Consider the following 140278-nt stretch of genomic DNA (forward strand, 5'->3'; position numbering starts at 1 on the left):
AGAGAGGAAGATGGAAGGAAGGAAGGAGAAGGAAGAAAGGAGAGAGAGAAAGGAAAAGAGGGAGGGAGGGAGGAAGGAGCTGTGGGCCTGGCCCGTGTTGCAACTGCCCAGGATTTGAGGAGGGAAATCCAGCTGTTTTCCAGAGCATTGGTGGTTCAGTGGTAGAATTCTCGCCTGCCACGCGGGAGGCCCGGGTTCGATTCCCGGCCAATGCAACACATTCTTTTTTCTTCTTCTTCTCTATCTTGTCTTGTCTTGTCTTGTCTCATTGTTGCTGTGAGGGTTCAATTTGCCCCAATGCTTTTCTCCCTCCCCCTCCCATCCCTTCAGAATCCCCCCTCCCCTGCGAAGGAGTTTTCTCAAGAGTGGGGGGGAGAGCATGGTCTTCTCTGCTTTGCGACCCCTCGACGTGGGAGTGAAACGCCTGGCCCCACCGCTGCTCATAGCAATAGCCGTCGCCCTTTAGACTTATATAGCGCTTTATAGTGCTTTCCAGCCCTCTCTAAGCGGTTGACAGAGTCAGCCCAGAGTCTTCTCATTTTCCTTCCTTCCTCCCTCCCTCCCTCCCCCTCTCCTTCCCCCCTTTCTTTTCCTTCATCTTCCTTTCTTCCTTCCTTTTCCTTCCTCCCTCCTCTCCTTTCTTCCTTCCTTTTCACTCTTTCATCTTCCTTCCTTCCTCCATCCTTCCTTCCCTTTCCCTCATCTTCCTCCCTCCCTCCTTCCTTCATCTTTCTCCCTCCCTCCCCTCCTTTCCCTTCTTTTATCTTCCTTCCTTCACATGTGAATGTGTAATTCACATTCTCCTTTGGTGGACAAAAAATGTAGCACAATTCAAATACAACACAATAGCAGAGTTGGAAGGGACCTTGGAGGTCTTCTAGTCCAACCCCCTGCCTAGGCAGGAAACCCTATACCTTTTCAGACAAATGGCTATCCAACATCTTCTTAAAGACTTCCAGTGTTGGGGCATTCACAACTTCTGGAGGCAACTTCTGTTCCTCTGATTAATTTTTCTAACTGTCAGGAAGTTTCTCCTCAGTTCTAAGTTGCTTCTCTCCTTCATTAGTTTCCACCCATTGCTTCTTGTTCTACCCTCAGGTGCCTTGGAGAATAGCTTGACTCCCTCTTCTTTGTGGCAACCCCTGAGATATTGGAAGACTGCTATCATGTCACCCCTAGTCCTTCTTTCTATTAAGCTAAACATACCCAGTTCCTGCAACCGTTCTTCATATGTTTTAGTCTCCAGTCCCCTAATCCTCTTTGTTGCTCTTCTCTGCACTCTTTCTAGAGTCTCCACATCTTTTCTACATCGTGGGGACCAAAACTGAATGCAGGATTCCAAGTGTGGCCTTACCAAGGGATTGTAAAGTGGCATTAACTCTTCACGTGATCTTGATTCTATCCGTCTGTTGATGCAGCCTAGAACTGTGTTGGCTTTTTTGGCAGCTGCTGCACACGGCTGGCTCCTATTTCAATGGTTGTCCACTAGGACTCCAAGATCCCTTTCACACTACTATTGAGTACCACCTATACTGTACCTGTGCATTTCGTTTTTGTTGCCTAAATGTGGAACCTTACTCTTTTCACCATTGAATTTCATTTTGTTAGATAGTGCCCAATGTTCAAGTTTGTCAAGATCCTTCTGTGTCTTAAGCCTATCTTCTGGAGTGTTGGCTATTCCTGCCAGCTTGGTATCATCTGCAAATTTGATGAGTTCCCCATTTATTCCCTCATCCAAATCGTTGATGAAGATGTTGAAGAGTACTGGGCCCAAAACAGAGCCTTGGGGGACTCCACTGCATACTTCCCTCCATGTAGATGCAGTTCCATTGAGGACTACACATTGAGTGCGGTTGGTCAGCCAGTTACGAATCCATCTGGTGGTGATGCTGTCTAACCCACATTCTTCTACTTTATCTAGTAGTAGGTTATGGTCTACCTTATCAAATGCCTTACTGAAGTCCAAGTAAACTATATCAACGGCATTCCTCTGGTCCACTAATTTTGTCACTTTGTCAAAGAATGCAATAAGATTAGTCTGGCATGATCTGTTTTTGACAAATCCATGTTGGCTTTTGGCTATTACTTTGTTTGCTTCTAGGTGTTCGCAAATTCGTTGCTTGATTATCTTTTCCAGGCTCTTCCCTGGTATTGAGGTCAGGCTGATAGGTCTTTAGTTTCCTGGATCTGTTTTTTTCCCTTTTTGAAGATGGGAACCACATCAGCTCTTTTCCAGTCCTCTGGCAGTTCCCTTGCACAGGTTTTATGTGGGTGAAGAGGTCTTGCATTCAAGGGATGGATTTTGATGGACTCAGCAGAGAGAATGGGTGGACAGCTTTTGCAAATTGGAAGGAAGGGAAGGGAGGGAAGGGAAGGAAGGAGAAAGAAGGGAGGAGAGGGAGAAAGGAAAGAAGGAAGAATGGATGAAGATGGAAGGAAGGGGAAAGAAGAAAGGAGGGGGAGAAAGGAAAAGAGAAGGAGGTAGGGAGGAGAAAGAAGAAAGGAGAGGGAGAAATGAAAAGGGACAGAGGAAGATGGAAGGAAGGAGAAAGAAGAGAGGGAGAAAGGGAAAGAGGGAGGAAGGAAAGAGAAAGAAGAAAGGAGAGGGAGAAAGGAAAAGAGAAGGAGGGAGGAAGGAAAAAGAAAAAGAAGAAAGGAGAGGGAGAAAGGAAAAGAGGGAGGGAGGGAGGAAGGAAGGAAGGAAGGAGAAAGAAGAAAGGAGAGAGAGAAAGGAAAAGAGAGGGAGGAAGATGGAAGGAAGGAAGGAGAAAGAAGAAAGGAGAGGGAGAAAGGGAAAGAGGGAGGGAGGGAGGAAAGAAGGAAGGAAGGAGAAAGAAGAAAGGAGAGGGTGAAAGGAAAAGGGAGGGAGGAAGGAAGAAAAGAGAAGAAAGGAGAGGGAGAAAAGAAAAGAGAGGGAGGAAGATGGAAGGAAGGAGAAAGAAGAAAGGAGAGAGTGAAAGGAAAAGGAGAGGAAGAAGGAAGGAACTGTGGGCTGGCCCGTGTTGCAACTGCCTAGGATTTGAAGAGGGAAATCCAGCTGTTTTCCAGAGCATTGGTGGTTCAGTGGTAGAATTCTCGCCTGCCACGCGGGAGGCCCGGGTTCGATTCCCGGCCAATGCAACCCATTCTTTTTTTCTTCTTCTCCATCTTGTCTTGTCTTGTCTCATTATTGCTGTGAGGGTTCAATTTGCCCCAATGCTTTTCTCCCTCCCCCTCCCATCCCTTCAGAATCCCCCCTCCCCCCGCGACGGAGTTTTCTCAAGAGGGGGGGGGGAAAGCAGGGCCTTCTCTGCTTTGCGACCCCTCGGACGTGGGAGTGAAACGGCTGGCCCCACCGCTGCTCATAGCAATAGCCGTCGCCCTTTAGACTTATATAGCGCTTTATAGTGCTCTCCAGCCCTCTCTAAGCGGTTGACAGAGTCAGCCCAGTCTCCTCATTTTCCTTCCTTCCTCCCTCCCTCCCCCTCTCCTCCATTCCTTTCTTTTCCTTCATCTTCCTTCCCACCTTTTCCTCCCTCCCTCCTCTCCTCCCTTCCTTCCTTTTCACTCTTTCATCTTCCTTCCTTTCTTCCTCCATCCTTCCTTCCCTTTCCTTCATCTTCCTCCCTCCTTCATCTTCCTCCCTCCCTCCCTTCCTTTCCCTTCTTTCATCTTCCTTCCTTCACATGTGAATGTGTAATTCACATTCTCCTTTGGTGGACAAAAAATGTAGCACAATTCAAATGTGAAGCCCCTTCCCTTTTCCAGTATTTGGAATGTGCTTTCCAGAGACAGGGAGATGAAGAAGGACAATAATGCTGCTAGTCCTCAACTTACAATAGTTTCCTTAGACCAGCCCTAGAATACGCCACGCCTGCGTCCAGTTTTGATTCCCACACTATAAAAAAGAGGTTGAGAGTCTGGAAAGAGTGCAGAGAAGAGCAACCAGGATGATGAGGGGATGGGAGGCTCAAACATACGACGAACGGTTGCAGGAACTGGGCCTGGCTAGTCTAGGGAAGAGAAGGACCAGGGGAGACAGGATAGCAGTCTTCCAATATTTGAGGGGCTGCCCCAGAGAGGAGGAGAGGGTCAACTTGTTTTCCAAAGCCCCTGAAGGCCAGACAAGGAATAATGGATGGAAACTGATCCAGGACAGGCTCAACCTGGAAAGAATAGAACAGAATAGAATAGGAGTAGAGAGGAACTAGAATAGAATTAGAATACTATACAATAGAAATAGAATAGGAATAGAATAGAATAGAGTAGAGTAGAGTAGAATAGAATTAGAATAGAATTAGAATAGAATTAGAATACAGAAGAGAAATAGAATGGAATACAATAGAAATAGAATAGGAATAGAATAGAGTAGAGTAGAATTAGAATCGAATAGAATTAGAATCAAATATATAATAGAAAAGAATACAGAATAGAATTAGAATAGAATTAGAATAGAATATATAATAGAATTAGAATACAGAAGAGAAATAGAATGGAATACAATAGAGATAGAATAGGAATAGAATAGAGTAGAGTAGAATTAGAATCGAATAGAATTAGAATCAAATATATAATAGAAAAGAATACAGAATAGAATTAGAATAGAATTAGAATAGAATATATAATAGAATTAGAATACAGAAGAGAAATAGAATGGAATACAATAGAAATAGAATAGGAATAGAATAGAGTAGAGTAGAATTAGAATCGAATAGAATTAGAATCAAATATATAATAGAAAAGAATACAGAATAGAATTAGAATAGAATTAGAATAGAATTAGAATAGAATATATAATAGAATTAGAATACAGAAGAGAAATAGAATACAATAGAAATAGAATAGAATACAATAGAAATAGAATAGAATAGAAGTAGAGTAGAATAGAGTAAAGTAGAATAAAGTAGAGTAGAATAGAATGGGAATAGAATAGAATTCTTTATTGGCCAAGTGTGATTGGACACACAAGGAATTTGTCTTCGGTGCATAAGCTCTCAGTGTACATAAAGAGAATAAAATACATCCGTCAAGAATCATAAGATACAACATTTAATGATAGTCATAGGGTACAAATGAGCAATCAGGAAACAGTCAATGTCAATAGATAAGGGAAGGATACAACCAACGAAGTTACACCTGCAGTCCTAAGTGGGAAGAGATGGGTGATTGCAAACGATGAGAAGACTAATAGTAACACTAATGCGGCCTTAGTGAACAATTTGACAGTGGTGAGGGAATTGTTTGTTTAGCAGAGTGATGGCATTTGGGGAAAACCTGTCCTTGTGTCTAGTTGTGTGCAGTGCTCTATAACATTGTTTTGAGGGAAGGAGTTGAAACGATTGATGTCCAGGATGCGAGGGGTCTGTAAATAAGGAGGAATTTCCTGACAGGGAGAACCATCAACTCACGGAACAGAAGTTGCCTTCAGAAGTTGTGGGAGCTTCATCCCTGGAGGCTTTCAAGAAGAGACTGGACTGCCATCTGTCAGAAACAGTGTAGAGTCTCCTGCTTGGGCAGGGGTGGGTGAGGTTGGACTAGATGACCTCCGTGGTCCCTTCCAACTCTGTGATTCTGTTATTATTCTGTTATTCAGAAATTGTGGGAGCTTCATCCCTGGAAGCTTTCATGAAGAGACTGGACTGACATTTGTCAGAAATGGTGTAGGCAGGTCTCCTGCTTGGGCTGGGCTGGGGGTTGGACTAGATGACCTCCAAGGTCCCTTCCAACTCTGTTATTCTGTATTCCACGGCACGGAAGTTCCCTTCGGAAGTTGTGGGAGCTTCATCACTTGAGACTTTGAAGAAGAGACTGGGCTGCCATCTGTCAGAAAAGGCGTAGGGCCTCCTGCTTGAGCGTGGGGTGGGGGTTGGACTAGATGACCTCCAAGGCCCCTTCCAACTCTCCATCTAATCTTAGCGAGGCTCAAAAAAAAACCAACCCCTCAGCCGACGGATGTCATGGAGGATTCGCAAAAGGGCTGTTTTTCCAGTCAGGCGCAATGAGAGACAGCCAAGCCCTGCAGCTGGAAGCTATTAATACTTTTGCTCCTCTTTCATGACGGCGGGAACAAAGTCTACTCAGCTCCTGACCTAGCTTTAGCCACAGAGCATTCAGCCACTGGTTGGCACCTGGGGGGGGGGGCAAGGTTGCCAAGGGGCAGGCGTGAAGAAGAAGAAGAAGAAGTCAGCAGCGCTGGCGAGGCTGGGTGGCACTCGACCTGCCCAGCAGGAAGGAAGTTTGGAGTGGATGAGAGATTTTAAAAAGTGGATACAATACAATAGAATACAATACAATAGCAGAGTTGGAAGGGACCTTGGAGGTCTTCTAGTCCAACCCCCTGCCTAGGCAGGAAACCCTATACCGATTCAGACAGATGGCTATCGAACATCTTCTTAAAGACTTCCAGTGTTGGGGCATTCACAACTTCTGGAGGCAACTTCTGTTCCACTGATTCACTGTTCTAACTGTCAGGAAATTTCTCCTCAGTTCTAAGTTGCTTCTCTCCTTGATTAGTTTCCACCCATTGCTTCTTGTCCTGCCCTCAGGTGCCTTGGAGAATAGTTTGACTCCCTCTTCTTTGTGGCAACCCCTGAGATATTGGAAGACTGCTATCATGTCTCCACTAGTCTTTCTTTTCATTAAACTAGACATACCCAGTTCCTGCAACCGTTCTTCATAAGTTTTAGCCTCCAGTCCCCTAATCCTCTTTGTTGCTCTTCTCTGCACTCTTTCTAGAGTCTCCACATCTTTTCTATACTGTGGTGACCAAAACTGAATGCCGTATTCCAAGTGTGGCCTCACCAAGGGATTATAATGTGGTATTAACCCTTCACGTGATCTTGATTCTATCCCTCTGTTGATGCAGCCTAGAACTGTGTTGGCTTTTTTGGCAGCTGCTGCCCACGGCTGGCTCCTATTTAAATGGTTGTCCACTAGGACTCCAAGATCCCTTTCACAGTTACTACTACTGAGTAAGGTACCACCTATACTGTACCTGTGCATTCCGTTTTTGTTGTCTAAATGTAGAACCTTCCTCTTTTCACCATTGAATTTCATTTTGTTAGATAGTGCCCAATGTTCAGGTTTGTCAAGATCCTTCTGTATCTTAAGCCTATCTTCTGGAGTGTTAGCTATTCCTGCCAGCTTGGTGTCATCTGCAAATTTGATGAGTTCCCCATTTATTCCCTCATCCAAATCATTGATGAAGACGTTGAAGGGTACTGGGCCCAAAACAGAGCCTTGGGGTACCCAACGGATGGGAGAGAGAAGATAATGCCAGTTGGCAGGGAAGGGGTGGAGGAAGGAAACTGGGTGCCAAAAAAAAAAAAGGAATTTATTAAACTGATAAGAACAGATATTTCTCTTGATCTTAGCCAAAAGGCCGAGAAGCATCCTTTGAGAATAAAAGATAAAGAGGAATCGGTGTATTCCAAGACATGGGGAAGATTTTAAGGATTGGCTAGAGAAAGAAATCTAGAAAAGAAAGAGAGAGAGAGAGAAAGAGAGAGAGAGAGAGAGAGAGAGAGAGAGAGAGAGAGAGAGAGAGAGAGAGAGTCTTTGTTGTCATTGTACAAAATAAATACCACAAAATTGATTAATTAATAGAACCCAGGCAAGACGCTATTAAATGGAAAAGTGGCGGGGGGGGGAAGAGGGGGGAAATAGAAAAGAAAGTATTAATATACAAGTATATATTCAAGAAGGAGAGATATATATGGAGGAAATAGTTAGGGCAGGAGTGAAGAAAAGGGAAGGATCAGCTTTAAAATATAACCAGGTTTGTGGGAATGCCATCCCGAAAAAAGCACCGGCTGAGAGTTGAAAAAAGACAGCCACAGAAAAGGAAAGGAAGAGAGGAGGAGTGGAGAAGAGGGGGAAGGAGAGAGAAGGAAGAAAGAGGAAAGGAGAGGAAGGAGGGAAGGGAGAGAGAGCGAGAAGGAGAGAGGGCAAGAGGGGGAAGAGGAAGAGAGGAGGAGTGGAGAAGAGGGGAAAGGGGAGAGAAGGAAGAAAGAGGAAAGGAGAGGAAGGATGGAAGGGAGAGAGAGAGAAGGAGAGAGGGCAGGAGGGGGAAGAGGAAGAGAGGAGGAGTGGAGAAGAGGGGAAAGGAGAGAGAAGGAAGAAAGAGGAAAGGAGAGGAAGGATGGAAGGGAGAGAGAGAGAAGGAGAGAGGGCAGGAGGGGGAAGAGGAAGAGAGGAGGAGTGGAGAAGAGGGGAAAGGGGAGAGAAGGAAGAAAGAGGAAAGGAGAGGAAGGAGGGAAAGGAGAGAGAGAGAAGGAGAGAGGGCAGGAGGGGGAAGAGGAAGAGAGGAGGAGTGGAGAAGAGGGGAAAGGGGAGAGAAGGAAGAAAGAGGAAAGGAGAGGAAGGATGGAAAGGAGAGAGAGAGAAGGAGAGAGGGCAGGAGGGGGAAGAGGAAGAGAGGAGGAAAGAGGAAAGGGGAGAGAAGGAAGAAAGAAGGAAGAAGGAGAGGAAGGAGGGAACTTGGCCCACAATATGCCCACCGGCCCCTGGAGCAATTAGAGGAATGGATTAAGGAGAATAGCTTGCTTTATGTATGTCAACGTCCAACCTTGGATTGAGGGGGTGGGGGGGAGCGGAAAGACACCAATGAAGGTGATTTCGGGTCACGAGGAACTGAGAAACACTTGTGACCGTAAAAAACGAAGCAAAAAAAAGCCACTAGATAAAGAATAGAATAGAATAGAATACAATACAATAGCAGAGTTGGAAGGGACCTTGGAGGTCTTCTAGTCCAACCCCCTGCCTAGGCAGGAAACCCTATACCGATTCAGACAGATGGCTATCCAACATCTTCTTAAAGACTTCCAGTGTTTTCCACTAGAAAATGTGGAAAGGGACACCGGTGGGAGAAAAGAGAGCAAAAATGTATCTCGGTAACAGGTATAATGGTATGTAAGGAGTTCAGCCCCCCCCCCTGCGGTTCTTGCTTCGACTAAAAAAAGAAAAAAAAAGAGTCACAGTTTCCTGAGTCAGGCGCAGCACCTGATGATTTCACACCCAGTTCACCTCCGTGCTATTTTTAGCAGCGGTGTGGAGGTTTTGACCTCCTTTTGGGATGTATCTCATGAGGCCTTTTAGAACCTGTAGATTTCCTGGTGGTTTCCTTTCCCGCTTCGCCCGATCCGGCTTTTAAGAAATGGTACAAGAACGGAATAGGAGAGAATAAGAGTAGAGAATAGAAGAGAATAGAACAAAGAATATAGAATAGAATATAGAATAGAATAGATTACAGAATAGAATAGAGTAGAATAGAATCGAATAGGATAGAACAAAGAATAGAGTAGAATAAAGAATAGAATTGAAGAATAGAATAGAATAAAGAATAGAATAGAGTGGAATAGAATATAGAATAGATTAAATAATAGAGTAGAATAGAATCAAAGAATAGAACAAAGAATAGAGTAGAATAGAGAATAGAACTGAAGAATAGATTAGAATAAAGAATAGAATAGAGTAGAATAGAGAATAGAATAGAGAATAGAATAGAGAATAGAATAGATTAAATAGAAGAGTAGAATAGAATCAAAGAATAGAATAGAATAGAACAAAGAATAGAGTAGAATAGAGAATAGAAGAATAGAATAAAGAATAGAAGAGTAGAATAGAATAAAGAATAGAGTAGAATATAAGAATATAATAGAATATAGAATATTAGAATATTAGAATATAGAATAGAATATAGAATATAATAGAATATAAGAATTTAATACAATAGAATATGAGAATATAATATAGACTATAGAAGGATATAATAGAATAGAATATAGAATAGAATATAGTACAATAGAATAAAGAATAGAGCAGAATAGAATATAGAATAGAATAGAATAAAGAATAGAATAGAATAAAGAATAGAATATAAGAATATAAGAGAATATAGAATAGAATAGAAGAATAGAATATAGAATAGAGTAGAATATAAGAATTTAATACAATAGAATAGAAGAATAGAATATAGAATAGAATAATAAGAGAGGAGGGAAGAATGAAGGAAGGAAGAGCAGGAGAGGAAGAAGAAAGGAAGAAAGAAGAAGAAATGTGATGAAAATCTGCTGAGGCCTTTCGACAGCCGCTAAGCGAAGCCGTGGTTAAGGGAGTCGCACTCAATTTCACGACTTCGCTTTGCCAACGGTTACAAAGTGAAGCCGTGCAACAATAATGAAGCGAACCTGGCTCCTCATTGACTTTCTCAGAAGCCCTCTTGGAAGTTGCCCCCTCTCTGCCCCCGCCAGGGTGACCCTACGACCGGAGGACGCTGCCGGCATCCTGAATACAGACAAGCGCCTCGAATTTTGATCCGGGGACCGTGGGGATGCCCGCGACGGCCGTAAGTGTGAGGACCAAATCCTAAGCCACTTTTCTTCTGTTCCTTTGCAACTTTCAGCGGTCCCGCTTAACAACTGGTTGTAAGTCGAAAACTATCCGTCTTATAATGTTTCTGGCCTAAGGAGCCAGTTTTTATATCCAGATTAGCTGTTGCCCAGGAATTTGATTAACCCACATCCTGTATTAGACATTCACAAATGTCCAGACTAAACGTAATTTCTAATGTTGGATCTTCCCCCCCCCCTTACCAGAGGGAGCCCCCTTGCGGAGTACTGTGAAGCCGTTACCATGGCAACTCCACTGCGCTGCACAGTAGAAGCCATTTTATGGCAGTACAGTAGAAGCCATTTGAAGGCACAACAGGCTGTACCTTAACAGAACACACACCCTGAGGGGCGTTAGGGGTGTCTTACCCCCAGAGTATTTGTTTCTAGAGAGTAAGTCATCTTTGTCCCAAGTTTGGTTGAAATTGCTCAACGCGTTCCAGAGTTATGCTGGAACACACACACATACACCCGTGTGTGTGTGTGTGTGTGTGTGTGTCTTTTTTGTCTTTCTTCATTCCTTCCCTCCCTCCCTTCTTTTTCCTTCCTTCCCACCTCCCTTCCCTCTTTTTCCTTCCTTCCTTTTCTTCTTCCCTCCCTTTTTCCTTCCTTCCCTGTTTTCCGTCTTTCTTCATTCCTTCCCTCCCGTTCTCCTCCCTCTTCTGTTCTCCTTCCCTCCCTTTTTCCTTCCTTCCTTTTCTTCTTCCTTTCTTTCCTCCCTCCTTTTTCTTCTTCCCCTTTCCTTCCTTCCTTTCCTGTCTTTCTTCATTCCTTCCTTCCCTCTCCTCCTTCCCTTCTTTTTCTCCTTCCCTTCCCTCCCTTTTTCCTTCCTCCTTCCCTCCCTGAAATAAATGATCCCAACAGCCCAATTTGTTTACAGCCTGAGGATGTTTCTAAAACGGCACGTGAAAGTTGTAAGACTCTCTCTCTTTCTCCCCTTCGGCGTCCCTTCAACCTTTTATCCTGCAGATTCAAGTGATCCGGGCCAAGAGGAAAGGGGGGGGCAAAAGGGGGGGGAGGATTTCCCGGGATCTGTTTTCTTGCAAAGCCCCGCCCCCTCATAACCGCCCCGCCCCCTCCCCCCCCAGAGCCCGAGCCGCGTGACTCTCCCCGCACATGTCCTCCCATCCTCAGCGGGCTGGCCCTCCCCCAGCCAATAGGCGGCGTCCTTTGCGGGGCCAACCAATGGACGCGGGCGGGAGGCGTGGCCGAGGCACGCGGACTCCTGCATGCACCCAATAGGAGGTGAGGGGGAGGAAAAAAAAAAGGGCTGACTCCGCCCCTCACGTTCGGCCGGCTCGGAGCCACGTCTTCGCCTGTTGCGGCGGCGGCCGGCCAATGAGACGCCCGCGCTCGCCTCCTATTTATAGAGGAGCACCCCCCCGGAGGGGCGGGGCGGAGCGTAGGCGGAGCGAGGTCAAGGGAGCGTCGCCATTGGCTTAGCCGCCCAGGGGGCGTGGCTCGGCGCCGCACGCGGACCGCTGCATGGGCTTCCTGCGGTCAGATCTTGGCTGCAGCTGGACCGAGAGCCGGAGGGTCGATCGGACGGGGAGGTGAGTGGGGATCTGCCCCGAGGGAGCGGGATCCAGGGGGATTGGCCGGGGGAGGGGGCTTTTTGGAGCCGGGGGTCCTATTTGGGGAGGGGGCGTCTGGGGGTCTCTGGGTGGGAAGGCGGATCTGGGTTCTTGCAGAGGGGTGGGTGGGTTTCGGGAGCCGACCCTGGGGAGGACAGGGCGGCAAGGGGAAGGGTCGCAGGAAAAAAATGGGGCTGGGGTCTCTCCCTTGCAGGGGGTGGGAAAATTAGGGCGAGGGGCTTGTGATGTGGGGCAGGTGGAAAGAGCTGCTGTGGGGGTGGGGTGGGGTGTGTGGTGTGTGGTTTGTTGGTGGTGGGAGGGAGAAATGAAGAAAGACAGGAAAAGGGGAGGGAAGGAAAGAAGGGAAGGAAGGAAGGAGAGGGAGGAATGAATGAAGACAGGAACAGGAGAAGGAAGCAAAGAAGGGAAGGGAAGAAGGGAAGGAAGGAAGGAGAGGGAGGAATGAATGAAGACAGGAACAGGAGAAGGAAGCAAAGAAGGGAAGGGAAGAAGGAAGGGAGGGAGGAGAAAGGGAGGGAGGAATGAAGAAAGACAGGAAAAAGGGAAGGAAGGAAAGAAAAAGGAAGGAAAGAGAGGGAGGAATGCAGAATAGAGTCTCCACCAGGGTCTTCAACCAGGGACAAACCCCCGCCCCCCAGCTGTCCTGGGAGGGGAGGGGGTTGTCGGTAGAGCTAGAAGGAGAAGCTCCCCATGGGGAAAATAAGTGGGGCCGAGAGAGGGTGGGGGAATTGAGAGGCAAGGATGGGGAAAAAGGACCTTTGGTATGGATCTGCCTGTGCGGATTGGAATTGGGATCCTGGAAGAATCCCAGAAAGCCAATGACTTTTTAAAGTGTGGAGAGCGTCTTGCACAGGTCTGTGTAGAAAGGTTGGCCGAGGGGATTCCTGGTGTGGATCACCTGCCTGGGTCTCCTGGTAGAGGTCGGCAAGGTTTGGCAGAGTTTACGCTGTCTGTGGTCTGAAGGGTTGTCGGGTGAACCTGATGGAGCCAACTTCCCAAAAAGTAATTTGTGTGGGTGTGTATGCTGGTGGTAGCAGGTGTTATGATATGGTATATATGATATACAGATAGGTAGGTAGGTAGGTAGGTAGGTAGGTAGGTAGGTATAATGAGAGATAAATAGATAGATAGGTAGGTAGGTAGGTAGAGATACAGATGGAGTTTGATAGAAGACAGAGAGAGATGGATGGGGCTTGATAAATGATGGATAGATGGATATAGATGATTAGATAGATAGACAGACAGACGGATGGATGGAATAGACGGATGGGATAGAAGATAGATGGATGGATAGATAGATAGAGATTGGTAGGTAGGTAGGTAAGGATGCAGATGGAATTTGATAGAAAAGAGAGAGAGATGGATGGAGCTTGATAGATGGATAGATAGATATAGATGATTAGATAGATAGATGATAGATAGACAGACAGGCAGAGGGATGGAATAGACGGATGGGATAGACGGATGGGATAGAGGATAGATGGATGGAAGGATAGAGAGATAGACAGACAGACAGACAGACAGACAGATAGCTGGGATAGATAGATGGATGGATGGATGGGATAGATAGATAGATAGATAGATGATGATAGATAGATGATAGACAGACAGACAGACAGACAGACAGATAGACAGATAGACAGATAGATAGATAGCTATACAGGTTAGATGGATAGGATAGATGATAGATGGATAGAGAAAGACAGACAGATATAGATGGATGGATGGGATAGATGATAGATGGATGGATAGATAGATAGATGATAGATAGATAGATAGATAGATAAACGATAGATAGATAAACGATAGATAGATGGATAGACAGACAGACAGGATAGATGGATGGATGGATGGATAGAGAGATAGATAGAGAGATAGATGATATGATAGATGAAATGGTCTCCGGTCCCCTGACCAGAATTTGTAGGTGCTCCATCACTGGAAAATTTGAAGAAGAGACTGGACACTTGTGTCCTGCTTCAGCAGGGTTGGACTAGAAGACCTCCAAGGTCCCTTCCAGCTCTATTGAAACTCATCAAGGAGAGAAGCAAGCTGGAGCGAAGGAGAAGCTTCCTAACGGTGAGGACAATTAACCGGTGGAACAGCTTGGATTTCTTTTTGAAGAAGAGACGGGGCAGCCATTTTGCCTGGAACGGTATAAGGGTCTTCCTGCTTGGGTTGGACTAGAGGACCTCCGAGGTCCCTTCCAGCTCTATTGAAACTCATCAAGGAGAGAAGCAAGCTGGAGCGAAGGAGAACTTCCTAACGGTGAGGACAATTAACCGGTGGAACAGCTTGGATTTCTTTTTGAAGAAGAGACGGGGCAGCCATTTTGCCTGGAACGGTATAAGGGTCTTCCTGCTTGGGTTGGACTAGAGGACCTCCGAGGTCCCTTCCGGCACTATTCTGATGAATCGATTGATCGATTGAAGTCTTTGCCTTGCTGAGCTTTTGAGCGGTGGCGGGATGGAAAGCTCTGTTTTCCAACCACCTGCAGATGCCCCCGTGGGGCTCCCACACCGAACAAACTGGGTTAATTCACAGGCGGGAGCCGCGCCACTCAGAGGCGCAACAGAAGGGGGGGGGGAATTATGTATATATATCTACATCTGGGAATCATCGCAGTGAACCGAGTCATGGAAATCAGTTTAAGTAGATTAGATCACGACACCCTAAATGTCTTTAGAGTCTCCTTTTGGGGTAATTCCAAAGATTAGAGGCTCCTGTCAGCTGCCTATGAAATCTGGAATTGTTTTGGTGTGTGTGTTTGTGTAATGATTTCTTTGCCGTTTTCTGAGCTCCGTATCAGTGGCCTCTAGGCGAGAGGGACACCGTCTAAATTTAATACAGATAACTTACAGCAGCTCATTTAGTGGCGGTTTGAACTTACCACGGCGCTGAAAAGAAAAAGTGAGTCGGGGTTGTGTTTCACATTTACGGCCATCGTAGCATTCCCCCCCCCCCTGCGGTCGAGGGATCAGAATTCAGACGCTTAGCCACCGCTTCGTATTTATGACGGTCGCGGTGCAAGGGGGGGTTGTCACGCGATCCCCTTTTGCGAACGTCTCTCCACGGGGAAGCCAGAGTTCACTTAGCGACGGTGTTCGTGTGCAGTCACAGAAGCGATTCGCTTAACAGCGGGCACAAAAAAAAATCAGTAAAGGACGGCCAAAACTCGCTGAACCGACGTCTCGCTGAGCGGCCGAAATGTGGGGCTCAATTGTGGTCGTAAGTGGAGGGCTGTCTGTAAATAAAACATAAAAGGACTCAATGACCTACAAGGTCCCTCCCAACTCTTGCTACCGTGTTTTCCCCGAAAATACGACATGTCTTGATAATAAGGCCATGCCACCTTTTTCTGGTGGGCAAAAATATAAGCCATCCCCCGCAAATAAGCCCCCTGGACAACCCCCCACGTCCGTCCAGGCAGAGCGCCGCTCACCAACCCGAAGGTGCCAAGCCGCGGGAACTGGGGGGGAGGCAAAGGTGATTGCGTTGCTTGGCGCCTTTGGGATACCGCTAGGTTGGTGAGCAGCGCTGTTCAACCATAGAGTGCCCAGAGCGGCCACTGCCGGAAGACTCGGTTTGGAAGCCGCCAAAAAAGCCATGCGGCGGCCGTGGAGGTACTCTGCCTCTGCGGGGAGAGCTGGGCCAGGGCATCGTGAGGCTGGGAGGCGTGGGAGCGGAACAGCCGCTCGCGCAACCCCCCTCTCCAGCCGTGCAGAGTGCCTTTCACTGGCATTTCGAAGGCGCCAAGCCGTGGGAGCTGGGCGGCGGCGAACAGGCGCTCACGCAGCTTGCCGATACCCCTAGGTCATGGCGCTGTGCCCGGCTGGAAAGGGGGTTTGCCGGTGGCTGCTCGTGAGCATGGTCGTTTTGTGGCTATTGTGCCATTTGCCTATGAGGCTGTGCCCGGCTCTTTGGGAGCCCGCTCACAAGAGAGCAGCTGCCCGGCAACTCCAAAACAATAACCCCCCCCCCTCATAATAAGGCCCAAGCCATATTTTGTGGGTAAAAAGAAAATAGGACCCTGTCTTATTTTCGGGGAAACACAGTAATTTGTTAAGAATCGGTTAACCTAGATCGGGGGTTCGGTAACTTGTGGCTCAGAAGCCACATGTGGCTCGGGAGCCACATGTGGCTCTTTTATCCCTCTGCTGCCGCTCCTGGTTGCCATTCAGCTCCACAATTGATAGGGCTTTCTGTTAGGACAGGTTGAGGAAAAAGGACGCCGCCGTAGGAGGAGACTCTATGGTGGGGGAACCGGACTTCCTGTTGGCTCCAGCATTGAACAGGGGGGCTTCCAATTGCCAACCCTGGATCTAGATCTATAAAAACGGCTCTCTGTGTGTATGTCCCGGCATAACTCTGGAACGCCTTGAGCGATTTCAACCAAACCTGGTACACAGATGACTTACACTCTGGAGAAAAATACTGTGTGGGGGGGGTAAGACACCCCTAACACCCCTCGGGGGTGTGCGTTCTGTTAAGATGCAGCCTGTTGTGCCTTAAAACGGCTTCTACCGTACTGCCGTAAAATGGCTTCTGTACAGCGCAGCGGAGTTGCCAAGGTAACAGCTCCACAGTACTCCCCAAGGGGGGGGAATGCAACATTAGAAATTACGTTTGGTCCGGACATTCCCTCCCCCCTCCCCCCTTATAAATAAATACCCAGGCAACGCCGGGTTATCGTCGAGTTAATATATAAATTGTCCGGGGCGTTGCTGAGCCCATCTGCTTCGGAGCGGAGCTCCCTCTTGTCTTTTGCTGGGTTTCGGTTTTTGCTGGTTGTAAAAGGTTTGGATCGGAGAGGGCTCACTGGATCCCCATCCTTGAAGCTGGATTGCTGGATCCAAATCGTAATGTGGGGAGGCTAGGGAGAGAAGTGATTCCAAGGATTTGTGGATCGGGGGTCCGATCACCAGGAACGCAGGAGCTCACTCGTATGGAGTTTACAATACAATACAATGCAATGCAATACAATACAATACAATAGTAGAGTTGGAAGGGACCTTGGAGGTCTTCTAGTCCAACCCCCTGCCTAGGCAGGAAACCCTATACCGTTCCAGACAAATGGCTATCCAACATCTTCTTAAAGACTTCCAGTGTTGGGGCATTCACAACTTCTGGAGGCAACTTCTGTTCCACTGATTCATTGTTCTCACTGTCAGGAAATTTCTCCTCAGTTCTAAGTTGCTTCTCTCCTTGTTTAGTTTCCACCCATTGCTTCTTGTCCTGCCCTCAGGTGCCTTGGAGAATGGATTGACTCCCTCTTCTTTGTGGCAGCCCCTGAGATATTGGAAGACTGCTATCATGTCTCCCCATGTCCTTCTTTTCATCAAAGTAGACATACCCAGTTCCTGCAACCGTTCTTCATATGTTTTAGTCTCCAGTCCCCTAATCATCTTTGTTGCTCTTCTCTGCACTCTTTCTAGAGTCTCCACATCTTTTCTACATCGTGGTAACCAAAACTGAATGCAGTATTCCAAGTGTGGCCTTACCAAGGGATTGTAAAGTGGTATTAACCCTTCACGTGATCTTGATTCTCTCCCTCTGTTGATGCAGCCTAGAACTGTGTTGGCTTTTTTGGCAGCTGCTGCCCACGGCTGGCTCCTATTTAAATGGTTGTCCACTAGGACTCCAAGATCCCTTTTACAGTTACTACTGTTGAGCAAGGTATCACCTATACTGTACCTGTGCATTCTTTTTTTCTTGCCTAAATGTAGAACCTTACTCTTTTCACCATTGAATTTCATTTTATTAGATAGTGCCCAATGTTCAAGTTTGTCAAGATCCTTCTGTTTGATTCAACTCACTTTATGGTATTCAACTCCAAGGATCTTTTTTGGTGGGGTGGGAGGTTCTACTTCTCTCTGACCTCCTTCCAAATCCCGGAAGCCTTGAAAAATCAGTTTTTTTTAATTTACTGACCCGCCTGCATGTTTCTCGGTTCAAAAACACACCCCGCCTGTGATTAGGTAATGCCGGGCTGACTCGCCAGCGAGGTGCCGGTCTCCGTTTATGATGGTAAATTATGTAATAACTGAAACACACCACTGTGGCCGCGGTGTGGGGCATTGTGCTTGCGAAACACCAGGCTTGCCGGGAGGTTGAGTCACGGTGTCAGCTTTTGGTTTGGTTTGGCTTGGCTTGGGGCCCTGGTGTTGGCGTTGGCCAAGGATTATGGGTTGGAGGGGAAAAGGCTGTGGGAGGAGCGGGGGGGGGGGGATGGAGGGGGCAATGGGTTTGCCACGCAGACAAATGAAAAGGGAGCAGCTGATTTGTCGTCATTTGGAGTTCCTGGTGATTTATTGAACGGATGATGTCTATCATTTATTATTTATTTTCATCTATCTTCATTTTGATATCTAAATCTATCAATCTATCATCTATCTATCTATCTCTCCCATCCATCTATCCTGTCTGTCTATTTATCTATCATCTATCTATCTACTGTATTATCTATCTATCATCTATCTATCTATCTATCTATCTATCTATCTATCTATCTATCTATCTATCTATCTATCTATTATCTATTATCTATCTATCATCTATGTATTTATCCATCTTTATCATCTGTGTCATCTCTATCTATTCATCTATCTATTTATCATCGTGTCCTATCTATCCGTCTGTTTGTCTGTCTGTCTGTCTATCTATCTATCTATCTATCTATCTATCTATCTATCTATCTATCTATCTATCTATCTATCATTTCTCCCATCCATCCATCCATCCATCCATCCATCCATCCATCCATCCACCTATCCTGTCTATCTGTCTCTGTCTGTCTGTCTGTCTGTCTATCTATCTATCTATCTATCTATCTATCTATCTATCTATCTATCTATCTTTCTCTATACCTATATATCATCTATCTATCATCTATGTATCTATCTATCCATTTATCATCTGTATCCTATCTATCTATGTTTCTCTATATCTATCATCTATTTATCTATCTATCTATCATCTATCTATCTATCTATCTATCTATCTATCTATCTATCTATCTATCTATCTATCTATCTATCTTTTTGTCTTCTATCATCTATCTCATCCATCCATCCATCCTTCTATCAATCTAAAACTATCACCTGTCTAGTTATCTCTTTTTCTCTTCTATTACCCATCCATCCATCCATCCATCCATCCATCCATCCATCCATCCATCCATCATTTATGTGAATCAATCACCTTATTTATCTCTCTCTTCTCTTCTTATCATCCATCCATGCATCCTTCTATCATTTATGTAAATCTATCAACTGTCCAGTTATCTCTTTCTCTCTTCTATCATCCATCCCATGACAAATCCTCTTCCCAAACAGTAAAACCTTGGGCCCAGAGGCATGTAGAGGGCAACTGAAGCTGCGTAGATCACCCAGAGGGAAGGGGGATCACAGACCCTGTTGCTGCGTGAACTTCCAGCCTACCAACCAAATACAGCCATAGATTAAGTGCTTTAAAACCTACTCAAGCTTAATCACATCAGCATTTAGCCAAAGCTGTTTGCTAACGTCCACCGACCTGCATTTTAAGCTTTGCTCAGTATGTCCGTTAGTTAGTTACGCACAGGGTACCGATAGAAGAGATTATTTCTAGCTCAGGATTGGACTAGTATGGGGTCCTTGGTGCTCTCTGAGCTTGGTGGTTTTTCTTGCAGACATTTTGTGACCCAACTAGGTAACATCATCAGTGCTAGAAGGGAGCGGGGTTTGCAGACAGGAGGAGGAAGAGGAGGAAGGGAAGGAAGAAGAGGAGGAGGAGGAAGGGGGGAGGAAGAGGAGGAGGAGGAGGAGGAAGGGGAGGAAGAAGAGGAGAAGGAAGGGGGGAGGAAGAGGAGGAGGAAGAAGAAGGGAAGGAAGAGGAGGAGGAGGAGGAAGGGGGGAGGAAGAGGAGGAGGAGGAAGAAGAGAGGAGGAGGGTCTTTGGTGGTCTCTGAGCTTGGTGGTTTTCTTGCAGACGTTTCTTGACCCAACTAGGTAACAATCATCAGTTTTCGCATCCATGGAAGCCGTGCGTAATTCGACATCCCCGCAGAGATGTTTCTTTGCAAGCGCTCTCAATCCATATTCAAGGGTTAAAAGCGCCAAGTTTCCAACTCGCTCCACCAAATTTCTCCCGTGCCCATTTTGGACCTAAAGATAGTCTTCGATTTACAGCAGCCCATTTAGTGACCGTTTGATGTTGTTGACGGCACCGGGAAAAAAAAGGGACTTGGGGCCGTTTTTTACATTTACAATTCCCCCCCCCCCCCCCCCCCCGGTCCCATGATCCGAATCGGACACTTTGAAACTGACTCATATTTGCGACGGTCGCGACGTTGCGGGGCTCACGCAATCCCCTTTTGCAATAAGCCAAGTCAAAGGGAAAGCCGCATTCTTTTAACGGCCGTCCTGCTAAAGTATCAGCTGCGGGGATTCGCTTAGCGACCGTGGCAATAAATAAATAAATGCTTTTTGCCTTTATAAGTGCGTCATCGTGAAACTTTTTCGAAAGGAAGGGTGACGGGCGAGTCCTCGACCTTACGACCACGAGAGAGCCCGGCATTTGCCGTGGCTGAGCGAGACAGTTGCAAACGTCTGTTGCGCCCCATTTTACGGCCTCCCTTGCCACCCGTCGTTCAGCGAAGCGGCACGGTTGTGAAGCGAGTAATGCGGTTGCTAAGTGAATCCAGCTGGCCCACGGACATGGTTTGGCGGAAAGTCGGCCAAGGGGATCACGGGATGGACACCCCTCCCCCCCGGGACGCTGTGACCGTCATAAATACGAGTCAGTGGCCCAGCAGCTGAATTTTGATTCCTGAGGTTGCAACGGTCGTAAGGGTGGGAAAACGGCCACAGATCGCTTTTGCCAGTCCTGTGGTCGTTTCGAACGTCACTAAACGAAGGGTTGTAAGTGGAGGACTACCCATATTAATAAAATAAAGGTGTGTTTATTACGCTTGCGTGTGAATTGGAAACCACCCCGAGCCTCTGATTATTCTGCGGCAATTATGTTTCCGTTAAATGAAGAACAGATATTCCTAAATAGGAAACAAGAGTTCTGCAGGCTTTAATAAAACATTATATTAATTTTTTTCCTGGGTTTTTTTGTTTGTTTGTTACCGAAATTCAGAAAGGTTGAAGAAAGGCAGCTGGGTGACCTTGGGCCAAACACTAGGAGACTGGGAGTTCTAGTTGTTTCCCCCTGTAGCCATGAAAGCCAGCTGGGTGGCAATTACCAATTTAGGTAATCACCAGGAGACTGGGAATTCTAGTCCTCCTGTGGCCGTGAAAGCCAACTGGGTGGCCTTAGACCATTCACCTGGAGACTGGGAGTTCTAGTCCGGCCTTAGCCATGACAACTGTCGGGCTGATCTTAGGCCAATCACCAGGAGACTGGGAGTTCTAGTTCCCCCATAGCCATGATTGCTGGCTGAATGACTTTGAACCAGTCACCAGGAGACTGGGAGTTCTAGTCCTGCCTTAGCCATGACAACTGTCTGGCTGATCTTAGGCCAATCACCAGGAGACTGGGAGTTCTAGTCCTGCCTTAGTCATGAAAGCCAACTGGGTGACCTTAGACCATTCACCTGGAGACTGGGAGTTCTAGCTCCCCCTTAGTCATGAAAGCCAACTGGGTGACCTTAGACCATTCACCTGGAGACTGGGAGTTCTAGTCCTGCCTTAGCCATGACAACTGTCTGGCTGATCTTAGGCCAATCACCAGGAGACTGGGAGTTCTAGTCCTGCCTTAGCCACGAAAGATGTCTGGGTGACCTTAGACCATTCCCCAGGAGACTGGGAGTTCTAGCTCCCCCTTAGTCATGAAAGCCAACTGGGTGACCTTAGACCATTCACCTGGAGACTGGGAGTTCTAGTCCTGCCTTAGCCATGACAACTGTCTGGCTAATCTTAGGCCAATCACCAGGAGACTGGGAGTTCTAGTCCTGCTTTAGCCACAAAAGATGTCTGGATGACCTTAGACCATTCCCCAGGAGACTGGGAGTTCTAGCTCCCCCTTAGGCATGAAAGCCAACTGGGTGACCTTAGACCATTCACCTGGAGACTGGGAGTTCTAGTCCTGCCTTAGCCATGAAAGATGTCTGGGTGACCTTAGACCATTCCCCAGGAGACTGGGAGTTCTAGTCCGGCCTTAGCCATGACAGCTGTATGGCTGATATTAGGCCAATCACCAGAAGACTGGGAGTTCTAGTCCTGCCTTAGCCACGAAAGATGTCTGGGTGACCTTAGACCAGGGGTGTCCAAACTTTTTTTCAAAGAGGGCCAGATTGGATGAAGTGAACATGCTGGAGGGCCGAACATTTTTTCCGAACATTCTTTGAACAATTACAATTCAATGCAAATGAATTATTTTGTGCCAAGTTAATTGCAAATGACATACTTTTCATTTCATAACATTAGGATCAACTGACAGCTGAGTTTTCACAATGTATTTTAAATAAATTAAAAAAAAAAACTTACCTGCGCTAATGTGAAGGGTGAATCTGCCCCATTTCCCCAATGAATCATTATTTTGTTAAAGCGGAAGCAAAATAGGTGAGTTTTGTTGTTGTTGTTGTCCCCAAGGAAAGAAACCGGGAACTTGAGTTACCCCCTTCAATTCCTTCTCACCCGCACCTCTCTTTCATTCTCTGCATCGCTAAGATGTTAATAAACTTCCCCAAAGTTTAGACGCGGCAAATATGCGAGCGCGCGCACACGTACGCTTATTGATACCCTTTAAAAACCTTCCGATATTTCTTTCTAGCGGCTCATGTGAGCTTTCATGGGCCATCTCCTCTTTTTTCTTAGACCATTCCCCATGAGACTGGGAGTTCTAGTCCTGCCTTAGTCATGAAAGATGTCTGGGTGACCGTAGACCATTCCCCAGGAGACTGGGAGTTCTAGTCCTGCCTTAGCCATGAAAGATGTCTGGGTGACCGTAGACCATTCACCTGGAGACTGGGAGTTCTAGTCCTGCCTTAGCCATGACAACTGTCTGGCTGATCTTAGACCATTCACCTGGAGACTGGGAGTTCTAGTCCGGCCTTAGCCATGACAACTGTCTGGCTGATCTTAGACCATTCCCCAGGAGACTGGGAGTTCTAGTCCGGCCTTAGTCATGACAACTGTCTGGCTGATCTTAGACCATTCCCCAGGAGACTGGGAGTTCTAGTCCTGCCTTAGTCATGAAAGATGTCTGGGTGACCGTAGACCATTCACCTGGAGACTGGGAGTTCTAGTCCGGCCTTAGCCATGACAACTGTCTGGCTGATCTTAGACCATTCCCCAGGAGACTGGGAGTTCTAGTCCTGCCTTAGTCATGAAAGATGTCTGGGTGACCGTAGACCATTCACCTGGAGACTGGGAGTTCTAGTCCGGCCTTAGCCATGACAACTGTCTGGCTGATCTTAGACCATTCCCCAGGAGACTGGGAGTTCTAGTCCGGCCTTAGTCATGAAAGATGTCTGGGTGACCGTAGACCATTCACCTGGAGACTGGGAGTTCTAGTCCTGCCTTAGTCATGAAAGATGTCTGGGTGACCTTAGACCATTCACCTGGAGACTGGGAGTTCTAGTCCTTCCTTAGCCATGAAAGATGTCTGGCAGATCTTAGGCCAATCACCAGGAGACTGGGAGTTCTAGTCCTGCCTTAGCCACGAAAGATGTCTGGGTGACCTTAGACCATTCACCTGGAGACTGGGAGTTCTAGTCCGGCCTTAGCCATGAAAGATGTCTGGGTGACCTTAGACCATTCCCCAGGAGACTGGGAGTTCTAGCTCCCCCTTAGGCATGAAAGCCAACTGGGTGACCTTAGACCATTCACCTGGAGACTGGGAGTTCTAGTCCGGCCTTAGCCATGACAACTGTCTGGCTGATCTTAGACCATTCCCCAGGAGACTGGGAGTTCTAGCTCCCCCTTAGGCATGAAAGCCAACTGGGTGACCTTAGACCATTCACCTGGAGACTGGGAGTTCTAGTCCTGCCTTAGCCATGAAAGATGTCTGGGTGACCTTAGACCAATCACCTGGAGACTGGGAGTTCTAGTCCTGCCTTAGCCATGACAACTGTCTGGCTGATCTTAGACCATTACCCAGGAGACTGGGAGTTCTAGTCCCACCTTAGCCACGATAGATGGGTGACCTTGGGCCAGTCACTCTGCCCAGCCCACCTCACAGGGTTATTGCAGTTGTCCTCTGGGGAGGGTGTAGGACGAAACCCCCCCCGAAACTCCGACATACAAATAAAACAGCAAAGGAGAGGGGGGGAACCCCCTTGAAATAACCCAAGAAAAGCTTAAATTCGTGACGAACAAGATCAGCCCTTTGCAGAGGGCCACGACGGAGTGGCTGGATTGCAGCTCAGAGTCCCGGCAAAGTCCCATCAGCCGAGGTGTCTTCTGCGGGGACGTTTATAATTAGCCATGTTAGCGGGGCCGGAATTAAGCCTTGGTGTGCGTTTCGGGAAGGTGGTTGGGATTTGCAAAGTTCCTGGAATCTTTTTAGCTCTCGACGACATGACTCAGCGCTAAAGTAGGCCGCCTGCTTTATTTTTACAACAGGAAGAAGTGAGGTTCAGAAATCATGGCTAATGGAGAGCTGGAGAGGAAGTGGGAGCTTCCTCTCCAGCTGCGATGTTAAGATGGTCAGCGGGGGAATTCTGGGAGTTGAAGTCCACCTCTCTTAAAGCAGGTTGGCTGAGGGATTCTGGGAGTTGAAGTCCACCCATCTTAAGCATACTGATTGGGGAATTCTAGGAATTGAGATCCATCCCTCTTAAAGCATGCTGGCTGGGGAATTCTGGGAGTTGAGGTCCATCTAAAAGCATGTTGATTGGGGAATTCTGGGAGTTGAAGTTTACCCATCTCACAGCATGCTGGCTGTGAAATTCTGGGACCTGAAGGCCATCCCTCTTAAAGCCTGCTGGCTGGGGAATTCTGGGAGTTGAAGTCCAGCCATCTTAAAGCTGGGGAATTCTGGGAGTTGAATTCGTCACATCGCAAAAGCATGCTAGCTGGGAATTCTGGGAGTTGAAGTCCAGCCATCTTAAAGCCTGCTGGCTGGGGAATTCTGGGAGTTGAAGTCCAGCCATCTTAAAGCTGGGGAATTCTGGGAGTTGAAGTCCAGCCATCTTAAAGCTGGGGAATTCTGGGAGTTGACGTCCAGCCATCTTAAAGCTGGGGAATTCTGGGAGTTGAATTCGTCACATCGCAAAAGCACGCTAGGTGGGAATTCTGGGAGTTGAGGTCACATATCTTATAGCATGCTGCTGGGGGAATTCTGGGACCTGAAGTCCACCCATCTCAAAGCATGCTGGCTGGGGAATTCCACATATTTCAAACTTGCAGAGATGTTGCAAATCAACGGATGGCTTCTTCTCACGCACAGAAGTACCTGGCCACACATAAAATTGTGATATACGGTATCACAACTTATTGAGCTGAAATCTTGTTCAAACCCAGCTGTCGGGATTCATCTGCCAACCCATCCTTTTTCCTCCCCGCCGCTGGGCTCCCGTCGTAGGTAGCATAACGAGCGAAAGCAGCTGGCATTTGCGCCGCTGGAGAGGAATTCAATTCAGGCGCCTGCGCTACAAGTCCCAAAAGGTGCAAAATGCAGAAGCTTCGGTGTTGCTGGGTACCGCACCACGTGCACCACTAAAATTCCCAGCCATGCTGCGCAGTTGCACAAATCTGAGAGAGACGATGTTCTGTACGACTCTGAGTTTGGGCGAGGCCTGCCTGCGAGGACATGCAGATTAGGGGTGTGTTGGTGTGCAAGGCTTGGGCCAGTCCGATGTTTCCAGCAGGGGGCAGCACCTTCCGCAACCCTTCAAACAAAAAAAAAAAACCAACCACAATTTTGCTGGAATTGGACGAAGAGCGGTTGAGGACGCCTGGGGGAAAAACTGATTTATTTCCAAGGTGCATCTGCTTGACACGCCTTAAATGGCTCTAAATGCCAAAATATGGGTGTGAGAGGTGAAGCGGAGGGAGGGAGGGCTGGTTGTCTCCTGCTGCATGGACTACGGTTCCCATAATCCACAGGGAGCGTGGCCAAAGTCTGCTTAAGGATGAAGGGAGAGCAAATCTGAAGGTTTCCCAGTTCAGAAATGACTGCACTGTTCCTTAACATGCGGAGTTCTTTTAAGAGATGTGGACTTCAACTCCCAGAATTCCCCAGCTGGAGTCAAAGGCCACCCACCTTCAAATTGCTGAGGTTGCTGACCTCCATATTGGCTGGGGAATTCTGGGATTTGAAGTCCGGCCATCTTAAAGCATGCTGGCTGGGGAATTATGGGAGGTTTTTATTCACACACACGACCGTTGTGGCATTCTCCACGGTCACGTGACTCTTGGCAATTGACGCGTATTTATGACGGTCGCAACGTGAGTCGCCCTTCGCGACCTTCGGGCAAGCAAAGTCAAGAGGGAAGGCGGATTCGCTTAGCAACCGTGTGACTAACTTAAGAGCGGCGGCGATTCACTTAAGAACCGTGGCAAGGAAAGTCGCAAAATGGGGTAAAACGTGCTTAAAAACTGCCGTGCTTAGCGACAGAAATTTGGGGTGAATTATGGCCGTAAAACAAGGATTATCTTTACTTTGCCTTCCATGTTTTACTTCATTTTATTTTATTTATTTATTTTATTTATTTTATTTATTTTATTTATTTTATTTATTTTATTTATTTTATTTTATTTGTTTTATTTTATTTGTTTTATTTATTTTATTTATTTTATTTTATTTATTTTATTTACTTTATTTACTTTATTTGCTTTATTTATTATCTTTATTATCTTTATTATCTTTATTATCTTTATTATCTTTATTATCTTTATTATCTTTATTATCTTTATTAATTTTATTTATTTATTATCTTTATTTTATTTTATTTCATTTTATTTATTATACAACTTTTTTTTTACCTTACTATTCTGAGAGGGCCTCTCTGACTTTGGTTGTTTTTTTATATATTTTATGTTATTTGTATTTATTTATTTATTTATATGCAGCGTATCAAGCTTTTTAACTGCCCCAGTGTACAATTGTACACAGTGTGGAGTGTGCACCGAAGAGTGTACAATTGAATCGGCGCTATAAAAACATTAAAGATGGAATCATTTCAGCCTAAAAGCTAAACACGTAAAGCAGCATTAAACATTGCAAATTTTATTTTGTACTTTGTACTTTTTTTTTTTACTTTTTACTTACTTTTTACTTTTTTATTTCTTTATTTTTTAATTTTACTTTTGATTTCATTTTTTAATTTTTTTTTACAGTTTTACTTCATTTGACTTTTTACTTACTTTATTTCTTTCTTTATTTTTTACTTTTACTTTCATTATAATTTTTATTTTTTTAAATTTTCATTGTCTTACAGTTTGGATTCACTTTGCTTTTGATGTTTACTTTTTACTTTTCCATTTCTTTATTTTTTACTGTTACTTTTATTTTACTTTTATTATATATATATATATATATATATATATATATATATATATATATATATATATATATATATATATATATATATATATATATTACATTTTCATTCTCTTACAGTTTGGATTCACTTGCTTTTTACTTTTCCATTTCTTTATTTTTTACTGTTACTTTTATTTTACTTTTATTATATATATATATATATATATATATATATTACATTTTCATTCTCTTACAGTTTGGATTCACTTGCTTTTTACTTTTCCATTTCTTTATTTTTTACTGTTACTTTTATTTTACTTTTATTATATATATATATATATATATATTACATTTTCATTCTCTTACAGTTTGGATTCACTTGCTTTTTACTTTTCCATTTCTTTATTTTTTACTGTTACTTTTATTTTACTTTTATTATATATATATATATATATATATATATATATATATATATATATATATATATATATATATATATATTACATTTTCATTCTCTTACAGTTTGGATTCACTTACTTTTTACTTTTCCATTTCTTTATTTTTTACTGTTACTTTTATTTTACTTTTATTATAATTTTTTTTTTTTACATTTTCATTGTCTTACAGTTCGGATTCACTTTGCTTTTGCTTTTTACTTTTTGCTTTTCCATTTCTTTATTTTTTACTTTTATTTTAATTTAAAAAAAATTTTTTTTTACATTTTCATTGTTTTACAGTTGGGATTCACTTTGCTTTTGATTTACTTTTTACTTTTTTCGTTTTTTCGTTTTCTTTTTCTTTTTAAAAAATGAATGTTTAATTTTTTTCATTGTTATTTTTTTTAACCATTTTAAATCGTTTTAATCATTGCGATTCCATGAATTGCATTTGAATGTCTTTTTTTTTTAAATACATATAGCCAGGAATCCAACTCTCCCTTCTTTCTAATTGAGGAAAGCCGGCTCGGCCACCTTCTCTGACTCAGCTCTCCTCCCTTTGGGCCTGGCGGGATGGCTGGGAGGGAGGGAGGGCAAGCGGGAACAGGCAGCCTCCGGTACCCGCAGACAGAGCCAAAGAGGACAAAATGTTCCCATTTGACGGTGTCTTTGGCCGGCCTGTTTCTCCAGTTTAGGGGCTGCAAGCAGCCGGGCAGGAAGGCAGGCGAAGGGGCGGAGCTCCCGCCCTTGGCCCCACCCTCCTGGCTGTTGACAGCTGGCCTTTCCAGGTGCCAGCAGCTCTCGGAAGTCTCCTATTATATAAGAGCTGCGGCTGGGCGCCCGGTGACCTGATTACGGCAGGAATTTGTCCAGGGCGGCATTGCCAGCTTCTTGTATTTTACAGTTGGGCCCAAGCCAGGACTGACTGGGTGGCAAAAGGGATGTGAGCAAGATGGGAGGGAAAAAAAATGCCGCAGGTGCTTGCTCTTGGCTATGGAGGCTCAACGTCCCTCCAATTGCCCCTATATATTCCACGCTTCGGATGTCAAGATCCCAAATTTTAGAATTTCAGGTTGGGGAAAAAAAAGGCGACGCTCGTGCTTCCTAGTTGGCCGCAGAAATCTCTCCTTTCTTTTTAAAAGTAAAAAAATAAGAAAAATATAGGCAAGGAAGGAAAAAGGCTGAATTTTGGGGAAAAGGGAACCGTTTAAAAGGAGAACGCAGCCCTAGTTATATTTAGCCCCTTCTGTTTATCTCTGGATGCCAGGGAAACTCTGCCAGGTTCCTGCCTCGTGGGTAGATGAGTGAGCAGCAGGAGGCGGTTTTTAGAAATATTGGGGGGTAGAAAAAATTTCTCAAGCCCCCCCCCCCCTCCTTCTGGGTACTCTGGCTGTGCTGCAAAGGCATTAAAACTCTTGTTGGTGTTGCAAATAAGTGTGTGAATCCGGGTATTGGGTGTTTGGGAATAAATGTATATGTCTCTTTTATCTGAACGTAGAATAATAGGGTTGGAAGGGATATTGGGGGTCTTCTAGTCCAACCCCTGCTCAAGCAGAAGACCTGTTAGAGTAGAGTAGAGTAGAACAGAACAGAAGAGGACAGAATAATAGAATTGAAAGGGACCTTGGAGGTCTTCTAGTCCAACCTCTGCTCAACCAGAAGATCTGTTAGGACAGGACAGGACAGAATAACAGAGTTGAAAGGGACCTTGGAGGTCTTCTAGTCCAACCCCTGCTCAACCAGAAGATCTGTTAGGATAGGATAGGATAGGATAGGATAGATAGGACAGAATAACAGTTGAAAGGGACCTTGGAGGTCTTCTAGTCCAACCCCTGCTCAACCAGAAGATCTGTTAGGATAGGATAGGATAGGATAAAAATAGGATAGAATAGAATAGAATAGAACAGAATAGAATAGAACAGAATAAAAATGGAACACAGAACAAGAACACAGAACTGAAGAATAAAGAACAGAACAGACTAGAGAATAAAAAATAGAACAAAATGAATAGAATATATAGGAATACAATATAGGAATAGAATAGAATATAGGAATAGAATACAATAGAATAGAAGAATAGAATAAAATGGAATGGAGTAGAATAGGAGAATAAAAAATAGAACACAATAAGAAGAGAATATTGGTGAGATGGGCAGCATATAAATTTAATAATAAAATGAAATTATTATGAATAAATAAATAAGCTGTTTGCTGGTTGTCTTTTGCGATAAGGCTCAGAGTTTGGGGGGGGGCAGGAAATACATAGCAGGCAATATTTTCTTTTGCAGTGTTGCCAGTTTATATATTTTTTTAGAAATTTCCTTACTGGCACGCTTGCCGGTCGTATTTTGGAACACAAGGCAGTTAACTGAGCAGTTAATTCCATCTGGCGATAAAATCGATGGCTTATAAGCCCATGCGCTAATGCTCAATTTTCCCTCTTTAACAAGGGTAGCTTTCCTCTGAAATACGAGGCCTGCCTGTTGGCCTTCTCTCATGATTCAGTTAAGTTACCAATACAAGAGTTGGAAGGGACCTTGTAGGTCATGTAGTCCAACCCCGCTCCTTGCCCACGCAGACACCAGTTTTGACAGATGGCGGCAGTCCAGTCTCTTTTTGAAAGCCTCCGGTGATGTCAGTGGCTGTCAAGCTTGAAGATGGGTGGACTTCAATTCCCAGAATTCCCTGGCCTGCTATCCAAAGTGCCTTACGACCGTTTTTTGACGTTTATCATCCCAATTCTGCCCAGGGAATTCTGGGAGTTGAAGTCCACCCATCTTCAAGCTGTCCAAGTTGACAAAACGTGGTTGTTGTGTAGGCCATATCTATCTTGTCTGTCTGTCTGTCTGTCTGTCTGTCTGTCTGTCTATCTATCTATCTATCTATCTATCTATCTATCTATCTATCTATCTATCTATCATCATCTCATCCATCCATCTATCCTGTCTGTCTGTCTGTCTGTCTGTCTCTCATCTCATTATCCATCTATCCCATTGATCCATTGATCCATCCATCCATCCATCCATCCATCCATCCATCCATCCATCCATCCATCTATCTAATCTATCTAATCTATCTATCTAACATCTATCCTGTACATCTGTCTATCCCATCCACCTGTCTGTCTGTCTTTCTCTATATCTTATCTTATCTATCTATCTATCTCATCTATATCTATCTGTCATCTATCTATTTATCTATCTATCATCTATCTATCATCTATCTATCTATCTATCTATCTATCTATCTATCTATCTATCTATCTATCTATCATCTCATCCATCCATCTATCCTGTCTGTCTGTCTCTCTCTCATCTCATTATCCATCTATCCCATTGATCCATCCATCCATCCATCCATCCATCCATCCATCCATCCATCCATCCATCTATCTATCTATCTATCTATCTATCTAATCTATCTAATCTATCTATCTAACATCTATCCTGTACATCTGTCTATCCCATCCACCTGTCTGTCTGTCTTTCCCTATATCTTATCTTATCTTATCTTTATCTTATCTATCTATCTATCTATCTATCTATCTATCTATCTATCTATATCTATCTATCTATCTATCTATCTATCATCTATCATCTAATCATCTATATCTATCTGTCATCTATCTATTTATCTATCTATCATCTATCTATCTATCTATCTATCTATCTATCTATCTATCTATCATCTATCTATCTCTCCATCCATCTATTATCCATCCATACATCCATCATCTATCTATCTATTCATCTATCTATCTATCTATCCATCATCTATCTATCTATCTATCTATCTATCTATCTATCTATCTATCTATCATCTATCATCTAATCATCTATATCTATCTGTCATCTATCTATTTATCTATCTATCATCTATCTATCTATCTATCTATCTATCTATCTATCTATCTATCATCTATCTATCATCTATCTATCATCTATCTATCATCTATCTATCTCTCCATCCATCTATTATCCATCCATACATCCATCATCTATCTATCTATTCATCTATCTATCTGTCTATCTATCTATCTATCTATCTATCTATCTATCTATCTATCTATCTATCTATCTATCAATCATCTAAATCTCCATCCTTCTCTCTCTCTCTGGTTTCTATCAAACTCCATCTGTATCTCTACCTCCCTCCCTCTCCCCCCTCTCTCTCTCTCACACACACACACATCTGTATGTGTGTATGTTCCAGCAAAGTTCTGGAACGCGTTGAGCAATTCCAACCAAACTTGGGACACAGATAACTTACTCTCTGGGAACAAATACTCTGGGGGTAAGACACCCCTAACACCCCTCGGGGTGGTGGTGTTCTGTTAAGATGCATCCTGTTGTGCCTTAAAATGCCTTCTACTGTACTGCCGTAAAATGGTTTCTACTATACTGCAGAGTGGAGTTACCATGGTAACGGCTTCACAGTACTCCGCAAGGGGGATCCCTCTGGTTATTGGGGGGTAAAATCCAACATTAGAAATTACGTTTGGTCCGGACATTTTCCCCCTGTAAATAAATACCCGCGCAACGCTGGATTATCGGCTAATTGTGGAATAAAAGTATATTTGCCAAAATCCACCAAAAAAAACCCAAAACGCAACAACAGTTTTGATATCGCCAGCCCTGTGAACACTTCATATAGCTGGCCGGCTGTCCTAAACTCCATTCGCCGAAGTGTTCTGCGACCTCTGGAAACTGGCGTCGTTGACTGAGACAGCTTATCTCGCCCTTGGTTTCTGGGATGCCGGCTTGCATCACCCAGCTTGAAATATATTTCCACCCATGTGCTCGGAGGCTCATCTATTTTATCTTTTAACGGCGTCAACCGGAAGCCCCGAATTTTGTGCCTCCTATCCCAGACTAAAGAACGAGGGCCATTTAGCCCTGGGCCACCCGCCCCGTTGGCATTGTGACTTCTCTGGCAATGGCCGGCAACGTGAAACGGCCCTGCCAAACGATCCCACCCCATCCCCCTGCCCTTGCGTGGCTTTTCGCTCTAATGATTGTTTTTGTAGTCTCTCCCATCGACCGGGCACCCTTGAATGGGACGGATGAATGGACGGACGGATGAATGGACGGGTGAATGGACAGGAAGTTCTCCATTGTGTGAGCGAAAGGCAAGCTAGAGAAGGACCCGCCGATGTTCGGGGGGCATGTGTGTGTGTGTGAGTGAGAGAGACGAGATCTGATGCAGAGACTGCGATTGTCGGTGGCTTCAATGAGGGGACAGGAAGAATAGGAGAATGATTAAGATTCCCCCTCCCGCTGTTCGGGTTGATAAAGGAAGTTTCAATAAATAAAATGAAATAAAAGGGCTGCCGCTCTTTGTATCCAGAGTCAAACTGGCTCGCTGTGAACGGCAGGCTAAACATGTGCGTCTACGCAACTCAATCGCCCGAGCAGGTTAGACGAAGGACGGAGAGAGAGAGAAAAAATATTGACATTTTTATCTCCCGCATTGCAGCTAGAGAACTGGCCTGGGTTGTCTTTAGATGCCCACGGACGAGACTTTCTAGATTAAAATGCCAGATCTTATTTCGGGGTTTCATTCGGAGGTGCAGGAGCGCCTGAGGAGGAAAAGGAGGTGCTGAATGCTCCGTTAATAGAGCTGGGAGGGACCTTGGAGGTCTTCTAGTCCAACCCTCTGCTCAAGCAGGAGAGAGACCCTACAGAGATACTCCTCGACTTAACGGCCACAATTGAGCCCGGAGTTTACGTCGCAGAGTGAGACGCTCGTTAAGAGAGCTTTGCCTCATCTTACGGGCCTTGGTAAGGCCTGTAATGTATATGGTTTATAGTATATACTAGTATATAATATAGTATATAGTACATATAATATATGTGTATGGTATATACATATATACATGGACATGGTGTATGTATGTATATGTGTGTGTGTGTGTGTATGTGTGTGTTGTATTTGTGCTGATAAATAAATGAAGGGAGACTAGCATAGATCTATTTCAAGCTATTTAGCTCTCATCAGCTAGCCACAGCCTTACTGGGATTTGAACCTGGGCTGTATTACATATTAGGCAGATGTATTAGCCACTAAGCCACAGGCTCTCCTCCATATATAAATATATATATTTGTTTTCGTAGATTTTCACGGGTGTAGGTATGCTGGTCTTGTTGTATTCGGGTCTTTTCCCATGTAAGATTGAGATTGTCTTGGCAACGTTTCGGCGAGGTCCCACTTGCCATCTTCAGGCTGGTGTTTTCGGCTTCATGCTTGTGCGAGTAAGGCGTGGTCGGAGCTGTCGTCTTTCTATAAATCTTGGTGGGGGGCGTGTGGAGTGCTGGCTTTGTTGCTGTAAGTGGGTTGATTGGCTGTGTAGTTGCATCCTGATTGGTAGAGGGAGTTGATGTTTGTAGAATGGTCGGCTGTTTCGTATCATCCTGTGTGGCTGAGGTGCTGGCTGTGTGTTTCCAGATGTCTGGTATATATATGTTGCATTTGTGCTGATAAATAAACAAAGGGAGACTAGTATAGATCTATTTCAAGCTACTTAGCTCTCATCAGCTAGCCATACCCTTACTGGGAATTGAACCTGGGCTGTATTAGATATTAGGCAGTTGTATTAGCCACTAAGCCACAGGCTCTCCTCCTTTATCAGCTGATAGCGCTCTCTCTCTCTCTCTCTCCCTCCCTCCCTCCCCTCTCTCTATATAATGTATTTATTATTAAATTAATATTGCCGCCTATTCGCCCATGGCGATTCAAGGCAGCTTACAGAATATAAAAGCCACATCTAAAAAGAGTAAAAGTAATTATATATCCCCCCCCCACCGAAAAAAAAGAAAATTAAAATAAATTAAATCAATTTTTTTGTTTTTCCTTTTGGCTGCATCGCTCCTTCCTTGCAAAATGAATTCGGTCTTTGGATCCCCGCTCCATTTGGCCATAGATTTATTTATTTTTCTTCCTCCGTGCTTCCTTTGCCGTTTCCACCAGGTATGGCCAGGAGACGCTGGAAGGGCAATTAAATGAACGCAAACGAATCATCGGTTATATAATATAAGCTCTGTTTCCTGCCTGTGTGAGTGAGTGTGTAATTCGAGGCGCCAGTCCGCGAGGCGGGGACCAGGTGATGATAACCTGTGGCGGGGCCGTGGCGGGGCCGTGGAGAGAGTGTTTTTTTCAATAGATATACAGATACATAGGGATGCATAAACGGATGAGAACAAAATGCAAGAGAAGCTATAAACTGGCCCATGGGAAATGCTTCCAGGTTAGGCTTTTTCGTTACGCCGAGTACCTAGGAGAAGAAGAAAAAAATCCCCTCCGATCTGGGGGAATCTGGGATCTTGGCTGCATTTGTGCTGGATCATACAACAGGAGGGTGTGCGTTTCGTATTTTTTCACTATTTTTTTTTTTAAAAATATTCTTCTAGTTAGTCACTAAAATGTAAAGAACTCATTTTTTTAAAAGTACATTTTGTTCAAAGTCCCATTTTTATTACTTCGGAAATAACTCCAGGCGGGGAACAGAACTCATGTTCCTTCCTCCTTCTATTTTTCCCCACAACAACAACAAAAACAGCCCTGCGAGGTAGTTTTTGCTGTAAGAGGCCCCAAATCACCCAGCTGGCTTGCATGCGAGAAGTGGGACTAGAACTCCCAGGCTCCTGGTGATTGGCCCAAAATTATCCAGCCAGCTTTCATGTCTACGGTGGGACTAGAACTCACCGCCTCCTGGTGATTGGCCCAAAATCACCCAACTGGCTTTCATACTTTGAATGGGACTAGAACTCCCAGTCTCACAAAGTCACCCAGTGGACTTTCTTGCCTAAGGCGGGACCAGAACTCACCGTCTCCTGATGATTGGCCCAAAATCACCCAATTGGCTTTCATGCCTAAAACGGGACTAGAACTCCCAGTGTCCTCATTGGCTTTCATGCCTAAAACGGGACTAGAACTCCCAGTTTTCTGATTGGCTTTCATGCTTAAAACGGGGCTAGAACTCCCAGTTTTCTGATCGGCTTTCATGTCTAAAACAGGACTAGAACTCCCAGTTTTCTGATCGGTTTTCATGCCTAAAACGGGTTCTAGAACTCCCAGTTTTCTGATCTGCTTTCATGCCTAAAACGGGACTAGAACTCCCAGTTTTCTGATCGGCTTTCATGTCTAAAACGGGACTAGAACTCCCAGTTTTCTGATCGGCTTTCATGTCTAAAACGGGACTAGAACTCCCAGTTTTCTGATCGGTTTTCATGCCTAAAACGGGTTCTAGAACTCCCAGTTTTCTGATCTGCTTTCATGCCTAAAACGGGACTAGAACTCCCAGTTTTCTGATCGGCTTTCATGTCTAAAACGGGACTAGAACTCCCAGTTTTCTGATCGGTTTTCATGCCTAAAACGGGTTCTAGAACTCCCAGTTTTCTGTTCGGTTTTCATGCCTAAAACGGGACTAGAACTCCCAGTGTCCTCATTGGCTTTCATGCCTAAAACAGACTAGAACTCCCAGTGTCCTCATTGGCTCTCATGCTTAAAACGGGACTAGAACTCCCAGTGCCCTGATCAGCTTTCACGCTTAAAACGGGACTAGAAATCCCAGTGTCCTCATTGGCTTTCATGCCTAAAACAGGACTAGAACTCCCAGTTTTCTGATCGGCTTTCATGCTTAAAACGGGACTAGAAATCCCAGTGTCCTCATTGGCTTTCATGCCTAAAACAGACTAGAACTCCCAGTGTCCTCATTGGCTTTCATGCCTAAAACAGGACTAGAACTCCCAGTGCCCTGATCGGCTTTCATGCCTAAAACAGGACTAGAACTCCCAGTGTCCTCATTGGCTTTCATGCCTAAAACAGACTAGAACTCCCAGTGTCCTCATTGGCTCTCATGCTTAAAACGGGACTAGAACTCCCAGTGCCCTGATCAGCTTTCACGCTTAAAACGGGACTAGAAATCCCAGTGTCCTCATTGGCTTTCATGCCTAAAACAGGACTAGAACTCCCAGTTTTCTGATCGGCTTTCATGCTTAAAACGGGACTAGAAATCCCAGTGTCCTCATTGGCTTTCATGCCTAAAACAGACTAGAACTCCCAGTGTCCTCATTGGCTTTCATGCCTAAAACAGGACTAGAACTCCCAGTGCCCTGATCGGCTTTCATGCTTAAAACGGGACTAGAAATCCCAGTTTTCTCATCAGCTTTCATGCTTAAAACGGGACTAGAACTCCCAGTTTTCTCATCAGCTTTCATGCTTAAAACGGGACTAGAAATCCCAGTTTTCTCATCAGCTTTCATGCTTAAAACGGGACTAGAACTCCCAGTTTTCTGATCGGCTTGCCTAAAACGGGACTAGAATTCCCAGTGCCCTGATGTCCACTCACCCAGTTCTGGCTTTCATGCCTAAGGCGGGACTAGAACTCACCACCTCTTGGTTTCTAGGCCAGATCCACTACTGGACCAAATTGGCTCTCTCTAACTCTTAGAATTCTTGTGCCCTTCACTTTCCCATCCATCACCTTTCCTGGGGTTTTGAAAATCCTGCTCCGTTTCTAAAATTGGAAACCGTCGAAGGCAAAACGTTTCGAGTCCATCCCGTGGGGATTTTGCACAAGACACTTTATTTAGCCGTGTCTTTTCCATCTGCCGGTGACCAAGGTATCTAGATTTCTTCCCACCTGCGGATGGAAAACTCACATCTCTTATACACCAGCCGTCTACAAGCCTGTTGCGTTGCTCTCAATTTGCAAATATTCTCAAAATCCCTTGTCTGAGTAAATTGCCATTATGCAACCAAAGCACCGAGACATCGTCCATCATCAGCAAAACCTATTGTAAACCAAAGAGCACAATGTTTGAGGAGAAAAATCCGGAAAATCAGGGTGCGGTGCAGTAGAAGATGCTGTCCTATTTTTAAATTTTGAAGGTGGCTCGCCCACTTTTGGAAGAGTTGTTACGATTGCCTCTCATTTCTGTTTGGATGTCCCAATTTAAAAAAAAAAAAAAAAAAAAACCTGCCCGATTTGGGTCAGTTTTAGAGGGAGAAAAGCAAGCAGGTTTCAGGGATTTGCAACCAGCCTTCGTTCAGAGATGGGGGTCACAATTGCCGTTCCATTGGGATACGTGAGAAAAATTGCAAACCGGAGAAAAAAACATTGGGGGAAATGCCCACACGTGAAGTGTTCGTACCGCTTTTTAAGGCCTTGGTAAGGCCACACTTGGAATTTTGCATCCAGTTTTGGTCGTCACGATGTAAAAAAAAGAAAAAAAGAAATTGAGACTCTAGAAAGAGTTCAGAGAAAAGCATCAAAGATGATTAGGGGACAGGAGGATAAGACATAGGAAGAACGGTTGCAGGAACTGGGTATGTCTAGCTTAAGAGAAAGAAGGACTAGGGGAGACATGATAGCAGTCTTCCAATATCTCAGAGGTTGCCACAAAGAAGAGGGAGTCAAACTATTCTCCAAGGCACCTGAGGGCAGGACAAGAAGCAATGGGTGGAAACTAATCAAGGAGAGAAGCAACTTAGAACTGAGGAGAAATTTCCTGACAGTGAGAACAATTAATCAGTGGAACAGCTTGCCTCCAGAAGTTGTGAATGCCCCAACACTGGAAGTCTTTAACAAGATGTTGGATAGCCATTTGTCTGAAATGGTATAGGGTTTCCTGTCTAGGCAGAGGGTTGGACTAGAAGACAAATGGCTATCCAACATCTTCTTAAAGACTTCCAGTGTTGGGTCATTCACAACTTCTGGAGGAAACTTCTGTTCCACTGATTGATTGTTCTCACTGTCAGGAAGTTTCTCCTCAGTTCTAAGTTGCTTCTCTCCTTGATTAGTTTCCACCCATTGCTTCTTGTTCTACCCTCGGGTGCCTTGGAGAATAGTTTGACTCCCTCTTCTTTGTAGCAACCCCTGAGATCTTGGAAGACTGCTATCATGTCTCCCTTAGTCCTTCTTTTCATTAAAGTAGACATTCCCAGTTCCTGCAACCGTTCTTCCTATGTCTTATCCTCCTGTCCCCTAATCCTCTTTGTTGCTTTTCTCTGAACTCTTTCTAGAGTCTCCATGTCTTTTTTACATCGTGGCAACCAAAACTGGATGCAAAATTCCAAGTGTGGCCTTACCAAGGCCTTATAAAGTGGTATTAACACTTCACGTGATCTTGATTCCATCCCTCTGGTTTTTTTTTTGTAAATTATTTATTTATTTTTCTTTAAAAAAGACAAAACAACACATACAGAGCAAGAGCAAGGAAGAAAAAAGAAAAGAAAAACAATTTCATCAGGCATGTCGTTTGGTTACAGGTTTTTGTGCAGCGGTTTTTACAGTTAAAGAATAAAGTCACTGGTTATCCATTAAACATAACTAAATATTTCATTGAGCATTGTGTGTTCAGATTACCATTGGTATCCTTTCATTTGTGGCAGCCCTTATTTCCTTACATCCATAATTATCTATTAGATAACAGTAAGTCTTTATAGAATTATAATATCACCAATCTCTAAGAAATAAGAATAAGGATTAAATCAAAAAATTCCCATTAGTTCATATTACACATTTCTACTTTCAATTAACCATAAAATTTTCAATCATCCACTACTCCAAATATAATTTTCCATTGTTAATTATCAATCCATGTAGTCATTAAGTGTTTCAATTTATATATATATCCATTGTTCATTACATCATCATTAATCCATTTTATATTATAAAATAGTCACTACCTAAACATTAAATATAGCTTTCTATTCTTACATATAACATAAGATAGAAAAAAAAACAGTTTCATTTCCAGGTTTTTTTTATAACAGCCATTGGTAAAACAAATCCCATACTTTATAAAATTGCTCATCCCCTAGTTCTCTAATTTCAAATGTAAGTTTACTCATTTCAGCACAGTCCATTATTTTCCGAATAATTTCTTCCTCTGTTGGTAGTTTCTCATTTTTCCAGTTTTTGGCAAATACAATTCTAGCAGCTGTTAACACATTTATAATCAAATATTTCAAGTCCTTGTTGTACATTTCTGGTATTATTCCCAATAAAAAAAGTTCTGGTTTTAAGTCTATATGTTTATGTATCATTTTCTCCAACCACATGTGTATTTTAGTCCAGTATCTTTTAGCTTCAGAACAAGTCCACCACATGTGGTAGAATGTGCCCGGCGTATGTTGACATTTCCAGCATTTTTCGGATTTATTCTTAGACATTCTTGCTATTCTCGATGGGGATAAGTGCCACCTATAAAACATCTTATACAAATTCTCTTTATATGCAGTTGACATTGTCATTTTATAGTTTTGAGTCCACAGTTTTTGCCATTTTTCTAAATCAATCCCATGCCCAAAGTTTTTCCCCTCTGTTGATGCAGCCTAGAACTGTGTTGGCTTTTTTGGCAGCTGCTGCACACGGCTGGCTCATATTTAAATGGTTGTCCACTAGGACTCCAAGATCCCTTTCACAGTTACTACTACTGAGCAAGGTACCACCTATACTGTACCTGTGCATTCTGTTTTTGTTGCCTAAATGTAGAACCTGACTCTTTTCACCATTGAATTTCATTTTATTAGATAGTGCCCAATGTTCAAGTTTGTCAAGATCCTTCTGTATCTTAAGCCTATCTTCTGGAGTGTTGGCTATTCCTGCCAGCTTGGTGTCATCTGCAAATTTGATGAGTTCCCCATTTATTCCCTCATCCAAATCATGGATGAAGATGTTGAAGAGTACTGGGCCCAAAACAGAGCCTTGGGGTACTCCACTGCATACCTCCCTCCATGTAGATGCAGTTCCATTGAGGACTACCCGTTGAGTGCGGTTGGTCAGCCAGTTACGAATCCATCTGGTGGTGATGCTGTCCAACCCACATTCTTCTACTTTATCTAGTAGTAGGTTATGGTCTACCTTATCAAATGCCTTACTGAAGTCCAAGTAAACTATATTGACGGCATTCCTCTGGTCCACTAATTTTGTCACTTTGTCAAAGAATGCAATAAGATTAGTCTGGCATGATCTGTTTTTGACAAACCCATGTTGGCTTTTGGCTATTACTTTGTTTGCTTCTAGGTGTTCGCTAATTCATTGCTTGATTATCTTTTCCAGGATCTTCCCTGGTATTGAGGTCAGGCTGATAGGTCTGTAGTTTCCTGGATCAGTTTTTTCCCCTTTTTTGAAGATGGGAACCACATCAGCTCTTTTCCAATCCTCTGGTAGTTCCCCGGTGCTCCAGGATCTCTGAAAGATCTAGTTCAGTGATTCTGAGATCTCGCCTGCCAGTTCCTTCAGAACCCTGGGGTGTAATCCATCCGGTCCTGGTGATTTGAACTCGTCTAGGGTAGACACACACATATATATGTATTGTGTTACAACCCCTGGTATGCCTAAATATGGGAGGGAACTCGCTGCTTTCCCTTTCTGTGTTTCGGCTCACTGCGGGAGACCATCCAGGCAGAAAACCATATTTTTAATGTTGCCTTTGTTATATTTGTGTTGGGCATACCAGGGGTTGTAACACAATACATACCTATTTCCCTGGCTCAGCTGATAAGGAGGAGAGCCTGTGGCTTAATGGCTAATGAATCTGCCTAATATGTTATTACAGCCCAGGTTCAAATCCCAGTAAGGGTATGGCTAGCTGATGAGAGCCAAATAGCTTGAAATACATCTATACTAGTCTCCCTTTATGTATTTATCAGCACAAATACAACACAAATATGTGTGTGTGTGTGTGTGTATGTATGTATGTATTTGTGTTACAACCCCTGGTATGTCCAAATATGGGAGGAAATTCACTGCTCCCTCTTTGTCTTTCGGCTCACTGCAGGAGACCCTCCAGGCAGACAACCATATTTTTAATGTTGCCTTTTATATGTGTGTTGTATTTGTGCTGATAAATAAATGAAGGGAGACTAGTATAGATCTATTTCAAGCTATTTAGCTCTCATCAGCTAGCCATACCGAATCCCAGTGAGGGTATGGCTAGCTGATGAGAGCTAAATAGCTTGAAATAGATCTATACTAGTCTCCCTTTATTTATTTATCAGCACAAATACAACACACACACACACACACAGACACACAGAGACAGGTTTTAAAATGCAAGCAATTTTATCCCTTCAACCTACATCCTATCCCTTCCAAGCGCGGTTATTCCTTATTCTGGGACGGAGGGCGCCGGTTGACGTTCCCGCTTCCTTTCCCCTCCCTTTCGTCCGCGGGCTGCACTTGAGTCCGCCCCCGCTCCGCCCCCTTCTAATTATGCAGTCGGAACGTCGCCTTCCCATTGGCCGCGGCCTTCCAGCCAATCGGCGGCCCGAGCAGGCGTCCAGTGGCAGCACCACGGTCCACGTGCGGAGCGGGGCGTGTAAAGCCGGCTGACATCACCCGGGCCCGGGAGCCAAAGCGCTGCTTCTGCCTCCCCTCCCTCCGCCCGCTCCGCCTCGCTTTTGGTTTATACAACGCGCCGCCTCCTGCCGGAGCCAGAGGCAGTCGAGCCGGCCAAGCGAGAGAGAGAGAGCTCCTTCACCTGCTGCTGCTGCGGTTCTCCGCACCGATTTTCCGCGCCGCGTCGCTTCCGAGGGGAAAGAATGCCGGCAGACAGCGAGGGCACCACCGCCCATTGGTCCCGAGGAGCCGGGGAGCAGTTCGCTCCGGCTCAGGCTTGCGTCGGTTAAAGCCAGGGCTTCTCCTCCCCCGCACCCAGAGAAGCGAGCCAGGGAGGAACCCGAGCGTCTCCCCCGCCCTCCACCCTCCCGTCTGCAGCCCCGTGAGTAGTTTGATGAATTGATTTAACGAGTCGGAAGGGACCTTGGAGGTCATCTAGTCCAACCCCTCTCCCCTTGCTCCAGGAAGGAGACCCTTAAGAAAAAAATATATATATTAATCGTCTCCTTTCCCGACAAAAGGAAGATAGAAAAGTGCGCGTGCAAATGAAAAAAAAAGCGCGCGTGCAAGAGAAAAAAAAGCGCGCGTGCAAAAAGCGGGGTGGGCTCGCAAGCGGCCCCTAGGGGGTAAGGGGAGCGGGCTTGCGGATCTGGCTGGCCTGGGAGAAGTGGGACCCCGCCCCATCTCAACCCCACCTCCCCCCCCCGTGAGGAACGAATGAATTGATTGTAACAACGGCAAGGGACCTTGGAGGTCATCTAGCCCGACCCCCCTGCTCCAGGAAGGAGAGCCTTTAAAAAAAAACAACCACCACCCCAAACAATCCTGCTCCATTTCCACCCCCCCGACGGGCGTGCAAGGAAGGAAGAAAGAAAGAAAAGTGCGCGTGCAGAAAAGTGCGCGTGCAAAAAGCGGAGCGGGCGTGCAATGGCCCATTTTTTGGGGGGGGGAGGGCAGGGGACTGTCCGGATCTGGCTGGGACCCCACCCCATCTTAACCCCTAACCCCCCCCCCCAAAAAAAATCCCGGGAGCAGTTGAATGAATGAATTGAACAGAATGGCAAAGGGGTTGGGAGGGACCTTGGAGGTCATCTAGTCCAACCCCCTACTCCAGGAAGGAGACCCTAAAAAACAAAACCATCCTTTCCCGACGGGCCGTGCAAAAAAGAAAGAAAGAAAGAAAGTGCGCGTGCAAAAAGCGGAGGAGGGGCGTGCAATCGGCTCCTTTGGAGGGTCGGGGGGTGGGGGGCTTCGTGGATCTGGCTGGCTGGGAGAAGCGGGAGCCCCGCCTAGAGGCTGCATAGCGGCGGTGGTAATCGTGGCTGGCAAGCCCCCCTCGGGCATCACGTGGACCCCGGGCAGGGAACAGAATGTTCCCTCCGCCGAGCGCTTTCGTAATCCGGGCAGGGAAGGAGGGAGGCCGGCGCTGCGAAGCACCCGTCTCGGCCATGTGCTGCAGGCGGGGCGGCAGGAGAGGAGGAGGAGGGGGGAGTAGGCGGAGGGAAGGGGAGCGTCTGTTTGCCTTATTAATGCAAGGCGGAGAAAGGGGGGCTTGCGGGGGGGGCAGAGAGAGAGAGAGCCTGGCCTGGATCGGGAATATGGGGAGGGGGCTTCTCCTCTCTTGAGGAGGGTCTACTTGGCCTCGAGGAGACCCCGTCAAGGAAGAGAGGGGGGCGCAGCAGCAGAAGGAGGTGCCATCCATGTAAGCTGCTTTCTTAAAGTTGGAAAGAGAGGTGTTGGCTTCTTTGGGAGGGGGGCGAGGGGTGGACTAGAAGACCTCGAGGGGCCCTTCCTGCCTCTAGTCTTCTATAGACGGGCGAGTCTGGCCTGCCCGTGGGGGAGGGAAGAATCGGTGGGGTGTTTTCTGTGCCGCTTTTCCTTCTGCTATTTTTTTTTAGGGGGATGTTTGGTTTGGACCGGCTTCTTTCGGGGGGGGGGGGGATGGGACGATGGGGGGTGGGCTAGAAGACCTCAAAAGGGCCCTAGGATTCTGGTGTGTGTGTGTGTGGGGGGGGAAATTGGAGGAGTTTTTTGGAGTGTCTTGAGTTTCCCTCCCTATCTGTTGAAGCCCACCTCTTAAGCAGGGTTTCCCCCCCCCCAAAATCTGGGTCACTTTGAAGGGGACTTCAACTCCCAGGATCCCCCAGGAGCTCTGTTTCCACCCCCCCCTTTCTCCCAAATGAGGATTCTGGGAGTTGAAGTCCACCCTTCTGAAAAGTTTGCTTAGAAAGGGAGTCTCGATAGAGGAGTAGGATTTGCAGATAGCCACTCCCCCCCCCTCTCTTATGGTGGGACTCGGGGGGGGGGGGCGGAAGAGGGCTGGCAAGCTGAACCCCCAAACCCAACTTCCGGCCCCTCCCGCTGGCCATGATTTTATTGATTTTTTAATTATACTTGTAATGGCGATCGGGATTTGGGGATCAAAGGAAAATAAAATCAAAACGTTTTGGTTCTTGGATCCCCCCACTTTTGGGGATGTGTGTGTGTGTGTGTGTGTGTGTGCAAACAGAAACTTGGCGAGTTTTGTTTGCCCAGCCAACGCAACTCTTTGTCGTCGGTTGTGAAACAAAATGGTTTCTCTTTGAAACCCAGCTGCCGCAGCTTTAAAAGTTATTTAAAACAAAAACAACAACCCAACAACAGCCCCAAAATTCCCCCTGGCTTGCCTTTTATAGAATTTCCTGTTGCGAAAAGAACACCCTGTGCTTAAGACGTTGTGACATTTTTTGCAGCTTTGCTGGTGAGTTGAGAACTGCACCGCCTACACGTATTCGCTAGGCAGGGTGTTCTATTTCCCCCCCCCCCCAAAGGAAGGCTGGTACAACAGGGCCCATGCTCCCCAGCCGCAGGGCACCGTGGGGGCGCGTGCCAGGGAGAAGGATGGCTTTAAGTGCCTCTTTTAAGCCGGCTGATTGGGACTTTCGGGCGGCTTTGTAAAAGTTTGCTAGTGTTTTGATAGCTGTCGTTGGCTTCAAGAGGCGGGAGTGAAGTTGTGAGTTGGCAGTGTGGTTGTGTTTTTGGCTGGAGAGGAGCAAAGGGAAGAGGGCCGGGCTTGTTTGCACTGCTAATGACTAGGCTGGATGGGAGTCGGCCTTCGGAAACAGGCTTTTTGTTCATAGAAATATTCCCAGCGTTTCCAAATGATGCAATGGAAGTTTGATTCAACGTTTGCAATTTGAAGATAGGTGGACTTCAACTCCCAGAATTCCCCAGCCAGCTTCAGCTGGCTGGGGAATTCTGGGAGTTGAAGTCCACATGATCCTTGTTGACAAACATTGCTTAAGTCCCAAAGAAGGAATGTAGCTTTAACAATGCTTCAAAGTTATGACAGACTCGGAAAAAGTGACTTAGGACCTGTCCTCGGAGTTATGACCATCACAGACACCACCAATCCCCCGACTGCAAATTTGTGTACTGGCTTCCATTTTTTGGTGGTTGCAAAAATCACTCCCCGGCCAGCTTCCAACAAGCAGAATCAATTGTGTGTGTGTGTGTGTGTGCCGTATTCGCTTAATGACCACACAATTCGCTTAATGACCACACCGTTTGCTTAACGGCCGGCAGAAACATGGTCGTAAAATGGGGTTGTAAGTCGAGGACCACCTAGCAAAATCAACTGGGGTGGCCAGATTTGCTTAGTGGCGGCCATGCAATTCACTTAACTATGTGATTCACTTAATGACCATGCTGTTTGCTTAATGACTGCTGTAAAAATGGTAATTAAATGGTGTTTTAAGTTGAGGGCCACCTAGCAAAATCAACCGGGAAGCCGGATCTGCTTAGCATCCATGTGATTCACTTAATGGACACATGTCTCCCTTAACAACCACCATGATTTGCCTAATGGGGAGAGGAAAAGTGGTTGTAAAATGGAGTCCAATCACATGATGGCTCAGTTAGTGACCGAAAGTCCAGTCCCAATCGTGGTTGTAAGTCAAGGAAGCCAGATTCCCTTAACGACCGCATGATTCCCTTAATGACCGCACACCTTGCTTAATGAGCGCGATAAAAACAGTCATAAAATTGAGTCCAGTCGCCTGATTGGTCACTTAGTGGCTAAAATGATCCAACGACGGTCATAAATTGGATCTTAAATAAATCTTTGCAATCCTTGTATCGGGCAAAGGCAGAAAACGGTGTTAGATCAAAACCTGAGATAAACGGGGAAAAATTTGGGGGAATGAGCTTAAAAATGACACTATCAGTTGCGTACAAGGAAAATCAGTGCAAAATATTTTACAGATGGCACCAACAAGGTGAGCTCAAATCTCAACAAATACCCCCCCCCCCCCCAAAAAAAAATGCTGGAAATGTGAATCAATGCATGGAACAGACTTGGGAGGAGGCTAAGAAATTTTGGGAAAGGATCAAAAAGTGGCTAGAGGTAATAACAGGTGTTAAAATAGAATGGAAACCTGAAGTTTTTTTTTATTAGGAATAAAGACTGTGAAATATAAAAAAGAAATTCAGTATTTAATATTACATATAATTACGGCAGCCAGGATTTCCTTTGCCCAGAAATGGAAAAAAACAAATTAATTCCAAGCGAAGATGAAAGAATAAGAAAGGTGATGGACTGTGCTGAAATGGATAAATTAAGAAAAGAAATTCAGGGAAAACAAGAAACAGAATACTACCAGATATGGGATAAATGGTAGAGGTGGATGGAGGAAAAAAAACAAGGATCAATGAAGGAAGACAACCAAAGCCCCCAAATAGTAGTTAAGGAGAATTAACACATATATATGTATCCAAGGGGTTTAAATTTACTAGAGGTAATCAGCCAATATAGCAGAGAGAGTAAGAGGGTTAAGAATGGTGAAATGCAAATGAAATCTAATAGAAGGGGAAACAATATAAGGTGGCAATTGCTATTCGAAAGAACAGGAAGCTCCCGTTCGTATTGTATTGTGTAAATGCGGTGTACGTCTTTGAGTTTTGTGTGCGCGTGTATTTTACATGCTTGTAAATAAATTTTAAGTAAATAAATAAAAAAGGAAACCTGACATCAGCCTGTAAAAATATAAACTCGGGGGTGGGACGGGACGGGGGGATTACAGGATGAGATCCTGGAGGTGGGATCCATTCACAGCCGGCTCCCGAATCCATCACTGGAGTTTCTAATCAAACTCAGGAACGAGTTTTTATTTTGCTTCGTAAGAATTGAGGAATCATGCCAAGTTTTCAGCCCCAGCAAGTGGGACAGTGCTGGCAGAGGGGAATGCTGGGAGTTGAAGTCCGGCCCTCTCCAAAGTTTCCCCCAATGGTGGTGCGGATAGCAGATTTTAAGCAGCCTTGCCAATGGAAAAGGGTCTTTGAAGGGCTCACCTTTGACCTCAGCAACAGAAGGGACACCATTGGTCGGGGATTCGGGGAAGGGGGAAAGGGCACCAAGCGGCGATTTTTCTGCCCAAGTTCTATTTTATGTTATTTATTCTAACTTGGTGGGATTTTTTTTAAAAAAATGTCTTTCCCTTGTAGGCCTTTGCTACGAAATGATTCCCCTTGAGTGAGGCCCCTTGGTGCCCCCCCCCCACGAAGAAGGAAGTTCCGTTTTCGCCGGCGAGGCCCGCCCGCTACGCACTCCCCCCCCCCCGGGGCCTGGGATTTATAGCATTTAGCGCCCTGTTACTTCTTCCAAAGCCAAGGCCCATCTTCCGCAAGCAGGCATGAGCGCTGGGTGCGACTCCAGCCAGAACAGCAGCAGCGGCAGCTCCGGCGCCCCCCGCAGGACGCGGGCTCCTCGTGGGAGCGATGCCCAGGGCCAAGCCACCGACGACATGGACGTCAACAGCAACGGCTCCAGCGGCAACGAGTCTCCCAGAGAGTCGCACAGTAGTTCGAACAGCAGTGGCAACGGGAAGGACTCGGCTCTCCTGGAGACCACGGAGAGCAACAAGAGGTAGGAAGAAGACTCCGTCCTCGTCTTACGACCAGAATGAATTTATGTCGCTAAGCAAGACAGTTCTGAGCTGAATCCCATCTGATTTTACGGCCTTGGTTGGTTTTGGGGTGGTTTTATTTTTTTTGCCACGGGTGAAGCGAATCCCAGAGGTCGTTAAGCGAAGCATGTGGTCGCTAAGTGAATCCAGCTTCCTTCCTTGATGGAAGGCTGGCTGGGAATGTCACCAATTGGGGGGCTGTCATGTGACCACAACGAATTTTACTGTGCCCGCATTTTAGTCATGCGACTCATGCCGCAACGGCCATAAGTGCGAGGAGCGGTCGTTAAAGTCAAATTTTTCCCCAGTGCTGTTGTAAGCTTGAATAGTCACTCAACAAGGGCGGGTAAGTTTGAGGACTACCTGTAAAGCCTTGGTCATTAGCAGGTCACCGGGGTCATCCCAGAATCGGATGGGACAGGTAGTCCTCAACTTAATGACCGTTTGGCTAGCTACCGTTTTCAAGTTACGACGGCACCGGGGGAAAAAAAAGTGTCTTAACAACTGGTCCTCGCACGTGATGATCGCGACTTTCCCAGCCTGCGTCCGACCAGCATTGTCCGTGGATTCATTTAACGACCCGGTGACTCGCTTAACAACCAGGGCAGACAAAGTAGCTGTCGCGTGGGATGACTCATTTGACAACTGCCCGGCTTAGCAATGAAAAGTTCTGCTTCTAATTGTCGTAAGCCGAGGACTTAACCTGCAGTTTTGGGGTGGGGGGATTGATATCCATAAACAGAATTGGGTGTTTTTCCAAGATCTAACTCCCCCACCCCCATCTCTCCCCAGCTCCAATTCGCAGAGCCCGTCCCCTCCCAGCAGCTCCATCGCCTACAGTCTTTTGAGTGGCAGCTCGGAGCAGGACAATCCCTCCACCAGCGGCTGCAGGTAAGCTGGGATGGGCCAGGTGTGCCTGCAACACTGTTCTAACCTAGGCTTCCGGAGAAAGCATAAACCACCATCTTAGTCCCCCAAATCCTCTTTTTATTTCAACGGCTGTGCCGTTTTATGTTCATTCACAGCCCACGAGGCTCCCCAAACCGCCTGCGAAGATCCTGACAGACGTCTGCTCGAGTTGCTATGGCCTTTCAGGGGAATGTTGAGAAACAGCCACCTTTTATCTCCCTGGGAATGCTGCCGGAGACCTAACTGCCAAAAGCAGAGCAAGGCCAAACGTAGCACAGAGTCCAACAGAACAACTCAAAGCTAGAACCGACCAAAACGAACAAATTGCTTCCTGCAAAAGCTCACGTCCCGTTCGCTCCTCTTTTATGTCTTACGGGAGGAGGCAATCCTCTCCGAGCCTTCCTCCCGAGTCGACCCTGTTTTCTTAATTGTTCTTGCCTTCTGGCAGCTCTGCGCATGCGCACACCGGGAGCAGGCTCCCGCTGTTCTTCTGCCTCTCTAATATCTGACTCCACAGGCGCTGAAAACAGCAAATAACTACCAAATGAAGAGAGAGAGGGGGGGGAATATCTCAATTCCCCCCCCCCCCCTTCTCTGGGTGCTCTTTACTTCCTCTCCAAGAATATTTACAATTGTGCCACTTTTTTTTTTTTACGACTTGTGGATTTCCGCTCCGAGAATTCCTGAGCCGGCGTGGCTCAGCATGGCTGACTCAGGAATTCTGGCAGTCGGAGTCCAGAGATCATACAAAGAGGCCATAGCTACTTATCCCTCTTCTAGAAGAATGTAAAGAGAACAGAAAATTGGGGAAAGGATGGGAAATGACATGACAACCGTTTGACCAGGCTGATATAAGGCTGTCTTTTGTCTTGAAGCGGGGGATGGACTAGAAGACCTCTAGGGTCCCATTCCAACCCTATGATTCCATGTTAAATGATGAGATGATATCACAGCAGCATGAAAGAAAAAAAAATGCAATAAAGCAGGATACTTATTGCAAGCTGCTGGGTCGAGATTATTATTATTATTATTATTATTATTGCAAGCTGCTGGGTCGAGATTATTATTATTATTATTATTATTATTATTATTATTATTTAGTTTATTTAGTTTATTTAATGTGGATTTGCCACCCATCAAAGTATCAAGCAACTTTGGGTGCCTCATTCTCAATAATAGTATATAGGCAATTAAAATAGAAATATTGAAACCGAGAGCATTAACGTTAAAAAAATTAACAACAAACGACAGCTAATCCTTGGCTTAGCCGTGGTGGCCTAGAAGTGGAGTTCAATCAGGAGGCTGTGAGTTCGATCCTAGGTAGAGGCAGATAGTTCTCTCTCTCGGCACAATGAAGAATATATCTGCCGAACAAAACTCCACACTGGCGACAGGGACGGCATCTGGCCAGTCAACATTCTGCTAGCTCCAATCAGTTGCCCAGACTCTACCCCGCAAGGGATTATGGGGTCGTTAAATGAAGAGGATGATATAGTAGATAATCGACCGGCCTCTCCTTTGAACCCCTGCAGCAGTGAGCAGTCGGCCCGCGTGAAGACGCAGAAGGAGCTAATGAAAGCGCTCAAGGAGATGAAAATCTGTCTGCCTTCCGAGAAACGCAGCAAGGGGAAGTCGGGCACGCTGGCTACCCTCCAGTACGCCCTCTCCTGCGTGAAGCAGGTCCAAGGTGGGTCCTTTGCCGTTTGGGGTGGTGTGGGGGGGCATTGCCAGTGGGCAGAGACGGCTTAACAGCTTTAGAAAGAATTGGGCTGAATGGCCTTATATATTTTTTTCTGCTTGCTTGGAGCGAAATGTTTCTAATTCTGAAGTGGTTTTTCAACTTGGGCTGCTTTTAAGACGTGGGGACTACATTTACCAGAATTCCCCAGCCACAATTTTCTGGGAGTTGAAGCCCACACTGCTTTAAAGTCACACTGGCCGGGGAATTCTGGGAGTTGAAGTCCAACCCATCTTAATGCCGGCTAGGGAATTTGGGCAGTTGAAGTGCATGTGAAAATTGGCTGGCTGGAAAATTATAGGAATTGAAGGCCATCCATCTCAAAGCAGCCTGGCTGAGGAATTCTGGGAATTGAAGGCCACCCAACTTAAAGCAGGCTGGCTGAGGAATTCTGGGAGTTGAAGTTCATACTTAAACATGAAAGCTGAGGAATTCTGGGAGTTGAAGTTTATACTTCCTAAAACATGAAGGCTGAGGAATTATGGGAGTTGAAGTTCATATTTCCTAAAACGTGAAGGCTGAGGAATTCTGGGAGTTGAAGTTTATACTTCCTAAAACATGAAGGCTGAGGAATTCTGGGAGTTGAACACACTTAACAAGAAGGCTGAGGAATTCTGGGAATTGAAGTTTATACTTCCTAAACCATGAAGGCTGAGGAATTGTGGGAGTTGAAGTTCATATTTCCTAAAACGTGAAGGCTGAGGAATTCTGGGAGTTGAAGTTTATACTTCCTAAAACATGAAGGCTGAGGAATTCTGGGAGTTGAACACACTTAACAAGAAGGCTGAGGAATTCTGGGAATTGAAGTTTATACTTCCTAAACCATGAAGGCTGAGGAATTGTGGGAGTTGAAGTTCATATTTCCTAAAACGTGAAGGCTGAGGAATTCTGGGAGTTGAAGTTTATACTTCCTAAAACATGAAGGCTGAGGAATTCTGGGAGTTGAACACACTTAACAAGAAGGCTGAGGAATTTTGGGAATTGAAGTTTATACTTCCTAAACCATGAAGGCTGAGGAATTGTGGGAGTTGAAGTTCATATTTCCTAAAACGTGAAGGCTGAGGAATTCTGGGAGTTGAAGTCCACCCCTCTTAAACTGACTAGAGAATTCTCGAATTTGAAGGCCATCCATTTTAAAGCAGGCTGGCTGGGGAATTCTGGGAGTTGAAGTCCACAATTCCTAAATCGGGGGTCTCCAACCTGGGCCACTTTAAGATAAGTGGACTTCCCCTCAGAATTCCCCAGCCAGCCATGTAGGGTTACTTTCATAGTAGATGGTAGGTATGCAGTCAAGATAATATACCTTGACTTCAGCAACCCTGTCTGTTGGGAGTCCACCCGTCTCCAAAGGGCCTAGTTGAGAAACACTACTCAACCAAGGAGCGGCCTAGTGACTTGCAAGGGGAACCGCCAGCCTTTTCCCAGTGAGCCAAAAAAGCCAACACAGTTCTAGGCTGCATCAACAGAGGGAGAGAATCAAGATCATGTGAAGGGTTAATGCCACTTTATAATGCCACACTTGGAATACGGCATTCAGTTCTGGTCGCCACGATGTAAAAAAGATGCGGAGACTCTGGAAAGAGTGCAGAGAAGAGCAACAAAGAGGATTAGGGGACTGGAGGCTAAAACATATGAGGAACGGTTGCAGGAACTGGGTATGTTTAGCTTAAGAGAAAGAAGGACTAGGGGAGACATGATAGCAGTCTTCCAATATCTCAAGGGTTGCCCCAAAGAAGAGGGAGTCAAACTATTCTCCAAGGCACCTGAGGGTAGAACAAGAAGCAATGGGTGGAAACTAATCAAGGAGAGAAGCAACTTAGAACTGAGGAGAAACTTCCTGACAGTTAGAACAATGAATCAGTGGAACAGAAGTTGCCTCCAGAAGTTGTGAATTCCCCAACACTGGAAGTCTTTAAGAAGATGTTGGATAGCCATTTGTCTGGAACGGCATAGGGTTTCCTGCCTAGGCAGGGGGTTGGACTAGAAGACCTCCAAGGTCCCTTCCAACTCTGCCATTGTATTTGTCTTGTATGCATTTAATAAATCCATATGCTCATTCTGATCTACTCTTCCTTCCCCGTCGTTTAGCGAGCCAGGATTACTATCAGCAATGGAGCATGGAGGACAGCCAGGCCTGCAGCCTCGATATCTCTACCTACACCATCGAGGAGCTGGAGAACATCACGTCGGAATACACCCTCAAAAACCCCGTAAGTCAGGCTGCCGGGAGCTTTCTTCCCCACGGATGGGTCTTAGTCCTCGCTTAGTGACTGTTCAAAGTTTGCAACGGCGCCGGAAAAAGGCGACCCTGGGACCCTTTTCCCGCCAGCAGGGTTGCACGATCAGAATTCGGACTCTGGGCAAACTGACTCATATTTATGACGGACGCAGAGTGAAACACGAGGCTGTTTAAACAGCCGTACTCATTTCGGACATATTCTGTCTGTGCCATCCTCTTTAATGAGAGTTGGTGTTGGTGTCACTGCAAAATTGTGGGTCCAGAACTGAGGGATGTCCTTCTCCTCACACCAGGATGCTGGTGGGTCAGTCTAGATATCTCCCCAAGCTTGTTGCAGGCACAACATGAAGGATTTGTTCTCTTCTTGACAGTTTGCCATTGCTAGCTACCTCCTCGGATGAGGATCAAGGCATTGGGTTTGAGGCTGATGGGTCGTCTCCCCTCCCATCTTGAACGGATTTCGTGGCCTCTAAATACGTTGGACTCCAGTCCCATCCTCCCCAACCAGACTCTGTTCAGCCTGACTCCCCGCTCCCATGTTTCTGGGCCCAGAAGATCTTCTACGGCAGGGGTCTCCAGCTTGATGACTTGTGGACTTCAACTCCCAGAATTCCCCAGCCAGCTCTCTTTTTTTTCCCTCACTTTGCTGAAGTCAAGATATATTACGTTTACTGCATACCCACCGTCTATTAAGAAAGTTACCCTATGTGGCTGGCTGGGGAATTCTGGGAGTTGGAGTCCACAGTCTTAAAGTGGCCAAGGTTGGAGACCCCTGATTTAAGACTTGTGGACTTCAACTTCCAGAATTCCTCAGCCGGCTCTTTTTCCCCCCTTCACTTTGCTGAAGTCAAGATATATTACGTTTACTGCATACCCACCGTCATATTAAGAAAGTTACTCTACATGGCTGGCTGGGGAATTCTGGGAGTTGAAGTCCACCAGTCTTAAAGTACCCAAGGTTGGAGGCCCCTGTTTCAGGGAGCATCTTCCATAGCTTAACCCTTCCTGTTTTCTTCTGCTTTGCCAAAACAAAGGACACTTTCACGGTGGCTGTATCCTTCACCACGGGGAAAATCCTCTACATTTCCGACCAGGCGGCCTTCATTCTGCGTTGCAAGAGAGAAGTCTTCAAGGGGGCGAAGTTTGCCGAGTTTTTGGCCCCCCAAGACGTCAGCATCTTCTACGGATCCACAGCGCCCTACCACCTGCCCTCCTGGGGCACCTGCCCCTCAGCCAGTAAGTGGGCGATCGCTGGCGAGCTTGCCGGGGGTGGGGGGTGGGGGGGTTGAAGTCCACCCATCTTTGAAGCATTGCTATCGAGTCAGGCCTAGTAGCCGGAGGGACAATAGAGCTGATGGACTCCTCCTTTGATGGTATCCAAGATTTCTAGGAGAGTTGGACTACTGGTTAAGGCACCAGGTTAGGAAGGAAGAAACTGGGAGTTCTAGTTCCATTATAGCCGTGAAAGCAGCCTTTGGTTGACTTGGGCCAATCACCAGGAGACGGTGAGTTCTAGTCCCGCCTTAGGCATGAAAGCCAGCTAGGTGACTTTGGGCCAATCACCAGGAGACGGTGAGTTCTAGTCCCGCCTTAGGCATGAAAGCCAGCTAGGTGACTTTAGGCCAATCACCAGGAGACGGTGAGTTCTAGTCCCACCTTAGGTATGAAAGCCAGCTAGGTGACTTTAGGCCAATCACCAGGAGACGGTGAGTTCTAGTCCCGCCTTAGGCATGAAAGCCAGCTAGGTGACTTTGGGCCAATCACCAGGAGACGGTGAGTTCTAGTCCCGCCTTAGGCATGAAAGCCAGCTAGGTGACTTTGGGCCAATCACCAGGAGACGGTGAGTTCTAGTCCCACCTTAGGTATGAAAGCCAGCTAGGTGACTTTAGGCCAATCACCAGGAGACGGTGAGTTCTAGTCCCGCCTTAGGCATGAAAGCCAGCTAGGTGACTTTGGGCCAATTACCAGGAGACGGTGAGTTCTAGTCCCGCCTTAGGTATGAAAGCTAGCTAGGTGACTTTGGGCCAATCACCAGGAGACTGAGAGTTCTAGTCCCGCCTTAGACATGAAAGCCAGCTGGGTGACTTTGGGCCAGAATGGTACTCTTCATAAATGACTAGTTTTTTTTTATTGAAAATTGGCTCGAGACTCATGAATCAATTAGGGCATTTTTAGGAAACCTGACAGTTTTTTAAAAAAAAGAAGGTTTAAAATCTCCAGTTGCTTTGGATTTGGAGCTCTTTGCCTTTAAAGCTGCCGGTCGGACGAGAGGCGAGGCCCGAGCGAGGAATTCAGAAAAAAAAGCACATTTTTTTCCCAATTTCTCAGGCCAAAGGCCGTTGACCGCCCGCCTCAATAATCTTTCTCCCTTTCACAAACTGCAGCCGCCATGGACTACACCCAAGAGAAATCCGTCTTCTGCCGCATCAGGTGAGTTGCGTCCCTCTCCGGTGGGACAGGGATTAGAACTCGGCTCTTGGGGCGCGTTCCGGCCTTCAAAAGAGCCTCCTTAGACGATGTCCGGCTCACTGGACGAAGGAGGAGGGGGGAAAAAACAGACTTAGAATGAGGAATCCCCCTTGGGGAGGGGGAGAAGGTGTGGATCCCTCCCCTACTCTCCGGGGGACACCTGGCTGGACATCCGCCACATACCGTCCCCTGTTCTGCTCTGCCGCTCGCCCTGGTCTCCTTTGGCCTCTGGTCTTATTGCAGGCGTTTGTTTCTCAGCGGAGCTCACGCGGGAGGACGGGAGCTGCGCTACTACCCCTTCCGGCTGACCCCTTACCTGACCAAGGTGCGGGATTCGGACAGCGCCGAAGGGCAGCCCTGCTGCCTGCTCATTGCCGAGCGCATCCATTCAGGCTACGAAGGTAAAGATCCGTTGTGTGTCTCTGTGTGTGTGCGTCTCCCTTGGGCAGTCCAGAGGGGGTAACGGAGGAGAAGTTGCCCACCGCTCGGGCTTCCTCACAGGAGTGGCGTGGGATTATCTCCGCTTTTCCTGGGAGATTCCCATTTTACTAGTTGGGAGCAACGCCTTCCGGATCTTAAGAGAGCAAGTGGGGTATCGGATCTTGGTGGAATCTTTAAGAGGCTTTAAGAAGGAAAGAAAGGGAGGGAGGAAAAGAGGAAGGAAGGAAAAGAGGGAAGGAGTGAAGAAAGGAGAAGGAAGGAAGGAGAAGGGGTGAAGGGGAGGGAGGAAAAGAGAGGGAGTGAGCGAAGGAAGGAAGGCTGTACCCCCTGGTGCCTTGATGCAGGCAAAGCATATGAGAATGCAAAGAATGAAAGGCTCCTGATTTTCAAGGAGAGGACACATATTATTCATCTCTCCCCGCATGCAGAAAACCAGCAGGAGGAGGTTTAAAAACCCTGACATACTGTCTTTTTAACATGCAGGGAAGCTTTTTTTTTTTAGGCCATTTTTAAAAAAAGCGATTTCCAAGTGGCTTAGGAGAGACAAAGGCGTAGCTTTTTTTTTTCCCAAAAGAAAAATGGGAAAATTGGCACCTTTTGTAAACCTGGAGGAGCGAACTTGTCTTCATCTGCGGCTTCCATTTTTTCCCCTCCCAGCTCCCAGGATCCCTCCCGATAAACGCATCTTCACCACCAGGCACACGCCCAGTTGCTTGTTTCAGGACGTGGATGAGCGGTAAGGAGCCGGGCCGGGCCGGGGGGTTGTCCCCAGTTAATGGTGCTTGGGGGGGTCCTTGGGGGGCAGACAGGGGTCTCGGGGGGTCCCTTCTCCAAACTATATTTAGGATATAAATAGTCCTCAAATTATGAATGGTTGCTTATTAGTTTGGCCTAGCGGTTTAAGACACCAGGCAGAAAACCAGGAGACTGGGAGTTCTAGTCCCACCTGGGGCAGGAAAGCCAGCTGGGTGACTTTGGGCCAGTCACCAGGAGACGGGGAGTTGTAGTCCTGCTTTCGGCGTGAAAGCCATCTTGGGTGACTTCGAGCCAATCACCAGGCGACAGGGAGTTCTAGTCCCACCTTAGGCACGAAAACCAGATGGGTGACTTCGAACCAATCTCCAGGAGACGGGGAGTTCTAGTCCCACCTTAGGCACGAAAGCCAGGTGGGTGACTTCGAACCAATCATCAGGAGACGGGGAGTTCTAGTCCTGCCTTAGGCACAAAAGCCAGATGGGTGACTTCGAACCAATCTCCGGGCAACTGGGAGTTCTAGTCCCTTCTTAGGCATGAAAGCCAGATGGGTGACTTCGAGCCAATCAGCAGGCAACAGGGAGTTCTAGTCCCGCCTTAGGCACGAAAGCCATCTGGGTGACTTTGAGCCAATCACCAGGCGACAGGGAGTTCTAGTCCCGCCTTAGGCACGAAAGCCATCTGGGTGACTTCGAGCCAATCACCAGGCGACAGGGAGTTCTAGTCCCACCTTAGGCGTGAAAGACAGATGGGTGACTTCGAGCCAATCACCGGGCGACAGGGAGTTCTAGTCCCGCCTTAGGCATGAAAGACAGATGGGTGACTTCGAGCCAATCACCAGGCGACAGGGAGTTCTAGTCCCGCCTTAGGCACGAAAGCCATCTGGGTGACTTCGAGCCAATCAGCAGGCGACAGGGAGTTCTAGTCCCGCCTTAGGCACGAAAGCCATCTGGGTGACTTCGAGCCAATCACCAGGTGACAGGGAGTTCTATTCCCACCTTAGGCATGAAAGCCAGATGGGTGACTTCGAGCCAATCACCGGGCGACAGGGAGTTCTAGTCCCTTCTTAGGCATGAAAGACAGATGGGTGACTTCGAGCCAATCACCGGGCGACAGGGAGTTCTAGTCCCACCTTAGGCACGAAAGCCATCTGGGTGACTTCGAGCCAATCACCAGGCGACAGGGAGTTCTAGTCCCGCCTTAGGCATGAAAGCCATCTGGGTGACTTCGAGCCAATCACCAGGCGACAGGGAGTTCTAGTCCCACCTTAGGCATGAAAGACAGATGGGTGACTTCGAGCCAATCACCAGGCGACAGGGAGTTCTAGTCCCGCCTTAGGCATGAAAGACAGATGGGTGACTTCGAGCCAATCACCGGGCGACAGGGAGTTCTAGTCCCGCCTTAGGCATGAAAGACAGATGGGTGACTTCGAGCCAATCACCGGGTGACAGGGAGTTCTAGTCCCGCCTAGGCACGAAAGCCATCTGGGTGACTTGGGGCCAATCACTCGCAGACCGACCAGCCCGCCTGACAGTCGCCTCTTCTCTCGTCCTCAGAGCTGCCCCCCTGCTTGGCTACCTCCCGCAAGACTTGGTTGGGACCCCTGTCCTTTTCTACTTGCACCCTGAGGACCGGCCTCTTATGCTGTCCATACACAAGAAAAGTAGGTATGAGCTGAACCAGCGCAGGGAGCAAGGCTGGGATTTTAATTTTAATTTTTAACTGTTGAGCAACTGTTCTGAGTTAGAGGACGACACGGGGGTGGTGGGGGAGATAATAATTGATTTACGACTGGTCCTCGCGCTTATGACCGGTCCTCACAATTACGACCATCCCCACCCCCACCCCCACTGGTCATTAGGGCTCATGGGCGTTACACTGGCGACTTTTGACGGCCGTTTATAACCTTCCCAGGTGGCAAAATGATAATAAGGGGATGCTGGGTTCGCTTAATGACCACCTGATTCACTTAATAACTACAGCAATTTGCTTAATGACCACGACACCCCCCCCCCCCTAAAAAAAGGTTAGAAAATCAGGCGTGACTCACTGAATGACAACCTTCGTCAGGAGTGGAAATCCCAGATGCAATTAAGGGTTGTAATTGGAGGAGCAGGGAAATGAAGGGAAGTTCGGCCTAGTGGTCACTGACCTTGATCCTCCTCCCTTCTCACCCGCCCCCCCTCCTTCCAGTCCTGCAATACGCCGGGCAGCCGTTCGACCACACGCCCATCCGCTTCTGCGCCCGCAATGGCGAATACGTCACTATCGACACCAGCTGGTCCAGCTTCGTAAACCCTTGGAGTCGCAAAGTCTCGTTTATCATGGGCAGGCACAAAGTGCGGACGTAAGTGTGAAACACGCTCTTGGGGCGAGGGTGCGGGAGTTCGGAAGGGGTGGGGGTCATCTCATTCGTTGGGATGAAGGACCCGGGGCGGGCGTCGTCGGTGGAAGAGAGCGGGAGAGGAAGGGCAGGGAGATGCCTCTGGGAGAGTGGGAGGAGCTTAGCTGGGGATGGTGGGGATGAGGGGGCGGAGCATATCGTGGGGTGGGGAGGAGGGGGGGGTTAGTGGACTTCCAAGGTGGGGCCAGAGAAGGTCATCTGGGTGGCCAGAATGGCTGCAGAGTCGGCCTTTCTCAAGCTTGGTCAGGTTGAAAATGGGTGGACTTCAACTCCCAGGATTCCCCAGCTAGCATTGCAGGTTGGGGAATTCTGGGAGTTGAAGTCCGCCCGTCTTAAAGGATGCTGGCTGGGGAATTCTGGGAGTTGAAGTCCGCCCGTCTTAAAGGATGCTGGCTGGGGAATTCTGGGAGTTGAAGTCCGCCCGTCTTAAAGGATGCTGGCTGGGGAATTCTGGGAGTTGAAGTCCGCCCGTCTTAAAGGATGCTGGCTGGGGAATTCTGGGAGTTGAAGTCCCCCCTACTTAAAGGATGCTGGCTGGGGAATTCTGGGAGTTGAAGTGCGCCCATCTTAAAGCATGGTGGCTGGGGAATTCTGGGAGTTGAAGTCCACCCCTCTTAAAGGATGCAGGCTGGGGAATTCTGGGAGTTGAAGTCCGCCCCTCTTAAACGAATTCTGGGAGTTGAAGTCCACCCCTCTTAAAGGAATTCTGGGAGTTGAAGTCCGCCCCTCTTAAACGAATTCTGGGAGTTGAAGTCCACCCCTCTTAAAGGAATTCTGGGAGTTGAAGTCCACCCCTCTTAAAGGAATTCTCGGAGTTGAAGTCCGCCCCTCTTAAAGGAATTCTGGGAGTTGAAGTCCACCCCTCTTAAAGGAATTCTGGGAGTTGAAGCCCACCCCTCTTAAAGGATGCTGGCTGGAGAACAAGGACCAAGGGAGGAGGAGATGGGATGGAGAGGAAGGAGGGGAGGGGCTGGACACAGCCCCAACATGCTAATAGGAAGTGGAATTGGGTGGAGCTTCCGGAGGGGATGCATGAGCTGGGCTCCTCCTCATCTCCTCTCTTGTTGACCTCAGGGGTCCCCTCAACGAGGACGTCTTCACCGCCCCCAAAGTCTTGAAGTCCAAGGCCCCGGAGGTGGACATTCAGGAGCTCTCCGAACAGATTCACCGGCTGCTGCTGCAGGTAAGCGCTCTTTCTTTCTTTCTTTCTTTCTTTCTTTCTTTCTTTCTTTCTTTCTTTCTTTCTTTCTTTCTTTCTTTCTTTCTTTCTCTCCCCCAGCCTTCCTTCCTCTCTTTTTCTTTCCTCCCTCCATTCCTTCTCTCTCTTTCCCCCTTCCTTCCTCTCTCTTTCTCTCCCTCTCCTTCCTTCCTTCCTTCCTCTCTTCTTTCTTTCCTCCCTCCCTTCTTTCCCTCCCTCCCTCCCTTCCTCTTCCACCCTTCTACCTCCTTCCTTCCTCCTTCCCCCTCTCTTTCTTTCTCTCTCGCCTTCCTTCCTCTCTTTTCTTTCTTTCCTCCCTCCCTTCCTTCTCTCCCTCCTTTCCTTCCTCTTCCACCCTTCAGCCTCCTTCTTTCCTCCTTCCCTTCTTTTTCGTTCTCTCTCTCTCCCTTCCTTCCTTCCTCTTCCACCCTTCTGCCTCCTTTCCTCCTTCCCCTTTCTTTTTCGTTCTCTCTCTCCCATTCCTTCCTCTTCCACCCTTCTGTCTCTTTCCTTCCTTCTTCCTTCCCCCTCTTTCTCTCTTTCTTTCTTTCTTTCCTCCCTCCCCCCATTCCTTCCTTCCCTCCCTCCCTTTTCTCCCCCCTACCTCCGCTCTAACCCTTCTCCTCCTCTCTCCATTGGGCAGCCGGTTCACAGCAGTGGAGCGTTGGGCCTTTGCAGCAACTCGGCCTCCCACGAGCAGCTCCTGAGCATCGCCTCTTCCAGCGACAGCAATGGCTTCCCCCTAGAGGAGGCCCAGGCTCTCCGGCCGGTAAGCGCAGGGAGGTCCGGGAGGGTCCGGGCAGCGGGACGGGTAGCCTGCCCCAGTGGAGGGGGAGAGGCGCTGGGGGATGGGGGCTCTTCTGACACAGCCTCCCTCTGGGTCCCAGATGACCTTCCAGGAGATCTGCAAGGATGTCCACATGGTCAAGAACCAGGGCCAGCAGCTCTTCATCGAGTCCCGGGTCAAGCCACCACCCATCAAGGCTTCTCGGCCAGGTAAGGAGAGGGAGACTCATCCCCTCCTCCTCTTCCTCCTCCATCTTTTCTTCTTGCCCTTTTCCTTCTTCTCCAGTTTCCCCATCCCTTCTCTTCCTTCTTCCCCCCTCCTCCTCCTCCTCCTCCTCCATCCCTTCTTCTCCTCTTCCTCCTCCCTTCTTCTTGCCCTTTTCTTCTCCAGTTTCTCCATCCCTTCTCCTCTTCCTCCTTCCCCTTTCTTCCTCCCCCTTCCCTTCTTCTCCTCTTCTCTTTCTCTCCCTCCTCCGCCTTGCCTTTTTCTTCGCCATCCCTTCTTCTTCCCTCCTTCCTCCTCCATTATCCCTTCTTCTAGCCCTTTTCCTTCTCCAGTTTCACCATCACCTCTCTTCCTTCTTCCCCTTTCTTCCTCCTCCTTCCCTCCTCTGCTTCTTGTCTTCCTCCTCCCTTTTTCTTACCCTTCTTCCTCCTTTTTCCCTCCTCCTCCATCCCTTCTTCTCCTCTTCCTCCTCCCCCTCCTTGCCCTTTTCTTCTGCTTCCCCATCCCCTTTTCCTTCCCTTCTTCTTCTTCTTCCTCCTCCTCCTCCATCTCTTCTTCTCCCTCCTCCTCTTCCTGCTTCTCACTCTTCTTTTCTTCCCCTCCTCCTTCCCCTTCTTCCTCCCCCTCCCCCTCCCATTATACACACCAACCCATGAGCCACCGCAGTGCCTTCATCCTGGTATTTTTTTTTGCAAAAGTCCCCTTCTGGTCTGGGAAAGCCCCTTCCCTGCTGAAGGTTGCCCTTCTCCTTTCTAGCTCTGGATCCCCCCGTCAGTCACACCGGGCGATCAAAGGAGGCCTTCAGGGACGTGGAGAAGAGGTCACACAAGGCCACCACCTCCGAGGATTCCGTGCGGAAGGAGCCTTCCAACTACTCCTATCAGCAGATCAACTGCCTGGACGGAATTATCCGGTAAGAATTTGGCCGATGCTCTCATTTTGGGCAAGATGTTTTTGCTGTCAATCTTTTGGAAATCTCCCTCCTTCCCCCACCTTCTCCTTCCTATCCCAACCTATCCAGGTCCTCAATTTCTGTCCGCCCCTTTGAGATAAGGAGAAGCCTGAGTTCTCCACTCCTCCAAAAAGGAAAGCTTCATCTGACTCGTTTAGCAATTTGTGCAAGATAAAGTGTCCGAGGGTGGGGATGGAGTCAAAAGAGGAATCGGCCTAGAATCCCTACGTAGCCACAAGCGATTCCTGCACATAGGCTTTCAGCAATAAAGTATTTAGTTAGAAGATTCCTGTGCGGAGGCTTCCAGCAATAAACTAATTGAGATTCCGCACATAGTCTTCCAGCAGTAAAGCAGTTTAGTTAGAAGATTCCTGTGCGGAGGCTTTCAGCAATAAAGCAGTTTAGTTAGAAGATTCCCGCGCAGAGGCTTTCAGCAATAGAACAGTTTAGTTAGAAGATTCCCGCGCAGAGGCTTTCAGCAATAGAACAGTTTAGTTAGAAGATTCCCATGCGGAGGCTTTCAGCAATGAAGCAGTTTAGTTAGAAGATTCCTGTGCGGAGGCTTTCAGCAATAGAACAGTTTAGTTAGAAGATTCCCATGCGGAGGCTTTCAGCAATGAAGCAGTTTAGTTAGAAGATTCCTGTGCGGAGGCTTTCAGCAATAGAACAGTTTAGTTAGAAGATTCCCGCGCAGAGGCTTTCAGCAATAGAACAGTTTAGTTAGAAGATTCCCATGCGGAGGCTTTCAGCAATGAAGCAGTTTAGTTAGAAGATTCCTGTGCGGAGGCTTTCAGCAATAGAACAGTTTAGTTAGAAGATTCCTATGCGGAGGCTTTCAGCAATAAAGCAGTTTAGTTAGAAGATTCCCGTGTGGAGGCTTTCAGCAATAAAGCATTTAGTTAGAAGATTCCTGTGCGGAGGCTTTCAGCAATAGAACAGTTTAGTTAGAAGATTCCCATGCGGAGGCTTTCAGCAATGAAGCAGTTTAGTTAGAAGATTCCTGTGCGGAGGCTTTCAGCAATAAAGCATTTAGTTAGAAGATTCCCGCGCAGAGGCTTTCAGCAATAGAACAGTTTAGTTAGAAGATTCCCATGCGGAGGCTTTCAGCAATGAAGCAGTTTAGTTAGAAGATTCCTGTGCGGAGGCTTTCAGCAATAGAACAGTTTAGTTAGAAGATTCCCATGCGGAGGCTTTCAGCAATGAAGCATTTAGTTAGAAGATTCCCGCGCAGAGGCTTTCAGCAATAGAACAGTTTAGTTAGAAGATTCCCATGCGGAGGCTTTCAGCAATGAAGCAGTTTAGTTAGAAGATTCCTGTGCGGAGGCTTTCAGCAATAGAACAGTTTAGTTAGAAGATTCCTGTGCGGAGGCTTTCAGCAATAAAGCATTTAGTTAGAAGATTCCCGCGCAGAGGCTTTCAGCAATAGAACAGTTTAGTTAGAAGATTCCCATGCGGAGGCTTTCAGCAATGAAGCAGTTTAGTTAGAAGATTCCTGTGCGGAGGCTTTCAGCAATAGAACAGTTTAGTTAGAAGATTCCCATGCGGAGGCTTTCAGCAATAAAGCATTTAGTTAGAAGATTCCTGTGCGGAGGCTTTCAGCAATAGAACAGTTTAGTTAGAAGATTCCCATGCGGAGGCTTTCAGCAATGAAGCAGTTTAGTTAGAAGATTCCCGTGCGGAGGCTTTCAGCAATAGAACAGTTTAGTTAGAAGATTCCCATGCGGAGGCTTTCAGCAATGAAGCAGTTTAGTTAGAAGATTCCTGTGCGGAGGCTTTCAGCAATAGAACAGTTTAGTTAGAAGATTCCCATGCGGAGGCTTTCAGCAATAAAGCATTTAGTTAGAAGATTCCTGTGCGGAGGCTTTCAGCAATAGAACAGTTTAGTTAGAAGATTCCCATGCGGAGGCTTTCAGCAATAGAACAGTTTAGTTAGAAGATTCCCATGCGGAGGCTTTCAGCAATAGAACAGTTTAGTTAGAAGATTCCCATGCGCAGGCTTTCAGCAATGAAGCAGTTTAGTTAGAAGATTCCCGTGCGGAGGCTTTCAGCAATAGAACAGTTTAGTTAGAAGATTCCCATGCGGAGGCTTTCAGCAATAGAACAGTTTAGTTAGAAGATTCCCATGCGGAGGCTTTCAGCAATAAAGCATTTAGTTAGAAGATTCCTACGCGGAGGCTTTCAGCAATAGAACAGTTTAATCGGTCCATCACAGGTACACCTAGGTCTTTGGCACCTGACATTGCTGCTTTTTCAAATCTCCCCCACCCCCCCTCCTTCCCTCCCTACAGATACCTGGAAAGCTGTAACATCCCCAGCCGGGTGAAACGCAAGTGCGGCTCCTCCTCTTACACCACCTCCTCCAATTCGGACGACGACAAGCAGAAAGCGTGCCAGCAGGTGGCCGCGCAGAGCAAAGGTGAGTCTCCTCCTCTCCCCGCTTCCCTTTCCCAAAAACCTTCCCACCCTCCCCCACCCTCCCCCAATTTTGCCTAGGCTTCTCCGTGATCCGGCTTCCGCTCTTCCCCGCTACTTTCTCCCGTTCCTTTGTGTGTGATTTTCCTGCTCCTGCCTGGGGTCTTCGGAGCTGCCGGTGGCCCCCTCGGAAGAGGGAGAGGTCTCCCCATGGTGCTGGGGGGGAGGGCTCTTTCCGTCCTCCCCCGCGGCTATGTCGACCGAGGTTTTGGCATCTCCTATGTCTCTCTGTCCTGCTCTTCGGTGTGTCTCAGGGGCCCAGAGACCCCCTCCCCTGCCTCGAGTTCTAATCCAGCCCTCTCTTTGGACAGATGTGCCCGAGGAGAGGCTGCCGGCCACAGAGCGCCAGCCCGAGAGGGAAGAACCCGGGGTGGCGGTGGCGGTGGGAGGCCCTCTTGCTCCGCTGGCCTTGCCTACTAGCAAAGCCGAGAGCGTGGTGTCGGTGACCAGTCAGTGCAGCTTCAGCAGTACCATCGTCCACGTGGGAGACAAGAAGCCCCCGGAGTCGGGTAGGGGAGGTGGTCCACCCACCTTTTTTGAGAGCATCCAGGGCAGGGTGGGGTGGGGTGGGCGGGGCGGATGCGGCAGCTGGGAGACGAGTCGAGGAAGGAAGGCGCGGCGGGAAGATGTAGGGATGCAGGTCGATGGAGGTAGAGATTGGGAGGGGGACGCAGCTTGATGGAGGGAGGGTGGGGTCTACATCAGAGATTTGGGTATTTTGTGGTCCCGGCCCCTCCGGGCCACATCGGGCCCTTTGGACTTCCCTGTCGCGTCGCCCCCACCCCCCTTCCCAAGGCAAATTGGAAATTAGATATCAAATATAATTAACCACCTGTACAGGTAAATCCAACAGGGTGTCAAGAAGTGGGACTCAGTGGCTAAGACGCTGAGTTTGTCGATCAGAAAGGTCGGATGTTCGAATCCCTAGCGCCGCGTAACGGAGTGAGCACCCGTGACTTGTCCCAGCTTCTGCCAACCTAGCCGTTCGAAAGCATGTAAAAAAAATGCAAGTAGAAAAATAGGAACCACCTTTGGTGGGAAGGCAACAGCGCTCCGTGCGCCTTCGGCGTTGAGTCATGCCGGCCACATGACCACGGAGACGTCTTCGGCTTTGAAACGGAGATGAGCACCGCCCCCTAGAGTCAGGAACGACTAGCACATCTGTGCGAGGGGAACCTTTACCTTTAAATCCTCAACTTACGAGCATATTTGAACCCCAAATTTTCCGCTGCTGAGCCAGGAGCGTTTAAGTGAGCTTTGTCCCATCGTACGACCTCCCTTGCCGCCATTGTTAAGTGAATCCGTGCCGTTGCTTAGACAGCACGGGCGGTCCCCGACTTACAACAGTTCGCTTAAGTGACTGTTCTGAGTTACAACAGTGGAAAAAGAATCGTTTTTCACCCTTTAATGACCGTTGCTCGTGATGGGATTTACCTTTGGGTGCTTTTGATGGCCGACTCGCATTTATGACGGTTGCCGTGTTCCCTCTGGGTCACGGGGCAGTTGAATTAACTTAACAACTGCAGGGATTCCCTTAGCCACGGTGGCAAGAGAGGTCATAAAATGGGGCAAAGCTCTCTTGACGAAAGGTCTCGCTTAGCAGCCTAATTTCTGGGTTCCCTTGTGGTCGTAAGTTGAAGCCTAACTAGATTTTTGCCAGTCATAGCTAATCAAAAAAACATACCACCTGCTGCTTTTTATAAACAGTACATAAATATTATCATATTTATATTATAATACTTATTTAGTAATATGATATAAATACGTTATAAATATTAACATTGGGTAGAATTAAGTTCTGGTCCCAGTTCTTGCCTCCATCCCCACTCTATTTTGGCTTTGGGGACTCATTGCCACTGGACGGTGTGTTGGCCATTTTATTTATTTATTTCTGATATTTATTTCCTGCCCGTCTTGGTAGCCAACGGCTCTGGGTGGCTTAACAGCATAAAAAGATTATTTAAAAAATGAGATAAAACATTAGATTAAAAAAAAATGCAAGATAAAATAACGGACAAAATAAAATCTAAAAAAGATTAATAAAAATGCTAGACGTTATTGGAAGCGATTAGTTATGTAATGAATGAGGGGAGATGGGTTGGACTAGATGACCCAGAAGGTCCCTTTCAACTCGTACATCCTGCGATCACCCTCGACAATGTTTTAAGACGGGTGTGGGCTTCATCCCAACGATCTCATTTTACGACTGTTTTTTTTTTTTTTGGCAACGGTCGTTCGTTCTTTCGGCGAGCCCATCGTTCGCTGTAGGGTGGGTTGGGTTTTTTCCCCCGTCAGAAACCCCGAATTAAAACACTGATTTTCTGGTAACCCTCCATCCCACAACCACAGCGAACGATGGGCTCGCCGAACGACTATCGCCCCCCCCCCCCCCAAAAAAAACAGTCGCAAAATAGGATCCCTGGGATGTTGCGAACGGAGATAAATGCAGGCCGATTAGTGACCGTCCAAAATGCAGATCACGTGACCACGGCGTGGGGAGGGTGGGGTAGAGCTGGCTTTTGGAAGTTCAGAGTTGTGTCACAAGCAAACTTTCTTTGGGGGTGGTGAGGGGTGTCGGTCACAACTTCAAACAGTCGCAAAGCGAGCAATTTATAAGTCGAGTGAATTCCCTGTAACGGATTCCTAATTTTCCTTCCTTGGGGGGAAAAACCCAGCCAAGAAAATATGCCTAGATATCCGGAGCCGAGCCGAAAACATGCCGGTTCTTGAAACCCGAGATTTTTTGAAACGTGTCTAGGTTGTCCTCGACGTACGACCGTTCGCTTAGTGACCGTCCCAACTGATGACGGCGCTGGGGGAAAAAAATTGACTTGGCCGGTTGTTATCCACACTCACAATCCTCGCAGTGTCTGTCCCCCCCCCCCCGGTCAAGTCACGTGATCAAAATCGGCCCCTTGACTCGTACTTATGCCCGGGGTCCCCTTTTGCGGAACAACCGTGTTACTCGTGTACCCACTGCACTTAACAACCGTGGTCAGGAAGGTCGTAAAATGGGGTGTTCACGTTTCGCTTAGCAACGGTGGTTTGGGGTTGATGGGTGGTCGTAAGTTGAGGAGTTGCTTATTTAAGGCATAAGCGGTGGGTTTTTTTTCTCCTGGAGGATGGGAAGCCACGGATGGACTGACCTTCGCTTTCCCTGTTTTTGGTGTCTCCTCTTCCTCCTCCTCCTCCCTACTTCCCCCCCCTCCCCAGACATCGTCATGATGGAAGAGACGGCGCCCAGCGCCACCCCGCCTGCCCCTCCGCCCAGCGTGACCCCCGACCGGGAACAACAGTACCGCCGGGTGGGCCTGACCAAGGAGGTGCTCTCCATCCACACCCAGAAGGAAGAACACTCCTTCCTGACTCGCTTCAAAGACCTCAGCCAGCTGCACGTCTTCAACTCCCCTTCCCGGCTCAGCTGGCAGGAGCTGCACCACCCTGGGGCCCAGGACCAGCGAGGTGAGGGGATGGGGGTGGTGGTGAAGAAGACACGGGACGTATCCTCCTTTTCTCTCTCTTTCCCCCTTCTCTTCCTCCTTCCTTCTTTTCTCCTCCTCATCCGCGAAACCCCCTTTTCTAACCGCCGAATTTCTCCAAAAAGAAGGCATTTTCTTTCGACCGCTGACCCCCCCCCCCCATTAGGGCTTCTTTTCGGAGGGTTCTAATTATGGACTCTCCTCGCGGGAGTGGCGGCAGCGACAGCCCCGCCCAGCAGGAGTCCGCCACTTTGTCCGCTTCTCCTGCGGCCGCTTGCTGCCACTCACTGTTCTCACCTAGGCTTCCCCAGCAGCACGAACCTGAGTCCTTGTCCCGTTAAACCCCTTTTATTTAATATATGGTGAATCCCCTCTAAATTATGGCAACTGCCATGATTTAGGCTTTTAAGGTTGGCCTGGATGATTGAATCTTCGTTTAGTTTCCTCCTTATTCCTTTCTCTTTCTCGTCTTCCTCCCTGCTTCTCTTCCTTCCTTCCACTTTTCCCACTTCCTCCTTCCTCTTGGCTTCCTCTTTTTCCTTCTTCCTCTTCCTTCTCCTTCCCCCTCTTCATCTGGTTTCCTGCTTTCTCTTCCTCCCTCCCTCCCTCCTCTTTTTTTCCTCTTCCTTCATTCTCTTTTCTTTTCGTCTCCCCAGGACTCCGCGGCCCACGCCTGGGACCTCGCGGGCTAAACGGCCGGGGACGCAGCTGGAAGTCCAAGGCCAAACGCATCCGGCAGAACAAATTGTCAAACAGCACCAGCTCCCCCCAGAACTCGGTGGTCTCACCCCCGCAGCTGCCCTGCCCCCCCGCTGCCTCCTCTTGGGCCCCCTCAGGCCCTTCCCCGCCCACCCTCCCAAACATGTCCTACCCGGCTGTTATGCCCACCTACCCCATCCCCGTCTTTTCCCCTCGCCCCACAGCGCCCACAGCTAACGAGCCTTCACACAACCCCTTGTCAGCCCCTCAGTTCCCTGTCGCCCCCATGGTGGCCCTCGTCCTGCCCAATTACGTCTTCCCCCAGATCAACAACCCCCTCCCCCAGACATACTTTCCTGGGAGTTCCGTTTTCCCCTTTGGACCGCCGCAGCCGGGCAACACCACGCTAGCTCCCGGGCCCGAAGCCGGCCTGCAAGTGCCTTCTCCCTCTTCCACTCCCCACTCGATGAGCCAGCCTGAGCGGGCTGAATCCCCCCTCTTCGAATCGCGCTGCAGCTCCCCCTTGCAGCTGAACCTGCTCCAGATGGAAGAGCTGCCCAAGCCGAGCGACCGCCAAGAAGCCGTCCTGAGCGGTCAAGCGGGACCAGCCGCCACCTCTGCGGATTGGGTTGGAGTGACCGGCGGGCAGGGCCTGGGGAATGAACTCGGCCCGCCACAGGAAGCCTGTATGGTAAGCAGCCCCGAGGCTAAAGGTCTCCTCCATTCCCTCCGAGCGGAGTCCTCTACTGGGGACGAGTTCAGATTTTTGATTATCTGGGAGAAGGCCCCGGTTGATGAGCAGTCACGCAATGTCCTGTGCTTCCTTCCCGCCACTGAGATGTCCCCACGAGTCAGTTCTAGTTTCATTTTTGGGCAGGGGCGTCAGACCCGATTTCATGGAGGGACGCATCAGGGTTACGGTTGATCTTGCGGGGCTGGGGCAGGTGTGGTCAGCTCACTCGAGGCTCCGTTTTCAGCCGCGATGGCCTCCTGCAGTTCTCTGCCAGTGAAAAGTGAGCTTTGGGGACTCTGTGCGACCTTTCCTGGCTCCGCTTTCAGCTGCGACGGCCTCCTGCAGCCCTTTGCGAGTGAAAATGGAGCTCGGAAGACTGTGTGCAGTCCGCCCAGGTTCTGTTTTCAGCCGTGACGGCCTCCTGCAGCCCTCTGCGACTGAAAATGGAGCTTGGAAGACTGTGCGCGGCCTTCCCTGGCTCCGTTTTCAGCTGCAACGGCCTCCTGCAGCCCTCTGTGACTGAAAATGGAGCTTGTGGGACTGTGTGTGGCCCTCTCAGGCTCCGCTTTCAGCCGCGATGGCCTCCTGCAGCCCTCTGCGACTGAACATGGAGCTCGGAAGACTGTGTGCAGCTCCTCCCAGGTTCCGTTTTCAGCCGTGACGGCCTCCTGCAGCCCTCTGTGAGTGAAAATGGAGGTTGGGGGACTGTGTGCGGCCTTCCCTGGCTCCGATCGCCTCCTGCAGCCCTCTGCGAGTGAAAATGGAGTTCAGGAGACTGTGCACACTCCCCCCCCCCCCGGCTCCGTTTTTCTGGCCAGTCCTTCGTTGTTTCCAGGCCGAGTCCACGGGCCAGTTCTAAGTCCCCCATGGACCAGATGCTGCCCACGGGCCTCGACTTTGACACACCTGTTCTTGGAGTTGCATAGTCCAAATCAAGGACTGGAAAGTTTTGCTCCGCTGTGAGCTGGACGAGAAGATTGAGGTTGCGATGAGAGCCGCTGGGAGGTTACGGCGGTAGGAAGGGGGCGACTCCAGGGTTTGCCAGAAAGGAACTTATTCCCCGAGAAGACACTCCTTCCTGATCCTAACCTTGGTGCCATCATCCCCTTCCAGGTGGAAGCTCATGATTCCTCCAACAACGACGCTTTGTCAAGCTCCAGTGACCTCCTGGATCTCCTCCTCCAAGAAGATTCGCGCTCGGGCACAGGGTCGGCCGCCTCGGGCTCCATGGGCTCAGGCTCCAACGGAGAGAGCACGTCTGCCAGCGGGACCAGTAAGTCCAGCAACCGAGTTGCTTGCGGCAAGATCTGGCATGGGGTCCACAGTTCGCCATCAGCTGGGTTCCTTTTTAGGAACCGGAAGTCCTGAGCTATCCCTAGCAGGAAAGCCATGAAGGTCATAGCTTTGAGGAGATTTTCACCAGCATTTCCTCTCTTCCCGGATGCCTTTATCCAGTTCGTGGTACGGGAAGGACTTACTGTTGTGGGCTGTTGGGCGCCAGCCCCTCCAGCAACCGAATGAGAGGAGGAGGAGGCGGCGTGTGAGTCAGAGTCAGCATCAGGGGAACCTGCAAGCTCTGAGGGGGAAGAGGGAATGGGTCTGTCAGAGAGAGAGAGAGAGGGAGACAGAGGTGGAGCCTGGGTTGTCCGTCAGCCCTCAGATAGAGAGTCAACAGCTCCTGGATCTGGAGGTGGCTGATGAGGAAGAGGAGGAACAGCTGGGTCCAGTGCCAGATGCGCAGAAGGGAGAGGAGAGGAGAGCAATGGAAATCTATGGGCCAGTCCTCAGGACGGAGGAACCACTGCTGCTAGCGAAGCTCCACCCTAGCTCTGGGGATAAAAGGCAAGGGGGTGGAGACGAATAGATGTGGCAGAGGAGAGGAGAGCAGTGGAAATCTATGGGCTGGTCCTCAGGACGGAGGAACCACTGCTGCTAAGGAAGCCCCACCCTAGCTCGGGATAAAAGGCAAGGGGCGAAGACGAATAGATGTGGCAGAGGAGAGGAGAGCAGTGGAAATCTATGGGCTGGTCCTCAGGACGGAGGAACCACTGCTGCTAAGGAAGCCCCACCCTAGCTCGGGATAAAAGGCAAGGGGCGGAGATGAATAGATGTGGCAGAGGAGAGGAGAGCAGTGGAAATCTATGGGCCGGTTCCTCAGGACGGAGGAACCACTGCTGCTAAGGAAGCCCCACCCTAGCTCGGGATAAAAGGCAAGGGGCGGAGATGAATAGATGTGGCAGAGGAGAGGAGAGCAGTGGAAATCTATGGGCTGGTCCTCAGGACGGAGGAACCACTGCTGCTAAGGAAGCCCCACCCTAGCTCGGGATAAAAGGCAAGGGGCGGAGATGAATAGATGTGGCAGAGGAGAGGAGAGCAGTGGAAATCTATGGGCTGGTCCTCAGGACGGAGGAACCACTGCTGCTAAGGAAGCCCCACCCTAGCTCGGGATAAAAGGCAAGGGGCGGAGATGAATAGATGTGGCAGAGGAGAGGAGAGCAGTGGAAATCTATGGGCCGGTTCCTCAGGACAGAGGAACCACTGCTGCTAAGGAAGCCCCACCCTAGCTCGGGATAAAAGGCAAGGGGCGGAGATGAATAGATGTGGCAGAGGAGAGGAGAGCAGTGGAAATCTATAGGCTGGTCCTCAGGACGGAGGAACCACTGCTGCTAAGGAAGCCCCACCCTAGCTCTGGGGATAAAAGGCAAGGGGGCGGAGATGAATAGATGTGGCAGACAACTGTAGGCCGGATGGACTTGTTAAACTGCAATGAGAGAGAAACTCTTTGCTGGGGCTCTGAATAAAGGAATCTTTTGAGTTACCGTATTTTTCGGAGTATAAGACGGACCTTTTTCCCTCAAAAAGAGGGTGAAAACCTGGGTGCGTCTTATACACTGAATACAGCATTTTTGGCCTCCCGAAACCCCGCCCCCTTCACCAAAATGGCCGTGCATAGCCTTTAGGAGGCTTCCAGAGTGCTCCTGGGGGCTGGGGAGGGCAGAAACGAGCGAAAAACAAGCTCGTTTTTGCACGCTACAAGCCTCCTAAAGGCTATGCACGGCCATTTTTTGACAAAAAAAAAAACCGGATCGTTTTTGGGAGGTCTGCAAAGTGCAAACACTTTTTTAAAAAAATTTGCCTCTTCAAAATCTTGGTGCGTCTTATACTCCGAAAAATACGGTAACTTCAGACGGTTTGTTGTGTTTAGGGAGCTGGGTCAGAATACTTAGCTGTATCCAACCGGTTTCCTCTTTTCCTCCCCCCTCAGCGAGCAGCAAGAGTAGCCACACCAGCAAATACTTCGGCAGCATCGACTCGTCCGAGAACGATTCGCGGGCCAAGAAGCGGTCGGCGGCGGAGGACAATGAAGACTTCATGAAATACGTCCTCCAGGATCCCATCTGGTTGCTGATGGCCAACACCGACAATAAGGTCATGATGACCTATCAGCTGCCCACCAGGTGAGTCCTTTCCCCGCTGCTGGATTTCGGACCCCGCTCGATTCTCCTGGGAACGAGGTTTTTAGGATCCTCCGCGAGAGAAGAAAACAGAAGCTTCTGTTCTCGTTCAGGGCAGGGGGTCGGCAACCTTAACCACTCAAAAGGGCCACTCGGATCCGCTTCCCACAGAAAAGAAAAAAAACAGCAGCCACAAAAACTATTGGGGGGGGTGGGGTTGAAAAGCTCAATAAACTACATGCCGGCGAGTGTCACACCTTGGTGGTTGTGAAGCATATTTTGAGCGATAGGGAACCGTAGCGTTATGGATGAAAGAACCATGTGTAGCTTCAGAGGTTGCCGACCCCGGGTTAAGGGGGATGCTGGGATCCCGGAGGTGGGGTGGTGGTGGCGGCGGCTTTTGTTTGCTTTAATTTTGGTTGGAGTTCTGGGGACGGGTGCCATGGGCACTTGTGGCCGCCTCGTAGGAGACGCCGATTGTCCAGCATTTCTGACCCACTGTTCCGCTGTCTCTCTCTTCGGCAGGGACATGGAGACCGTCCTGCAGGGGGATCGCGAGAAACTGAAGCAGCTGCAGAAGCAACAGCCCCGATTCACGGAAGATCAGAAGAGGGAGCTGGCCGAGGTCCATTCCTGGGTACCTAAGGGGATCCTGCCCAAAGCCATTAACGTCATGGTGAGGAGGCCACTGGCGGCTCCCGGGGGTGGGTGGTGGGTAGGAGGGATGTTGGGAGCAACGAGGGGACACTGGAATAATGGATTCACAGAATTGAAAGGGACCATGGAGGATTAGGGTTAGGGTTATAATCCATGTTACATTGTCGCTTGCTTTTTGCTTTCAGCCAAATTATTTTCTTCCATTCTTTTCCATTTTTTATACTCATTTTTCTTAATTCATAAACAATATACAATACAATACAATAGCAGAGTTGGAAGGGACCTTGGAGGTCTTCTAGTCTAACCCCCTGCCTAGGCAGGAAACCCTATACCGTTTCAGGCTATCCAACATCTTCTTAAAGACTTCCAGTGTTGGGGCATTCACAACTTCTGGAGGCAACTTCTGTTCCACTGATTAATTGTTCTACCTGTCAGGAAGTTTCTCCTCAGTTCTAAGTTGCTTCTCTCCTTAATTAGTTTCCACCCATTGTTTCTTCTCCTGCCTTCAGGTGCCTTGGAGAATAGTTTGACTCCCTCTTCTTTGTGGCAACCCCTGAGATATTGGAACACTGCTATCATGTCTCTCCTAGTCCTTTTTTCTCTTAAGCTAGACATACCCAGTTCCTGCAACCGTTCTTGATATGTTTTAGCCTCCAGTCCCCTAACCATCTTTGTTGCTCTTCTCCGCACTCTTTCGAGAATCTCCACATCTTTTTTGTATCTTGGATATCTTCCTGTCATTTAAGACACAAGTGTTAATTTACGTTCATTTTCTCATAGTTTCAGACAGGAGACAGGAGAAACAGACAGTTTCTTCCACTGTCTGTTTTTGAGTCTTTAGGGACGTCATCGGTAGTCCTCGATCTATGTCTAATCGGCCCCCAAATTTCCATTGCATAGCGAGACGGTGAAGCGAATCTGGCCTCATTTTACGACCCTTCTTGCCGCTGTTACGAAGCGAATCCCTGCATCCCCTCGTTATGGAAATCCGATTTCCCCATTGACTTTGCTCATCATAAGGTTGAGGGAAAAAAATTGGCTTGCGTGACACACACGAGATGCGGCGGCCGTCATAAATACGAACCGCTTGCCGAGCGCCTGCATTTTGATCACGTGACCAACAGGCGATGCCGCCACCGTCGTTCAGTGTGAAAAACGGTTGTAGAGTCCGTTTTTTTCAGTGCCATTGTCACTCTGGTCGCCACATGAACGGTCGTAAATCGAGGACTACCTGTGTCAAACTCAAGATTACCTCTTTGGAAGAGCTTTACAGCGCCCGCTGCCTTAAGAACGTTCCAAACATTCTTAAATCTCATCCTGGGCGTCCTTTTATTTAAAGCTATTACCATCTGGCAGCCGGTAGCGGATAGTAAAAGCATGTGAAGGAGGGGTGCTTGTGTTTTTATTTTTATAGTTCTAATGTCCACTGAAGAGGGCATTTAATTTCATTGTACGATGTGCAATGACAATGAAGTAAACTAAATTAAACTAAAACTAAGGCCGGTGGACGGGTGCCGCCCGCAATGTGGTCAGATCCGGTCCACGCGGCCATCCTGGAAATAGTAAGGGCTGGCCCAAGGCGCTTCGGCCCATCCCATCCCATCCTGACAAGTGCGTGGGCGGGCATGAGGCGGGCAGATGCATGCACGCCAGGGTGGGCTAAGCTGAAGCTTACTGTTTCCAGCATGGCCGCACTTACTGGCCTTTAAGGAGTGACTGTCCGTGCGAATGTTGTCAAGCTGGCCACGCCCATTCGCCCACCCTGTCCCCACTTACTGGCTTTTCAGGGTTGACTGTCCGTGCGAGTGATGTCAAGCTGGCCACGCCCATTCGCCCACCCTGTCCCCACTTGCTGGCCTTTCAGGGTTGACTGTCCGTGCGAGTGATGTCAAGCTGGCCACGCCCATTCACCCACCCTGGCCGCTCTTACTGGCCTTTCAGGGGTGACTGCCCGTGCAAGTGATGTCAAGCTGGCCACGCCCATTCCCCATCCGGCTGCACTTACTGGCCTTTCAGGGGTGACTGTGCGAGTGACGTCAAGCTGGCCCCGCCCATTCGCCCACTCTGTCCCCACTTACTGGCCTTTCAGGGGTGACTGTCCGTGCGAGTGATGTCAAGCTGGCCATGCCCATTCGCCCACTCTGGCCGCTCTTACTGGCCTTTCAGGGGTGACTGTCCGTGCGAGTGACGTCAAGCTGGCCATGCCCATTTGCCCACCCTGTCCGCACTTACTAGCCTTTCAGGAGTAACATCAAGCTGGCCATGCCTATTCGCCCACCCTAGCCATGCCCCTCCTGACCCCCAGAGGACAATTACTATGCTGATCTGGCCTTGGTGCCTTGAGTTTTGACACTCCTGCTATACCGGCTGCCCCATTCAGAGAGGACCGTGAAGTAAACCCTACCTTAAACTTAACCATCGATGTCTTCCTCTCCCCCTTCCAGACCTGCGTCGAGTGCGAGACTAACGCAGCCTCTCGGGTCTCCCTGCTTTACGACTTGGAGATCCAGGATATGGACCTAAACGGCATGTTGGAACCGATGGAGGAGGGTAACGGGACACAGGTCTCGCTGCCTTCCTTACCGCTGGAAATTACCATGGAAGATGAGGAAGCCGGCGAGAGTCGGGACCAGGCCCACCGGGCAGAAGCAGAAGCTCAGGAGACCAGCTAAGGCTTGGAGAGGACTTTCTGATCTCGGACGTCGCTCGGATGAGGGAGCCAGGCTGCTGAGCAGCAGGACTCGGCCACCGAGGCGCGTAGCTGGCGGGCATCTCAGCCTGTGCAAGGTCCCCGTGTCGGCCTTGTTCAAACTAGGAACCTCTGGGCTGGCAGGTCTCCAGGAAGGGGTATCCCCTCCCTCGCCCTTCGCAGACGCCTTCTTCTCCTTCGACGGGATCCGGCCATTTTAATCCTCGCGGTGTTCTGGACGCAGGGTCGTGGACTTCCGAGAGCCCCGGATGTCTTTGGTGGTGGTGGTGGCGGTGGCGGTGGTGGGCGAGGGCGACGCGCGTTTTTATGTATTTATTTTACATTTTTTTGACAATTTTGTCCTGGGTTGTTTTCCTGGTGTTTTTGTTTTTTTACTGATCTGCCGCCGTCTTCCAGAAAGGGGAACGGCGCGCAGCGCTGAAAATAGTAAGGTTGAGGAGGATAATGATAATAAAAAAAAGTGAACTACAGACAGACTCTTTTGTGTCGCTTTGTCACCCCTTGAGGTCTGAGATCTACTCCCGGGGTGGGTGGGTGGGTGTTTTCCTCCGGAAGAGCTTCTCTCGGAAGGGGTCCACGGGGACTCTCGGAGGTTTCCTTGCAGACGTTTCACGAGCCGACTAGGTAACGTCATCCGTGCCAGCGGGCGATTTGCTCTCTGTTTTATGTCCAAGTGGCCTGGCCTGCCAGTGTCTGTGGGAGTGTTGTTTTCTTCCTCTTGGTGGTTCCTTGATTGGGCTTTTGTTGATTGTGTGATTGCTTGTCTGAGTTTGGTAATTGGCAAACCACTTGTATATAAACAGCAAACCCCCCTCTCCTTCTGGCACTGATGATATTACCTAGTTGGGTAAAGAAACGTCTGCAAGAAAGCTACCGAGCTCGGACAGCACCAAGGACCCCACAGTTGCTGCTCCTCCTCCTCCTCCTCCTCCTCCTCCTCCTCCTCCTCCTCTATTTACTACTTCTTCCCCTCCTCCTCATGCTTCATCTCCTTCCCCTCCTCCGGCTCCATTTTCTTCCTCCTTTTCCATCACTCCTTCTCCTCTTCCTCCTCTCTGTCTCCTCCTCCTCCTCCTCCTCCTCTATCTCCCTCTCCTGCTGCTGCTCGTCCTCCGCAAACCCCACTCCCTTCTAGCACTGATTCTATTGCCTAGTTGGGTCACAAAACGTCGGCAAGAAAACCCAGCGCAGAGACCACCAAGGAGCCCACCGTCCTCCTCTTTCTACTTCCTCTCCTCCTCCTCCGTCCCTCCTCCTTCCCCTCTTCCTCCTCCATTTTCTGCCTCCCCTTCCTCCTTTTCCATCACTCCTTCTCCTCTTCCTCCTCTCGGTCTCCTCTTCCAGCTCCCTCTCCTGCTGCTGCTCCTCTCCGCAACCCCCCTTCCCTATCAATACCGATGATACTACCTAGTTGGATCACGAAACGCCTGCAAGAAAACCACCGAGATCAGAGAACACCGTCGTCCCTTCTCTCCGCAAACCCCCTTTCTCTACTAGAACTGATGATATTGCCTAGTTGGGTAATGAAACGTCTGCAACCCCCCCCCCCCAACAACACCAATCCAGCTCAGAGACCACTAAGGACATTTCAACCCTCAGCTATTAATATTCTACATCGAGTTTTATTTTTGCCCTACAAATCAAGACTGGGGAGGGCAAAAAAACGGCCCAAACGGAAGTTTGGAAACAATGCCTTTCCAGCTTCCGGAGGGCCTTCGGGAGGGGCACGCGCCAGCCAGATAGTTTTTCGCCCTTCCGGAAGGCTGGGGAAGGCCGTTTTCGCCCTCCCAAGGCTTCAGGAAAGTCTCCAGAGGCTGGGGGAGGGGGGGGGGACGACAACGAAAAATGGCCCCAACAGGCAAACGAAGTTCTCCCTTAAGAACTGACTTGCTCCGCAACAAACGGCCTCCATTACGGTTGTCCGTGGAGGATTTTGAGCAGTGGGTTGGACTAGAAGACCTCCGAGGTCCCTTCCGCTGCTGTTATTCTGGAGATGGCTGAAAAGCAGGCCAGGATGTAATTCGTCTGGAAGCAAATTGAATATTCTCGGATTAAACGGCTAGGCACCCGCAAAGACCCAGCTGTCATTTCCCTTCCACCACCACCCCAAAATATGCCAGTCACCCTAAGAAAAAAGTCAAAATATTTCCTTTATTTGGTGACGGAATCAAGTTTCGCAGAAATTGTACCCCAATTCCAACCGGTTCCTGCATATTTGCACGCACACACACCAAGAAGAGAAAGGAAGAGAACAAACTTTTTGGGTTTTAGACAAAAATAAATTAAAAAGTTTGATCCACGGAGGAAAGAAACCAGTTTCGCTTCTCCCATCCTTTGTATCTTGTTACCCTGCAAAATACGGCGGCTTGAGGTTTTCTCCCCTTTTAACTAGAGGGGGAGAGGGGGAATAGTGACATTTTCAACCGAGTGCCAGAATTAAGATCCGAGGCTGCTCCAGGCAGTCCTCGACTTAACGACCGTTCGTTTAGTGACGGTTCCAAGTTGAAAAAGGCGACTTGGGAGCCGTTTTTCACAGTGGCGGCCTTTGCAGCCTTCCCCAGGGGGACGTAAGCTGGATCCCGAGGAAACTGGCACGTACTTAATGACGGTTGTGGGATTCCACCTTTTTTGCGACCTTCCCACAAGCCAAGACAACGGGGGAAGCTGGACTCACTTAACAACGGGGTTACTAACTTTTTATCACCTGCGGGGATTCACTTAACAACCGTGGCAAGACATGTCGTAAAACGGGACCCTGCTCACTTTGCAAACGTCTCGCTTAGTAGTAGCAGAGGTTTGGGGCTCAGTTGTGGTTATAAGTGGACTATCCATATTTATTTTCCATGTTCACCCCCCAAAAATGAGACATAAGAGGGGGAAAAGGCATGATGGCTTATGAGAGAGACAGAGAGAGACAGAGACTCACTCTTAATAGCTCCCACCTTTGTCAATGGGCCATTAAAAGTCCTGAGCCAGTCTATTCTACATAGCAAAGATCTCCCCCTTCAGCTCCAGGGTGATGGGATTAAAGCATGGCAGGATTAGCCTTTGACCCATCTCACCACAGGGCACCTGGGAGGAAGCCATGCTCAACCAAACTTGGACTCAAAACACAGCCTAGAGAGTTGCCCCATGGGAGTCCGACAAGCAATCAGAAGACAAGATCAAGATCAAAGGCCAGAGAAGGCATAAAACCAGGGTCTTTCGACATCTCGTTCTCTTCTTCGCCCAACATCTGGAAGGATGTGATTCCCCCCTTTTCTGCTCAGGAGCTCAAACCATGGGATCCTGTCCACCATTAAAACCATCTTTCCAAGCAGCCTCCATGTTTCCAGGGTCTTTTCCCCCACTGGGAACTGAACCCAGGAGAAAAGTTTCTTCCAACAGTCCGAAGCCGGTCGAACTGGCTGAATACCACGGCTGTTTGAATTGTTCAAGGATGTCCGGATCCATTGGGAGAGAGAAAAAAGAAAAAGAAAATTAGCAGGAAAAAAGAAATCCTTTCCAACAAAGCTAGAGATCCTGTCCAGAGGTTTTCCTCTCTTCTGGACTTCTAGAAGTCAGCTTTTGATCTTTGTGGTCTCTTTCTGGGAATCAAAACATAAAGCAAACATCTCAAAAAGAATCACAACATACAATGGACAGTATTTTGGTTCCAACGACCGCCTGAATCCGCGGAGTTTTTAACACACCTAACACAACAATCCCTGCAGAGGGAGGAAGAAATGGGTCACCTAAAAGGTCATGTAGACCAGGGGTCCCCAATCTTTCGGACCTCGGGGACCACTAAATTCCTAATTTTAAATCTCAAGGATCTATGATCTATGTAATGACCAGCTGGGTGTGTCATGTGACTGGGTGGGTGTGGCCAACTCGATGTCATTCATGTTGAGGGGCGCCTCGCCGGCCTCTATTCGCCCCTCCCCTCCCAGCCACTTCTCGCCTGCCCGGCCGGGCTCCTTAGGACCCCAACAGGAAGCCGTTGCTGGAGCTAAGCAGCCCCCAGGAGAAAGAGTTGGCGAAACAGTTCAGTTCAAATTGGATCTGGCCGAGAAAGAGGCTCAGCAGAAGCACCTCACTGAGGACTAGGAGCATGGGCTTTCCAAGCAGAAGGAAGACCTGCAGGAGTGCAAGGCCAGGGACCTGGAAGCTCAGTGGGATGAGATGGTCAGCCGGTTCCAGGCCGTGATGAAGTCCCACTGGAACGAGGCCCTCTGGCTCTTCGCCACCAGCAACGCTTCCCTCCAGCCTTCGCCCAAAGCCCCCCACCAAGAAGCCAAAGCAGACCCCAAGTCGGGATTTCTGCCCCCTTCCGACCCGCACAAAAAGACCCCGAAGGGGGAGACTCTCTGCAGCAACACAAGCGTTCATTGCACGTATCCATCCCGGGGGCTGTAGGTTTGAGGACCCCGGATTTAGTGCAATATAAAAAATGCAAATAATCTATTCTGCAGACCACCACAATTTTCTCATGGACCACCAGTTGGTGACCGCTGGATTAGATGACCTCCAATGTTCCTTTCAACTCTTGTTACTCTATTCTATTCTATTCTATTCTCTATATTCTATTCTATCGTCTATTCTATATTCTATTCTATATTCCATTCCATTCTAATTCCATTCCATATTCTATTCTATATTCTTATTTCTATTCTCTATATTCTGTATTCTATATTCTATTCTATATTCTATTCTGTTGTATATTCCATTCCATTCTAATTCCATTCCATATTCTATTCTATATTCTTATTTCTATTTTCTATATTCTGTATTCTATAGTCTATTCTATATTCTATTCTGTTGTATATTCCATTCCATTCTAATTCCATTCCATATTCTATTCTATATTCTTATTTCTATTCTCTATATTCTGTATTCTATATTCTATTCTTTTGTATATTCCATTCTAATTCCATTCCATATTCTATTCTATATTCTTATTTCTATTCTCTATATTCTGTATTCTATAGTCTATTCTATATTCTATTCTGTTGTATATTCCATTCCATTCTAATTCCATTCCATATTCTATTCTATATTCTTATTTCTATTCTCTATATTCTGTATTCTATATTCTATTCTTTTGTATATTCCATTCTAATTCCATTCCATATTCTATTCTATATTCTTATTTCTATTCTCTATATTCTGTATTCTATAGTCTATTCTATATTCTATTCTGTTGTATATTCCATTCCATTCTAATTCCATTCCATATTCTATTCTATATTCTTATTTCTATTTTCTATATTCTGTATTCTATAGTCTATTCTATATTCTATTCTGTTGTATATTCCATTCCATTCTAATTCCATTCCATATTCTATTCTATATTCTTATTTCTATTCTCTATATTCTGTATTCTATATTCTATTCTTTTGTATATTCCATTCTAATTCCATTCCATATTCTATTCTATATTCTTATTTCTATTCTCTATATTCTGTATTCTATAGTCTATTCTATATTCTATTCTGTTGTATATTCCATTCCATTCTAATTCCATTCCATATTCTATTCTATATTCTTATTTCTATTCTCTATATTCTGTATTCTATATTCTATTCTTTTGTATATTCCATTCTAATTCCATTCCATATTCTATTCTATATTCTTATTTCTATTCTCTATATTCTGTATTCTATATTCTATTCTTTTGTATATTCCATTCTAATTCCATTCCATATTCTATTCTATATTCTTATTTCTATTCTCTATATTCTGTATTCTATAGTCTATTCTATATTCTATTCTGTTGTATATTCCATTCCATTCTAATTCCATTCCATATTCTATTCTATATTCTTATTTCTATTTTCTATATTCTGTATTCTATAGTCTATTCTATATTCTATTCTGTTGTATATTCCATTCCATTCTAATTCCATTCCATATTCTATTCTATATTCTTATTTCTATTCTCTATATTCTGTATTCTATATTCTATTCTTTTGTATATTCCATTCTAATTCCATTCCATATTCTATTCTATATTCTTATTTCTATTCTCTATATTCTGTATTCTATAGTCTATTCTATATTCTATTCTGTTGTATATTCCATTCCATTCTAATTCCATTCCATATTCTATTCTATATTCTTATTTCTATTCTCTATATTCTGTATTCTATATTCTATTCTTTTGTATATTCCATTCTAATTCCATTCCATATTCTATTCTATATTCTTATTTCTATTCTCTATATTCTGTATTCTATAGTCTATTCTATATTCTATTCTGTTGTATATTCCATTCCATTCTAATTCCATTCCATATTCTATTCTATATTCTTATTTCTATTTTCTATATTCTGTATTCTATAGTCTATTCTATATTCTATTCTGTTGTATATTCCATTCCATTCTAATTCCATTCCATATTCTATTCTATATTCTTATTTCTATTCTCTATATTCTGTATTCTATATTCTATTCTTTTGTATATTCCATTCTAATTCCATTCCATATTCTATTCTATATTCTTATTTCTATTCTCTATATTCTGTATTCTATAGTCTATTCTATATTCTATTCTGTTGTATATTCCATTCCATTCTAATTCCATTCCATATTCTATTCTATATTCTTATTTCTATTCTCTATATTCTGTATTCTATATTCTATTCTTTTGTATATTCCATTCTAATTCCATTCCATATTCTATTCTATATTCTTATTTCTATTCTCTATATTCTGTATTCTATAGTCTATTCTATATTCTATTCTGTTGTATATTCCATTCCATTCTAATTCCATTCCATATTCTATTCTATATTCTTATTTCTATTTTCTATATTCTGTATTCTATAGTCTATTCTATATTCTATTCTGTTGTATATTCCATTCCATTCTAATTCCATTCCATATTCTATTCTATATTCTTATTTCTATTCTCTATATTCTGTATTCTATATTCTATTCTTTTGTATATTCCATTCTAATTCCATTCCATATTCTATTCTATATTCTTATTTCTATTCTCTATATTCTGTATTCTATAGTCTATTCTATATTCTATTCTGTTGTATATTCCATTCCATTCTAATTCCATTCCATATTCTATTCTATATTCTTATTTCTATTCTCTATATTCTGTATTCGATAGTGTATTCTATATTCTATTCTTTTGTATATTCCATTCTAATTCCATTCCATATTCTATTCTATATTCTCTTCTATTCTTATTTCTATTCTCTATATTCTATTCTATATTCTATTCTGTTGTATATTCCATTCTAATTCCATTCCATATTCTATTCTATATTCTCTTCTATTCTTATTTCTAGTCTCTATATTCTATTCTATCGTCTATTCTATATTCTATTCTGTTCTATATTCCATTCCATTCTAATTCCATTCCATTCCATATTCTATTCTATTATTATTATTTCTATTCTCTATGTTCTGTATTCTATTCTATAGTCTATTCTGTTCTATATTCCAATCCATTCCTGTTCCTAATTCAGTGAGTAGTTCTTTTTCACAATTATACATCCTTTTCATTTTCCCTTTCTTTGCCGGACATAACATTTTCTTTGTTCCCAAATAGGTAACACCGGCTTTGAAGTAATATTATGATTACGGATTATTACAGGTTACTGAGTTCCAGAAAAAAAAAGGCATCAATCAGACTTGCTTTAAAAAACCCAAACCGCCCTCCTTACATCTTTCACTCTTCACTTGTTCCCGGCCTCTTTCATGACAACTCAATTCCCCAACTTTTCTTTTTTTTTTTGCATTTGTGATTTTTCAAGCCCCCCACATAAAATGAACGTCTCATCCCCGTAGGCTGTTATATGTGTTACTTGGCTGGATTAAAGAAGCGATTGCGGGGAATTCATCCACCGAGATCCTTGCCTGTCGTGCGGGTCAAGATAGAGACCCTCCAGGGTGGCTGTTTCCAGGGTTTACACGGAGGTTTCCCAAGAGGCCCCTTCAGCATCTTCAGACAAAGGTGTCAGTGTACACGTGTCAAGGCAGAAGAAGCCGGGAGAAGCCGTGTTGCCCGCTTTCTCCCCGCCGTTTCTAGGCTGTTCCAGCTAAAGAAAGTGGGGATCCCGAAAGAAGACACCTTCCCCTTTCGATCCCCCCGGGAAGGGAAAGAATCCGCCCGAGGGGTTTTTATTAATCGGCTGTTTTAGGCCGATTGAGAAACACAAAAAACCGCAAAGCTGAAGTAGAAGATTTGGACCAGCGAAACGCCGTGCTGGCAACGGACCAATCAGCGCTCAGCTCCTCTCCTATAAATACCAGCGCTCGCCGCGCCTCCGGGCAATTTAAGGGTCCGCGTCGGAGGAGTCAAGTGTCCCGCTTGAAGGATGGCAGAAGTCGCGCCGGCAGCGCCCGTAGCGGCGGCTCCGGCTTCGAAGGCAGCAGCGGCGAGGAGAGCGGCGGGCGCTGCGAAGGCGCGGAAGCCGGCCAGCCCCAGCGTGACGGAGCTGCTGATGCAGGCGGTGACGGCCTCCAAGGAGCGCGGCGGCATCTCCTTGGCCGCGCTGAAGAAGTCCCTGGCGGCGTCGGGCTACGACGTGGAGAAGAACAACAGCCGCATCAAGCTGGGCCTGAAGAGCCTGGTGACCAAGGGGACGCTGCTGCAGACGAAAGGCACGGGAGCCTCGGGCTCCTTCAAGCTCAACAAGAAGCAGGCCGACCCCAAGGACAAGGCGGCTCGTAAGAAGCAACAGCCGGCGGGAGCCAAGAGCGCCAAGAAACCCACCGGCGCCACCGCCGCCAAGAAGGCGAAAAAGGCTCCGGTTGCCGCCGGGGCGAAGAAACCCGCCAAGAAGCCGGTTAAGAAATCCCCCAAGGCGGTTAAGAAGCCCAAAGCAGCGGCGGCTAAAGCGAAAAAAGCTGTCAAGAGCCCCGCCAAGGCCAGGGCGGCGAAGCCGAAAGCGAAGCCCAAGACTCCCAAAGCCAAAGTGGCGAAGCCCAAGAAAGGCGTGGCGAAGAAGTGAGCTGCTCTCGGCGGCTCAGGTGCGAGTCTCGTTGCTTGCAAACCCCCCAAAGGCTCTTTTAAGAGCCACCCACAAAAATTGTTAAAAGAGGCTGTTTCCACACGAAACGAAAGGACTACCTCGCAGGGCTATTGTTTGGAAAGGGAGGGAAAGTGCTGCGGCCGCCATTTTAACTTCTTCCCTAAGTAGGAACGTATTGTAATTCAGTCAAAGCAAAAAGTAATTAGACAAATGTTAGCAAAAATCTGGGTGACTGACCCAATCATTCCGGGCCAAAACCTACCTCAACAGGATTGATATGGAAAATAGGAAATGTTCGCTGCTTCATTTTTTAAGAAATGGCATATAAGTAACATTTAGAGGGAGCGCCGAGTATCTTACAATTTGTTAAACGTCAGAAAACAATCCAACAAGGCAGGAGTTGAGTTAATTTTAAGTAATTAATTTAAGTGATTAATTTATTAAATTAAGGTAATATAGCCCACAAGTGGCCAATTTATAGGTTACATTCTTCCACCCAGCTGCGTTTTCTCTTGCAAGTTGCAGGCGAGTGAGGCCTTTCAGAATCGGGTTCCAATCTAGTTGAAATGTTGATATTGCTAACCCATGTATATGACATGCCCTACATTAATTGGCCAAATTTAGTTAAACCCATGTGAGATAATTGGCTTTAATCTCCCAATTTTTAACTGGGTGGAAGCAGATGCCAACGCTAAATCGATTAACCGAAATTACTGGCCATCCGCTGTTATCTCGGGTCTTTTTGTGAATTCGATTCCCAATTAGAAATGGATTAGGCGTGATCAGCGCTTTCCGAGGAGAATTTGGTGGCTCTTAAAAGAGCCTTTGGGTTTCTGAAGCGGAGCGGCGTTCTCTCGAATCCTTCTTTACGCCCGCTCTCCGCGGATGCGTCGGGCCAGCTGGATGTCCTTGGGCATGATGGTGACTCGCTTGGCGTGGATGGCGCAGAGGTTGGTGTCCTCGAAGAGCCCCACGAGGTAAGCCTCGCTGGCCTCCTGCAGAGCCATGACGGCCGAGCTCTGGAAGCGAAGGTCGGTCTTGAAGTCCTGCGCGATCTCGCGGACCAAACGCTGGAAGGGCAGCTTGCGGATGAGCAGCTCCGTCGACTTCTGGTAACGGCGGATCTCCCTCAGGGCGACGGTGCCTGGGCGGTAGCGGTGAGGCTTCTTCACACCTCCGGTGGCCGGAGCGCTCTTCCTCGCCGCCTTGGTGGCCAGCTGTTTGCGGGGCGCCTTGCCGCCGGTGGACTTGCGAGCGGTCTGCTTGGTACGAGCCATCTCCGAAGACACACTAGAAGTAATAAGCTGCGGTGGCGTGCTCCAGGGTATTTATAGGCACTTCGCAGAGCCTGATTGGCTGAAGCGTAGGAAACATCCGTTAGGACGTTTGAATTTCGAGGGCTGAGCTCCCATTGGCTGGTAGCGGTCAGGCTAGAATTCAATTACATTCGACTTTGAGCAATTTCAAACAAGCTGCATTTGATTGGACAGCGGTGACATAACCCGGGGCTACCGAACTCCAGCTAAGCGCTAGTGGCTCAGTTTTCTTTCTGGTCGGTCCTCTTTCTTTATAAGCCATCCTTTGCAGCACATCGAGGTTAGTTTTTGCTGTCTGTCGCTCTCGAAGATGTCTGGTCGTGGCAAAGGCGGAAAAGGCTTGGGCAAAGGGGGAGCCAAAAGACATCGGAAGGTACTCCGCGATAACATCCAAGGGATCACCAAGCCGGCTATCCGCCGTTTGGCTCGCCGCGGAGGGGTGAAGCGAATTTCTGGCTTGATCTACGAAGAGACCCGTGGCGTGTTGAAGGTTTTCCTGGAGAACGTTATCCGCGATGCCGTGACTTACACCGAGCACGCCAAGAGGAAGACCGTGACCGCCATGGACGTTGTGTACGCGCTGAAACGCCAAGGTCGTACCTTGTACGGCTTTGGGGGCTAATCCTACACACAAAAAGGCAACAACATAACGGCCCTTTTAAGGGCCACCCACAATTTCAGAAAAAGAGTTGTAGCATATACAAATCTTTGATATTCTTTTTTAGTGGGACTAACTAACATTTGGCAAAAAAAAAAAAACCTACTTGCTCGAGTAAATGGCTATGTAAGTAAGATTTAAAAAAAAACTGCTTTATTTATATTCTCCCGTTCGGATCTTTTTTCTAGAGACTTGCCTGGAATTTTTAGGGCTTCGTTACTAACATTTTATAGCTAAATGTGGGGATCCTTTTAGGGGGAAAAACAGTCCAGTTGCATTTTGAAAAGGCACCTTTGCTATTACACTATAGCATTTTAATATATTGCTATAACACTAGCATATTACCTACTAAGATTATTTAGTCTTCTGTTCCTTCCTTCCTTCCTAGTACCTATCTCTTCCCACTTAGGACTATAACCATGTTGCTTGTATCTTTATTTATATTTATTTGTTTCCTAGTGTGATTCGATTGCTTATTAGTAACCTATGACTTTCTATTCTGGTGCTATTCCATGCACCAAAGACAAATCCCTTGTGTGTCCAACCACACTTGGCCAATGAAGAGTTCTTTTTTATTTTTATCCTGGCAGTCCAGGGTAACATTTATGTAGATGCTTACAATCTTGGCGGCTTAAGATAAACTCCCTATTTAAAAAAAGCCTTTCTTAAAAGACATTAAAATTTCTAGTGAAAACCGTAAAATTAACCAAGATGCTAGTTGCTTGATGCATTTAATAAATGCATGTGAATTTATTATGTGTATTCCGAAATGAACACTCAAAGGTTTTTAACCCAAGCAGCACCGAGCAATACCGAATAACTCATATAATTTATGACTTTAAGGGTTTGTGAGTTATAATTTATTGGCATGCTACCTGGAATCCACGTTTTCTGTGATTCAAATGTCACGTGTAATCATAGAATGCCTAAGGCTAGAGAGAAGGGGGCTTTGGAGGCCGTCTAGTCCAACCCCCTTTGTCCAAATCCTCAATACGTTTTAGGTGTGAAATCCTTCTGCAAATATGTCACTTGATGATAGGATCATACATTTAATAAATACTTGTGAATTTATGATGTGTATTCTGAAAAACACTCCGATTTTAACCCAACCAGAATACTGTGTAACTCAATAAATCTGAGTGCTATCTCAAATCCATGTTTTCTATTATTTGGGTTTCGCATGTAATCACAGAACGCCTAAGGCTAGAGAAGGGGGGCTCTAGAGGTCTTCTAGTCCAACCCAAATCCTTCATGTTTTAGTACCTTTGTTAGTACTAAACGTTAATACGTGAAATCTGTTTGATTCAGGAGCAAACCTATTTAAAAGCCCCAGATCCAATTTGGGGTCTTTTTGACTTTAGAGGCATCACCTCCGACTTCCCATCACCCCAGTTAGCCCAGTCAATTGCTTTGCCCAATATTTGAGATTTGGAAAGAAATCAGCTTTTTCTGTGAGGCTGTGAGTGGCTCTTAAAAGAGCCTTTGCGATGGGATTTGATTCGTGGACCGAGGAAGTGGAAATTATTTCGCCTTGGCTTTATGGCTCTCGGTCTTCTTGGGCAGAAGGACGGCTTGAATGTTGGGTAGGACGCCGCCCTGGGCGATGGTGACCCGTCCCAGCAGCTTGTTCAGCTCCTCGTCGTTGCGGATGGCCAGCTGCAAATGACGCGGGATGATGCGGGTCTTCTTGTTGTCCCTTGCCGCGTTGCCCGCCAGCTCCAAAATCTCGGCCGTCAGGTATTCCAGCACGGCGGCCAGGTAGACGGGAGCGCCGGCGCCCACACGCTCCGCGTAGTTGCCCTTCCGAAGCAGCCGATGCACGCGGCCCACCGGGAACTGCAGCCCGGCGCGGGAAGAACGAGTCTTGGCCTTAGCCCGGGTTTTGCCACCTTGCTTGCCGCGTCCAGACATCCTCGCTCAAGGTTCCTTTCTCTACAAAGCCCGCAAAGAAATGATGGCTAGCTAGTGCTGCAACCCGCTTATTTATTTACTCCTCGGGTTTCTAGAGGTCTTTTTTGATTGGGCGGGTCGTGGCGCCGGTGGTTGGGCCGTCCAATAGGAACGCCGTTCTCTCAGCCAATCGGAATGTGTTTTTTACTCACTCGGGCGCGCGGTATGATTTTACTCCCTCCAATCGGAAGCCTCCTTTGGAAGCGACTGGTCTGAATATTTTTCAGGCTAGTTTTGAGTTTTTTAGTGCAGACAAATAAACGAACAAACAAGAAAACATAAATTAAAAACAATAAACAAACAAAACAAACAAATAAATAAAGATCGTCTTAAAGTATCTCTTAAGTAAAATAAGCAAGCAAGCAAATTTCCTAGCTGGGACTTCACTGTGTTATAATTCTTTATTTAATGGTACTTCCTTTAATATAATGGCATTTACCTTAATTAATTTAATGGTATTACCTTAATTAATTTCCTGGTGGTTCATTTCAGCTCAAATTATTCTTCGTTTAAATGGTCCTGAAAGGACTTTAAATGAGGTTAAGTATGTTGGCAGAGCCAAAGCATTGACTACGCTATGGGCTGTTCGTTCCTTTTAAAAAAGGAAGGAGAATCCACCCGATTCAAATTCTAAGCTGGAAAGACAGACATTGGATGCAATTTATTTATTTATTTATCAATCAATCAACTGTAGGAAGTTATCACACAGCCGTCTCCCAGAAAAATGAAATATCCTACGAAATATTGATAAGGCAGAATATTATATTTTCCTGGATGTGGAAAAAAAACTAAGTAAATTCCTGCAGCTTCCTGCCATCCTTACTTTATCAATGGGCCATTAAGAAGGCCAAGTTAGTCCACTTTACATAATAAAGAGTTCTCCCCTTCAGCTCCAGGGGGATGGGAATGAAGGCATGATAATATAAGCCTTTACTCAACTGACCACATGGCATCTGAACTCAATCAAACCTGGATTCAAAACTCAGCCTAGAGGGTTGCCCTTGCATGGGCCCATGGGAGTCTGACAGCCAATCAGAATGCATTTCTTACACAGGAACAGGAAATAGATAGGTGGGGCCGAACAGATTATAAAAATCCCTGCAAGCCCTTCTTCAGCCCTTCTTTCCCTTCTCTTCTTCTCCACCAACATTGAAGCATGTGATCACCTTTTCTGTTCAGGACTCAGGCTATGTGGTCCTGTCCACCATTAAAACCATCTTTCCAAGCAGCCTCCATGTCTCCAGTGTCTTTTTCCCCACTTGGAGCCGAACCTAGAAGGACATTTCTTCCAACACAACAAACACAAGGAAACAAACTCTGAAAACACATGGAAAAAATGGCACAAATAAATGGATATAAACAAGCCAAGCAGTCATAAACACATAAAAAGAGGACATATAAATGGGGACAGTAGGACAGGGACGGAAGGCTTATGTATGCTTATGTACGCCCCCTTTACGGACCTCTTAAGCAACGCGTAAGGTCTACGGTAGACAGCTTAAGGTAAAAGGTATGGGGGCTTAGAGGAACTAACAACAGGATCAGGAAGGGTGTTCTGTTCCACACATCGTTTTTCCTGCAATCAAGATTAGAACTGATTTATATCCATGGATAGCCCTTGTGTTATTGCAGGTGAAGTAAAAATAGTCATGAACAGGTAGGATGTTAGGGCAGATTATCTTGTGCCCTAAGCTCAGGTCGGAATGTAGACGGCGTAGTTCAAGGTGATCCAGGCCTAAAATTTCAACCCTGGTGGTGTAGGAAGTTACTACCCACCCCTCTGCTAGAAAATCCTGGGAAACATGAAGAAGACAGAATATGATACTTCCCTGGATGTGAAAAGGGAGAAATATGTTTTTTTTAAAGACAAAGTAGCTTCCTGCACCTTTGTCAATGAGCCATGAAAGCCTGAGCTAGTCTACTTTACATAATAAAGGTAGGATTAGCTTTCCACAGAAACTCACCACATGGCATTTGGGGAACTCCACCAAACTTGGACTCAAAACACAGACTGGAGAGTTGCCCCTGCGTGGCCCCGTGGGAATCTGACAACCAATCAGGATACATACACAGGAATAGGAAACAGAGAGGTGGGGGCCAAATAGAGTATAAAATACCTAGCATGTCCCTTTTCTCTCTCTCTTTTCTTTCTTCACCCAACATCTGGAAGCCTGGGATCCCCCTTTTCTGTTCAGGAGGCTCAAGCCATGTGGTCCTGCCCACCATTAAACCATCTTTCCAAGCAGCCTCCATGTTTCCAGTGTTTTTTCCCCCACTTGAAGCCAAATCCAGAAGGACATTTTCTTCCAACAGTGGTATAAGGGATTTTATTACGAGCAGAGGAGTTGAGTGCTTTTCTTGTAAAATACATGGAGGCTGATTGAAAAAAAATGATGATGGACAGAATCAACAGTTCCTGGATCAGCTGACCAATTGCCTTGATGAGTAGGAGTACAAGGATTTTTATACACTTTTTTTCCTACAGTTTTTTTTTATAATTTAGAGGCTTGTTTTGTGCATTTTGTCATTTGATTTTAATTCGTTTCTCTCACGAAGGCCGGCAGTGACCATTCAAAGTTACAACATCAGTGAAAAAAATGACTTAAGACCGTTTTTTTTTTCATATTTAAAACCGTTTTAGCATCCCCGTGGTCACACTATTTGCATTCGAATGTAACTGACTCGCATTTATGACCATTGCACTGGCTAGTAGTCACGTAATCTCATTTTGTGACCTTCTGACAAGCAAAGTCCATGGGGAAGCCGGGCTCACTTAACATTATTAATTTAACAACAAGGATTTGCTTCACAAGTGAATTTTGCCTGCCCCATGTTACTTCTCTTGCCACATTTAACACATTTCTCACTTAACAACATACATGTTGGGCTCAGTTGTGGTCGTACGTTGAGGACGTACCTGTACAGAGTTGGAAGGGACCTTGGAGGTCTTTTAATCCAACCCCCAGCTCAAGTCCCCGATTTACAACCATAACTGTGGCCATCACTTATTGCTAAACAAGACAGTTCTAAAGTGAATTTTGCCCTGTTTTGCAACCTTTCTTGCCACAGTTGCTAAGTGAATCATTGCAGTTCAATTATGCAACACAGTTGTTAAGTGCTGGAATTAAAGCATTCTTAAAAGCCACGTAAATCCCAATCAGGGTGCCCAAACTACGTGGCGTGGCCAAAATTTCAAGATCTTTCTGAAATCATTTGTTATCAAAAAATATCTATTTTTTTCCTGCATTTCCCTAGATGTTTTGGGTAAAAATAGGTCCAATATCTGGATTTAGGATGTACCCTGTAAAAATCTGGACCTGCAGTAGAAGCCACAATGTTACCGAAGCCTCGGAGAAATAGAGAACACAGAAACTTATGTTGGAAGAAAATGTCTTTCTGGGTTCAGCTCCAAGTAGGGAAAAAGAGACTGGAAACATGGAGGCTGCTTGGAAAGATGGTTTAATGGTGGACAGGACCCCATGGCTTGAGCTCCTGAGCAGAAAAGGGGGAATCACAGGCTTCCAGATGTTGGGTGAAGAAGAGACCAAGATACTGAAAGTCCCTGGTTTTATGCCCTCTCTGGCCTTTGATCTTGATCTTGTCTTCTGATTGGTTGTCGGACTCCCATGGGGCAACTCTCTAGGCTGTGTTTTGAGTCCAAGTTTGGTTGAGACTTGCTTCTTCCCAGGTGTCCTGTGGTGAGATGGGTCAAGGGCTAATCCTATCATGCTTTAATCCCATCACCCTGGAGTTGAAGGGGGGAGATCTTTGTTATGTAGAATAGTCCGGCCCAGGCTTTTTTAATGGTCCATTGACAAAAGTGGGGGGCTATTAAGAATGAGTCTGCTTCCTGCCTAAAAACATGTTTCTCCATTTTCTGATCCAGGGAAATATAATATTCCGCCTTTTCGATATTTCCCAGGACATTTCATTTTTCTAGGAGAGAGGTGGATGCTAACTTCCTACACTTAATAAAAAAAATTAGAGCCGCCAAGTGGCCATCTGGATTTTTGCAGTTTAGAGCTGATAAACCCGGACTGCCAAGTCAACTCTACATTTTCCAGGGTGGCAACCACAACAATCTTGAATTAAATCCACTCAAGACCGTAGAAATGGGGATGGATTTTAGGAGAAACCCTCCCATATATTACCTCTCTCTTTCCACTTACAGCTATAACCATGTTGCTTGTGTCTTTACAATGTATATTGTTTTATTCTTTTCCTACTATAATTTGATTCCTCATTAGCAACCCATGATGATCACTAAGTGTCGTGATTCTTGATCTCATGATTCTTGGTGAATGCATTTTATTTTTATTTATGCACACTGAGAGCATAGGCACCAAAGACAAATTCCTTGTGTGTGTCTAACCACATTTGACCAATAAAAAATTATGTTCTTCTATTCTATTCTGTATTCCATTTCCTATTCCTTCTCTATTCTCTTCTCATTCCTATTCCATTCTCTCTTCTCTTCTGTTCTATATTCCAGTTTCATTCCCTTCCCTTCCCCTCTTAACTCTATATGCTATTCCATTCCACTCTATTCCATTGGAAATCCCCATTTCTTTTCCTAGATTGCTCCTGCTTGGGCCTACAGAATTACATTTCAGAATTTAGGCCATGTAAGGTGGGCCCTAATCCCTTAAAAGCTGAGATATATATTTATTGCTGGCATTAGTTCAAGCCAATACTAAGGCCTAAGCCAGCGCTTATGAGAAGGGCTATTAAAAGCCAATGAAAACTCCCCAAGTTTTCCTTCTGGCCGGCTTCTGGCCAGCCGGTGGAAAAAGCACACACTACTTTCACCAGTTTAAATATGGGGTTTTTTGGCACCCCCCCCCCCCCCAGTAAATCCAAATTACCTTTTGTGGGGTTTGGAGACATTAGGAAGTGCAAATAGCTCTTTTAATGACTTGGTGGAGCGGCTCTGAAAAGAGCCTTTGGAGGGAGATCCGGGCGCTGCAGACCCGGAGATTATACGACTTGGTGGCCTTTTAAGTCTTCTTGGGCAGAAGGACGGCCTGGATGTTGGGCAGGACGCCACCCTGGGCGATGGTGACCCGTCCCAGCAGCTTGTTCAGCTCCTCGTCGTTGCGGACGGCCAGCTGCAAGTGACGCGGGATGATACGGGTTTTCTTGTTGTCCCTCGCCGCGTTGCCCGCCAGCTCCAAGATCTCGGCCGTCAGGTACTCCAGCACGGCGGCCAGGTAGACGGGAGCGCCGGCGCCCGCACGCTCCGCGTAGTTGCCCTTCCGAAGCAGCCGATGCACGCGGCCCACCGGGAACTGCAGCCCGGCGCGGGAAGAACGAGTCTTGGCCTTAGCCCGGGTTTTGCCACCTTGCTTGCCGCGTCCAGACATCGTGACTCTTAACACCGGCAAATAAGTCGAAGTGAGACGCTCAGTGCGGTGTCCTCCTGCTTTTATATTCGCCCGCCGGCTCCTGAGGTGACCGCGGTGATTGGAGGAGAAAGGAAGCCGGGTCCTCCAATGAGACGTCGGGCAATGGCCTCTTAGCGGCCAATCGGAGAGAGGCGCTCCTCAAAGGAGCCAATAGGAATGACGGTGAGAAGAACCCGAAGGAAAGGGGACAAGGGTTTGCTTTCTCTTTTTTTCTCAAGGGGTCACTTGAACTTTGGGGGGAAAATGGTAAAGCGGGATTCTGGTTGAATGATGCAAAAAATCCTCTGTCTCTGTCTCTCTCCCCCTCCCTCCCTCCCTCCCTTATCCATCCATCCATCATCTCCCTCCCTCTCTCTCTCCATCCATTCATCCATCCATCATCTCTCTCTCTCTATCCCTCCCTCCGTATCCGTCCGTCCGTCAGTCCGTCTGTCCGTCCATCCATCATCTCTCTCTCTCTCTATCCCTCCCTCCCTCCGTATCTATCTGTCTGTCTGTCTGTCTGTCTATCCATCCACCCATCCATCATCTCTTGCTCTCTCTATCCATCCCTCCATCATCTCTCTATCCCTCCCTCCCTCCCTCCCTCCGTATCTATCTGTCTGTCAATCCGTCCATCCATCCATCCATCATCTCTCTCTATCCCTCCCTCCCTATCTAGCCACCCATCCATCATCTTTCTCTCCCTCTTTATCCCTCCCTCCCTATCTATCCATCCATCCATCTCTCTCTCTTTATCCCTCCCTCCCTCCCTATCTATCCATCCATCCATCCACCCATCCATCATCTTTCTCTCCCTCTTTATCCCTCCCTCCCTATCTATCCATCCATCCATCATCTCTCTCTCTCTATCACTCCCTCCCTCCCTATCTATCCATCCACCCATCTCTCTTTATCCCTCCCTCCCTCCCTATCTATCCATCCATCCATCCATCTCTCTCTCTCTCTATCCCTCCCTCCCTATCTATCCATCCATCCAACTATCCATCATCTCTCTCTCTCTCCATCCATCCATCTATCCATCCATCCACCCATCTATATATCCATCCATCCATCATCTCTCTCTCTCTCTCCCTTCATCCCTCCATCTATCCATCCATCTATCATCTAGCCATCCATCCACCCATCTATCTATCCATCCGTCATCTCTCTCTCCATCCATCTATCCATCTATCTCAGCTCTATCATCTATCTTTCTATCTCATATCTCTCTATCCATCCATCCATCCATTCGTCCGTCTGTCTGTCAATGGATTCCCTGCCACCAAGAGGAACAAACCCACGGTCCAGGGAATGGAAGTGGCAGAGAGAGAAATGAATCGTTTGGAAATGTGCGCAAGAAAACAACCCAACTCAGAAAGCAATAAGGACCCCCTCACAGATATGAAAAAATCACCCCGATTCCTTGCCACGATTTCAGGAGCACTGTCGCAGGGCCACACATCACCGTTAGGCCAGTTTCAGGAAAGCTAGTTTGAGTGCATAAGCGTGGGAAAGGGTTGCAATAAAATTGGCCGGCAGCGAGAGCTGATTTTAACAGATGAACACTTGGAAAGGACCTTGGAGGTCATCTAGTCCAACCCCCCGCCCAAGCAGGAGACCCTACCCCTTTTCTGACAGAGGGCAGTCCAGTCTCTTCTTGAAAGCCTCCAGGGATGAAGCTCCCACAACTTCCAAAGGCAACTTCTCTTCCTTGGGTTGATTGTTCTCACTATTAGAACATTTCCCCTTATTTCCAGGTTGAATCTGTCCTTGGTCAGTTTCCATCCATTCTTCCTTTTCTGGCCTTCGGGTGCTTTGGAGAATAGCTTGACCCCCTCCTCTCTGGGGCAGCCCCTCAAATATTGGAAGATGCTCTCCTGTCTCCCCTGTTTGCTGGTCCAAATCCCACCCTGGAACAAAATTTTCTCTGCAAAATTTCAGGGAGTTCTTGATTGTTGGTAAGAGAGTTCCTTATTGCTAGAATTCATGGTTTAATACACCATGAATATGCCATCGCTAACCAGTCAAACTGCTTGCCAACAGAAGGTGTGGATACATCTTCACCGGAGGGTTTTAAGAAGAGACTGGGCAGTCACTTGTCTGCGATTGTATAGGTTCTCCTATGTTGAGCAGGGGGCTGGACTAGAAGACCTCCAAGGTCACTTCAGCTCATTCATTCATTCAAATGAATTAAACCCGTGCTACTAAGTGAACAACTGCTGAGGTTCCCTTCCTTGCGACCAGAAAGATTGTAAAACGGAGGAAAGCTTACTTAACACCTGCTTTGAGGAGGAGTGGGACTTTGTGGAATTTACTGTGCTTGCAAATGGAGGATTGCCTGCAATGATTGCCTTTGTAATCTAGGCTGGAAAGCACAGCAGGAAAATCTATAGGAAGTGTCGCAAGAGGCTCTCTCTCTCAACGGCGCATTGGTGGTTCAGTGGTAGAATTCTCGCCTGCCACGCGGGAGGCCCGGGTTCGATTCCCGGCCAATGCAACGTAGCTTTTTGTTGTTGTTATTCTTTTTAATTTTCATTTTTAAGGTCCCTGGCACTAAAAGGCTGGCATAAGCGAGGCGGGCTGCCATGGAGACGCCCTTTCACCCCCGCCCCCTTGCAATCTACCTTTTTTACGCGGCCCCGCTCTCTGCGGTTGCAAAGGAGGCCAGCCTTTGCCTACTATTCCCCAGACCCACGGGGAAAAAAAAAAAAGGAAGGGCAAGATGAGAGGCGGAACTCCGGGATGGGCGGCTTCGGTTTCGCCACTGCGCCGGCGCTTCCGCGGGTAGGCGGGGCGGCGGGCCTGGTCCGCGCACGCGCTCTTCCGTCCCCTCGGGAGGCACCTCAGGGCCGCGATGGAGGCGGCCAAGGTGGCGTCGCCCAAAAGCGCCCCGAAGGACGCCCAGGTGGGGACCGGGGGGGAAGCGGGGAGAAGCCCGGGGAGGCTCGGCCGCTTTGGTAGCTCTAGGAGCCGCGGGTGCTGCGCCGTCTCTCTCTCTCTCTCTCTCTCTCTCTCTCTCTCTCGCTCGTTTTGGCTCCTGGGCGCTTCTTCCCAACTGGATGATGGGCTTTGTAGTCCTAGGACTACCCGCTGCATCTTCCCCGGCTTGCAAGGGGGGCCTCGCTTGGCCTCCTTTGCCTGTCCTGCTCGGTGGGAGTGGGAAGGAAGAGGGGACGCCCGATTGATCCCTCTAGTCTGCAATCTATTCTTTTCTTTCTTTCTTTCTTTCTTTCTTTCTTTCTTTCTTTCTTTCTTTCTTTCTTTCTTTTTCTTTCTTTCTTTCTTTCTTTCTTTCTTTCTTTCTCCTTCCATCCATCTCCCTTATTTCTTTCTATGATCCTTTTTTCCTTTCTTCCTTCTATCTTCTATCCATCCATCCATCTTTCTCTCTTCTTTTCTTCTATTTCTCCTCCTTCTTTCCTTCTGTCCTTCCCCATCCATCCATCCATCTCCCTTCTTTCCTTCTACAGTCCTTCTTTCCTTTCTTTCTTCTATCTTCTATCCATCCATCCATCCATCCATCCATCCTTCTACGGTCATTCTTTCCTCTTTTCCTTTCTTCCTCCATCCATCTCTCTCCTTTTTCTTCTATCTCTCTTCTTTCCTTCTACCTCCTTCCTTCCTTTTGTCCTTCCCCATCCATCCATCCCCCTTCTTTCCTTCTACCTCTCTTCCTTATATCTTTCATCCATCTATCTCTCTTCCTTCTTTCCTTCTACCACTTTCCTTTCTTCCTTCTGTCTTTCCCCATCCATCTATCTTCCTTATTTCCTTCTACAGTCCTTCCTTCCTTTCTTCCTCCATCCATCCATCTCTCTCCTTTTCTTCTATCTCTCTTCTTTCCTTTTACCTCTTTCCTTCCTTTCTTCCTTCTGTCCTTCCCCATCCACCCATCTCCCTTCTTTCCTTCTACGGTCCTTCTTTCCTCTCTTCCTTATATCTTCCTTATATCTTCCATCCATCTATCTCTCTTCCTTCTTTCCTTCTCCCTCCTTTCTTCCTTCCTTCTGTCCTTCCCCATCCATCCATTTCCCTTATTTCTTTCTACGGTCCTTCTTTCCTCTCTTCCTTATATCTTCCATCCATCTATCTCTCTTCCTTCTTTCCTTCTACCTCCTTCCTTTCTTTCTCCTCCCTTACCTCCCTCCCATCCATCCATCCTTCCATCCATCTCCCTTTCTTCCTTCCTTCCCTTGTTCCCCATCCATCCATTGATCTTCCCTTCTGTGATTCCTTGGGTGTCTTCCTCCCTCTTTTCTAAGGGGCTGCTGGGCACCCCGGGGTTTCTCTAAGCGCCACCCGAGGGAAGGTTTGCGTCCGTACGTAATGATGGACAGACCCAAGGACTGACTTTCAGGAGCAGCCTTTGAGAAGAGAATCCGATTCCTCTCCCATTGCCCGAACGATCGTCAAAGGTTGCTCAAACAGAGCCAGTTGCTTTCAGGCATGGTCAGAGCCACGAGGAACTTGGCCTAACTGGACAGACCCACACAAAAAAGGAACCGAGATCCAAATTAGGGGTGGAGCTCTCTCCTCCCGATCGGGAGGCTGTGAGTTCGATCCTAGGTAGAGGCAGATATTTTTCTCTCTGGGCAGAGGTTGAGAATATATCTGCTGAACAAAACTCCACACCGGCGACAGGAAAGGCATTGGGCCATTCAAACACCCTGCTCCATTTAGTTTTTCAAGACTCCACCCCGTTAGGGATTACGGGGTTCATTAAAGGAGGAGGAGGAAGAAGAAAAGGGGTAGGGAAGAAAATCCAGCTTTAAAACTTGGTTTACTTTTCAGAGGCCAAGAAACACTAGGAAAAAGGAGCTTCATCCAAAATCTTGTTGCCGTTGATGCTGGGTGGAGTTACCTGATTTTATGTCCTCCTTTTTGCACAGGTGATGGCCCAGATCCTGAAAGACACGGGGATTACAGAGTACGAGCCACGGGTTATAAATCAGATGTTGGAATTTGCATACAGTAAGTGCTGCCTTGTCGATCAGAAAGATCGGCCGTTCGAATCCCGAGCGCCGCGTAACGGAGCGAGCTCCCGTGACTTGCCCCAGCTTCTGCCACCCTAGCAGTTCGAAAGCACGTAGAAAATGCAAGTAGAAAAAATAGGAGCCACCTTTGGTGGGAAGGGAACGCCGTTCCGTGCGCCTTCGGCGTTGAGTCATGCCGGCCACTTGACCACACGTCTTCGGACAGCGCTGGCTCTTGGGCTTTGAAAAGGAGATGAGCACCGCCCCCTAGAGTCAGGAACGACTAGCACATATGTCCGAGGGGAACCTTTACCTTTAAGTTCAAATATTGGAAGATGCTCTCCTGTCTCCCCTGGTCCTTCTCTTCACAAGACTAGCCAGGCCCAGTTCCTGCAACCGTTCGTCGTATGTTTGAGCCTCCCGTCCCCTCATCATCCTGGTTGCTCTTCTCTGCACTCTTTCCAGAGTCTCCACATCCTTTTTTGTAGTGTGGGGACCAAAACTGGATGCAGGATTCTAGGTGTGGCCTTACTAAGGCTTTACACAGTGGTATTAGTATCTCCCTTGATCTTTTTTGGGTCACGTTTTTCATTTTATATTGCTTCTACATATCAGTGCGTGAACAGTGACATTTAGGTACCGTGCATTTCAGCACACATAAACATATTATTACTCATAGTTACGAAATTACATTGTCATTTTCAATTCATATTGTTTAAACAAATCTAATACTCCCGCCGTTCCGTTTCTGAACCTCCCTCTTATTATTACACATATCTTAACCTTAAAATATATATATATTGTTGTTCCCCCCCGTGTTTCCATTTCTATTCTAACTTTCATTCAGGTCACCGTTGTTGTTCTTTTCTGTCTTCCATCTTTGTTATTCCTGTTTCCCTTATTTAACTCTTCACATCTGTATATAATAAAGTGTCATCCTTCAACGGTATAGGGTTTCCTGCCTAGGCAGGGGTTGGACTAGAAGACCTCCAAGGTCCCTTCCAACTCTACTATTGTATTGTATTGTATTGTATTGTATTGTATTGTATTGCATACAAAATTATACATAGTAATGCTTTACCTTCACTCTTTCATTGTTCGGTGTTTCAATGTACAATTCTAACCTCAGTCCGAATATTATTTCAACACATAGGGGAGATCTATTCATATTCCTTCCATTCATCCAATCCCTGTGGTTCTGCTGTTAAAACACTTGCTTAAATGTATGTCCCTTGATCTGGATTGTATCCCTCTGTTAATGCAATTTAGGATTGCTTTGGCTTTTTTGGCTGTCGCCGCGCACGGATGGCTCATCTTTAGTTGGTTGTCCGCTAAGATTCCAAGATCCCTCTCACCGCTGTTAAGCCCGGTACACAACGGGATAAGAGGACCGGCTGGTTCAGCTGGCCTAAACGCCGCTTTCTCCCTTTTCACCTGCTCCTTGTTTCCTGAAAAGGGTACGTGACGACTATCCTGGAAGATGCGAAAATTTACTCCAGCCACGCCAAGAAATCGAGCGTCGACGCGGACGATGTGAGGTTGGCCATTCAGTGCCGGACAGACCAGTCGTTCACTTCCCCACCACCCAGAGACGTACGTTTCGCCTGGTTCCAATTTTGGGGAGGGGGAGGAGGAAATTGCTGGCTCTGACCCGGCTCCCCAAACATGACCAACCCTCTGAAGTGAACTCAAAGATTCCTTTAATTAGGCAGGCCCGGCACAAAAGTTTCTCACCGCAGGCTAACAAGTCCAGCCGGCCGGGAGATGACTAGTTCTCCGCCACACCTATTCATCTCTGCCCGCTTCCTTTGATCGCCAGAGCTAGGGTGAGGCTTCGCTAGCAGTGGTAGCTCTTTTGTCCCGAGGACCGGCCCATAGATTTCCACTGTTCTCCTCTCCTCTTCCTTCTGTGCATCAGGCACTGGAGCCAGCTCTTCCTCCTCTTCCTCATCAGCCACCTCCAGACCTGGGGGCTGTTGACTCTCCGTCTGAGGGCTGATGGACAGCCAGATTCCGCCACTCTCTCTCTCTTTCTCTGTCTCTGCCAGCTCCATTCCCGCCTCCCCCTCGGAGCTCTCCGGTTGCCTTGATGTCTGAGTCTCACGCTGCCTCCTCCCTCCTGCTGGAGGGATTGGTGGCCAAGAGGCCAGAACCTGGCTATTTGGGGGAAGGAGGGATCTGTAAGCAGAGCTCACAAGAAGGCCTCAAGAGAGTCTTCAGCTCCCATGAACCTGCCACGCTTACAAACAGTCCTCAACTTACGACCAGAATGGACCCCTGCCCAATACGGTCGTAAGTCGGGATCGCCATTAAATCCGACCTTTTTTTTTTTTGCTTTAAAAAAAAGCAAAAATATTTTGAAAAGTTAAAAAAATAGTTGGCCGCGCCCACCCAGTCACATGCTTCCCCCACCCACCAAGCCACGCCCGCAGAACCAGCGGTAAAAAAATTTCAGATTTCCCCACAGAGATAAGCCAGCTTGAGTTGGATCCCAGAACCTGGGCTGTCGTTCAACAGGGAAGGAAACTTGGTGGAAGATTTTGTCGATTTGGCTGAAACCGTCTCTTGTGCCCCGCAGTTTTTGCTGGACATCGCAAGGCAGAAAAACCAAACCCCGTTGCCTTTGATTAAACCCTACTCTGGGCCAAGGTTGCCTCCAGACCGCTACTGCCTGACCGCACCAAATTACCGGCTAAAGTCCCTGCAGAAAAAGGTAAGGACGTTTACTTTAAAAAACAACAACACCTGTTGCGTGGGCTGGTAGAAATCCAGGTAACCCAGGGGTCCTGAAACTTTTAAAAACTTTTTTCGCCGAAATGGCAAAAATCTCAGCTTTCTTAAAAGGTCAGAAGCAGGAGAACTACACACAGGAATGGGTAAAATGGATTGATTACATACAGAATAAATACCAGACTAGGAAGTACTATGTAGCCTTTAGGTAAGAATGTTTAGACTGATAGATGATCAGAGTAAATAATACATGGGATGCTTGGAACTGTTAGAGTGGTGTATAGCGGAAGTCAGGGGGGTGGGTTTGATTGGGAGGTGGGGGAGGGTTAGGGTGGAGGGTGGGGAAATATATATGCATAACTAATCTAGAAGATGGGAGTAATGAAATATTGCTACTTTAAGAGAAACCTATATTAGGATTTATATATGTTTAATTAATTTAGATGATGGGGGTTATTGGGCTATTGTTACTTTAAGAGAAACTTATATTATGATTGTTGGGAGGTGAGGGGGTACAATATTTGAATGAGAAATCTATTTTAAGACGGGGGAGGGGGGGTATAGTATTTGGTATAATATTTGAATGAGAATTTTTTTTAAGACGGGGGAGGGGAGGGGGTACAGCATTTGTATGTGATTTACATTATATGGTGGGGGGGTAAAAAAAGGGGAAAATTTGTTTGTGTAAAACTTTTTCAATAAAAAAAAAACAACTCTTTTAAACCTCAAACTGTTGGGAAGGCGGGGGGGGGGTAGATGGGCATGACTAGGTGGTCATGTGACCGGGTGGGCATGGCCAATTTAGCAGTCCACTAAACAATACACCCAAATTAAACTTTTAATTTGTTGTGCTCCTGGGTGTGTGTGTGTGGAAAGCAGGGTTAGTGAAGGGATGTGGCTGTCTTGAATGTGTGAGAGTGAGGGACGTTTGTGTGTGTGTGTGTGTGTGTGTATGTCTCTCCCCCCCTCTGCTCCCTCCCTCTCTCTCTGGAGGATGGGGAGGCCAAAAACGCACCCATTTTTGGCCTCCCGAGGTCTCCGGGCCCCCCCGTTTTTGGCCTCCAGAAGACAGGTGGGGGCTGGCAGGCAGGTGGGTCAATGTGGGTGGGATAGCCTTGTGGCTCCAGATTAATGGCTCCGGTGGGCCGTATCCGGCCCGCGGGCCGTAGGTTGAGGACTCCCGCGCTAACCGGATGAATACTGTTTAGCCATGACGGCGTGGAAAATATCCTTAAGAGGCTGGCTGTCAACTCCCCCGTGTTGACGTTCCACGCGTACCGTCGGCGGAGCTGGATCTCAGATTACAGTAGCTGGTTTGAGATGGGTGTATCTATTGGTTAACGTGATTTATGACACAGACTGAGGGAAGAAAAGAACGGGGGCAAAGTTGAGAAGCAGATAAGCAAAGCAAAGGAACGGCTACGAATCAATCTTGCCTAATGAATAATGCCGAAGGAAGCCGTTATTAATAAATCACTGGTTTTTGTATTAAAACATTGGCTCGCTTATTATGAGCCATCGACGGCATCGTTGGGAAACTTTACCGAGGCTTTGAAATGGACCTGTTTCCCTGTTGATAATCTCTCCGTTTAAACATTTAGACCCAGCCTGCTGGCTGGGGAATTCTGGGAGTTGAAGTCCACAGATCATTGTAGATTTTGGAAAGAGCTGGCATGGTCCTACGCCAACCCAATATCAAGGATGCAGCTGTAGAGGTGGTTAAGTATGAAGTACCTGGGGGTGCAGGCAACTAATAATCTGAACTGGTCTCTCCACACGTCATCCTTAGTGAAGTGTGCGGACCAGCGTCTGCATTTCTTGCGTCGGATGAGGAGAGCACCCCTTTTTCCTTCTGTCCTGGTCACTTTTTACATAGGCACAGTTGAGAGCGTTTTAGCAAACCGCATCCCTGTTTGGTTTGGTGGCTGCAATGCCTCCGATAGAAAGCCCCTACAGAGAGTGATGAGGACAGTGGAGAAGATTATAGGAAGCTTTGTTTAATAAAACAAAGGAGATCATCATAGATTTTAGAAAGAGCCGGCATGGTCATACTCCACTCAGTATCAAGGATGTAGCCGTAGAGGTGGTCCACCATATTAAGCATCTGGGAGGGGGCGGCGGCAAATAACTAATAATCTGAACTGGTCTCTCCACACGTCATCCTTAGTGAAGCGTGTGGACCAGCATCTGCCCTTTCCTGTGTCCGATGAGGAGAGCACTCCTTTCTCCTTCTGTCCTGGCCATTTTTTTTTACAGAGGCATGGTGGAGAGCGCTTTAACAAACTGCCTCCCTGTTTGGTTCGGTGGCCGCAGTGCTTCCGATAGAAAGTCCCTACAGAGAGTGGTGAGGACAGCGGAGAAGATTATAGGAATCTGGCTTCTCACAATTCAGGATCCCGCTCAGAAGCTCTGTGTGCTTAGCGCCCAAAGCATTGTTAGAGACCCCGCACACCCACTTCACAGTCTGTTTCTGTTGCTCCCCTCTGGGAGGAAGTTTCGAAGCATTTCTAGCAGGGATTTCAGATTCCCCGTGCCGTCCGCCGTAAAGGTGAAGGTGAAAAATGGTCCTAAGTCACCTTTTTTCAGCACCGTTGTACCTTTGAACTGTCACTAAGTGAACTGTTGTAAGCTGAGGACTACCTGTAGGCTCTATCGTTTCGACCGACTCTGCTTTTTTTTTTTTTACCAGATCTCGTCCGCTGCTGGCAGGATCACTGTACCCCGGTTGAGCGTTGGCGCCGTCACCAGCAGGCCTAGTACCCCAACCCTAGGTAAGCTGTCCCTCCCTCTGTTTTTGTGGGTGGGGAGGCGGGGGGGTCTTCTCATAGCTTCTGTTTCCAAGGTGTTTCTTTCTCCATTCACCTTCCTTATTCAAAATCTCTCTTTATAAGTGGCTATTCCATGGAACTCCAGCAGGTGGCAGCACCTTGCCAAGCCCAGCTGGTCGCAAACGAGCTAGCAGAGTTGCATCTTTTAATACGGGGATGGGAGACCACCAGGGGACCACCAATTTTACAAAATAAAAACAAAAATGCTCCCGGAAGGACATCTGTGGAGATTCGTAGTCATCCAAATCATTGTTGTCTCAAAAGTCCTTTTTCAAAAGACAACTGGACTTTTTCCTCAGAGCGGTGCGGTGGCCTAGGGGCGGAGCTCTTGCCTCACAATCAGGTGGCTGTGAGTTCGATCCTAGGTAGAGGCAGATATTTCTCTGGGCACAATGAGAATATATCTGCCATATATAACTCCGCACTGGCGACAGGGAAAAGCATCCGGCCAGTAAAACACTCTGCTAGCTCCATTCATTTGCCCCGACTCCACCCCGCGAGGGATTATGGGGTCGTTAAAAGAAGATGGACTTTTTCCTTGAAGACATTTCACTTCAAATCCAAGGAGCTTCATCCGTTCGGGCATGATGATGGGGAGATGGAAGGATCATATTTCTTTGCAATCATATCTTAGCACTCTCTTTGAGAGCTGCTGAGGTCGCTGGGGGTTTAATCTGTGCCCTCAGGGTCACTAGGCCTCAACCGTTTGCGCTCTGTTTCAGGTGAACATATGAAATTCAGGGGGATTTAAATAATGTATATTTAAATACGTTTAAGTCTAATTAAAAGCAATACGTACTGAATGATTCTAAACTTAAGAAGTAACATATATTGTATAAACCGAGTAAGAACCTACATTTTATAAATATACAATGCTTCTTACATAAATAAAATCTACATTTCATCATATACATTCAATCTATTTAATAAATAACATACTACATTTCATAAGAAATTGAAATTTCATAAATAGCATAACATGCTTATTAAATAAAATCTATTTAATAAATAGGAACAATATATATTCAATATAAACAAATACCTGGGCAATGCTGGTTTATTGGCTAGCTGAGTTATAAAATAATAAAACAATCCTAAGGAAGCTAGTTCTATATAAAACAAATATGCACATGAGCTAGCAAGCCGGTTGGGTGGGGTGGGAGCCTGGACTTTTCTCAGCCTTATGGAACCTGGAGTCCTGCATTTGCCAGTTGTCAGTGGGCGCGTGGGGGGAAATCTGGGTGAGATCTCCCCTTCTTTGCTGCCGTTCCGGTCTGACCTGCTTGGCCTCGAACCCTCAACCTCTTGTTTGCATTTGCAGGGCCTCCTTCGGCCCAAGCGGTGTCCGTTTCTACCAAAGTCGGCACGCCCGTCTCGCTGACCGGACAGAGGTTCACCGTCCAGATCCCCACCTCTCAAACATCGGTAAAATCAGGTGAGTGGTTTTGAGTGGGCCGCAACTTTGAACCGTCGCTAAGCGAGCGGCCGTATGTCGAGGATCTGCCTACGTCTCAATGGGAGTGGTTGACGCTCGCTTTCTCCCTCTTCCTCTCTCCAGCCACCCCGACCACCCCCACCGTCCAGAATGTCCTGATCAACCCCTCCCTGATCGGCTCCAAGAACATCCTTATCGCCACCAACATGGTCTCCTCGCAGAGCGTCGCCGGCGAGCCCAACGTCTTAAAGCGGAAACACGAGGAAGAGGAGGACTACGACACCTTATGAGTTCCAGGGAGCTCAGCCCCCCCCCCCCCCAAATATTGCTCTCCTTCCATCTAGTGCCTGGTTTGGCACCAAATTTTTTGCTCTCCCCCAGCCTCCGGAGGCGTTCCTCGATCCTCTGGGACGGTGAAAACGGAGGCTGGGAATGAGCTCATTTCCAGGAGGCCCGTTTTTCGTCCTCCCAGAGGGTGGAGACTCCTGGGAGGGGCGGGGTGGGCGAGGCCAGCCACTCCTTGCAACTAACTAGATGTAACGAACCGGCTGAATCCTCTTGTCAAAAGGCACCGGTTGCAGCTAGGCAGATCAAACTGCATCGATCTGTCTCCTACAGCGTGGAAGGGAAGGAAATTTGAGTAAGGGGGGGGGGCGTTGTTGGGTTCACACAATTGCGTTTCTTGGTGTTTTGAGGTCCATCCTCCCCTCCTCCCCTCCTCCCCCCCAGGTTGTGTAAAACCGACTCCAGTGTTCGTTGAAGTCATCCATCGTCCCCGACGGAGACTGGGATGAAAAAAAGGAAAGGAAAAATGATACCCTGGCACGACACAATTTGCAAAGTTTTGTTGTTTGCATGGGGCGGAGGGGGGGGGGAACAGTGTTGTGTTGTGTTGGTGCAGGATTGTCAACTCGCATCGCCGTGCTTTCCGGTTTTAAGAGTCCGGCTTCACAATGCATCCCCCTCCTCCCCATTATTTTGTAGGTCACTGCCACAAACAGTACAATTTCTATTTCTTTTGAGAGCTGTATTATAAATTAAACTTTTTTTTTCCCCATGAGGAGTAACAACACAGAGTTGTTTCGTTTTTCTAGGGTGGGGTGGGGGGGATTAGGGGCTGATTTCTGGTGGGTTTAAGGCCGGAAGGATTTGCTTCCCCCTCCCTCCCCCCCCCAAATGGAAACAAAGGTAGTCCTCAACCTACGACAATTCATTTAATGACCGTTCAACGTCACAACGTCGCTGGATTGAGGGACTCGCAATCCTCTTTCACACTGGCTGGTGGGAGCCACAATTCAGACGCTGGGCCACCGGTTCACACTTCACGACCGTCGCTGTGACCCCGGGATCACGTGATCCTCTTTGGCGGCCTTCGGAACCAGCAAAGTCAACACGGGGAAAGCCAGATTCGCTGAACGACCGTGTTGCTACCTTTTAACAGCTGCGGGGACTCGCTTCACAAACCGTGGCCAGATAGGTCGTAAAAGGGGGCAAAAGTCACTTCATGCGTCTCCCCCTGAACAAGAAGACATTTTAGGCTCAGTGGTGGTCGTAAGTCGAGGATTCCCTGTATTTAAGCCATCCATCCATCTGGCATTACCCTGGGAGGTCAACCTTCAGCTACAGGTGGACTCAATGGAGCACCACCAGTTGTAAATCTGGTCGTCGTCATTCTGACTGAGGTTTCCCGAGAGCAGGAAGCAAACTTCTTGTCCCAACAAAAACCCCTTTGATTAATTGGCTGTGGATTCTGCTCGTTCGCATCCAGCAAAGTCTTTCAAAGGAGGATTTACGGTCACAGACCTTATCTGGCTTGGAGAGCTGCCAGGCCGAGATCTGCAAAACTTGGCCAGGAGTCTCGGAGAGTCCCGAACCAATTATGCGAGCTAATTGTCTCCTGCAAACTCCATTCCCCTGGCGCTCCCTCTTTTATTTCTTCTGGGAGGGGCCATTCATCGTCCACCTGTGGCCTTCCTCCCAAAGTCTCACCCCTGTTCTTTAGCTGCTCCCTTCGTCTGGCAGCTCTGCCCATGCGCACACTGGGAACAGGCTCCAGCTGTTCTTCTGCCTCACGGATGTCTCACTCTAAAGGCAGCTGATAACTGGCATACGGCCCTGGCCCCCTCTCTGCCTCCGACACAGAGCCCTCGTCCGAGCCTTCCCCAGACTCCAGGACTGGCCCAGGTTCCTCCCCAACCTCCTCACTCTCCCAATCTGTTGGCGGGCCGCAACAGTTGTAAAAACAGGTCCCCCGTGTGACTGATCCGATCCACGAAGTATTTTTGCCGCAAGTTGCTAAGCAAAACGCCGTGGTCGTTAAGGAAACCCAACGGGCCAGTTTGTCAGAGAAATCTTGGTCACTCTTGAGATGGGTAGGCTTCCAACTCCCAAAATTTCCCCAGGGCCGCTGGGGAATTCAGGCCTCGCTTTCTTTTTCGCCTTTCCCCTGGAACGGAGCAATTGGAGAGGAAGGGATTTTTAAGAGAGTAAGTAGGCCACACTGGGCATAGCTATCAAAAGAATGCATTAGTGCCAAGGAATTTGGGGAGTTGGAAGTGCACCCGGCTCAAAATGGACCAAGGCTAAACCGTCGTAAAAGGCAGCCTAGGTGATGGCAGGATGCTGGCAACAGATGAACTGGTTGAGGACCTGACATGCAATCATGTTACACGCACACACACGTGGCCGTTGGAACTTCAGAACTGGGTCCTGGTAGCGAGATCGGTCACGATTTCAACGGTTCCAAAGTGGTCATAAGTCAAGATCCTCATCGACATCACTGGAAGCTTTCGAGAAGCGACTGGATTGCCATTTGTCAGAAATGGTGTGGCGTTTCCTGCTTGGGGTGGGGTGGGGTTGGACTAGATGACCTACAAGGTCCCTTCCTATTCTGTATTCTGTAGCCACAGTGTCTGGCTTCCCCCCCAGAAGCTGTGGGTGCTCCCAACACCCGAGGTTTTCAAGACGAGACTGAGCGATCATTTTTGTGGAATGGGATAAAGTCTCCTGCTTGGGCCGGCGGGGTTGGACTAGATGACCTACAGGGTCCCTTCCAACAGTTAATCTGTAAAAAAAGAAGCAACTTTTTGAAAACAGAGCGGATGGACACACCCACCCGCCGTCTTGTTTTGGACCTTAAGAGTGAAGGGATGTAATAGTAATCGAAAACACATTTTGAAGAGAAAAGGCATTTAAGAGAATAAACCTCAAAAAGAGAGAGCCAAGCTGCGCCTGTAATGTGTGAAAAAGAGAAACTGGAACGGACAAAGAATTTTGCGATCCACATTTATGCTTTTATATTGGGGGGGAAGGGGAGTCACCCTGCCGACAACATGGCTCCCCACTGCAGTGGCACAATCGCTGCTCAACCAGGCCATTTACAACCACGAGAAAGTTACGTGTTGGTCTCCACATTCCGCTGCCATCTGGATTGCCCTTCGCTTCCCCGCAGGAATTTGTTTTTTGGGGGGGTGGGGTGGGGGGAGGAGTTGTAGAAAACCAAAGATGGGGGAAGACTTCCCTAAAGCCAACTCTTGACGGATGAAGAGGCGCCGATTGTGAAGGCGGTCGTCTGAAAGGCAGGCCTTGCTTTCGTTTTCTCCTTTCCCCTGGAACAGAGAGAAAGGGATTTTTAAGAGAGTAAGCAGGCCACCATGGGCCTAGCTATCAAACGAATGCGTTAGCGCCAAGAAATTGGGCGAGTTGGAAGTCCACCTAGTTCAAAGTGACCCAATGGACACTCTCTCACAAGCAGGGTGGGACCTCCGCCACCTTTGCCAGTCCCACCCCCCAAGACCTTCAGTGGGTCCAATGCGAAACCCGTCCCTGCGATCCAGCCCACCCCCGGCATTTGGCTATGCTGTAGAGTTAGGCGGTGATGGTGTCTCCCAACTTTTCCAGCTCGGCAGACTAGCGGAGGCGGTAAGGTGGGCGGATGGGATGGTTTCGCGCACGCCTAGGCTGCGTTCAGAAATGCACACGCGCACAGGCACAACTCACAACTTCGGCGGTCCGGTTCTGAAGGGGCCCTGGTTCGAATCTCATCAGGCTCAAGGTCGCTTCAGCCTTCCGTAGTGGGTCAAATGAGGACTCGGATTGTTGTCGGGGGTGGTGGTGGTGATGTAAGAGGCTGACTCTGTAAAGCGCTCAAGAGAAGGGCTGTGAAACACTGTACAGGGGTTGGACTAGATGACCTACAAGGTCCCTTCCAACGGTTCATCTGTACAAGTGGTTTGTAAGTCTATTGCTAAGGAAGGAAGATGGGAAGGAGGAAGCCATCTTGGTGCAGGGATGAGAGCGCAGATTTGTAGCCTGACTCTGCCCACTGCCAGCAGTTCGATTTTGACCAGCTCAAAGTTGATTCAGCCTTCCGTCCTTCTTTCCGAAGTCGGTAAAACGAGGATCCAGATTGTTGGGGGGGAGGAAGAGGCTGACTCTGTACACCGCTTAGAGAGGGCTGTAAAAGCACTGTGAAGCGGTATATAAGTCTAAGGGCTTTTCCTGTTATTCCTCCCCTCCTCGCTTTCCAGAGAAGACTGTGGGGGTGTCTCGGTTTTCCGTCGGCTTCGAGGAAACCCCCACAGTCTTAGCTTCGCGCCCGGAGGCAAAGAAAAGGCCTTGCTACCCAATGAATCGTTAATAATGAATCTATACATAATCTTTATTAAACTATACATCAAAAAAGGAATATTTGTACATTAAAAAGAAGGAAACTGGAGTGGGGGGGGGGGTTAGTTCTCTTCCCTGAAGCTCTCTTTGATCGGGGTGCAGCCGGAGAAGAAGCTGCTGCTGTTACTCAGAAGCCGCTTCCGGCGTTTCTTCAGGGTTTGCTGCAGGATCTGTGCACCCTCCGAGGGTCCCGGGGGCGGGAACGAGGGTTGGGTGTTGCCCTGGGGGGCTGCCAAGGTTTCGGGCGGCATTGTGTCTTCCAGGACCTGGTAGGAGGGGGAGAGAGGAGACTTGAGTCCACGGGGAATAATTGTTACGCGATTCGCTCAGCAACTGCCTGATCTCACCGCAGCGCTTCACTTTACGGCTGTCATAAAAGCCAGCGTGACCCATCAACAACCGGTCTGGCTGAGCAGCTCAAATTCTGGATCTCAACGGCGGTCGTTAAGTCGAGGAACGCCCACCGCGCTTACGAGCATCCTGTTTTGCTCACCCGGATGGGGACGTCCATCCCTTCCTTCCTACAGGGGATCCTCGACTTATGACGTTTCCATCGCTAAGCGAGACATCAAGGAAAGATTGCCCTGTGTTTGCAACCTCCCTTGCCACAAGTGTTTGAGTGAAACACCGCAGTGGCTAAGTGAGTCGCCTGGTTGTTAAGCGAATCGGGCTTCCCCCTTTGACTTTGCTCGTCGGAAGGTTGCAAAAAGGAGATCGCATGACACACCCACCCCACTCCCAGGAGGCTGCGACCGCCGTAAATCTGAAACAGTTGCCAAGTGTCTGAATTTTAATCACAGGATGTGGCAACGGTTGTTAAGTGTGAAAAGCAGTCGTAAGTCACTTGTTTGGTGATGTCGTAATTTCGAATGGTCACTCGTATTTTATTCCAATTTCAAATTTTAAATCATATTTGATTCCAATTCCATTTTAAATCATCTTTTATTCTAATTTCATTTTAAATCGTATGTTATTTCAATTCCATCTTAAATCACATTTTATTCCAATTCTATTTTAAATCGTGTTTTATTCCAATTCTATTTTAAATCGTATTTGATTCAAATTCCATTTAAAATTGCTTTTTATCCAATTCCATTTTAAATCGTATTTGATTTCAATTTCATTTTAAATCGTATGTTATTCCAATTCCATCTTAAATCATATTTTATTCCAATTCCATTTTAAATCGCATTTGATTCCAATTCTATTTTAAATCATGTTTTATTCCAATTCCATTTTAAATCGCATTTGATTCCAATTCCATTTAAAATTGCTTTTTATCCAATTCTATTTTAAATCGTATTTGATTCCAATTTCATTTTAAATTGTTTTATCCAATTCCATTTTAAATCGTATTTGATTCCAATTCCATTTAAAATCGCTTTTTATCCAATTCCATTTTAAATCGCGTTTTATCTAATTCCATTTTAAATCGTGTTTTATCCAATTCCATTTTAAATTGTATTTGGTTCCAATTTCATTTTAAATCGTATGTTATTCCAATTCCATCTTAAATCACATTTGATTCCAGTTCTATTTTAAATCGTGTTTTATTCCAATTTCGTTTTAAATCGTATTTGATTCCAATTTCATTTAAAATCGTATGTTATTCCAATTCCTTCTTAAATCGTATTTTATCACATTTCAATCATCATTGGTTTCTGGAACTCTGCACTTAGAGGTGTCCCAAAGGCTAATCAATCAATATATAAACAGTCGCTAAATGAACGGTCGTTAGCTGAGGACAACCTGCATTTGTTCTTTTTCAAAGGAGTCACTAGCTGGCCACTGAGCGTCCAGTTCTGACCTGCTTAAACAATGTCCCCCCCTGTCCCTGCTCCCCCAAAGCCACAGCCTCCCCCCGTGAAAACTCAGAGCCCCCGCGTCTATTTATCCCACCCTGATGGCCCCTTCGTACCTTTCCTTTTTTAAAAAAAAAAACATTTCATTTTATTTTTTAAAACACAACCCATCTTCCATTATTGTTGTCTCTGGGTACAAATATTTTGTGCAATAACATTTAAAATTGACCATCATTTTCATTATTTAATCTATTCCGGGCTCAATACCAAGACCTTAAATGTTTAATACTACAACAATCCTTGATTCTACCGTGCCTGCAAACCATCTTTTCTTTTTAGACTTCAGGTCGGCCGCACTTTCTACCGTGGGAAATTAGGAGGGGGGGATTATACGGAGTTGGGTGACATGTAGCCATAACAACATTCTTCTTAGAAAGCCAAGGTCATCAGCCCCGGGCCCTGGGTAAGGGTGGTGGGGTGGCGGTGGTTATGCGGGAATGTTTAGAGCCGAGGGAGTTCACTGTCCCTCAGATACCCGGGTGTGAGTCCCTTGGTGTGAACTGGGGCCCAGGGAGGCAGTGGGGCTTGCTGATTGTATACTTGACTCCTCGCTATGCATCAGCAGCCCTGCCCGAGCTCCTCGAGCTAATCTCAGCGACGGCAGTTGAGACTCCCAGACTTTTGGTCATGGGGGACTTCAACTTGCCGTCAACGGGAGCGGCTTCTGAGGTGGCTCGGGAGTTCATGGCTTCCATGACGGCCATGGACCTGACCCAATTAGTGCAGGGCCCCACTCACGAAGGGGGCCACACACTGGACCTCATTTTTGTATCTGAACAGTGGACGAGTGATCTGGGAATAGGGGACTTAGTCATCACGCCCCTGTCATGGTCAGACCACTCATCCCTCCGGCTGGACTTCCCTGGCGCTATCCCCCACCGCGAGGAGGCGGAACCAGACTCTACAAGCTGGTACCGCCCCAGGCACCTGATGGAATCGGACAGATTCCAGACGGAGCTTGGGCCAATACCTGTAGCCTTGTCCCGCTCCCGCTCCGAGGACCTAGTGACTGCCTGGAATAGGGCGACGACTGGGGCCTTGGACCGGGTTGCGCCTTTGCGACCTCTCCTGCGGCATCGATCCACCCGGGCTCCTTGGTTCACTGAGGAGCTAAGGGTGATGAAGCGCCACAGGAGACGTCTAGAGAGCAGGTGGAGGTCCTCACGCTCCGAATCTGACCGAACACAGGTAAGAGCCTATTTGCGGACTTACCTTGTGGCAATAAGAGCGGCCAAGCGTAGACATTGTGCTGCCCTTATTGCGTCCGCGGATAACCGCCCTGCCGCCCTGTTTCGGGTGACCCGCTCCCTTTTATCGCAGGGGACGCGGGAGACACCCTTACAGGGAAGAGCAGAGGAATTTGGGGAATATCTTCAGGACAAAATCGATCAGATCCGGAGCGGATGGACCTCCGTCAGTGGACCAGACGAGCCGTCAACAGCGAGTCTTGAGAGACCATTCTGGGAGGAGTTTGACTCTGTTGCCCCCGAGGATCTGGACAGGTTGCGTGGACGGCTGCGACCCACCACATGTTTAATGGACCCGTGCCCCTCCTGGCTGGTACTGGCAGCCTGGGAGGTGACACGAGGCTGGCTTCTGGGCCTGGTGAACGCCTCATTGGGTGAGGGTTACTTACTAACCGCCTTGAAAGAGGCGGTGGTGAGACCCTTGCTCAAGAGACCTTCGCTCGACCCAATGGAGCTAGCTAATTACCGTCCAGTCTCCAACCTCCCCTTCTTGGCGAAGGTTGTTGAGAATGTGGTGGCGCAGCAGTTTCCACGACACCTGGACGAATCCGACTATCTAGACCCACGCCAGTCCGGCTTCCGACCCGGGCACAGCACTGAGACAGCCTTGGTCGCGTTGGTTGATGATCTCTGGAGGGCCAGAGATAGGGGTTGTTCCTCTATCCTGGTCCTATTAGACCTCTCGGCGGCTTTTGATACCATCGACCATGGTATCCTATTGCACCGGTTGGAGGGGATGGGAGTCGGAGGCACCGTTCTGCGGTGGTTCGGCTCCTACCTCTCCGACCGGAAGCAATGTGTGTTGACAGGGGGGCAGAGGTCGTCCCTGAGGCCACTCACTTGTGGGGTGCCGCAGGGGTCGGTCCTCTCGCCTCTCCTGTTCAACGCATATGTGAAGCCACTGGGTGAGATCATCCGTGGTTTTGGGGTTGAGTACCATCTTTACGCTGATGATACTCAGCTGTACATTTCAACCCCAAACCACCCCAACGAGGCTGTCGAAGTGATGTCCCGGTGTTTGGAAGCCGTCGGGGTCTGGATGGGGGACAACAGACTCAAACTCAACCCCTCCAAGACCGAGTGGCTATGGGTACCGGCACCTTGGTTCAGCCAGCTGACACCATCGCTGGCCATAGGGGGCGAACAACTGTCCCCTGTGGAGCGGGCGCGCAATTTGGGCGTCCTCCTTGATGCCCAGCTGTCACTGGAGGACCATGTGGCAGCCGTGGCAAGGGGGGCGTTCCACCAGGTTCGCCTGGTGCGCCAATTGCGCCCCCTACTGGACCGGAGTGCCCTGCGCACGGTCACTCATGCGCTGGTGACGTCTCGCCTGGACTACTGCAATGCCCTCTACATGGGGCTTCCCTTGGGACGCATCCGGAGACTGCAGCTAGTTCAGAACGCAGCCGCGCGGGTTATCATGGGGAGTACACGTTACTCCCACGTAACACCGCTCCTGCGCGAGCTGCACTGGCTACCTGTGGCCTTTCGGGTGCGTTTCAAGGTATTGATCACTATCTTTAAAGCGCTCCATGGCATAGGACCTAGATATCTGCAGGATCGCATCCTACCACACACGTCCCTGCGACCTATTCGCTCACACAGGGAGGGACTCCTCCTGGTGCCGTCCGCTAGGCAGTGTCAGCGGGCGACACCTAGGAGTAGATCCTTCTCTGTGATGGGCCCAACCCTCTGGAATGACCTCCCCCCCGACATTCGAACCACCACCGACCTCCGTTCCTTCCGTCAAAAGTTAAAGACTCACCTATTTCAATCAGCTGGCCTGGCACTTTCTTAGTTTTACCTCCCGGGGATTTATTTTAATTGGGTTTGGGTTTTTAATTGGGGATGTTTTTAGGGTTTTAGAATATATTTATTTCTTGTACAGCCTATCTCCTCCATCCAAATGCATTTAATTGTTTTATGATTGTATTTTTATCTGCATTGACTGTACACCGCCCCGAGTCCCTTTTTGGGAGAGGGGGCGGTCTAGAAATCCAAGAAATAAAAATAAATAAATAAAATCTTTGTCTCTGCACCTGGCTGGAACTGGATGGATGGACTGTGGGAAATTGGGAGGGGGGATTATACGGAGTTGGGTGACATGTAGCCATAACAACATTCTTCTTAGAAAGCCAAGGTCATCTTTGTCTCTGCACTTGGCTGGAACAGGATGGGTGGACTCTGCCTTCGTGGCAGTGGGAGACTGGACCATGTGATGAACTTGCGGGTGTTCGGGGAGGATCTTGAACTTTCAACTGGGTGGGGAAAACCTGGAAGCTTTCAGATTCAGGTTTTCCCAGATGTGCCAATATGGTTTTTTTTTTAATAAATCGGAATTTTGAGGAACCCTTTGCCTCGGATTCTGATTTCATCTTGGATGCTATTTGGAACCCTGACAGATATATTTAACTCAATGATGTAAAGTCTATCGATACATTTTTCTATATTTTACACAGCTACTTTTACTGCCAATTCTTATATTTGTTCTTTAACCATCGATAAAACGATTCCCATGTGGTATAATAATTGGTTCGTCCTTTCTCTTTAATTCCTAGGGTTAATCTGTTAGTTTCTGGACATTAATAACACTTTACAAGGCCTTGGTAAGGCCACACTTGGAATATTTGCATTCAGTTTTGGTCGCCATGATGTAGAAAAGATGTGGAGACTCTGGAACGAGTGCAGAGAAGAGCAACAAAGAGGATTAGGGGACTGGAGGCTAAAACATATGAAGAACAGTTGCAGGAACTGGGTATGTTTAGCTTAAGAGAAAGAAGGACCAGGGGAGACATGATAGCAGTGTTCCAATATCTCAGGGGTTGCCACAAAGAAGAGGGAGTCAAACTGTTCTCCAAGGCACCTGAGGGTAGAACAAGAAGCAATGGGTGGAAACTAATCAAGGAGAGAAGCAACTTAGAACTGAGGAGAAATTTCCTGACAGTTAGAACAATTAATCAGTGGAACAGAAATTGCCTCCAGAAGTTGTGAATGCCCCAACACTGGAAGTCTTTAAGAAGATGTTGGATAGCCATTTGTCTGAAACGGTATAGGGTTTCCTGCCTAGGCAGGGGGTTGGACTAGAAGACCTCCAAGGTCCCTTCCAACTCTGCTATTGTATTGTATTGTATTATTCCGATATTTTCCTAAACACCTTCTCTTCTGTAAGAATCTCTTCGTTTTCCCAGTTTTGTGCAAATACAATCTTAGCTGTTGTTATCGCATGAATAATCAAATATACATTTGCACCTTTGTGGTGGGGGTGACGGGAGGCTTAAAGAACGTGTCCCCACAGCTGATCTGGGTGGGGTCTTCTAGGCTGAATGTCTGGTCTTCAACATCCATCAGCTTGTTACCAAGTATCCCCTCCTAAGAGGAAAACAAAAAAAGGCAGGCAGGTATTAGCCAGGTCAAGCGTTGCGCCGGCCCAATTTGGCCCTTCTAGACGGATGAAGCTGGATCAAGGGAGGGGAAGAAGTCTGGAGACCCTTCTTGGTAGCCCCTTTTCGGGCCCAAGCAAATCCACAGCTTAAAGAGCCAATCGACCTCCGGAGGCATCGAGAGTAGAAGCAGCTCCATCGTTCCCGGCCGATGCACCAAGGGTGGGATAACAGGACCTGCGTGCTGGGAGATCGATAGAAGAGGATATTTGTAGCGCGGGGATAAAGGAGGTGTCCTGGGTGCTCTCTGAGCTGGGCGGTTTTCTTCGCAGGCGTTTCATGACCCAGCTAGGGAACGTCATGAGTGCCAGAGGGAGTGGGGTTTGCAGAGAGGCAAATAAAGGAGGAGGAGGAGGAGGAAGGCTGTGGGCTCCTTGGTGGCTTTCCTGCAGATGTTTCATGACCTAATTAGAGAATGTAATTAGCGCTAGAAGGGAGGGGGGTTTACAGAGAGGAGGAAAGTGGAGTAGTAGCCGTAGGACGGTGGGGTCTTTGGTGGTTTCTGAGTTGATGGCTTTCTTGCAGATGTTTCATGACCCAACTAGAAAAGGTCACCTGTATGTTGTGGCACATCAGAGGCCAGCGGATCTGACAGCAGAGTTGGAGAGTGAGGAGGTTGGGGAGGGACATGGGCCGGTCCTGGAGTCTGGGGAAGGCTCGGACGAGGGCTCTGCGTCGGAGGCAGAGAGGGGGCCAGGGCCGTCTGACAGTTACCAGCTGCCTTCGGAGTCGGAAATCAGTGAGGCAGAAGAACAGCTGGAGCCTGTTCCCAGTGTGCGCATGCGCAGGGCTGCCAGGCGAAGGGAACAGCTAAGGAACGGGGGTCGACTTGAGAGGAAGGCCACAGGCGGACGATGAATGGCCCCTCCCAGAGGATATAAAAGAGGAGCGGAAGGGGGAGTGGGCTTTTGCAGGAAACAATTCGCTTGTTCGTTCGTTTCGTTTCAGGAGCGTGAAGATCTGTCCGTGAATCTCAGGGACTCTCTGCCCAGTCATTTGGAAAACATTGACACGGCAGCTTTCCAAGCTAGAGAAGGTCTGTAGTCATAAATATTCCTTTCCTGGCTGAAGGCGAAGGAGAGGGATTCACAAGTCCAGTTGCCTCTTGAAGAAAAACACCTCGGGGACAACTGGGGTGACGGAGAATCTCTACAGACGTTTCGCTATGCAATTGGGGAGGAAGGCCCTTGGAATGGATTTCCAGAGGGAAACAATTGTAGACTACGGGAAGCATGGGCTGTCAGGTTTCCGAAAGAGGTCCTAATAAATTCATGAGCCTCGAGCCAAGTTTCAAAAGAAAACCAGTCATTTATGAGGAGCACCAATCCGGCAAGGCCCCATTGCCGTCGGAGCTGACCTCATTTAAATTATGGCGGAACTTTGCCCCCGTTTCTTCCCTCCCCTCAGTCTGTGTCAGAAATCACATTCGCCAACGAGGTGCACGCCTCACACGCCTGCTGTAGTAATCGGAGATCCGACTCTAGCCGAAGGTATGCGTGGTATGCGTTTCGTCCCCCCCCCTTTCCTCACCATGGCACCTGGACAACAGGTATGCAAATGCTTTATGAGTTGACATTTGCACTACTCGGGTGATCCTGGGGACACCGAGGAACCTCCAAATGTTTCAACCGCTTCCTAAAAAGGATGCAAATGACCAGCGGCCTGCAAGGAATATCAATCCTTCCATTCCCCACCATTCAGTCAGAGCTGAAGAAGCTTCTGGGATGAGAAGCGAAACCTCCTCAAAAGCAAAAACCGGAAAGTCCAGTTGCCTCAACCGTGATCTGGATGATTTGAGCCCCTCGACAGACCCCCTAGGCTCTCCTGCTCGAGCAGGGGGTTGGACTAGAAGACCTCCGAGGTCCCTTCCAATCCCTGTCATTCTGAATATGAAATTTCAGCTTGGTTAGTGAACGGAACTCAAATGCCGCCTGGTTCCCGCCCCCCCCCCCGCCCGTTCTGACCTTCGCAAGGGTCTTCTCTCGCGATGCTGCAGGCGAGCTTGGAAGAAGAGCAAGGAGGTGGGGGAGGAACTCACCAAGAACCCATTGTCCCGATTCCGACACTTTCCTTCCTCGCACCGGCAATCCTCCGAGCAGGCCAGTTTTTGTTTTCGACAACCGCACTGTTTGTTTCCGCAGCGGCCTCGGCAGGTGCACTGAGAGGAGGAGATGACCCAGGAGAAAAGTCAGAGAGAGAGAGAGAGAGAAAAACGCCCCACCAGGAAAGGACGGTGAGGGGGGAGGAAAGGAAAACCATCACCAAGGCTGTTCGGATGGAGGCTTCACCAAATCCCAGAGCAGACTCCTTGTCCCGACAAAAACCCCTTTTTATGAAGCTAAGGTGAATTCCTCTCCTTCCCATCCAGCAAAGTCTGTCGAGGGAGGATTTATGGTCACAGACCTTATCTGGCTTGGAGAGCTGCCAGGATGATCTCTGCAGAACCTGGCCAGGAGTCTCGGAGAGTCCCGAACCAATGAAGCGAACTAATGGCCTCCTGCAAACTCCACTCCCCTGGCGCTCCCTCTTTTATTTCCCCTGGGAGGGGCCATTTATCATCCACCTGTGGCCTTCCTCCCAAGTCGACCCCTGTTCTTTAGCTGTTCCCTTCGTCTGGCAGCTCTGCGCATGCTGGGAACAGGCTCCAGCTGTTCTTCTGCCTCACTGATGTCTGACTCCGAAGGCAGCTGATAACTGTCGGACGGCCCTGGCTCCATCTCTGCCTCTGACGCAGAGGCCTTGCCTGAGCCTTCCCCAGACTCCAGGACTGGCCCATGGTCCTCTCCAACCTCCTCACTGTCTGAGTCTGCTGCCAGGCGGGCCACAACAAAGATCCAGCAGGGATGATGAGGTCTGGGATCTGTTCCCTCCCCTCCCCCGAGGCCAGAAGACAAGGAGGGGTGGGCCAGGTGGATGGAAAGGCAAAGAGGAGGGCTTAGAGACCTGGAGTCGGTAAGTTCTAGTCCCGTCTTTTGCCTGAAAGACGGCTGGGTAGGTGGGTGACTTCGGGCCAATGATCAAGAGATAACTGAGTTCTAGTTACGCCTTAGCCATGAAAGCCGGCTAGGTGATTTTGGGCCAATCACTAGGAGACGTTGAGTTCTAGTCCCACTTTAGGCATGAAAGCCAGCAGGGTGATTTTTTGCCCAATCACTAGGAGATGGTGAGTTCTAGTTCCACCTTAGGCATGAAAACTGACCGGGTCACTTTAGGCCTATCACTCCCTCTCAACCCAACCCACCTCACAGGGCTGTTGAGGGGAAAACAAAGGTGCATTCACCTTGAGTTACATGTGGGAATAAAAGGTGGGATAAAAAAACTAGAAAAAGAATGAAACAGAGTTCTAACATTATACAGAAGGGAGAGGGAGGGAAGGAAGAAAAGAAGGGAGAGTGGGAGGAAGGAAGGGAGCGAGGGAGGAGAGAGGGAAGGAAGGAGGAGGAAATAAAGGAACAGAAGAGGAAGGAAAAAGGGAAGAAAGGAGGGAGGGAAGAAAGGAAGATAGAAAAAAGGAAAGAAAGGAGAGTGGGAGGAAGAAGGGAAGGAGGAAATAAAGGAACAGAAGAGGAAGGAAAAGGGAAAGGAAGGAGGGAGGGAGAGAGAACGAGAAGGAAGAAAGGAAGATGGAAAAGAGGAAGCAAAAAAGGGAGAGTGGAAGAAGGAAGGAAGGAGAGAGGGAAGGAAGGAGGAGGACACAAAGGTAAAGAAGAGGAAGGAAAAAGGAAGGAGGGAGCGACGGAGAGAGGGCGGGAAGAAAGGAAGATAGAAAAGAGGAAGGAAAGAAGGGAGAATGGGAGGAAGAAAGGAAGGAAGGAGAGAGGGAAGGAAGGAGGAGGACATAAAGGAACAGAAGAAGGAAAAAGAGAAGGAAGGAGGGAGGGAGAGAAGGGAGGGATCGAGACCAAGTTAGAAAATCCCAAGGACCTGGAACGGCAGAGAATTCCAGCCTCTGGGAATTCTTCCTATTGATCAAAGTTTAGCATCCTGCCAATCATCTCGTTCCCTCCGGGTAATACGGAGGCCTTGAATTCAATACCATGAGCTCAAGCGCACCTTGCCCATTTGAAGTCCTTACAATACAATACAAGAGCAGAGTTGGAAGGAACCTTGGAGGTCTTCTAGTCCAACCCCCTGCCTAGGCAGGAAACCCTATACCGTTCCAGACAAATGACTATCCAACATCTTCTTAAAGACTTCCAGTGTTGGGGAATTCACAACTCCTGGAGGCAACTTCTGTTCCACTGATTAATTGTTCTCACTGTCAGGAAATTTCTCCTCAGTTCTAAGTTGCTTCTCTCCTTGATTAGTTTCCACCCATTGCTTCTTGTTCTACCCTCAGGTGCCTTGGAGAATAGTTTGACTCCCTCTTCTTTGTGGCAACCTCTGAGATATTGGAATAATGCTATCATGTCTCCCCTAGTCCTTCTTTCTCTTAAGCTAAACATACCCAGTTCCTGCAACCGTTCCTCATATGTTTTAGTCTCCAGTCCCCTAATCCTCTTTGTTGCTCTTCTCTGCACTCTTTCTAGAGTCTCCACATCTTTTCTACATCATGGCGACCAGAACTGAATGCCGTATTCCAAGTGTGGCCTTACCAAGGGATTGTAAAGTGGTATTAACCCTTCACGGGATCTTGATTCTCTCCCTCTGTTGATGCAGCCTAGAACTGTGTTGGCTTTTTTGGCAGCTGCTGCACACGGCTGGCTCATATTTAAATGGTTGTCCACTAGGACTCCAAGACCCCTTTCCCAGTTACTACTGTTGAGCAAGGTGCCACCTATACTGTCCCTGTGCATTTTGTTTTTGTTGCCTAAATGTGGAACCTTACTCTTTTCACCATTGAATTTCATTTTATTAGATAGTGCCCAATGTTCAGGTTTGTCAAGATCCTTCTGTATCTTTAGCCTGTCTTCTGGAGTGTTAGCTATTCCTGCCAGCTTGGTGTCATCTGCAAATTTGATGAGTTCCCCATTTATTCCCTCATCCAAATCATTGATGAAGATGTTGAAGAGTACTGGGCCCAAAACAGAGCCTTGGGGGACTCCACTGCATACCTCCCTCCATGTAGACGCAGTACATTCCTTTTATGTTCACTGACATCTACCCTTCATATCCGGGAGGGAAGGAGCTTAGAGACCAAGCTGGCCTGTCTGCCTTCCGTCGGGAGAGAAAGGAGTTCAACTCAGCTAAGATCGAAAAAGAGAGCCTCTGTATTCAGGAGCAGTCTTCTGGAAACTAGAGGAATGATTTGTTTTCCCCCCATCGCTCACGTACCCCTAAAATGCTCTTCCTGATGCCTCGGGCAATTTTGGCTGGCACCCACTCCTCTTCTGCTTCTTCTACCAAGTCGTCTGATTCGGAGGGCGACTCTTCGCTGCTCATGTCGGATTTCGGTTTTGCGTTGGTCATCCGGCGAGGCTTTGGCTGAAGAAGAAGGCAAGCAAGCTGAGTTTTTAAGCTGAAGGGAGGGCAAAGAATATTCTGGATGGCTAGTTGAGGCAGCCTTTTGGGGCAGAGAGCTACAGACTAAGATGGCGTTTCTCTGTCACTTTAAAAGGGGTGGACTTCAACTCCCAGAATTTCCCAGCCAGACATGCTGGCTGGGGAATTCTGGGAGTCGAAGTCCACCATCATGATTCAAACTGACTAGAGACCTCTGGGAGTTGAAGTCCTCCCATCTAAAAGCAGGCTGGCTGGGGAATTCTGGGGGTTGAAGTCCTCCCATCTTAAAGCAGGCAGGCTGGGGAATTCTGGGAATCAAAGTCCACCATCATGATTCAAACTGACTAGAGACCTCTGGGAGTTGAAGTCCTCCCATCTAAAAGCAGGCTGGCTGGGGAATTCTGGGGGTTGAAGTCCTCCCATCTTAAAGCAGGCAGGCTGGGGAATTCTGGGAATCAAAGTCCACCATCATGATTCAAACTGAATAGAGAACTCTGGGAGTTGAAGTCCTCCCATCTAAAAGCAGGCTGGCTGGGGAATTCTGGGGGTTGAAGTCCTCCCATCTTAAAGCAGGCAGGCTGGGGAATTCTGGGAATCAAAGTCCACCATCATGATTCAAACTGACTAGAGACCTCTGGGAGTTGAAGTCCTCCCATCTAAAAGCAGGCTGGCTGGGGAATTCTGGGGGTTGAAGTCCTCCCATCTTAAAGCAGGCAGGCTGGGGAATTCTGGGAATCAAAGTCCACCATCATGATTCAAACTGACTAGAGACCTCTGGGAGTTGAAGTCCTCCCATCTAAAAGCAGGCTGGCTGCGGAATTCTGGGGGTTGAAGTTCTCCCATCTTAAAGCAGGCAGGCTGGGGAATTCTGGGAATCAAAGTCCACCATCATGATTCAAACTGACTAGAGACCTCTGGGAGTTGAAGTCCTCCCATCTTAAAGCAGGCTGGCTGGGGAATTCTGGGACTTGAAGTCCACCCATCTTGACTCAAACTGACTGGAGAATTCTGGGACTTGAAGTGCGCCCATCTTAAAGCAGGCTGGCTGGGGAATTCTTGGGGCGAGATGGGTGGCAAATAAATTTACTAAATAGTAATAATGTGGACTTAAGAGTTCCAGAATTTTTAGCCAACGTGGTAGCTCTTAAGTGGGAAGCAGTACATGGCTGCTGTTTTAAGAGTTTACAGCGCCAAGGAAAACATTATCATTTCCCCATTTCTAAACCTTGCCGAACCGGCTGGCCAACAGGACAGGAGGGGTGATGCCAGCCTCTCCCTCAGGAGGCTCTAACTCCCCCGTCCCCCCAAAAGAACACCCACCTTGGGAGGGATGTAATCGAAAGGAGATTCAGAAACGTCTCCAAACCCGGACTCTACTTTGTAGGTCTTCTGTCCACTGGCAGCCTGGAGAATCTTGCAGTTCTGCGGGAGGAAAGAGGGAGGAGGAAGAGGGGTTGTGTGAGCCAGCAAGGAGTGAAGTCCTCTGTCACGGCAGGTGAAGCCATCCTTGGACTTACCTGTTTGATGGCTTCCAGCTCTTCGCTGAGTTCCTGGTTCTTCTCCAAGGTCTCTTTCAGCTTTGCAAGTTCTTCTTCCTGCACGCAGAAAGGGGAAACACGTGAGACAGAGAGGGATACAGAGAGAGAGAGAGAGAGAGAGAGAGAGAGAGAGAGAGAGAGAGAGAGAGAGAGAGAGAGAGACACACACAGAAAGAGAGAGACACACACGCAAGGGGGAGGATCTTGATGTCACGGTGAAACGACTGACTTTCCTGGGGCTCCGGGATCGCCGCCGAATTCCGGTCGCCTAGATGGTCCAAGTGGACCTAAACTGTCCCGTAGAGACGGTGACAGGTAGGGATATATCCTGTAGATCCCAGAGACACCCGCAAAGTCTCTGGTGATCCGGGAAAAAGCCCCTCTTGCCGGCGACTACGAGTCAGTCATTAAGTTGCTGGTACTGCTGACAGCTCCGTAACGCAAGGGCAGGAGAAGCATGTCATTTTGGTGAGAGTTTAAAAAAAAAAATCTCTGTTGGAGAGAGAACACCCTAAATCTGGAGATTTAATTTAAAATAAAGACTGATGAGAGAGGAAGCGGCGGATTTAAGTCATGGTCAATTGAAGGTTTCCTTTTTTCCCTTTTTATTGCCGGAAGCCTGATTGGACTTTCATTGTAATTCACGTTTAAAAATTGGACTGGCTCTTTGCGCTTTTTAAAAATTTTCCTTCATTGGACTCTTTGGTATAAATAAATTTTAACTGTCTAAGAATTTCCTTTTGTTTTTTGCTCAATGAACTGTATTTCCCTTTTCCTGGCTTTCCTTTTTCTATTTTTTTTAAGTAAAAGGCAGAGCGTAAAAGACAAAGACGACAGAGTGGGAAACAGGTATCACTGCCTCCTAGTGGATTTGAAACAATGTTTTTATTTTTGCATGAATGTTTGGAGAGAAGCGGTTCCTTTCAAGGTTACTTAGTCAAGGCAAGATAGTGAGAGAAACACGGTTGTTTATACAGGTGTTCCTTGGGAAACTTTCAGTGTCTGGAAATTTACCTTGAAAGAATAAATAAAAAAAGTTTAAGGGAAAGCCCAGAGGGACCTTGGAAAGGCTTTCACCTTATAAATCTTTGAACTCTTTTTTGTCTTTTTTGGTGGCAGTGTTTACCTTACTCTGTTTTGGAAGTTATGACTCCTTTCTGTCTACATTTTCTTTTTCGGTTTTTTTTTTGAGTTATTTGTTAGCTTATTTTAAGTGAATTGGACTAAGGAAAAATTTAAACACTTTTCTCTTTTTCCTTTTCATAATTTTTGCATTTTCATATTTCTATATTTTTATTTGGGGATTGTTCCCTTTTTTTGGCTTGGATGTTTTTAGACGCCCAGAAAGCATTTGATAATGTGAATTGGCGATTCATATGTTTTTACAACTGGAACAGATGAATTTTGGTAAGAAATTTATTCAAGCTATACAAACCATATACTACAAACAAACAGCAAAGATAATGATAAATGGAGAATGGACAGATTCTATCGAAATAAAGAAAGGTATGAGACAAGGCTGCCCACTATCAACTCTACTTTTGGTTTTAACATTAGAAGTTTTAAATAGAAAGATCAGAGAAGAAAAAGAAATAAAAGGAATGAAAATTAAAAAAGAAGAATATAAACTACAAGTATTTGCAGATGACTTGGTTTTTATCCTTGAGGACCCATTAGAAACGGCACCCAAATTGATAGAAAGAATAGAGGAATATGGAAAAGTAGCAGGTTTGAAAATAAATAACGATAAAGTGAAAATTTTGACCAAGAATATATCATCAAGACAAAAGGAAGAATTGGCAGAAGGCTTGGAGATTCAAGTCGCAAACAAGGTCAAATATTTGGGGATACACTTAACTGCAAAATGTGGCACACTTAAAGAGAATAATTATCATAAACTTAAGCAGCAGATTGCGACTGACTTGATGAAATGAGAAAACCTGCAACTATCAATGATAGGGAGAATATCTCCAATCAAAATGAACATCCTACCCAGAATCTTATATCTGTTCCAGACAATTCCAATTAGATTAGGGAAAGACTATTTTGACGAATTAAATAAAATAGTGCTGAAGTTTATTTGGCAGGGGGAAAAAGAAAGAATAAAACTAAAATTGTTACAAGATGCTAGAATAAGAGGAGGATTGGGCTTACCTAACTGGGAATTATATTACCAGGCAACAAGTTTGATGTGGGTTAAGGAGTGGATAACATTAAGGAATTCCAAATTATTGGCTGTAGAAGGACATGACTTACTCTTGGGATGGCATTCTTTTTTATGGTATAAGGAACTAAAACACAGGGTTATTTTAGAAGACACTATTTACGGGAGGCTTTGTTTCTGAATTGGGAGAAGATCAAAAGGCAATATTATTTAAAAATTCCAGTCTGGCTATCAACTATTGAAGCTTTTTCATATCCAATAATATACAAAAAGGAACGAACAGTTAGATATGATGAAATATTGAATGCAGAGGGCGAACTTAAATCTATGCAAGAGTTGAAACAGGAATGAATAGGAATGAATTGGTTTTCATATGTGCAAATAGAATCTAGATATGATAAAGATCATAAAACGGAAGGTTTCTATGATAAAATGACTGAATTAGACAAACCTTTGACAGGTACTGATGAAAAAATAATTTAAAAACTACACTTACTAGAGGTTAAGTTAAAGGAAAAACAAGTTAAAGAAACTATGATAGGTTGGGGGAAAATTTTGGACATGGGATTGAACTAGAGAAATGGCAGAAATTGTGGTCTCAAAATTATAAAATGACAATGTCAACAGCATACAAGGAAAATTTGTATAAATTTTCCCCCAACGAGAATAGCAAGAATGTTCAAGAACAAGTCGGAAAAGTGTTGGAAATGTCATCAGACACCGGGCTCATATTACCACATGTGGTGGACTCGCATAGATGCTAAAAGATACTGGACTAAAATCCACACATGGTTTGAGAAAATGATACAAAAACACATAGACTTTAAATCAAATATTTTTTTTATTGGGAATCATACCAGAAACATATAATAAAGATCTGAAATATTTGATTGTAAATGTTTTAACGGCAGCTACAATTGTATTTGCAAAACAATGGAAAAACGAGAAAATACCAACGCAGGAGGAAGTTATTCAAAAAATAATGGAATGTGCTGAAATGAGTAATTTGACATTCGAAATTAGAGAACAAGAAGATGAACAATTTTATAAGGTATGGGATTTGTTCTACCAGGGGTTAGATTAAAAAAAAATATGGAAATGAAAAATCTTGCAGAAGTCTTTCATATTGTAATAATAGAATGAGATAGGTGATACCATAAAGACATATTATTATTAAATAGATTTACAGTGATGTAATGGAATATTGGTGTGTGTGTGTGTGTGTGTGTGTGTATGACTTTCTGTCATTCAGCTCATCACAGAGGACCATCCAGGCAGAAAACCATATTTTTATTTTTAATGTTGCCTTTTTATATTTGTGTTATGTTTGTGCTGATAAATAAATAAAGGGAGACTAGTATAGATCTATTTCAAGCTATTGGTTCGATTCCCAGTAAGGGTATGGCTAGCTGATGAGAGCTAAATAGCTTGAAATAGATCTATACTAGTCTCCCTTTATTTATTTATCAGCACAAACATAACACACACACAGACACATATATATGAATATCTAGAATATTTTGTTTAAAATGAAGGAATAACAACTGTAGTTGAATATATGATGTACAATGATAACAACGTATGTATGTATATTTGATGGACAATCCGTGATTTTATACAATTGAAAGTGATGCACAAGTACAAAATATTGGAGAAGTCTTTCATATTGTAAGAATAAAATGAGATAGGTGATACTATAAAGACATATTATTACTAAATAGACTAATAATGATGCAATGGAATGTTGGTATATACATGAATCTAATCTCTAGAATATTTGTTTAAAATGAAGGAATAACAATTGTAAGCTGAACATATGATCTACAATGATAATAATGTACCTACCATGTTTCCCCGAAAATAAGACAGGGTCTTATTTTCTTTTGAACCCTGAAATAAGCACTTGGCCTTATTTTCAAGGATGTCTTATTATTTTTGAGGTGCAGTAGGAGGTGAGTGTGATGTACCTCATAGCTGCTGCTCCGTTGAAATATTTTTGGGGAGGACTTATTTTCAGGGGATGGCTTATTTTAGAGCATGCACTCAAAAGTCCAATTGGGCTTATTATCCGGGGAGGTCTTATTTTCGGGGAAACAGGGTATGTATACTTGATGGACAATCTGTGATTTTATATATAATTGACAGCAGTGATGCACAAATGTTCGTAACCAAACGACATGCTACATGCATATGTAATTGATGATAGTTTTATGTTTCATGTTTTGTTTGTCTTTGTCTAAAAATTTAAAAAAACTTTTATAAAAAAAAAGACAGAGAGAATAAGACAGACACACACACGCAGAAAGACAGAGAGAAACACAGAGAGAGAAAGATACACACACAGAAAGATAAAGAAAGGCAAAGAGAGAGAGAGACACACAGAGAAAGACAGAGAAAAAGACAGAGAGAGAGAGAGGGAGAGAGAGAGAAAGAGATATTCCTTGTCCTGACAAAAAACTCCTTTTATTAATTTGTTGTGAATTCTAATTCCCATCCAGCAAAGTCTTTCAAGGGAGGATTTATAGTCACAGACTTTATGTGGCTTGGAGAGATGCCAGGCTGACATCTGCAGAACTTGGCCAGGAATCTCCGAGAGTCCCGAACCAATGAAGCGAACTCCTGCAAGCTCCACTCCCCTGGCGCTCCCTCTTTTATTTCCTCTGGGAGGGGCCATTCATCGTCCACCTGTGGCCTTACTCCCAAGTCAGCCCCTGTTCTTTAGCTGTTCCCTTCGTCTGGCCACTCTGCGCAGGTGCACACTGGGAACAGGCTCCAGCTGTTCTTTTGCCTCACTGATCTCTGACCAAAGGTAGCTGATAACTGTCAGACGGCTCTGGCCCCCTCTCTGCCTCCGACGCAGAGCCTTCGTCCGAGCCTTCCCCAGACTCCAGGGCTGGCCCATGTTCCTCCCCAACCTCCTCACTGCCCAAATCGGCTGCCAGGCCACAACACGGATTAACTCCAGACAAACAATTAAATAAATAATACCCCAATCAAGAAACTGCCAAAGAGCCATCAGTAAACGGCCCCAAACTGACAGAGTAAGTCATCACAATATAAACTGACAATAAACAGCACTCTTTACTAGCATCGATGGCGTTACCTACCTGGGTCATGAAACGTCTGCAAGAAAATCAGCAAGCTCAGAGAGCACCAAGGACCCCTCAACTAAATCAGAGCCCTCCATGGTGGCTGGTCCCCGTTTTCTTTCTTCCACCGACAAAGGAATCCTCAGGCCCTCAAACCTCGGCGGAGACCAAATCAAGGGGTGTCTGGATCCTGTTGGCCTGAAATTCACCCCTCCCTGGATTTAAGCCTCCCCCCCCCACCCCCCGCTTTACCTGGAATTGGAGGCGTTCCAGAAGCTGCTCCTCCCGTTCGGAAGTCGAGATTTCCAGCTTTTTTTCAGATTCCTCCTTTTGCTGGACTTGGCTGAGCAGGTAGAGAATCTATCAAAGGGACGGGAAAGAGAATTGGCAGTGACTGGGGAGAGAAGGAACTGGAAGTCCCATGATCCACAGCTTTCCCCAACAGAATTTTGAGCTCCAACCCAGCTTTGGAGTTGGTCCTTAAGGGGTGCCAGACTCACTGGGGAAGGGGGAAGACCGATTCACCTAACCACACTCTGACTTTGACGTAATACTCACAATCATCTTCAGTGGAGACTGGGCAACTGAATTGAGCTGAGTGTTTACTGGCCGGATGCCGGTCCCTGTCGCCAGTGCGGAGTTATATTTGGCAGAAATATTCTCATTGTGCCCAGAGAGAGAAAAATACCTGCCTCTACCTAGGATTGAACTCACAGCAACCAGATTGTGAGGCCAGAACTCCACCTCTAGGCCACTACAACACTTGACTTAATAAGCACAATCACGCCCCCAAATTCAGGTGGCAAAGTGTTGTGTGAATTTTAGCTCCCTTCCTTTTGCGACTGTCCTCGCCACGCTTGTTCACTCAAATCACTGCAGTGTCAGGTCTAAAAGCCATATTTTCTTTTTGGGCTTCAGGCCTGCCACACTTTCTACTATTCATTTTCTATTGTGGGAAAATTAGGAGAGGGGAATTATACGGAGTTGGGTGATATGTAGCCATAACAACATTCTTCTTAGAAAGCCAAGGTCATTCTTTATCTCTGCACCTGGCTGGAACTGGATGGGTGGACTGTGGGAAATTGGGAGGGGGGATTATACGGAGTTGGGTGACATGCAGCCATAACAACATTCTTCTTAGAAAGCCAAGGTCATCTTTGTCTCTGCACCTGGCTGGAACTGGACGGGTGGACTCTGCCTTCGTGGCAGTGGAAGATTGGACCATGTGATGGACTTGTGGGTGTGGGGGCAAGATCTTGAACTTTCAACTGAGTGGGGAAAACCGGGAAGCTTTCAGATTTGGGTTTTCCCAGATGTGCCAAAGTGGCTCTTTTAAATAAATTGGAACTTTGAGGAATCCTTTGCCTCGGATTCTGATTTGATTTTGGATGCTATTTGGAACCCCGACACACAGTTGTTAAATGCCTGACACGGTTAAGGGAATCCAGCTTCGAGTTTGCTTATCTGAAGGTTGCAGTGTGACACCTGGGATGTGGCGACCGTCATAAACGCTAGGGAGTTGCCGAGCGTTACCGTACGTGACCATGGAGATGCTGCAATGGTCGTTCAATGTAAAAAAAGGCTCCTAAGTGCCGCCGTAACTTCAAACGGCCGCTAAAGGAACGGTTGTTAATTTGAGGCCAGCCTGCGCTAACTCAGCAGCTGCAGGGGTTCGCTTAACAACGGCGGCGAGAAAGGTCGTGAAATGGGACAAAGCTCACTTTGATTGTCCAGTTTAGCAACAGAAATTGGGGTCTCCACCGTGCTCATAAAGTGAGAGCCATCCATCCATCCATCATCAAGTAGAGGTCACTGAGTGGTGTGGTGGCCTAGAGGGGGAGCTCTCGCCTCACAATCAGGACGCGGTAAATTCGATCCTAGGTAGAGGCAGATATTTCTCTCTCTGGGCACAATGAGATTGCATCATCAGCTGAATAAAACTCTGCCCTGGCGACAGGGAAGGGCATCCGGCCAGTAAACACATAGCTCCATTCCGTTGCCCAGACTCCACCCCGCAAGGGATGATGGGGTCATTAAAAGGAGATGATTTTTGTGGGGTCACCGCACTACCTAAATACAGTGTTTCTGGAAAGCGAGGGTGGTTGTAGTCCAGGCCGTACCTTCTCCTGGTTCTCTTGCTCCATCTGGACCAGCTGCCTCTCCAGCTCGGCCTCCGTGTCAGCAGCCGCCTTCCGCTCTTCCAGAAGCATCTTATGGATGTCGGCGCAGGTGGCTTTGCTCTGCTGAAGGCGGTTTTCTACTTTCCCATTTTCGACTTTGGAGGCCACCAACTTCAGGAGCAAGGAAATTCAAACACAAGGAGAGGACATTAGGAGAGCTTCTCCCCATCCCCTCTTATCTTTGGACCTCCTCTTGAAGGTACCAAGCGGCAACATCTTGGAGACAGGAGAGCCAGCAAGGAAGGCCCTGGTGCCATTTCTGTAGCTTCCCCCCCCCGCCCTAACTTACTTCACCAATCAGGTACTTGACGGCACACTTGGTTTCTGACATGGTGGCTATACTTTCCCAGCGCTGTTTGGTCCGGTCGCTGGTCTCGGCGTCCAGCAATTTCTGCTGCAGATCTGCAATTTGGGCGCTCCTACGGAAGGAGTCAAAAGTTGGTGGAGGTTGGTTTGGAGAAGAAGACATCTTGGGGGGCAAAACCACCTCTCTCCACCTGTTTATGTGCAGGCCATGAGGGGAGACCCTCAGGGAAGTGGGGCCAATCTGTCTCTCTCCCTTCAGGCCTCGCCGTTTCAAAAGATCTACAAGCAGGGGGCCTCCAAACTTGGTAATGTTCAGACTTGTGGACTTCAACTCCCAGAGTTCCCTAGCCTGGCTGAGGGATTCTGGGAGTTGAAGTCCACAATTGTAAAATCGCCAAGTTTGGAGACCTCCGATCCACAGCCAAGTTCCCACGGGAAACAACTAAAGTAGTGATGATAGATGCTAGTGTATAAATTTAAACAAGAACTGTGCTGGAGAGCTCTGGGGGCTTTCGGAGGGACAACTGGAAAAAAACCACAGAATAAAAAGAAGTTGGAAGGGAGCTCAGAGGTCTTCTAGTCCAGCCCCTTGCTTCAAGCAGGAGACCTAAAACCTGTGATGGGGAACCTATGAGATATATCTGCTGGCAAGCGAGCTGTCAGCTCCAGCATGTATGTGTGTGCCAGCCAGCTGATTTTCAGACTTCCGGAGGCCATTTCCACCCTCTCCAGGTTCCAGGAAAGCCTCCGGAACTTCTGGTAGGCCCATTATTCTGTTGTTCCGTTGGAGCCTCGGGAGGGTGAAAATGTTCTCCTCCGCCCCTCCAGAGGAAATACCCAAACTCAGCTTGAAGGCGAGCAGTACAGCGCACATGGGGGGGGGGGGGAGTGTGCGCGTGTGTGCACGCATGCACATGCGGGGGGCGCGCTTTGCATTACGGGTGCCGGCACATGCGCTCACTCTCACATTTTTGGCACCCAACAACATAAAAGTTAGCCATCGCTGCCCTAAAGCAGGTCAGACAAATGACTGTACAATCTCTTCTTGAAAAGCTCCAGTGAGGAAGCACCCGCAACTTCTGGTGGCAGGCGGTTCCACGGGTCAATTGTTCTAGGGTCAAGGCTGCTAAGCCTTGTCCTGTTTCGGGCCTAGGGAGGTGTCCAGTTGTTTATTCATAGCCTTCATTCCAGATGACGTAAAATTTTTCGTCTATTCCATATTTAGTCACCCAGGGCGGGGGGGTTGCCAAACTTTTGGCCCCTTTAAGACCTCTTATGGATTCCCAACTCCTAGAATTCCCCAGCCAGCAAGGGTTTAACCAGCATTCAGCATCCCGTATTTTGCGGAGTATAAGACGCACCAAGGTTTTGAAGAGGCAAATTAAAAAAAAAAAAAAAAAGCTCTGCAAAGCTCCCCAAAACGGCCCGTTTTTCTTCCAAAAAAAAAGAGAGGCATGAATAGCCTTTAGGAGGCTTGTAGAGTGTTTGCTTTGTTTGATTTGGATTTATATGCCGCCCTTCTCCAAAAGGACTCAATCAAAAGGACTTGATTAGTTTCCACCCATTGCTTCTTGTTCACCCCTCAGGTGCCTTGGAGAATAGTTTGACTCCCTCTTCTTTGGGGCAGCCCCTGAGATATTGGAACAATGCTATCATGTCTCCCCTAGTCCGTCCCCCCCAAAACAACCCGTTTTTCTTCCAAAAAAAGGGCACGAATAGCCTTTAGGAGGCTTGTAGAGTGGTGCTGGGGGGTTGCCCCTGCCCCCAAAACGAGCAAAAGTGGCCTCTTTTTTACGAAAACGGGCCCGTTTTTTGTAAAAAAATAAAATAAAATGCACGCATAGCCTTTAGGAGGCTTATAGAGTGCTCCTGGGTGCTGGCAAAATTGAGCAAAAAACGGCCCGTTTTTCATTCATTTCTGCCCTCCCCAGCCCCCAGGAGCTCTCCGAAAGCCTTCTAAAAGCTATGCACGGCCATTTTGAAGGGGCGGGGCTTCGGGAGGCCAAAAAACGCTGCAGTCCGTGTATAAGACGCGCCCAGATTTCCAGCCTCTTTTTTTGAGGGAAAAAAGGTGTGCGTCTTATACTCTGAAAAATACGGTCGATAGAAGAACAGGGGTGGCTGGACCATCCTTATCACATTTTTTGGGGTAACTTTCTTAACACCCTAATCACTTTTCTTAATAGACGGTGAGAATGCGGTCGACCTAATATATCTTGACTTCAGCAAAGGTTGACAAACCCCGATTTTTTTAAAAAAATATATTTTTATTATTTTTACATTTAAAACAATGCAGTTTCAACCATTGACAATTAATCTACTTAATACGCTGTCTGTCCTTCTGTCCAATCACAATATATACATTTGATCCAGTCTTGTCATCTTGTCTTATACCAATCATAAAATCTGTTCCATACCTCAAAATATTCTGATTCCCCTTTATTTTTAATTTCAAGAAGTGAGCCTATCTGCTTCTGCACAGGCCAACACTTTTCTGATTGTATCTAGCTCTGATGGTGTATTTTCTTTTTTCCAATGCTGTGCGTAGGTTATGCGCACTGCAGTCAGTATATGTATAATTAGAAAAAGTGTAATCTTTCTTAAACCCCTCCGGGGTTATGCCTAGGAGAAAAGTTTCTGGTTTAAACCTAATTTGTTCTCCCACCATTTGTTCTAACCACGATTGAATCATTTTTCCAATATTTTTAGGGATTCCACGGTTTGTTGCCAACATGTCTGTCTTATTAAATTGGAACTTTAAGGATAGGTCTGCCTTGGGCTCTAATTTAATCCTGCATGATATTTGAAACGCTGACATGATGAGAAATTTAGATTGCAAAAGAGCAGCATAAAGTGTATCTTTCTTAGACCCCTCCGGTATTATGCCTAGGAGAAAAGTTTCTGGGACAAACGCCGATTTAAGGGGCAGCTGGTCGTATTCTCTTACCGGAGTTCCATTTCGGTCTCCAAACTCTCAACCTGCTTGGTGATGGAATGGTCGATTTCCATGGATTTGTAGGAAAACGTGCGTCTCTGGGGAGGAGCGAGAGAGTAAATCAGCCGTGGAAGAACCCCAAAGGCTGAATTTAAAAGTGGGGGGAGAGGGGGGGAATTCATTGAAAAGGGAAGGGAATCGCCTCCAAGCCCATTTCCGAAGTCCTGGATTAAGAAGGAGGGAGCCCTCCTCCCCCTTCTCCTCCGGGCCCCTGGACATTGCTCACCCTGTATTTGGATGGGAGGACCTCCCCAGCCTCCTGCTTCTCTTTCAGCAGAGCGATTTCCTTGGCCAAAGTTTTGCGGTCCTCCAAAAGGTCGTTCAGGTGATGTCGAGCGGCTTCTATGCTGACGAGGACTTCGACTTCATTCACCAGCCAGTTCTGGGAGGGAGGAGAGAATCTTGGGTGTAGGGCAGGGGTAACAGAATCACAGACTTGGAAGGGACCTTGGAGGCCTTCTAGTCCAGCCCCCTGCTTAAGCAGGAAACCGTACACCACTTCAGACAAATGGTGGTCCAATCTCTTTTTAAAGACTTCCAGCGTTGGAGCATTGACAAACGTCTGGTGGCAAGCTGTTCCACTGGATAATTGTTCTGACTGTCAGGAAATTTCTCCTTAGTTCTAAGTTGCTTCTCTCCTTGATTAGTTTCCACCCATTGCTTCTTGTTCTGCCCCCAGGTGCCTTGGATAATAGCTTTACTCCCTCTTCTTTGTGGCAACCCCTGAGACATTGGAAAACTGCTATCATGTCTCCCCTAGTCCTCCTTTTCATTAAACTAGACATACACAGTTCCTGCAAATGTTCTTCCTATGCTTTAGCCTCCAGTCCTCTAATCCTCTTTGTTGCTCTTCTCTGCACTCTTTCCAGAGTCTCCACAACTTAATACAATACAATAGCAGAGTTGGAAGGGGCCTTGGAGGTCTTCTAGTCCAACCCCCTGCCTAGGCAGGAAACCCTCTACCATTTCAGACAAATGGTTTATCCAACATCTTCTTAAAGACTTCCAGTGTTGGAGAATTCACAACTTCTGGAGGCAACTTCTGTTCCACTGATTAATTGTTCTAACTGTCAGGAAGTTTCTCCTCAATTCTAAGTTGCTTCTCTCCTTGATTAGTTTCCACCCATTGCTTCTTGTTCTACCCTCAGGTGCCTTGGAGAATAGCTTGACTCCCTCTTCTTTGGGGCAACCCCTGAGATATTGGAAGACTGCTATCATGTCTCCCCTGGTCCTTCTTTTCATTCAACTAGACATACCCAGTTCCTGCAACCGTTCTTCCTATGTTTTAGTCTCCAGTCCCCTAATCATCTTTGTTGCTCTTCTCTGCACTCTTTCTAGAGTCTCCGCATCTTTTCTACATCGTGGCGACCAAAACTGAATGCAGGATTCCATGTGTGGCCTTACCAAGGCATTATAAAGTGGTATTGACATTCACGTGTCAAACTCGATTTCATTCAGGGCCACATCAGGGTTGTGTTTGACCTCGGAGGGCTGGTGTGTGTGCGTGTATCTGGCCGTGGCCAAGGATGGCGTTTAACATACGCTCAAGGTGCATTTTCCCCCCTTTCTTTCTTCACACAGTTCTACGCTATGACCATTTTCCTATCCCTTCTACCAGATATTACAGGCAGACATTTTTTTTTACTTATTCTTTATACTCCACTCAACTTTTTATTTCTAAATTAACACCCCATTGTTTAAGAGTAAATTGCTTTTCCAGGTCGAAAAGCTATTTATGCTATTGTATTTTCATTAGTCAGCCAATAATAAAAATACAAATGTATAACATGATCATGTACGTCCTAACAGCGGAGGTAAATTTCCAGGATAGTAAATAGAAACGGGGGTCAATCATAGATTGTTGATGGTAGATTTAAATGGTATGTCAAATCTGGCATTCCACTGTTGTACTAACATAGGAGGTTGCTTGTTTCCTATGCAGATCAGGCACTTATTTGAAGCCGCATAATTGTAATCCAATCCTCCTGCAGCACAATAAGGACTCCTGAGCCCGTTTTTGGCAGAACAGAGCGCTGCAGGAATCAGCAGAGGCCGAAAACGGGCCGCGGGGGGGTGCTTTGCCCAGCAGAGTCACCGCGGCCCGGTCCTTTTGATATTTCCAGGCTGGACTGTGGGCCTTGAGTTCAACACTGCTGCTGTACGGAGTCGATGGGAGTCTCTCCCGCTTGCCCAGGGTGACCCTTCCCCATCATCCACTGCCTGTGCAGGGACCCTCCCATGAAGCCTGCTTCCCCGGGAATCCCGAAAGGATCTAAGGAGCGGAAGAAGGGGCCATTCCCGGAGCCTCACCTTCACCCGAGAGGCGGCGGCTTCGAATCCCCGATTGTGAACGTCCTTCCGTTTGGCGGCTGCCTGCTGTTGCTTGTGGAGGGCTTCCTTCAAGCGCCTGTTAGCCGCCGCGGCCTGGCAGGGTGAGAAAGTAGGTGAGAATTTTGGAAGAAGGGAGATTGGAGCATTCACGGGCCAGTCCTCGACTTTACAAACGTTCGTTTAGTGACCCGAAGGTGCTTTTTTTTAAAAAAAAAGGCAAGAGAGAGTCAGAGGACGGGGAATCTCCACAGACGTTTATTTCGTGAGCTTTTTTGGGTGTGCTAAATTTATATTTGCCGACAAAGAAATGAAGGGAGACTCGTATAGATCTATTTCAAGCGATTTAAGAGCTATTCGAAGTTATTCTGGATGAGAGGACTTGGAAACTCACCAAGGAGAGAAGCGATCTAGAAATAGAGAGTCATTTCCTGACAGTGAGGACAATTAACCAGTGGAACAGCTTGCCACCAGAAGTTGTGGGTGATCCAACCCTGGAGGCTTTTAAGAAATTAGACAGCCACTTCTCTGAAATTGGTTAAGATCTCCTGCTTGAGCAGGGGGTTGGACTAGAAGACCTCCAAGGTCCCTTCCATCTCTATTCTAATTGATTATCTGTAATGCCAAGAGTCGGACAGATTGTCTTCCATTTATGACCGAATGAAGCCTGCCGATTATGATCGCGAAGCAGGCCGCCCACTCGACCAAACCAATTTTGTGACCCTTTTTGCGGCAGTTGGGAAGCGAGCGTTGCAGTCGTTAAGTGAACACCGCAGTCATTAAGCAAACATTTTTTATATTTTTTTTGCTATGGGATGCTTTGGCCCGAAAACAAAAATATAGGTAGTCCTCGATGTATGACCACCACGGGGCCCTACATTTTTGTTGCTAAGGGAGACATTCGTTAAGGGAATTCAGTCCCGTTTTTACAGCCTTTCTTTGCGAAGTGACTCCCTGCGTTTGTTAAGCGAGTCAGCCGTTAAGTGAATCTGACTTGGCGGGTCGGGAGGTCGTCAAATGGGATCACGTGACCCCGGCAAACTGCGACCGTTATAAATACGAGTCGGTTGCCGAGGGTCCGAATTTGGATCACGTGGCCATGGGGATGGTACGACGGTCGTTAAGTGTTATAAACTTTCCTAAGTCACTTTTTTCACTTCCATCGGTCAGTAAACGAACGGTTGCAAATCGAGGACTCCCAGGATTAGTGCGATTACTTTAAAGGGAATCCCAGGGATTCTAAAAGAGGAAAGGAGAGAGAGAGAGAGAGAGAGAGAGAGAGAGAAAGTGTTTGTGACCCCCTCACTTCTTCTGTCTTCCGTCGGAGGACCGTGGCCTGTTTCTGGAAGTCCTGCTCCAGCTTAACCAGCTCGTACTGCCGCTTGCGATCCTGAGGAACGAGACAAGAATAGAAAAGTTTTAGGCTGCCCAGACAGAAAAGAGGACAACAAAGCGGTTGGGTCATTGCAAAGCTTCTCTTGGTTTGGACAGCTGAGATGGGGGCAGATTCGGAGAGTGAGGAGGTTGAGGGGGAACCTGGGCCAGTCCTGGAGTCTGGGGAAGGCTCTAATGAGGGCTCTGTGTCGGAGGCAGAGCGGGGGCCAGGGCCGTCTGACAGTTATCAGCTGCCTTCGGAGTCAGACATCATTGAGGCAGAAGAACAGCTGGAGCCTGTTCCCAGTGTGCGCATGTGCAGAGCTGCCAGACGAAGGGAGCAGCTAAAGAACAGGGGTCGACTTGGGAGTAAGGCCACAGGTGGACGATGAACGGCCCCTCCCAGAGGAAATAAAAGAGGGAGCGCCAGGGGAGTGGAGTTTGCAGGAGACAATCAGTTCGCTTCATTGGTTCGGAGACTCCTTTGTAGATGTCGGCCCGGCATCTCTCCAAGCCAGAGAAGGTCAGTGACCGTAAATCCTCCCTTGAAAGACTTTGCTGGGTGTGAAGGAGCAGAATTCAGAGTCAATTAATAAAAGGGGCTTTTGTTGGGACCAGGAGTTGGCTTCCTGCTTGGGAAGCCTTGGTGGCTTCCTGCCCTTGGGAAGCCTCGGTCAGAACACATCCTAACCTAGAGATACCCAGGAAAGCTAGAAGATAACTCCCAGAATTCCCTACCTTTTCGGCTATTATGGGAACGGTGGTCTTGACCTATATGTGGAGGGCATCTAGCGTAACCTACTGTGGGAAGCCAATGTGTTCTATTATTTACATAGGATGGGGGCAAGTGGGCCAGGTGCTATGGTCTAACACAGGGGCCGGCAACCTTAAACACTCAAAGAGCCACAAAGCTCCTAACCGGAAGCCATTCAATTCTGGAGCTGACCGGAAGTCTGCTTCCCCCATCAGAGTCTC

The 140278-nt window shown here is 47.2% G+C and overlaps 8 protein-coding genes across 15 annotated transcripts in view; 4 read left to right on the forward strand and 4 right to left on the reverse strand.

Annotated features, from left to right (window-relative positions):
• Window positions 1-42202: 42202 nt before the first annotated feature.
• LOC309381405 (period circadian protein homolog 1-like) lies at window positions 42203-76888 on the forward strand. Of its 4 annotated transcripts, none has more exons than XM_081932356.1 (23): window positions 42203-42538; window positions 47638-48058; window positions 48891-48989; window positions 50540-50694; window positions 52834-52955; window positions 54019-54220; window positions 55369-55414; window positions 55697-55854; window positions 56552-56630; window positions 58204-58310; window positions 58841-58994; window positions 60126-60234; window positions 60893-61018; window positions 61137-61245; window positions 62018-62174; window positions 64502-64629; window positions 64997-65194; window positions 67899-68147; window positions 68821-69554; window positions 70710-70869; window positions 72862-73054; window positions 73577-73727; window positions 76153-76888. In XM_081932356.1, the coding sequence occupies exons 2-23, from the start codon at window positions 47826-47828 to the stop codon at window positions 76378-76380; spliced, it is 3897 nt and encodes a 1298-aa protein (XP_081788482.1). In that variant the 5' UTR covers window positions 42203-42538; window positions 47638-47825; the 3' UTR covers window positions 76381-76888. The 4 variants fall into 4 exon arrangements, with proteins under 4 accessions (XP_081788482.1, XP_081788484.1, XP_081788485.1 ...); XM_081932358.1 differs by having other exon boundaries at window positions 42204-42538; window positions 55712-55854; XM_081932357.1 differs by lacking the exon at window positions 42203-42538 and adding an exon at window positions 43760-43858.
• Window positions 76889-84227: 7339 nt separating this feature from the next.
• On the forward strand, window positions 84228-85482 carry LOC309381567 (histone H1.3-like). The gene has a single exon (XM_081932724.1). It carries the CDS (start codon window positions 84737-84739, stop codon window positions 85370-85372), a length of 636 nt encoding a protein of 211 aa, XP_081788850.1. The 5' UTR covers window positions 84228-84736; the 3' UTR covers window positions 85373-85482.
• Window positions 85483-86195: 713 nt separating this feature from the next.
• Window positions 86196-86675, reverse strand: LOC309381589 (histone H3.2). Its single transcript, XM_081932748.1, has one exon. It carries the CDS (start codon window positions 86668-86670, stop codon window positions 86260-86262), a length of 411 nt encoding a protein of 136 aa, XP_081788874.1. The 5' UTR covers window positions 86671-86675; the 3' UTR covers window positions 86196-86259.
• Window positions 86676-86980: 305 nt separating this feature from the next.
• On the forward strand, window positions 86981-87378 carry LOC309381683 (histone H4). The gene has a single exon (XM_081932952.1). The coding sequence runs from the start codon at window positions 87020-87022 to the stop codon at window positions 87329-87331; it is 312 nt and encodes a 103-aa protein (XP_081789078.1). The 5' UTR covers window positions 86981-87019; the 3' UTR covers window positions 87332-87378.
• Window positions 87379-88829: 1451 nt separating this feature from the next.
• LOC309381843 (histone H2A-IV-like) lies at window positions 88830-89312 on the reverse strand. Its single transcript, XM_081933129.1, has one exon. It carries the CDS (start codon window positions 89276-89278, stop codon window positions 88889-88891), a length of 390 nt encoding a protein of 129 aa, XP_081789255.1. The 5' UTR covers window positions 89279-89312; the 3' UTR covers window positions 88830-88888.
• A 4928-nt stretch (window positions 89313-94240) lies between these two features.
• Window positions 94241-94693, reverse strand: LOC309382070 (histone H2A type 1-E). The gene has a single exon (XM_081933537.1). It carries the CDS (start codon window positions 94678-94680, stop codon window positions 94315-94317), a length of 366 nt encoding a protein of 121 aa, XP_081789663.1. The 5' UTR covers window positions 94681-94693; the 3' UTR covers window positions 94241-94314.
• Window positions 94694-97476: 2783 nt separating this feature from the next.
• Window positions 97477-107742, forward strand: LOC309382257 (transcription initiation factor TFIID subunit 9-like). The gene is made up of 7 exons (XM_081933847.1): window positions 97477-97609; window positions 99594-99675; window positions 101134-101270; window positions 102256-102390; window positions 105097-105178; window positions 106557-106670; window positions 106794-107742. The coding sequence occupies exons 1-7, from the start codon at window positions 97559-97561 to the stop codon at window positions 106958-106960; spliced, it is 768 nt and encodes a 255-aa protein (XP_081789973.1). The 5' UTR covers window positions 97477-97558; the 3' UTR covers window positions 106961-107742.
• A 3574-nt stretch (window positions 107743-111316) lies between these two features.
• Window positions 111317-140278, reverse strand: part of LOC309381608 (chromosome-associated kinesin KIF4-like) — a 53075-nt gene continuing 24113 nt past the window's right edge. Inside the window, exons 19-31 of one of the 5 annotated variants that reach the window (XM_081932787.1) lie at window positions 139236-139319; window positions 137912-138025; window positions 135828-135983; window positions 135554-135639; window positions 132590-132719; window positions 132241-132411; window positions 130373-130480; window positions 124847-124924; window positions 124650-124751; window positions 123162-123311; window positions 119926-120045; window positions 117697-117816; window positions 111317-111604 (exon numbers count right to left, since the gene is read on the reverse strand). In XM_081932787.1, coding sequence (XP_081788913.1) covers window positions 111401-111604; window positions 117697-117816; window positions 119926-120045; window positions 123162-123311; window positions 124650-124751; window positions 124847-124924; window positions 130373-130480; window positions 132241-132411; window positions 132590-132719; window positions 135554-135639; window positions 135828-135983; window positions 137912-138025; window positions 139236-139319 — 1623 coding nt within the window. In that variant the 3' untranslated portion in view covers window positions 111317-111400. The remainder of the gene's footprint in view (window positions 111605-117696; window positions 117817-119925; window positions 120046-123161; window positions 123312-124649; window positions 124752-124846; window positions 124925-130372; window positions 130481-132240; window positions 132412-132589; window positions 132720-135553; window positions 135640-135827; window positions 135984-137911; window positions 138026-139235; window positions 139320-140278) is intronic. The other 4 variants (XM_081932783.1, XM_081932785.1, XM_081932784.1 and 1 more) reach the window with 4 other exon arrangements.

This window comes from Natrix helvetica (genome assembly GCF_964273705.1).
Source record: "Natrix helvetica genome assembly, chromosome: Z".
In the NCBI taxonomy this organism is placed as follows: Eukaryota; Metazoa; Chordata; class Lepidosauria; order Squamata; family Natricidae; genus Natrix; species Natrix helvetica.

What these genes read in the sequence shown, in the direction of transcription:
- LOC309381567 (XM_081932724.1), top strand. Translation starts at nt 84,737, where the DNA reads ATGGCAGAAGTCGCGCCGGCAGCGCCCGTAGCGGCGGCTCCGGCTTCG.
- LOC309381589 (XM_081932748.1), bottom strand. Translation starts at nt 86,670, where the DNA reads ATGGCTCGTACCAAGCAGACCGCTCGCAAGTCCACCGGCGGCAAGGCG.
- LOC309381405 (XM_081932356.1), top strand. Translation starts at nt 47,826, where the DNA reads ATGAGCGCTGGGTGCGACTCCAGCCAGAACAGCAGCAGCGGCAGCTCC. An exon ending in CGCCACAGGAAGCCTGTATG is followed by an intron (nt 69,555 to 70,709) that starts GTAAGCAGCCCC and finishes ATCCCCTTCCAG; the next exon opens with GTGGAAGCTCATGATTCCTC. An exon ending in CACGTCTGCCAGCGGGACCA is followed by an intron (nt 70,870 to 72,861) that starts GTAAGTCCAGCA and finishes CTCCCCCCTCAG; the next exon opens with CGAGCAGCAAGAGTAGCCAC.
- LOC309381683 (XM_081932952.1), top strand. Translation starts at nt 87,020, where the DNA reads ATGTCTGGTCGTGGCAAAGGCGGAAAAGGCTTGGGCAAAGGGGGAGCC.
- LOC309381843 (XM_081933129.1), bottom strand. Translation starts at nt 89,278, where the DNA reads ATGTCTGGACGCGGCAAGCAAGGTGGCAAAACCCGGGCTAAGGCCAAG.
- LOC309382070 (XM_081933537.1), bottom strand. Translation starts at nt 94,680, where the DNA reads ATGTCTGGACGCGGCAAGCAAGGTGGCAAAACCCGGGCTAAGGCCAAG.
- LOC309382257 (XM_081933847.1), top strand. Translation starts at nt 97,559, where the DNA reads ATGGAGGCGGCCAAGGTGGCGTCGCCCAAAAGCGCCCCGAAGGACGCC. An exon ending in GCCTAGTACCCCAACCCTAG is followed by an intron (nt 105,179 to 106,556) that starts GTAAGCTGTCCC and finishes TTGCATTTGCAG; the next exon opens with GGCCTCCTTCGGCCCAAGCG. An exon ending in TCAAACATCGGTAAAATCAG is followed by an intron (nt 106,671 to 106,793) that starts GTGAGTGGTTTT and finishes TCCTCTCTCCAG; the next exon opens with CCACCCCGACCACCCCCACC.